The following is a 144179-nucleotide window of genomic DNA, read 5'->3' as shown; positions in this document are numbered from 1 at the left end:
ATTTGGGCTTCTTGGTTAAATTGAGACATAATCCAGTAAACGATCATTTTATCTGTTAAGAAGGTGAGAATTTACACACAGCATAACATCTTTTTGTATGTTTTTCTACATTTAATGATACATCCCATGTATATACTGAGTCTGCTCCATTTCAGTTATGCTTTGGGTTTGCATTAACCAAGAACTATATAGTATAAAGTTGAATGTTTCATGATTGGTAGCAGTAACAAAATATTTTCTAAGAATAAAACAATTATTTATACGGCCCAAGATCATAACATCTGAATATAACAATAAATAGAAAACGTATTAATAAACATAATTAAAACAACAAACAAGAATGACTGTCTTGCATTAAATTGTTATTAAATGACATTTAAGGGGAATTGTTCAAATTAAATGTTTGTTAATTTTACTTGAACTGTAAAATATGTTATCTAGAAAAAAACAGCTGGTTGTTTTGATAATGTGGCACTTGGGAAATATTGGAATCCAAAGAATGTCCATTAATCCTTTGGTTAAGTTTGGTCTATCATATTGTTAAATCATCTGATCTGGCTCTACTGCTCCCTTTGCTAAGACGACTTAAAGATCTTGTTTCTTCAAACCTCTCTGTTGTGTCAAGTTTCAGAGCTACAAATGGAACCTCCATCATCTCATCTATTGCCTCTAAAGCTTTTGATTCCTGTGAACTCTCCTCCTTCCCAGAGATTTCAACAAAATCATATTTCATTGTACTGTCCCACACACTAGAATCATCCTCCATCTCCTTCTTTCCCAAAATTTCCACCTGTTCTAAGTCCACTTCGTCTAAAGCTTTCATTTCACCCGTGTAGCCTGCAATCTCAAGAGTTTTAACCTCATCTGTATTAACTAAAATTTCTAAAGCTTCATCCTCACCTGTAATCTGATCCTCTCCTTCCACGTTTGTGTCTACCCCATCTTCATTATCTACATCCTTATGTGCTTTCTCTTTTTCACATACGTTTCCTAATTCCTCTGACCCGACAACCTTCTCTAAAGCTTGTGGTTCTTGTGTGCTTTCATGTATTTCTGACACATCAAGATGAGCAGCATTTCCATTTTCTAAAGATTGCATCTCCTTCAAAGTTTCCTCGTTTATAAACGGCTCTATCTCACAAAGTTCACCAAGTCCTACTTCCTCTAAAACAGGTAAACCCCTCTCCCCTGTTTCTTCAATTTCCTGTAAAATTTCCATCTCTTCGGCTTTTAAAGAGTTTTCCTCCTGTGTAAGCTCCTTCTCAACTAAGCTACTCTGTCTCACTAACCTTTTCTCATTCACCTCTCCGCTCAACCATTCTCCTACATCCAAACTCTCTTCAAGTGATATTAAATATGTTTCCTCCATGCTCTCCTCCTCTGATCGTTCCTCCAATAGTTCATGTAATGCGGTCGTAGTCTTCAAGCTGTCAACCTCATCTCCCTCCCGCCGTGGCTCCTCTTCCTCATGCGTTAGCTCTGTGAGCTGAAAGAAGGATGGCTGGGTTTCATCACATATCACCGTCTCCTCTACAGGGGGCGCTGTTGGCATAACTCCCTCTTGACTCCTTTGCTGTTTTTTCTCCACTTGAGGTGAGAAGAACTGGCCTTCCTCCATACCAACTTCAGCTAGTGGATAAACGTGTGCAACCTCATCTCTCTTCTCTTCTTCAAGACGCTTATAGCCTTTGGATTTTTGTACAGGGGGAGTTAGGAGAAATGGTAGACTCCTCTCAGGTGGGCCAAGAGACTCCAGGTGTGTTGGAGCTGACCGACGAAACGCAAAACGGATCTTCTTCAAGCCAAGGTGGCTGATCTCCACAAAGTTGAGAACCAGTGAGACGCAAGCCACAGCAAGCATGAAGATAATAAAGATGGTCTTCTCGGTTGGCCTGGAGACGTAGCAGTCCACCGTATTGGGGCACGGCCAGCGACTGCACTTGTACAGGGGCAGGATGCAAAACCCGTACAAAAAATATTGTCCAATCACGAAGCCTACTTCAAACAGAGCTTTAAAGATGATATGGCATACGTATGTGCAAAGCAGAGTGCCCTCTAGCCTGAACTTCTTGCTACTCTTCGTGTTGGTCTCCTTGGTGGTGCGGACGCTTCCCTGATCAGCTGCTAGTGGGAGATGCTCCTCAGATAATTCCTGTTGATGGCTAATCTCAACTTCTTCACGTTCCTTACGTTTTTCTAACATGTGAATGTAATGGACAGCGTGGCCAACAAGCGAAGGGGTGGATACAAAAATGATCTGTAACACCCAGAGACGAATGTGGGAGATTGGAAAGGCCTCGTCGTAACACACATTCTCACAGCCTGGCTGTTGAGTGTTACAGACGTAATCGGATTGCTCATCTCCCCAGACGAACTCGGCTTCTGTGCCCAGAATCAGAATGCGGAAAATAATAGCACCGTGAGCCAGACGCGACCAATCACAATGGAGTGTTCGTTCACTTCCTCTAAAATATTACCCAAGAAGCTCCAGTCTCCCATGGTTGTGTATTAGCTGTGTACAGGGAAGAGAAATAGGAATTAGGAAAAAATTGAAAATACATTATATGTAAAAAATTATATTTTGCATAATTCAGTATTTTACAGAAAAGTTGGTCTAACTGTTCTTTAAAATTATTGTAAAGTAGTAACAGCACGATTTTTTTTCCAGGGAACACACACACTTATTAAAAAAATGTAGCCTTTGAATCCACTGTAAAAAAACGAAAAAACTCAGGACTTACTCCAAAATTTTGGTTGTTAAAGTTTTGTAAATTGGAAAACAGACGGTTACCCCAAGTGAAAATGTGCAATTGTGCCAATTGAAAAAATGTAGATTAGATAAAAGCATCTGCTTATAAATAAGACTTTGCATAATATTATGTGAATATACACTACCGGTCAAAAGTTTAAGAACACTTACTCACTTATTTATTCATTTTTTAAAATGAATACATTTTTCCACATTTTAGAAAAAAATTGTAAGAACACTATAAAAGGGAATTATGAGAATATGTTGCAATTAAAGAAATCATTTTGTGACTAAAATTTGCAGAATTGTTTTCTTGGCATTTTATCAATTAGCTTCTTAGGGCTTCACCCTGAGATGCTTTTTAAACAAGATTATTTTAAACAATTATTCAGTCAAAGTCATCCATTTCAAAGACATTTTATTCAATAAACGTTTAGTTTGTAATGTAAAAAGTTTATATTTGCATAGTCTACGAAACTAATTTCATACATTTAATCATATACACTATCAGATCAAACTCTTTTTAGGATAATGAGAAACATTTCACTCAAGTGTTTTAAAACTTTTGACAACTTTAAGTGCTTATTAGTTGCTAATCTAATCTACTCACCAAACATTAAACAATTTAAAAAATGTTGTTAGACAGTTACAGAACTGACCAAAAAATACTTGTATAGCTCAGTTATACCATTTCCAAAAACATATCTTCAGTGTGACCATTGAAAAATACAGCTCACTTACACCATTCCGAGGATATAAGCTATCATAAACTTCTGAAAAGAATAGAATTTAATTAAAGGGCAGAACCAAGGTGACCTGAGCCCGAACAGTCACCTTTGCAGTGGCGGGTCCAGTGCAGCCCGGCTCGGTCACTGCAGTCCACTGCTCCTGGTGCCCTGCGGGCCAAATTGAACTTCTCTCTGAGCTCAGCCAGACTCAGTCCTCGTCCTTGACGCACCACTGAGCAGATGTGAGCGGATGGGCTATGATGGCTGCTTTTCATGCCTGCCGTAGAGTATAAGCTGCTAACCAGATGCCCTTTATGCACCAGACCACGAGTGTTGATGCAGAATATAACAGGATCAACAGACCCGCAGCCAGAGGTGCCACAGGACACCATCCACAGGCCCCAACCCAGAGAACATATTAAAATACTGGGATGTTAGATCCACAGCAATAACCTGCTCTACATGACATATAGTGTATGAAGATAGAAATGTATTAAATTAATGTTAGGAAAGATGATGAAAACCTATTGGTGGTTGTTAAAGTTTAGATTTAAAATAGTTTCATTAAATTGTTCAATTGTAGGTTGACAGAACAATAAACATAAGTGAATAAATTAATTAGGTTTTTTCATTATAAATCCGTAATGAAACTGTAAACTTTTGCCAAACAGGTTGTCACAATCTTCATGGTAAAGTCACTCCATTGTCTGTTTTAAGTTTTGTAAGTGTTGTGGCTTTAAACCAAAATAATTTGTTGTGTGTGACAACAGTGATATTTCAAGATGCAGACAGGTTTAGGAAATGGTAATAATAAAATATGTGGTCACACGCACCCATGCAGGAAAGCTGGGTGTTGGACGTAAGTTTAATGGTTTTGTGATAAAGGGGTAAAAGTGTAGCGCAATGGCATATTTATGTTTTCGAGCAGGAAGCTCGTACACACACATACACACATGGATAAACTCCAACAATACACTGTTAAAAAGCTTCCTGTACCGCCGAATCATTGGCCAGACACATTCTTGTCAATGTTGGTTCACACCTAGAATTCTTTTAATATGCAAAGTTTAAGGGTTTACATTATGCTCAAATCTTATGAACAGTATACAGCACAAAAGTAGAGGTCTCAGAAATAGTACAATATAAACAATGAACATTTGTACATTTTATATGCCTTCGATGTTTCTATGCAATAGTCTTGAAGTTTATGCTCGGAAACGGAGCACATGCAACAGTTGGCAAAGCCCTATCAGTCTTGGGAGCTGTTTATTTAAAGTTCAGGATTGTTTAGCACTTATCTAAACTGTTGAATTATTGTTGTCGGGGAAACAGTTTGTGCAACGCTTTTCTTTGGGAAGGAAAAAACATGACTGACAGTCAATGGCCAATGTTTTATGCAACACAGACAGAGCGTTTATTCCAAGTTACACAATTCATTTCCCTATTCTGCACAATATCTCTCTCATACACATTTGACTGGCTGCTGTGTACATTGAAGCAAACATCAAGATAGAGGGAACGGCACAATTAATTGTGAGCGGCTTAATGAAAGACTGAACAACTTCATGTTGTCTTTTCATATATTTGGGCTATATAAAAATCTAAATTAACATCCCATTGAACGCAGTCTAGAAATGCATTTCATGAAATCATAATAGCCTGTGTTGTTAACATCCAATGACATCATGTTTTGCAGTCAGTTTGAGATTTTTAGCTACAGTCCCTTGTTAGCTTTGAGGCCATATGATAAAAATACATTGGCAATCACAGATCAAATACACATTTTTAACCATTAAAAAGGGGTTTCGATACCTCTTTTAAATGATTCAGAAATTCTACAGTTTATGTTAGTTGGATTCTGTAGATCGTGCTCTGCAGGAGTTTGTGTGTTGATACAGTGGACACCAGCCGGATAAGATGCATGGGGCTGCCGTTGAATAGTGGTAGGATGATACAGAAAGACATGATGTCATTCTAGAGCACTGAGTCTATGGAGCATGTGAAGTCAGCCGTGAGCTCACATTGTGCCAATGCAGCAGACACTCATGAAGCTATAACACAACTTTCAAACGCTAATCTGTACACAATACATTTCCTGCTCATTTTAAAAAGACTAGATTATCTTAAATCTGCTAAATTTAAATTAGCAAAATGAACTCTATCAAACATGAGATGGGGCATTTAAGCACAGAAACTTCAAAAGTATAGGCCCAACCTTAATAAAGGGACAGTCCATCCAAAAATGAAAATGCTGTCGTCATTCCAAATCTGTATACATTTCTTAGTTCTGATGAACACAGAGAAAGATATTTGGAAGAATGTCTGTAACCAAACAGTTCTTGGCCGTCATTGACTACCATAGTGGGAAAATTACAATGGTAGTCAAAAGTGCCCCAGAACGGTTTGCTTTCCTACATTCTTCAAAATATCTTCTTTTGCGTTCAACAGAACAAAGACATTTATAGCCTTAAGCTATGGTACTTAATGGTGGCCAAGAACTGTTACAAGCATTCTTCCAAATTTCTTTCTCTGTGTTAATCAAAACAATGAAATGTATACAGATTTGGAACAACTTGAGGGTGAGTAAATGAAGACAGAATTTTCATTTTTGAATGAAGAGCAGTCTCATAAGAGTCCTGTACCACTCAAAATTTTGCCATTGTGATTTTCTTACTTCATTGTGGAGAATTTTGTTACGCCACATCGGACAATGTTTTAATATTTATTTAGAATAGTGCAAGTTGGTCCAAAAGTAAAAAAAAACTGTTTATACAGGATGAAAATTCCTTCATTACTTTAAATATTCTTCTGTTGTTTCAAAGCTGAATGACTTTCTTTCATCTGTAAAACACATTAAGAAATTACAGAATGTGGCTAAATTAATTTATTCCATATAATGAAATGTGACTAATGTTACTGAGTTATTATAGTTTATTTTTAGTTTTCATGCTAATTTTAGTTTAATATTTAGCAATTTCGGAATGTGCTTTGTCATTATTATGTATTTAATTTGCTTTATGATTATTTATTCTTTACTTTGCTATTTATGTTTTATTATTTTAGTTTTAGACTTAGTAAACTATAATAACATTGGTCAGCTCCTAACATTTTGTCTATAACATTTTTTTGGTGTACCACAGAAAGAGTTTGAAACTGCTTGAGTAAACATGCAAAACCAAAAACTCTGTAAAAGAAAACTTAGGTTAAGTATCCATTCAAAAGCAGTGTAGACTAGTTTGTATATTACAGTGAATGTCAATGCTTACGCTGTCTGGCCCTGAGGAAAAGTATGCTTAAAATTAAGTAAATGAAGTTTGAAATCTACATTTCCAAAACATTCTCTAGCAACACATCATTACACAGACAAACAGCTTTTTTAATTCACGTCCAAGTATTTTTTTCACTATGTCTAAGGCCTAGTCCACACGTACATGGGTATTTTTATAAACAGAGTTTTTCCTTCTTCGTTTAAAAAAAAAACGCGTCCACACGAAAACGCAAAAACACGTTATAAAGCGCTGTCAAAAGCATGCCAAACCAACAGGTGGCGATATAAACCTAACCATATAGCCATGCTGGCCAATCAGAAGCCTGAAATCTGACGTCAAACAAAGGAGATAGTGGCATGCATTCCAACACTGAAACCGGAGTTTCCAAAAATCTTCACCCTGGCCGGAGTTTTCAAAAAAGTTCGGTTTCAGTGACCGGGTACTGTGTTTGCGTGTAGACGAACGACCAAATCGCATAGAAAAAGCTGCAGTTTTGAAAATACCAGTGTTCGTGTGGACAGGGCCTAACATGATTAATCCCCTACAGCAAAGTGAATAGCCTTCACTGGGTCTTCGTCACTAAAAGAATGATGAAACTAAGAAGTGGTGATTCAAATAAAGTCAATGTTAAAGACATGGACAGATGAAAGAAAGCACCCACACAAGTGTACAAGGCTTCAGACACAACAAGTCTTATTTGTCCTGTGTCTGGACATTAAGGAAATAAGTCTGCCTGCGATGTATTTTGTAAACTCAAGAGTTTATGAAACACAAGAACCCTTCCTTCCTATGAACCCCTCAACCCTGTTCACACCTCCGCTGTGTTTCTTAATTTCTCCCCATTATTGCCAAAATGAATCTCACATCCTGTGGGAACCGTTTTTTTAGTGCTTTCCAAAGATTGTTTAATTATTTTACCAGAATATACAATAGCATTTTCTTCACTTCCCACCCATCCACACAGACACTGTTCTCACCAAAAACACCAACCTGGGCTGTGTATATGCTTTATTTTTTTACTCACCCCAAGCGGACATCAGCCTACGCCAACATTAATTCTGAATCAGTATGTGTTTGAATGATTATGCATGTTGAGATTAGGAAGCTCTGAATGTTTATGGGTGTATAGCAGGTAACTGGGCCTTGGGGTCATTGTGCCAGCCGACAGGCGGTGGTCGTAAAGAACACCTCGATGGGTGTGAGGGCTGGCGCTGCCCAGCTGCGATTGTGTTTGGGAGAGGAATAAATGTTGATTTTGGACGGTGGTAAAAGACGTGGCCTTCTCCATTATTTCTCCAGGTCAGAACTGACACACCCTCACCACTGCGGATACAGAAGTCTGTCTAACCTACACTTTACTGACCTTCTTGAATATGGAAGATGTGACAACATAGCTCTTTATTTGGCTGGCAAGAAGTATTCAATTAAAAAGCACAAAATAATAAAATTGTTCAAAATTATAAGAATATACAAGACTTATCATAAGTTCTTTAGGGACTACAACATTTTAGTTTTCATTCTTGGGTGAATTATCACTTTAATTCATGACATGTTTTTAATTTTGCATTATGTTTGGCGCATTGATTTTAATAAGATTGATTGTAATCTTTTATGTGTTGGGTCGCCACTTGTGTCTGAAACAAAACTACTTTGTAGATGAGAAACACTATATATGAAAGAGGTGAGAAAGTTGTGCTGGGAACTACAAGAAAGTGAGACAGGGGACATGAGCGACAGCAGGCAAACGTACCCGGCAGATACAAGCTTCCGTTTCCTCAAATTGAAATTTGAAACGTCTATTGAACGCATAGTGATTTCCTATGGAAGTTCAGTGGCACAAAGGGTTCAAAAGTAAGATGCCGATATGGGTGGGAGCTGTATTTTAAATCCAGTGTGCTAGTGTATTGTTTGAGTCATTGCTGAATCATTACTGTTTCACAGCTTGAACAGATTAAAACAGATGTAGAACAGATTACAATTATGAAGGGAAGAAATCTAAAAGTTATTCTCTAAGGGGCGGTTTCCCGGACAGGGATTAGACTAGTGCTAGACTAAAATAAATGCTAGAGCTGTCCGAACCGAAAACAACTTGCACTGCCATATCTTAAAATACATAGTTGCTTTTGTGTTGTCTCAAAATGCACACAAGTAATTTTTCAGTAAGGCATGTATGCTAAAACTACTTAAATGTCCTGATTAAACTAAGGCCTAGTCCTGATTTAAACTAATCTCTGTCTGGGAAACCACCCCTAAAAGTGTTACAAGCTATATCTAAACATTAAATAAATAAAATATGAAATTCTTATATTGAAATATAGGAAAATACATGTAAATAGCTTAATGGTAAACAAACAAAACAACGATTTAAACACTTTAATAAAGATTTTAATGTCAGCATATCTTTAAACACAGTTTACTGTCATGATTCTGCCTCATCATGTCATGTCTTTCTTGGTCTAGTGGCAGGATCATGACAGAGCCTCATGTTTTGTGTGGAGAGAGACATGTTATTGTTGGTTCTGACATAACATGCGCTCTCTCTGGTCTTGTCTTTGGCCCCGCCCCTCTCGTTTCCTCGTTTAGCTTTCCATCAGTGTTTCATTCCCGACACCTGTCCCTTGTTAATTATCCTTTGTTAGTGTCCCTATTTAATGCCCTTGTGTTTGCTGTTTGCTCATTCGTTTTACTCATATGCTTTGTTTGTCTTGCCTCGTGTGATAACCTGTGGATTACTCCCAGCCTTGTTGGAATTATACCCTGTCTTGTTGCTGTGTTTCTTTAGTCTAGTCCCAGTCGTGTTAAGTTTAATTTAGTATCTTGTTCTCTTGTTTTTTGCCCCACTTGGGTAGTGTTTTGGTTCCTGTTTTTGTCATTTAGTCCTGTCCTTGTTACCCCATCGTGGGCTTTTGTTTTGTGTTATTATTAAAGTCTTTGTTGTCCCACCACTGCTGCCTGCTCTTGGGTTCTTCCCTTCTCGGACCGTGACAGTTTACAGCCACTTTTTAGAGTACATTTCAAATTTAACCTAATAATTGTACCAAATTAACGAATAAATACCCCAAATCTATCAAACCATCCATTTTGATGATGATTTTAATGAGCTACAAACTCCAAGAATTTGTAAAAAAAAGCTAATTCTACCACTTGTACTATGAAATGGTTTTTGAATATTACTTAGCTGGTTTGTAATAATTAACATAGCATCACCTAGTTATCAGTTAGAGTTAACAGAAAAACATTTATCTGTCTTGTGACTGCGAGAAATGCTACGGAATGGTCAGACAAAACAATAAGAGCCAACTGTAAACATTTAAGACCTCTTGTTCACATGTGTAAATGTTCTCTCACCTCGTATATTATTTAAAACCTACTATAAACAAACAAGCACATAAACTGGAAAAACATATTTGTAAAGGTCAAAGAAGGAAATGATTGATTGTTCTCTTTAACCTGACAGGAAGTGTACACTGGACTTCCTGTAAGCACAGCACCAGTCACTCTGGGGAGCTAATGCTCAGATGATGCTAAAACAATGGATGAAGCAGAAGATTAAGAAAAAGCGAGAGGAGGGAGAGTGAGAAACAGAATAAACCGGAGAAAGTTGTGAATGGTGACAATGACAGAGTCAGACTGTGGGAAAAGACTGAAAAACTGTCAATCAAAACACGAAATATATGAGACCATGAGAGAGAGGAGAGAGCATAGAGATAATTAGTTTTCTTTAAAGAAAATGTGAGAGGTGTAAGAAATAATAGAGGATAAGGTCAAATGAAAAGATTATGTTTGCCAAGAGTAATATACTGTATAGAATGTATGAGTGACTGTTACACAATGAAAAATACTTTCTCCCTGTATTACCCACTTTTTTGCCCATGTATAATCTATTGTATAATCCATATAAAGTGCATTCTTAAATTTAAGGTGCTATACACAATGTTCTGCACAGCAATGCCATAGAAGAACCATTTTTGGTTTCCCAGAGCACTATTTACTTAAATGATTTATAAAAAATACTTCTTTCTTACTTTTTATAGTCTAAAAAACGTTTTTCCACTATAAAGATTGTGTGAAACAAAGATTATTAGATGTTAAAGGGTTCTTTTGGAACCATTTAGCCATAAATGGTTCTATTATGGCGTCGTGAAGTCGCTAAAACAATTCTCAAGAATTAAGACAATTTCAGAAAATGCATCTTAAATAATATTTGAAAAAATCTGTTTTTAATAATATTTCATGCACGCATCCTTAAAATTGTATTGTAAATAATCAGCATTTTTACGAAACTTTATGATTATATTGAATGATGTTTGCATGAATTATGTAATTCACCCTTAAAAAAAAAAAGTTGAAATACATTCCCTTCAGTGAAAATAAGTACATTTTCTATGTGTCAGTTTTACTTTAAATGCTTCTGTGAAATACATCCACTTTTTGTGGTCTTTTTTATTATTTACACAGTGTAATTTCACAGGCAAATTTCACAGCCTTCCTGCATTTTACAGTTAACACTCATTGAATTCAAACAAAAATGAACCAGAATGGTTTGATCCCTTTTCAACAATCTACCACACCCCGCTGTTTTTTTTATCAGGTAAAACCCTACATCCTGTATTAGCCCATAAATGAAGCTCAATTATTAGGACACATTAAACTGCAGGGCCTGCCACAGCTGCTGAGTGATCTCTGACCCCATAATGAAATCAGTGCAACAGCTATTCAAATGAACTAAAGCATACATACATAACCCTATAGCCACATCCACATGCTTTATACGCATGTCATCATATCTAGGGTAGCTGTCGTTGAGGGTGACTTGTCACAGCACACATAAGCCCTTTCCTGCATTTGTCCAAGTATTTGTCCCTGACAAATGAAATAATGAAACTTTTATTTCAGCTCCACTGAAGAAAAACAGAACATCTACTTCCTCTTTTCTTTTGGAACAACGTCTGTCGATCATCTCTCGTCACAGGCAGTTTGGAAAGCATTGATCGCTGTTTCTGTTGGGTGTTGGGGTAGAGCTTTTACAGTAAAAGGGTCTGTACATCTCTGCTTGAATAATAGAATAGAGAGTGATGGAAAACAAATCATGCATTTATTAGTGTGTGTGGAAGTAAAAATAACTTGTTATTTACTTTCAAAGACTGTAGACAGCAATAATAACCTCTCCCTTACACCAAATTAACAGTAAATGACTTTCTTTGGGAATAAACACCCAGCAAGAGGAACCCATTCTAAATAAGACTTGTTATATACAAACACACACGAACCCTGCAGCAAGGAGGAATCATGTCTAAAGGATTACCCCCACACACATACACACAGAGTCACATTCACACACCCAAACACACACGGACCCATGAGCAATGAAATCTAAAAGATTTTCATTATATAAAGCTGACATGCATCTTCCAGCTCTCAGCGAATGAACGGCATAAAAATAACGACTGTAGTAAGAGAGAGAGGAGTTGCTTGTGGTTCAGTTTGTCTCCGTAATGGTGGATACATTTCAGTTGCATCCTCACAGAGATACAGTAAAACAAGAGCTGTGGATTGGATAAAATAATAGAAAACTTAAAAAAGGATGAAAGGGACCATGCGACCAGGTAATTTTAGTTTATTTGTTCTTATAAATACTAATATGGTCATTTTTGTAATTTGCATAATTTTATGATATTCTAAACCATGGATATAGTTAGACAGTCAGTCTGAAAAAAGTAAAATGTTGAAACAAAACATGAATAACAAAATCAAATCTCATATTATGATCTAATCTGCCCACCATATTGAGTCTGTTTGTGTACATGTGAAAGTGCATGAATAAGTTTATTGATCAGGGTAGGAGGTAAAAAATGGCTAAAACACTTACTGTGACACGAGCGCAACGCATCACAAAGCACCAATGCACAGCCTGGGAAGAACACTCATTGTGTTGTATTACAATCTAACTTCCTCTCTTTGCACTGTGGTATTCTTCCCACCGAAATAAAGTGCTACCAAGTGCATGTGGCGGGTATGTGTGTGTACTGGGTTGGAGGGGCAAAAAGAGAGAGGGAGTGAAGGAGGAAGGGGGGAGGAAGTGTGGAAGGGAGGATTGGAACACTCCCTGAGATGGGCCGGTGTTTCTCAAAGTGTCCCACACTTTGCTCAATTCCCACAGTGGGACGGGCACGAGGGGGCATGTGCTATACATGAATGTCTCGACAGAATCTCATCTATAGAGATACGCTGCCATACGTCTCCGCTGCTCAGTGTGTCCCCACTGTCAAACATCTACAGGACCCCCGGGCCGCAGAATAAGAGCCTATTTATTCATCTGAAGAGGACCACAGAAGACTCAGAGACACAAGTCTACAGTCAGACAGGTGATTCATTTTCATACGCTCCTATTGTTTTTAAGTAATTCAGAGAGCAAGCTCTGCTTTCATGACTGTATATGTACAAATAATCACAGATATTTATTATTGTCCCAAATAAAGATGTAGGGCTAGAGATTGAAAGAGTTATTATGCTTTTCTTAAGGAGGAGGAATATATTCAATACTGTATATATATATATATATATATATATATATTCATTATATAATATCCAACAGTTTAATTGAGATTCTTTTTCTGAGAAAATATTCAGGTCATATTCAAGACATAACACTTTATTCTCTATTTTAATTTTTTATTTGTTTCAAGGCTGATATACTGATTTGTTGTATAATATGCTGTATTATAGTTCTAGTGGAAAAATGTAGACAAAAAACAGATTTAGTTCATTTTGACTTATGGAGATTTTTTATTTTATATTTGACATAAATAGTAATACAATAAAATGTGTACATTTTGAAGATGCCATAACTGGTCGAGCCAACGATGAATGTTCATTTCATCATGACATCATTGTTTCTGGAGAATATGCAGCCTCTCCGATGGCATGACATTTACTGAATAACGTTACGCACGGTTTTGTCATTACAAAGGACTGTGAATTTATGGCACTTTAAAAAAAAAGACGTGATGGACTGTTCGGTAAGTAGAACAAAAGTGTATGTTAGTTCACTTGAGCTTTGACTGATGTGCAAAAGAGCAAGATATATATAAAAAGCATTCGGATGTTTCAACACTTCATATGTTGTTTGAATATCATTAACAAAATGCCTTTATTTTCTTCAGCCATTTTAGCTATTTTAACCAACTGGTTTAAAGTAATTTTGTCGATGTATGAAATCTGTTTCTCATGCTTAAACAAATATGTTACATACATATATAGCATAATAAATATAAATGATTATAAATAATTACATTTAAATGTATTTTGTCTCAATTTGGTACAGCTATCTTGTAATGATGAGGTTTTAACATATCTCATAAGATGAGCTCATAAAATATTTCCAGAAGGCAAAAGCCCTATATGTAATGTCAAGTGGCGCCTGTCCTGTCTTAAGAAGACTTTGACGCACAGATTAGTGCAGTTGTTGTGACAGTGAAGAGAGAAATAGGACCGCCATGTAAGGTAACACAACATCATCTTAACAGAGACAATGTCTTCATGTTTTACTGTAATTGGAATTACACTCTTTGGTGAATGTTGATATGTGCAGGTGTCTGTGTGCTTATTATGGCGTTCTGCAGAGTGTGCAGTGTTCATACTCACTTCACATTAACAAAGATAGTATCTCATACATGACCTTTGCATTGAATAAAACAGTCAGGCTTGACTGTGTTAGTCCTGGAATGTTTGGCTTAAACAGCTATTCTGTCCTTTGTTTTTAGTATGTGGTTAGCATGGCATGCAAGTTCAAGTTCAAAACATGTGCATGCTCAGGTTTAGGCTTAAAGGGATAGTTCACCCAAAAATAAAAATTCTGTCACCATTTACGCAAGTTGTTCCAAATCTGTATCAATTTCTTTGTTCTGTTGAACACAAAAGAAGATATTTTGAAGAGATGTAGGAAAGCAAACAGTTCTGGGGCACTTTTGACAAACTTTGTATTTTTTCCTACTATGTCAATGGGTTCAAAGAAATGTTTCATAATTCAAGCATTCGTCCAATATCTTTCTCTGTGTTCAACCAAACAAAGAGATTTATATAGGTTTGGAAACTAGATGACAGAACTTTACTGGTGAACTATCCCTTTAAACTATAGAAGTGGCCATAGTTTGCTTTGTCCAGTAATCGGGAAGCTTTTTTTCATTTATATTTCTCCCTCTTTGTTTCTCAAGAAACTTAAGTCTCTTTTTCTGTAAAGCTACTTTGCAGCAATCAGTAAGCCAATGTAAAAATCGCTCTAGAAACATGTTTGAATTAAAAACTGAATTACAACTTCTGTTGAATACTTAATGGCCTCATTATGAACAAAATATGAAAATATGAAAAACATTCATAAAATATGAATGCATATTTGCATACAGAATAAAAGTTTGTGTTTACATAATGTATGTATATGTACTGTGCATATTAATTGTGTATTAATAAACATACACATACATGCATATATATAGGAAATATATAGGAAAAATCTAAATATATTTATTTACAGTTACCAATAATTAAAATTATATATAAACATTTATACATATTTATATTTCATATTTTTCTTTCGTATATATGCATGTATGTGTATGTGTTTATAAATACAAAATGAATATGCACAGTACACAGACATATATTATGTAAACAAAAACTTTTATTCTGGATGCGATTAATCGTTTGACAGCCCTACTTGCAGTCATGCTATTGTACACAATATCAACATAACTGATACCTGTGATGCTTACAGCCAAATCAGGTTGATATTAATTACAACAACACTCTTGCTTATTTGGCATTGCTTAAATATGCCTCTATGTTTGTCTTTGCATTCTACCTAGTTACAATCGTGGTTATGTTGGGACACAGATCGGACAACTCTGTGTCATGCTAATTCTGGTAGTCCCTGACATCAGGTTGAGGGGAAAGGGCTTAAATAAATATTTATTAAAAGGTAGGGGGTAGGGCCCATGCACGGGCATTGCAGAGCCTCTTATGGTGTGGGTATCAGGGTGCCAGCTGCGACATGATCAGTGTGAGAAAAACCAGCATGCCATTGCTTGCCAACACTGCCTGGCACCTAGTATGTGAAGTGCTACTAGAATGTTTCAAAGGTGCTGTGGCAATGTTCCCGGCTTGTTAAAATAGTGCGGATGAGAGTGCGAGGTTCTATGTTATTCTAAAGTTTATTTTGTAATTGAAAGTTTGACAGTGGCTTAGAGTCATAAAGAACATCGACTGTATTCCTACAAATAAGAAACCATGAACGTTAAGGGAAGCTGTCATGATAACAATAAATGTAAAAGAGGGTAAGTGAATCAATTATAATTTTGAATTTTCTTTTTTTTCCGTTAAATGTTTTAGCATATTTTTAGAATGATAGATGAATCAAATTAGAAATTATTTCACATATAAAATCTACTTTTTACTTTGGTGGCACACTTTGGCCAATCTAAGCACAGTTTCAAGTTGTTTAGTTACAAATTATTTGCTAATATGGTTGCATAATATAATATAATACTTTTGCGTGTTGGGGTGAAAACATGCCTATATTTAACCCAGTAACAATAGTGTACTATCATTCATATTAGATGTCCTTTGAGGTCAGCATGTAATGTTAAGTCTTTCCTATAACAAACAGAAAATCATATGAGAGCAGGTGAAAGTTCTTCCTGTCTGTCATTCATCTCGACAACATTTGTGTGTGCACTGCAGTCCTATTGTTTCAGTATCTTTAAGAAATACTGCAGTCTGTAGTTAGACTTTGACCTCCTATAATATCTCATGATAAGGGCTTTTAGGGTTTTTTAGGGGCGCTAACCGGCTGCAGGTAAATTCTATTCTCCAGTGGTTCTCTTTCTCTCTTTTGGGAAAGAAAACACCCTTGACCTTGGAGACATTCAGAGACTTGTTTCCTTTAAAGTGGCAAGAATGGAGGAAATCATATTGTTTAAAATTGCTTCCTAAGAGAAGAAGAAAAGGAAAAGGCAGATAGACAGAAGGAGAGAGAGAGCACTGGCGACGGAGATTGCTCAGTCAGTGAATCAGATGGATATTTCCGTCCTCCTTCTGTTTTTTAAATGTTTAAGATTCCATTCCCATCGATGCCAGTCCAAATGACTTTTACCGACATGAATACACTCATACTGCTTCACTGGGTTCACACCATTGAGTGACAGTCATTTCCAGAACATCTGATGTCAGAAACTTAAAACTAATAAATGCATGAATCCAAAAAATGCCATGGATAGCACCAACTTTCACTATAAGGGTAAAACCTGAAATCACTGATAGTATGGTCAACCGTCTCAGTAAGGAATGTGACCTAATTAACATATTAAATATACCAAATGGTTTAATAAACATCTTCTTATAGGATTGGATAGAAAGTATCTTTAGAAGCCAATTCAATTAAAGGTCCCAATCATTTATTTCATCAATACTCAAATCTTAAATGTATTTTCAGATTTCTACCACTTTAACTTTCAATAAATACTCTTTACTAATGATGGATGACACATTTTGACTATTTTACCTCTGTTCAGAAAGACGGAGGGCCTCAGTTCAAATTGTCTGCTGGTAAGATTCCATATTTGGCCATTACAGACATCAGCAAGACCTATTACTAGTAAAACATGGTCTCGTACAGGATGGCAAAAGGGCACAGTCAAAACACAAAGTACACATACATACATAAATATGACTCTCTAGCGTGGTCACAGTTAGTTACTTAATAAAACATTTAAAGTTTAATGGACATTACAGTGACAATATCCAGTAAATAGCAATAAATCTATATAGGGTTTTCCAATACTGTTCACATGGGGCTATAACTAAAACAAATAAAACGGGCTTATGGAGACCCTGAGAGAAGATATGTCTGTGTGTCAGAGAAAGCAGGACATGCAGTAAACACCTGTTGCATTATTCAACTGGAAAAATGTTTAGGTATTTGAACTCGATTTGGGATTTTAACAAAATAATCACTTAGGAAACATAACATAGACACTTACAGTATTGATCGGAATTCAAAGACTTGTTATTTAATTGATAATAGTATTTTTACACATAAAGGAACTTTATGTGACCCCTTCTATTTTATTTTGAGAAGTTTATGCAGTGCCCTATCCGCTACATCACACACACTGGATCAAGAATACACCCACATAGTACACGTGATGTACTGTAGTAGAGAGATGTTGTGGACATTCTGCATTGTGGTTTAATATGATCTAGGCTTCTACTGGGTCATACAAAAAGGCAGTTCTCAGGGCCCCTGGCATCCCCTGGCCCTGCTCTGCCCTGCCAAGGCCACTGTCACTAACCCTGCCCCAAAAACTGGGGCAGGCGTCACCAAAATTAGAACAGTCACCCCTGTGCTTATTCAAGTTCATAGTGCTATGCTCTCACGGCTCTACTGTAAATACACCTAATAGAAGTTTTATCTTCTCTAGAAAGATACATCAAGTGTTTTTACAGTAAACATACTGTAGTGCCAATGTATTCAATAGGCTAACATAATAAACTAACTGCAATGGCTGGCAAACATAGTTCTGGGTTCCATTACAGAAAATAAGTATACTTATAAGTTCATTTTATTACGTTTACTTCAGTAATGTTCAAGTATATTTTAAGTATACATCATGCAATTATTTACATCTCTAAAATCCCAGTTCTATACTTGTAAGTGTACTATTCTAATACTATACTTGGGACTAAATTGGCCCACTTTTTACTTTAAGTATACAACTAGTTTACAACTACAAATTCTCATTTGTTTAACTAGTTTAATATCTGTAGCACATTTTTAGTCTACTATCAGTAAGTGTACTATCAGTAAAACTGAGGTTAGTAGTTTGGTAACACTTTACAAGTTGCTATTTGTTAACAGTTAGTTAATGCATTAGCTAACATGAACTAACAGTGAACAATACTTCTAAAGCATTTATTAATCTTAGTTCATGTTTATTTCAGCATTTACTAAAACATTATTAAAATCAAACATTGTCACTGTTAACATGAGTAAATGCACCATGAACTAACATGAATAGTTGTATTGACCTATGGTATTGACATGAACTAACATTAACAAGGGTTAATAAATGCTGGAAAATTATATTGATAATAGTTAGTTCATGTTAGTTAATGCATTTACTAATGTAAACAAATAGCTCCAGTATATATAAATAAAGTGCTACCAGTAGTTTTTAAACTGCAACTATAGACGGTTTCAGCGGCAACAACTTATGTGGCCCAAACTTAACTTCCATGACCTCCGCAAAGAATCAATAACTGTTGAGTAGTTTCAACTTAATTAAATGTAATTAAAATACAATAAAATTATATATATATATATATATATATATATATATATTCATATTATATAACAATATAAATTAATAAAACACAGACCGGAAATTAACTTCAGGCCAGCGTGTATAAGTCAGATGAAAACTTCTATACATTTATTTGTCATAATATTTTTGCACTATAATTAGGCTACACTGTATACTGCTGTGTGCCTTTATTTAGGTATTAATTTTTATACTTGAACAGAATATACCTTATACTTTACTTTAATTCAATTCTAATTATCACAATTATCACTGTGTACAAAGACTTGGTTTAAGTTCCACATCAGTACAAGTCAAGTGTTCTTAAGTGTAATTTTAAGAAGTAAATAAAAAGAAAAAATGCAAGTATACTTATTTGTTTGTTTTAAGAAGGATTCTAATAGCACTCTCAACTTTTTGCAAGGGTTTGATTGTAGTTTAGATAGGTCCACAGTATTTTTGTTTTTTAATGCAATTAAATACATTTTCTAGATGTTCAAATACTTTTTGTTGCCTCTGCATTACTATATGAATTTAAGGTTAAGATGCCTTAGCAGTGAGATTTTGTTTTTGCTCATCTTGATGTGTAGTCATATGAATGGTGAAAGAGTGCCCCCTTCAGTAAAACTATAATTAAAATGGTTTCAATGTTGTCAACCAATATACTGTATATAATTTGCACTGAATTGCATTTTTATTCATTATGTTGTATTATTCATTTTTTATGAACCTTCATGTGATTTTCTTGATGTTCTTGCATGCTTTTAGCATATTTTGTAAGTGCACACAATCATGCCAATAAAATACTTTATTAAAATTGAATATATTGCCTGCAAATTATCTCCATTTAAAATTAGCTTCAAGACAACATTCATTTCTTGGTAAAAAATATTTTTTGCTCTCTTTCTATTTTCCCTCTTTCTTTCCCTCTTTGCATCTGTCTCTGTCTTTCTAGTGCTGTTGTGTAGCAATGGGGGACTGGAGTCTCCTGGGTAATTTTCTGGAAGAAGTTCAGGAGCATTCCACGACCGTGGGGAAGGTCTGGTTGACCGTGCTGTTCATCTTCCGCATCCTGGTCCTGGGCACGGCTGCGGAGTCATCATGGGGTGACGAGCAGTCCGACTTCATGTGTGACACGCGACAACCTGGTTGCACCAATGTTTGTTATGACCGAGCCTTCCCCATCGCTCATATCCGATACTGGGTGCTACAGATCGTCTTCGTCTCAACTCCATCCCTCATCTACATGGGCCATGCCATGCACACGGTCCACATGGAGGAGAAACGGAGGCAGAGAGAATTCGAGGCGAAAGCTACAGCAGGAAATGAAGAGGCACGAGGAGAAAAGGCGTATTTGGAACAGAAAGAGAAAACCGAAGAGGCACCGCCAAAGATCCTCCTCCGGGGAGCGTTGCTTCAGACATATGTCCTAAGCATTTTGATACGTTTAGTAATGGAAGTGACCTTTGTTGTGATCCAATACATGCTGTATGGAATCTTTCTTGGTGCACTGTACCACTGCGACACATCACCATGCCCCAACCCTGTGAATTGTTACATGTCCCGGCCGACTGAGAAAAACGTCTTTATAGTGTTTATGCTAGTGGTGGCAGCTGTTTCGCTCTTTCTCAGTGTGCTGGAGCTGTACCACATCGGCTGGAAACAATGCAGGCCGTGCATTAAAAAGTATGCCGACAACCACGCCAATGATGTCAGGAACAAAACTGACAAAGCTGTCAAACCTAGAAGAGCAACTATTTCAATAGAAATGCCTGATACGGCTAAAGTACCAGCTCCTAGCCAAACCTGTACCCCACCTCCAGATTTTAACCAGTGCCTGGCATCAAGTCAAGGACCAACATCACCCCCGCATCCTTATCACCACCATCCTTATCATATCCACCAAAGCTGCCAGCCCTTTAATAACCGCTTAGCCCACCAGCAGAACTCTGTCAATATGGCCACAGAACGGCACCATCACAGTCATGACAACCTGGAGCCTCACGAAGACTTCCTGCAGATGAGCGGTGGGAGCCCTCTGCCCAGCGCCCCCTCAACACCATCATCCCACCCAGACTTTTTCAGAGACAAGCGTCGCCTTAGCAAGACAAGTGGCACTAGTAGTAGCAGGGTCAGACCTGGTGACCTGGCTGTTTAGGCTGGGTTAAAGCATAGCGTTCTCAAAGGAAGAGAAGTCAATAGAAGAAAGATGGTTGAGTTTGCTTGTCTGTTGGTATTAGTCGTGGTTTGGACTATTTCAGTGGCCACAAAGAGAGAATGATATAATGAGAGTTGGCAGGAGAGAATCTGTATCAGAGCATTTAATCTGGTTTCCTTGAAACCTGTTACCTGTTGTAATAGTAATTGAATGTAGATTTTTACAGAGTGAGACAGTCATCTTAAATAAACGGTTTTCAATATGACATATTCAGTAGTAGATGAATGAATTAAACATGAGAAAACTACTGATATGATGTTGGTTTCAAGCATAAAATATTTTGGGATAATTTATCTAACTAATAAAGTTGGCATTTTAATAACCTCATGACACCAAGCAAATATAGAGACGATATTAAAGCCAATTGGCTTTTTAGAAAAAGAAAAGCCTGTAGATATGTCCTGCTCAATAGTTCAACCAAAAATGAAAATTCTGTCACTCACCCTCAAGTTGTTCCACATCTGTATACATTTCTTTGTTCTGTTGAACACAAAGAAAGATATTTGGAAGAATGTTAGTAATTTCCAGTTCTGGAACATCATTCAATAACATAGTAGAAAAAATATATACTGTGTAGATGCTCTCAGATAACTGTGAATAACATCAGAGGTATTGTCTTGATGTTAAGGATTATGACTTCTGAAAGTGCCTTTTGAGAGAGTAGATCACAACACTCTACATCTTTGTGTGACGGTAAAATATCTGAATGATCTTGTTCTCAGAAGCACAGACGGCAAGAGCAAACATGAAGTTAAATATTTTAAATATGCAATTTTATGACATCATTCTTCTGATTCGTGGAAAGCAAGGTTTGTTTTCACCAAAGCACTTCCATAGATTTCTGTTTTAAATGACATTGTGTCATGGCAAATATTTCAATATCTGGTCTCATAAGAAACTTCCCAGCTAACACAGTTACGTTGTGACGACGTACATGGACCGGACCATATTCGTTGCCAAGACGTAACATAATAACGTTCCAGCGACGTAACATTGGACGTTGTTGGAATAACCTCCTGAAGACATACCTGGAACGTACCATATTCGTCGCAGCTACATATCAAATAACGTTTCTGGAACGTGATGAGCATGTCCTAACGACCAAACAGTCACGTTGTTAAAATCGTTTTTATTTATTTAATTTAAACAATTATCATCCCTCACATGGAGGATTAAATTAATTTGTGACTTAATCTGTGCTTTAAAGATTCAATTTTATGCATAATTGGAGTAATTCTCTATTCAAATATAAAGCAGAGTATAACGATTATAAAACTCAACACAGCACTGTACATCACAATCAGATTTTTTTTATACTTATGGGTAGTATGACATAAATAATCAAAGACTTCAACACAATATAGAGGATTTAAAGCAGAAAGTTATTGACAGAGATGAATAAACATTATGTTTAAGCTTAACATTATATTCTTGTCTTACCACATAAGTTAAGCAGGTTGTCCGTTTTTAGAAACAACAATCAAAAGCTTCTATAGTCACACTCACAAACACCAGGGTCCGTTCATTTAAACGCGCCAAATCGATCGAAAATCACTAAAATTTGTGTTTATTCTCACATCTGTAAGGTATAAAGTAAAGAATGAATATTATGAAACCGCTAAAGTAATATCAGGCAGTGAGGTAAAAAGAAATGACCGTTAAAGTTTAGATGATGCGAGCGCGCGGCTCTTTGCAGAACAGAGAAGGCGCGTGCGCTTACTAAATAAATAGAAACGCAGTTTTAATTGTGGTATCGAATTAAACTCCTGTTTAATAGCTGTCAGAAGTCGGATTTATAGCATTCGTCTTGACATTGTAACAGATTTTACTCTGATCATACATTTTCCATACAATAACATAATAAATAGAACTGAGATTCATTAATCAAATGACCAGTGTCCAGGTTATCTGACGACCAGTACATCAGGTCGCGAAAACGTTCTCCATGGGATTAATTCACGACGTTATTTGAGGACGTGGCTAGGACGTTTCTGGAACGTACGCAAAAATTCTAAGAAATGGAACGTTGCCAAGACGTCCTCAGAACGTGGTCACAAAGTAATGTCACGGTGACCAATTGAAGACGAACTGGCGACGTCGTCAGAACGTACTGTGTTACCGCTTCATTTTCCTCAGCACAATTTAATCTTTCAGGTAAAAGACTGGTCATTTTCAACATTATTGATATTAGTTTGTCTTTATTTTTATCTGCTCGTGTTGTCACCTTAATTACTATTGGTGGTTATGTTTTGTAATATATAACCTTACATCAGTGTCTGAAAGTTTTATCCTTGCAATGGATGACATCTGAGCTTCATTTCACTTAATTTATCACATACCATTGCACAGTCACAGTTACCTTTGTTCTGCTGGGAGTATTAAATAAAATATACCAAAACTTATACTACATGTGATGCTTATTTACTTAATTTCCCCCCCGACCAAACCACGTGGCATCTGCAAATAATGCTTCTTTCTTGGAACCAACATTAAATACATAAGTAACAACAAGAAGTGCGTAAAAAAGACATTCTACACAACATACAAGACAAAACAGGCTCACCAAGACCCTATAAATATTATTAATATTTACCGCAATATTTCGAATTCGTCTTCATAGAAATATTATGGCACTTAAAACGAAAGGTACAGCCTACAAACGAGTTCAGCTACTATATAGGATGGGAAATGTAGTTTTACTCTGTGAAGCTCAGATTGTGCTGCTAGTCTACTCAACTACATGTCCCACAATGCACCTCGCCATCAGCCGGCGTATGTCACTCTACCCGAACGGAATGAGTGCAATTCAAAACCAGTGGATTTGACTTCGCCGCTGAAACCTTCAGGTTGGTGACATTTACAGAGATGTTTTTCTGTAAAGCACATTTATTTTTACGTAATTGAGTCGTACTTACTCCATAATAGTTGATCTTTCCAAGAGTGTGTAAAAACTTGCTGAAATGACAGGCGGAAATACTGGATGCTGTGACAGTTGTTGTTGCTGTGTTAAGTCGTGGACTTGAGCTTGAGTAATAGAAATATACTGACTCGTTTACATCTTAAAGTGATCTTTTAATCAGTTTTGACTCCTGAATTCTAATAGATGCTATGTATATAATATAGTTATCAGAATCAGAAAGAGCTTTATGTAGGTGTACGTATATATACTGTACTTATATTCTGTTAGAATCTAGAATCAAACTTAATAAATTACAATATCATGCTTAAAGTACTTAATTACATATGTACTACAAAAATCGTGAAACAGTTAGGTATAGTCTGACATGTATGGGATTAAAATGTTTCTCTCTTATCAGGTGTATCATGTGGGCACGTGTGGGTCTTCTAGGTTCAGTGGGCCTTGGGTCGATGTTTTGGTCTCAAAAGAATAAGACCGAAGTATCTCCATACGAGCTTAAATTAATCCAAGTTCTATTCAGACACGGGGCAAGAACCCCACTGAAATCTATACCGGATGTGTTCGAGGTAAGAGGGCTGGTGTCACAAATCTGACATTAATTCTTTATTGTTTAGACATTTTAGAGTCATCTGGGGCCCAACCCTACCAGCATGCTCTTTAATTCATAGACAGAGAGACACTGTTATGTTAGTAATTGTCTGCAAGTTGATGGAAATTGACCAGCATCAGCATGTTGACCGGCATGATCTCTTCATCTCCAGGCACAATGGGTCCCTGAGCTACTCGAAGCTCCTGCTCACACTGAAATGGACTATAAGGTTACAGACCTACAAGGAGGACCTAGACCCCCATCTCCAGTGGAGGAAAGCTACAGAGCCAAAATCTTGACAGTGAGCACGTGTCTGTGTTCATACATTTGTGCCACATTCTTAAACTATGGGAAGTTGGTTTTATTGCTGATATAGTATTCACTACACATAGTGAAATGGTGTTAAAAAATACGTTTGAGTTTGCTCATTGCCTTTTGTCAGGCAACCTTCGGTTAAAGCATTCCGTAGCATTAACTAAATTCACTGTGTGTAGATTTATAGTTTCCATTTGTAGCTTTTTACTTGAGTGCATTATTAGAATGCAGTAAATTGATAGTAAATAGCAGAATGTCATACCATCATGTAAACATTATAATGTTTAGCTGTGTTTATCTGAATATCGTGACAGGCAGTCATATTAAGATGAATAATGGCACTGATTCTGACTCCTCCTACAGGGTGGAACTTATCCAGGTCAGCTGACCACACTGGGCATGCAACAGCTGTACGATCTTGGAGTGAAGCTGCGAAAGAGATACATAGAGGACGTGCCGTTCCTCACATCTTCTTTCAGTCCCAAAGAAGTTTAGTGAGTGGACAACATAAATAAACTTTGAGACTTTGGATAGCATCACAATCACTTTGCTCAGGGATTTGAATAGACCCCTAACTCTAAATATAAACTCAACTGTGAGGAGTTGTGCATCACTTTTGCATGAATCATATCATAAAACTATGACATATTGAGGAAAAGTGTACAGGTTCAGACTTACAGATAATAAAAGTGTCAAAAATGTCCTATAGACTTACATTGATGGATGAACCCAAACAACATCTAGCAACCAGAAAGTCATTGACAGATAGTTGGACTCTTAGTTTGAATAAACAAGCAACATCCTAGCAACCACACTGAACACTTGAAATATCCTGGCAACCACCTGCAGCTTAATGATGGTGAATTTTACAAGGACAAGAACTACTTGCATTGAAGACTAGTCTTAAACCATCAGTGAAACCAATCCGGATCAAGATTTCTCTATTCATATTTTTTTTAAATCACCCTAAATTATAATGATAATAAACATAATTATTATATAATAAATTATATAATTATAATAATCGTGCATCATCAAAGTGAACCAGTAAAATGGATGCTGTGTTATTTTTTATAGCATTCGCTCAACCAACATCGTACGGACTATTGAGTCTGCAAAATGTTTGGTGGCAGGACTGTTCCAACAGGAACAAGCAGGTAAAACAGCGACTCAATTACTCCGTGTAGCGTGGTAGAATAGTCAATAAAATGTTGATATTTCTCTTGTAAGGTGTTGTGCCCATTCTCACTGATAAGGCAGAGAACGAGGTCCTCTACCCCAACTATTATGGATGCAAACTGCTTAAGCTGCTATCTGGGTAAACTTGCTCATTGCCATGGTGATGAAAATTATCAATATTTGTAAATTGATTTGTGATTGGGTTAACACCATGTCTCTGTGTCTGTGGTTGGCTGTGGCACATGACACATAGTCCTCGCTGGACAGAGTCATCCACTCTTCCGGACATCGCCGCAGACCTGCGTAGCATCCAGAGCGCGTTGGGGGTCGATCCTCATCAACACCTCGACTTCATCCTCATTAGAGATGACATGGTGGCAAGAGAGGTAAAGCAGCCCTCTGGTGACAGGAAGCATTGTACAGATATAGCACTGTTGGGTTTGTTGAGTACTGTTTTGTTTATTATTAATCCTAGACTCATGGCCTGCCAGTTCCTACGGCTCTAGAGCATTGGAGAAATACAGTTGAAAAGAGAGCAGTAGATATGGTCTGTCACATCTATGAGCCCAGTAAGAGGTGAGGGGACATGGGATCCTGCTATAGAAATGTCAGGCAGAAGAATGTAGAAAAGCTCATGCTTGGAGGCTTTAAGATGTGTTTGTCTTCAGGCAGATTGTCAAGATGTGTGTGGGTCCTTTTTTTAACATACTGCTGACCAACATTGAAGACAAAGTACAGGGAACAACCTCTAACCCAGACAGGTGAGTTAAATAGTCCTTCCACACTAGAACAATTGAAATCACAGATCGCACACACATAAGAAACCATCTCAAAAAGCCAGAGCAACACAAGTGGACACAACTGGACTGGACATCTGAGTCACACATACAGTTTATAAATTTCATTGTCATGAATAACATCAAATGTTTTCTCATCTGATTCTGCAAACAAATGATGCCAGACCAGACCCAAGGTGGTTTTAATTCCTCCTAAGTTCACACAGATGTCCTAGCAGAGTAAACACAGATGTAATTTATTACATTAATTATAGACATAAGTTTTACAACCGAAAAGTGTTAAACTAAATTTTGTCATTCATTTAAACAGTATTGCTATCAACAACAATCTTTCAGTCTTTTTATTACAACTTATTGCTTGTTCTATTTTTAATGCAAACACATTCATACATTTTTTAAACGTTACTACGGGTTCCAGAACCTTTTGAGACTGCTATCACACTCTTTACAAACCTTGTGAGGTGCTGCCCCACAGTGGTCAGAGATCAAATACAAATCAAGAACTTGAACAAAGATCTTCAAATTTGCTGTGTGTGTTCATTTTTTTTACTGATACAGAAAATTGTTCCTGTACTCTGTGCATGACACCACATTGATGCCGTGTCTCATGGCTTTGGGAGTTTTTGACATGAAATGGCCTCCTTATGCTGCTGACATCACACTGGAGTTGCATCAGCACCGGCAAACTAAACAGCACTATGTTAAAGTTTCCTACATTGGCCAGGTGAGGTGGTTCACACAGGACTCATTCATTTAAAGGCCCTTTACAAATGCCTGTAAATCTGTTGTACTGTATGTAGCAGTAAGCAGCTGCTGGGGACTTTAGTATGTTGATTAAAATAGACCTGCTTGTGACATTATAATGGTACCTAACAGTATGTTTAGGGTAATGTCATTAATGTATACCTTTTTTTAATGATTTTTTATGACATCATTTGTAGCTGATCTTGTTTGTACCTCTAGGATCAAAAAATCCCAGGTTGCAGTGACGTGTACTGCCCGCTGAATGAGTTTAAAGAGGCACTGGCTGTTTACTCTCTACCTGATGAGCGGTACCAGGCCCTCTGCAACAGTACTGAGGACCAGCTCAAACTGTGATATTTTCCTCCAGAAAACACAGATATTATCCATCAGTGTGAGCTCTTAAAGCCCTCCAAACTGAACAGCATCAGATGTCTAACGTAAATATTAAATTGCTGTTAAAATACAAAGTGGAACTTGAAGCCTTTTTATCTTTTATAGGTTAGTACAATATGCTAATAAATTATGATACAATAAAGACTTCCCTCCCGAGATGTTTTAAAAACCTGTTCTTAATTCCAAAAAGCACACACAGTAAATTTTAAAATGCAAAATTTATTTATATGGCTATTTGGTCGTTCTACATTTTAAACATGTCTTTTCAGACAAAACACACTTCAACATTTAAAACTTCATATAACTTCATTGCATTTTATATTAAAGAAAGGTATGCATAAAAATTTGACAAGGAATTATCCAAAGAAGGAGAAAAGAAAATCACATTAAACATTTTGGGATTCCCTTATCTGAAAGACAGTCACCGTTTCATTTTGAAAAGCTGAAGTCAAACAGATGTTTTCATAAAATGGCATATCTCCAATAGCATTGCACCAATGCAGGTTAACCATTTCATAATCCCTAGAATAACTAACCCATTTACCTATCCTTCATTTAAAATTCCTCTGTGAGTCTTAATTTATGTAACTGTTTTTACTAAAACATTGCCAGACAGCCACACGTTGAGGGCAGTTCACAGACTCCACTCCATTCAAGTACATCCCAGTACATCGCATCTTTCTTAGGTTTCAAAACAAAGCTAACATTAAGTGCACTCAAGATTATGTCATTTAGGAAAAATAATCGTAACATAGTAATAATTGTAGTAATTACATTAGTAGTTACAAATTTAAAGCATTCTACACAATTCTCATTATACATATATCACCTTGACCAACAAGCTTCCGCCCCCCCTGAGAAAAACACCATGGGTTCAAGTTCTGGTTCAACACATCAATATCAATTGCAAAGCAACTTCAGCTTAGTTACTTAAATAACAATTATTTTTGTGAGGAAAAAGACAATTTAAAACAAAATATTATCTACATTAATAAACTGACCCTCATTGTCATACATCACAGATTCTTGGTATTTACAGCTTTAACAATTAAAGAAACAAAAAAGTTTGCGCCTCTTCATTTCACCCTGTGGCTTTTAACCTAAAATGTAAAAACAATGACAATGATGTAATATTGTAATGATGTGCATTACAGACTGTATAAATGTTTGTACGTTACCTCAGTAAGCAGCAATACACTGGCGGCATTTGTAGAGTTTGGGATTATGTGTCCTTATATGATTCTTTACATTTCTCTGTCTGAAGAAAGTCTTGCTGCACAACTGCAAGAGAAATGGAAATTATTAAACATGAAGAAACAAGATACAGGAGTAGAAAGCCCGTGGGAAAGGCAAACAAGTGAGTTAGTTGACCGTGGTGGTTTTGTTTATTACTTCAGCCAATTTTTGTGGAGTAAACAGAAGATAAGAAATGATGAGACCAATGGTTCAGGAGATGTCACAATCAGGGGCAAAACTCCCATACTCAACATCAGCATCTCAACAAAATGTGTTAAATGAAGAGCAACTGCTAGGCCAAAGGTCCAACATAACGAAAATTCATAATCTCTACCAAAATCCTAGAATACATACCGGACAAGGCCAGTGTTTGCCTTCAATGTGCCTGATACGATGCATGATGAGGGCATCACAGTCCCTGTAGGAGGCTCTGCACTGCAGACAAGCATGTGCTCCACTTAACTTCTGACCTTTAGGGTCCTGTAGCCGTTTGAGACGTGCCCGTCGGATGGATTCCAGTAAGATGGAACGGCGACTGCTCAGAGGAAGCAGCTTGTTTACATTCTAAAAAGACAAAAAAGATTCAAGACTTCAAATGCAGTTTCTTTTTTTTATTCCACTAGTTTCCACTAAGTGCAACACAAAAAAAGTACACTACCTTTGTCTTTGTAGGTTCTTTCTTGACCTTACAACTCCTTTTGCTGACTTTGGGGTGTCTATTAACTCTAACAACACTTGATCTTTGGGACACACTTGTTTCATCTCTCTCCGTTTTCACTTGAATAGCAAGCCTTTGAGAAAACGGTGTCGACCTGTTGCCAAGTCCAGCCCAGTGAGGCCCATTGAGACCCGTTCGATCAGGCTTAATACAGGCCCTCATCCTCTTTTTTCTCACCAGATTGGGTGACAAATCCCGATGGGAACTGCTTGCATGAGAGACTGACCGAGTTAGGTAGATGTCCACACTCTCCTCCTCCTGTTTGATGCCACTTGCTGGCCGACAGAAACCGAAGAGGAACCCTTGATCCAGCAGTTTGACAGGTGGTTTGCTTTGACGCTTACCTAGATCGGAGGAATCTGAGGTTGGGAATGGTTGGGTTAGGGGCAGGGGGTCTGCTGGCTCCTCCTTTATGGTTTTATAAAGGGGATGGCTGTGAAGAAGCCGATGGTTGGTGTTGGAAATGTCCCAGTTCATGACACCATATTGAACTTCAGAGTTCTCTTTTCTATTGGCAAGTGCTTTAGATTTTCTGTTCTCTTTCACCTGGGTTCCTCTTTTAGTTCTGCTGTGCTTTTCTTCTGCCATTCCTGTAGCGTAGTTGCATTTTGTTTTGCTTTCAATTTGTTTTGAACTTTTAGGTTTTTCTGCTGCGGGACGCCCGAGTTTGTACTGCTTTCTCTGCTGTGAGTTTGTTGTGGCTCTTACTGTCCGATCCGCTGGTGGCCGGCCCCTACGTGCTGGACCTGTTGCTTTAGGGGGGTTTACAGTTGCTTGGTGGTGGTAGGCAGTGTTTCGCCGCTGAATAGGTTGTAGAATAGCACTGTCGGCAGGTTCCTGTTTTATCCTGAGCATTCTCTTTGAAGTGGAATAAGCATCATGGGCTGGAAGCCTACCTCTTCTTGCAGGCTGCGATTGTGTTTTTTGGTCTTGATTTCTATTGTGACGTCTGAGCGGTCGATCAGTTCCATTGGAATCTGTCTGGAGCAATGACCTGCTACGTGTAGTCCTTGTACTTGGTTGAACAGCTTGCCCTGCAGGACCGCCTCTCTTCTTTCTTGAACTTTCATGGCTCCATGAGTCTTGGGGTTCTGCTTTCAGTGGTCTGTTCAATAAGTCCATTCTGCTCATGTCACAGAGGGACAAAGATGGACTAACTGCTGCAAGTGCCCCTAAACTGGGTTTAAGTCCCAATGTGACACCCTGTGAACGAGGTTTCCGTCTAGCTGTGAGGGAATAATTGCTGACTTTTAACTTCCTAAGCCGTTTCTTCTGCCCCCAACCAGACAGTTCCTCAGGACCAGGCACTAGAGACTTCCTCTGCAAGCCTAGGAAACTGAGCAGTTTGTATTTCTCCTGTGCACGGGGGCTGTGTACTTCATCCTGAGGGATTGTGTTGCATACATCTTCCTCCAGATCTTCCTCTTTCACCATTACAGAGGTTACATGGCTTGCCTGAGATTGGGACGGAGTCACTGAGAATTCAGATCGGGACTTGTATGTTCGGTAGGAAGAGGACTTTCTTTTTCTCTTGGTGGTGAGGTCAATTTTAGGCAGGAGTCTGCGCAAAGCAAGGGCAGCGCCAGGTGAGGAACGAAGTAGGCGACGTGATGGAGAAGAAGAACGAGTTGAGGTGCATGGAGAGGATGAGATGACTGAAGGTATATGGCGAGAGGACAACTTTTTCTTGCAGGATTGAGATTTGAAGTCCATGAGCTTCATTCTGCGATTTGGGCTACATGGAAAGCAATTTTCCTCAACATGAAAACTGGATGATGCTTGGCATTGCAACTGAGGGTTAAATATTTCTGTTCCAGATTCATCTGACATCTTACCAACAATATGCTCTCTGTATTGCACTTGGGTTGTCCAGGAAGACCCAGAGACACATTCTTGTTCATCCTCCCTCCTTCTCTTCAGTCCTTCCTTTCTTTGTGGAGTCGAAGACAGGTCTCTCCTGAAAGGTCCAGGTATTGAATTTGGATCACCAGCAGTATTGTGCATTTTGGAACATGGCTGATAAGTCTCTTTTTTGATAGCAGAGCAGGCCTCAAGGGCAGGCCACATGCGTAGATGACGGGCCATGGCACAAACCTCTGTTAAACTGTCCAGATTCAGGTTTAGAGTAGAAGTGTAAGAGAACTCAAGTAAAGCAAGCAAGCTTTGCTCACTGAAACCTACAATACAAATAAAAAATGATTATGATTAAAAAATGAAAAACTGGTTAATGACCTGAATAAACCTTAAAAAACTGATAAATCTGATTTAGAGGTTTTTTTTAGATCTGATATTGAACAAAATCTCAATTTTGTCTTTAGATTTTATTGTTGCCATACCTGTGAGGTCAACATGTGACTGGGGGTCAGTGGCGGAGTCCATTTCAGTAAATAACTCCTGGAAGTACTCGCTTACTGCTGCAAGAACGGCCTTGTGAGCAACGAAGTAGTGGCCACCACCGGTTTTCAGTGTAATGTCACAAAAGTGCCCTGCTTCCCGTTGACTATTTAGCTTACTTAACATTTCATGACTATGCGATTCCACCATCATGGAGACGAGTCCCACATCTGAACACTTTAGATATAAACACAAATGAAAGATGTGTGAGAAAAACATAAAACATTCTAGGACAAACATTAAGTAATAATCCTGTCTCAAGTTCTTACCTCTGACCTCTTGGAATGACATTCTTCACAATTGAGGACAAAGTCTCTAACCTGAAAATACATTCCTGAAAGGAAAAAAAACAACAACCTTCACAAACTTTTAAATGATAGGGATTTTGTCAGAGGTGGAAAGTAACGAATTACATTTACTCGCGTTACTGTATGGAGTAGGTTTTTTGTGTACTTGTACTTTTTTAAGTAGCTTTTAAAATCTGTAATTTTACTTGTACTTAAGTATGATTTGTGTGGTGTATTACACTTTGTTATATTTAAAATCGCATCCGTTACAGAGTAAAAAAAATAATGAAAACATTGCAAGGAAAAAAACACGACCGGAAATTACTCCAGTGAATAATGGGCGAGAGTTTGAGTTTTTGAGCCGATACCAGAAGAGCGATGGAGACGGAGAAGTTAACTTCGGTATAGTGCACCTGTCCTAAGGTGAAACCCTACGAACTCTAACTGCTGAAGACAATGAAGTAAACCCCTGGCCATATTTAAGCAACCATTTCAGCTTCAAAACAGGATTATGGACGCTGTGCAAACTAGCATCTTATAAAAATCTTAATGTGCAAGAATGTAGAGGTAAGATAAATAATATTTGTTTAAATACTGCTCGTACCCTTGTTGCATTGGTGACTAATAAGAAGTTTGAACTGTGTAGTAAAAGTCAAAACGTCATTGGATCATAATGCTTTATATTATGTTTAATCTCGTTTTGTAGATGCACGGTTCACTAATCTGTCTGCACCACATTTACACAGTGTGAATGGAACCGAACTGAACAACTTCTGCTTTAATGACATATTTAAACGTGCATCATATGTCTCTCTCTTCTGTAAGTGCGGTGCAAGAAAGTCATATGAAAATGTGTTTGCTATTTCATGCATTTTGAAAAGCCTCGCAGCCCTGCCGGGAAATGACTGTGTTGCCAGATCATATTGTTGAAAAGAACAGCACACAATGACAAGCCCAAAATAAACCTACAAATCGACACATTTAATAAGGCAAAAAACCACTATGCGCAACTGTTCACTTTATTAACTATATAATGTATCTGCGGCTTCATAAGAAAAGACTATACAACAAATGCGAAGCTCTTAAAAATATGTAAACATGGCAACACTGCAAGAGCGCGCTGTGAAGCTCTGAACATAAACAAAACACAGCGTCTCTGTCTGTGTTTTAGTTCAAACTGCCTCACTTAACCAGTCTTTGGCCGAAAACAGCAGATACGTATCAAACAGATTAAACTCTTGGGATTCATGTTTCTTGTTAACTGCGATCAATGGCGAACATGTTGCCATGTTAACGATCAGGTTACAACAGTAAATCATCACATTTACTCTCATTCCGTACAAACGTGGAACCATTATACGTGGTTTCACTGCTGAAACTTAGCAGTGTGTACCATTGAATATTTATTAAGAAAATAAGGCTTACAATCTTTTCTAAGGCTTAATTTTGCTTCTGAAGAAAATATTTATTGATTTAAGAATTGTTTCGTTAATATTTCTGCTATAGGATTCTGTGATACTTTATTTTACTTTATTTGTTGCAGTGCACTTGTAACCCGTTTTAATACAAGTACATCTAAAAAAATTTGAATATCATGAAAAATGTCAATATTTGTGTAGCTCATTTCAGAAAGTGAAACCCACATATTATATAGATTCATTACACATAGAGTGAAATATTTCAAGCCTCCCCACCGGGATATACAAACATGAACACACGCACACACACACGCACGCACACACGCACAGCCAAAATGTTTGCGGCAGTAATAAAGCGCACGCGTGTCTCTGTCTCTGCGCTGGTTGCTGCTTGATCGTATCACGAGTCATGTTCGATAAAATTTATTCGGCCATTTCACATATTCAGCCGAACACCGAACTTGAGTTTTTTGCTATTTTCGGCCGAACATTTTCGGTGGCCGAACATTCGGTGTATCCCTAATTTCAGCTGAATGAGAAAAGAAAACAAACAGTTTTTGTGCATTATTTAGTTTAATGTAGCACGCCTGGGCTTTTTTAAGTAGAAAAACTTAGAATTGAGCCCTGGAGAGTAAAGCATCTTCATGTCACTTGTTGTCATTTGTATGTCGTTTAAAAGAATAAAGTTCTCACTTAGGACCCTCCAATGGGGATTGGTGTAGTTTAGTGGTTAAAGATTATAACTGAAAGGCTACAGGGTCAAACATCAGAAGTAGTCCCCAGTCAGGTGACAACAGGGAGACTGTTGATTGTTGTTGCTGTATTTAGAGCACAATGAACTGGATGAAGATCAATTGTTGAAATGTCAAGAAACCTGCAGGTTAGTTTCTTTTTATCTGAAAATCAACCAATCATCTGAGCTGCCAAATGATTGCAAAGATGGTTTATGTCCTTTGCACCTCTAATAATTGCAATGTTAATCAATAAAGCTTCACTTATCTTAATCTTAGATTAGGTGTCCTGCACAATGGTGATAGTTCATAGATGACCCCATCAGAGCCTACAATCTGAATCTTCAATAGCCTAAATCAGTTAACAGCCCAGGACCTTTACCAGCAAAGCTCTCACCAATTCAATGACATACACCAAAATACAAAGTGGAATGTTGGTGTTATTTTCATAGGTAAAATGCAAAGGCATATCTTAGAAACTGATTGTATATTAGAGGTGATATTATGGATTATAGAGTATGCTAATTTGCATCTCCGAACCCTATAGCCTTTTAATAGAGAACAACTATGGAGGACATAACCCAAGTTATAGTTTAATACTACACTACTAAACTTATACAATTTATTATACCAATGATGGTGTTAAAAACTGAACAACCTTAAAGCAAGCACTTGACTTAACCATCATAAAACACCTAAAATGCGTAGTTTCATTATAAAAGATGGACAGATTTAGAGTTGAGGTCCCTTTACCAAAAACAAAATCGTGCAAACCTTTCTTAAAATAATTAAAAATGTTATTAACATGTTTAATAATTTATAGCCTAAATTTATAATTTATTAAAACATTATAATAAGGTTGTAAAAGGCGACACTTAGAGCTTTGGGCCTGTGTAAATGTCAAGCTACACCACAGCTGCGTTCAACTTTTCTACGTGTCTTTGATATAGAAGACAGCGTTTTGACAAAATTTGGACTCTGCAGAGCCCAACGATTTTTTTCAACTACTGTTATTTCTATGACTTCTTTGTGCCACATTTTGAGTGTAAAGACAACTCAAGACCGGATAATAAACAACAAACATTTTCATCAGATTGTGAGATCGATAAGATGCATACAGCAGCATAAACGTTTTAACCAGAACACGAACAACTTCTGTTTAAATTACTAACGTTACTAAACATGCAATGACTTTCACAGCAACAACTTTGTGTAAATTATATAACATTATATAAAATTAAATTAATAAAATAAATTGTAATACAGAAAATGACAAACCTTCCCACCAATAGTGCTCGGCCACCAGTCTGTACGTGTCCTCCAGGGTGTGGTGCGACTTTCCCTGTCTCTTCTTATGAAAGGTGGCTATGGACTGAAGTCGCTTGTCTTCAGCCAGCACCTCTCGGTACTGGATGAAACCTTTCTCCAACTTTTTGCGGTAAAAAGAGCCGTCGATGACTTCGAAGAAAGCAGAAGACTTTACTGGTGAGCCGCCACCGTTCGCAAAACCCGCGCGTTCCCGCTGCTCGTGCGCTGAGAGTTTACTTGTACGAAAGGTGTCATCGGTACTACATGGCGCGTTATAGGTGCACTCACTAGACATTTTACCTGAATGTTTTCCCACGACAGTTTCACTTTCAGTGCGACTTATTTGTTTCCTCTAAGTTTAAAAAGCAGAACCTTTCAGACTGGGATCATCCACCGACATTGAGACGATTATGAATCAAAGATGTTCTAAATGAGTCTATAAAGTCTAGTAGATGAAGACACAGCAATCCTCAGTTTTGATATTTAAGTATCAACCGTAATTAATATTAATAAATTAACGATAACCAACAATAAATAAGATATCAGAATGATTTTTGTTATTAATAAGAAGTATTTGGAGTAGCAGCAGAAGTATTTTACAAGTCCATCATCTTTGGTGCTTTACCATGCGCCAGACATTTTCATCGCATCCTACCAAACGCCAAGGACTGCAACTAATCCATGTGATTTGAGGTTCAACACTGAAGAACAATTTCCACTATCAAAAGCCATAAGTCAATCCAGAACACTTACAAAAATTCACATAAAATGACTGCTAAAATGTTGGGTATTTCAAAGTTTTTCCACAGTAGTGCCAGGTTCCGTCCTGTGAAACTGAATTTACGTTACGCACAACCACACGAGATTCAACGGTCGTATGACAAATGGCTTGATTCTCCTCGCTGTCAAATATGCAGTGGCTGCCACCCATAAATATTAAAATATTATTTATCCAGGTACTTCAGGGGCCTCTTTTCTCAAATTTAACAACACTTGAGGCAAGCATGTGTCACTGACGCCGAAACGCCAACTACGTCATATCAGATCCATTGAAATAATCCAAATATCTCCATTAACAATCGCTCGCGAGGGTCTTCCTCTCGCTCGTGCAACTTGTGATATCTTGAACTCGGCTCTCAGCACGCCGCAGCTAATCTGTCGCGCGACCTATGCGCGAGACGAGGGGGTCTTCCTGAAACCCATCCAAATGCGTAACGGCCTCTAAAATCAACAATATCATCCACGGTTTGCCCTTAAATTGCTCCGTGTCCGTTCGCGTAACGTTAAAGCCAGTCAGATGATCAAATAATCCAATTTTTTAACTCGTAGCCCTCTGTTGGTTGCCATTCGTCAACCTAACTTCGCCTCGACACCCAATTGCCTCACCCCCTCCCATCCGTAACATCTATTGGTGAACTCTTTAAAGAACGGCGACTGCGAACGCTGCCATTGGTCCTTTCGGCTGCCACTCATTGGGTTGTTTTCCCTACTTTTCCCCTATGATGATAGGTTGTTGACGTCAGCTGTACCTTAGTGTCAAGTTTATCTAAATGAAACTGATAATAACCCGAAAATTATTGTCGCGTTTAGACAGATTTTCATTTCTGCCGCCCATATTTCCATATGACGTCAAGCATTCGCGTGTTTGTCTGAATGTTTTGTGTGTTGACAGATTATCTTGTAGTTCTGTGTTACCATTTATGCAGTAATTGCATTTTGGTATCTTTAACTAAATGCATAAAGAAAAAATATGACAAATGTTAATTCTGGAAGGAAACAAACTTTTTTCAGCACTCCTGCCATTTAAAACTTCATTATATATAGGCCACAATTGTGATCAAAATTATTTCAAATGTAGCCTAGATAAATATGATAAAGAAAGGCTTTGAAAATAAATCTGCATCGTCAATCCTTTGGATCTTTTCTTGAAAAATATTATAAAAATCCAACTTTCATTGGAGATTAAGAATTTTAAACAGGGGGGTGTCATTATGAAATAAAGGTTTTTTTCTAATACACATTGCTCATAATTGTTCAACCCCTTATACAACCTTTTATTTTTGTATAACAGCTCTGAGTATTTACCTATAATGACTATGTCTGAAAAAAACCTAGCTTTTTAGCAGCAAACACTCAAGATGGGTTTGGTGCACACAGGGATAAAAAGTACCCCATATGTACTGTAAAATTACATACACTGCTGTATCTTTAATGTTTTGGGGCTAATTCCCTGCTAGAGATCCTGGATATGTTGTTCAGATAGATGGCATCATGGATTCTAGCAAATATCAACAGATAGAAAAATCAAAACCAGACTGTCCCTGCCAGAAGTCATAAAAGGGGCCAAGGCTGAATCTTTCAATGGGACAATGACCTGAAAACAAACAGCCTTCCTTGATCATATTTACCCAGGGGTTGAATGATTTGAGCTCAACTGTATATTATATACATACAGTGAGGGAAATAATTATTTGATAAGTTTGCCTGCTTACAAAGAAATGAAGAGTCTATCATTTTTATGGTAGACAATTATCGGAAAAAAAAATCAGGGGAAAAATGTTATATAAAGGTTATAAATTGATTTGCATTTCAGACAGTGAAATAAGTATTTGATCCCCTACCAACCAGCAAGAATTCTGGCTCCACAGATTGGTTATGTGCCTACATGGACCACAGATTAGTCCTGTCACTTTAAGAAAGTACTCCTAAATCAGCTTGTTATGTATATAAAAGATGCCTGCCAACAGAATCTGTATCTTCCATTTCAACCGCTCCACCACCATGGTCCAGACTAAATAGGTTTCAAATAATGTAAGGGACAAGATTGGAGACCTGCACAAACCTTGAATAGGCTACAGACAGAAGCTTGGTGAGAAGGAGACAACTGTTGGTGTGATTATTTGGAAATAGAAGAAATACTAAATAACTATCAATTGCCCTTGGTCTGGAGCTCCCTGCAAGATTTCCCCAACGGAGTAAAGATGATCATGAGAAAGGTTAAAGATCAGCCCAGAACTACACGGAAGAAGCTTGTTAATGATTTCAAGTCAGTCGGGACCACAGTTAGCATCAAACCATAACACGCTATGCCACAATAGATTGAAATCCTGAAGCATCCTCCTGCCCAAGAAGGCCCGCCTGGCTCGTCTAAAGTTTGACAATGAACATCAAGATGATTCAGAAAAGGTTTGGAGAAAGTGCTGTGAGACCAAAATGGACTCCTGTTTTTGGAGGAAGAGAAATGCTGACTATGACCCCAAGAAAAACCATCTCTACAGAGAAGCACAGTGTTGGAAACATTCTGCTTTAGGGCTTTTTCTCTGCTACGGGTACAGGATGACTTCACCGTATTGAGGGGTTTGAGGGACAGGCCAGTGTACCGTAAAATCTTGGACGAGAACCTCCTCCCCTTAAGTAGATCACTGAAGATGGGTTGTGGATGTGCCTTTAACATGACAAAGACCCAAAACATATTGCCAAGACAACCAAAGAGTGGCTTAAGGAGAAGCACATTAAATGTCCAGTCTCTAGACCCTATAGTCCTAGAAAATCTGTGAAGGAGGCTAAAACTCCAATTTGCCAAGAAACGAAAAGAAAAAAGATTTACGAGGAGTGGACTAAAATGTATCCAGACACATGTGCAAACCTGGTGACCAACTATCAGAAATGTTTTACCTCTGTGCTTGCCTGCCACCAAGTACAAAGTTATGTTATGCTCGCGGGGATCAAATATGTATTTCACTGACTGAAATGCAAATCAATTTATAACCTTTATATAAAAGAATTCCCTGATTTTTTAAATATTTTGTCTCTATCAGTTCAAATAAACCTACCATAAAAATTATAGACCCTTCATTTCTTTGTAAGCAGGCAAACTTACAAAATCAGCAGGGGATCAAATAATTATTTCCCTTACTGTATATATAATGATTGTTTTGTTTGCTTACAAACTAAATGATTGTTTAGTCTATGTCTAATATATGTCTTGTAAAGACAGTCATTTAAATCTTAGAGCCTGTCTTTACACAATTGTAATGTTTTCAGAAATGTTTGTCGCTTGATTAAAGTGTTCAGATAATTAAAGAAGGCACACACACTTTATTGACTTCAAATGCTATTTGAAAATGACATACAGTATATGGTGATCTGGGCGAACACAGAAATAAGTATGTGAAATAGGCTGTTTTCCACCATAGCGTAACTGATTATGCATTTAACTAATTTTCAAAAGGATTTTAATACTCATGACCACTATCCAGAATCAATATTTCACCTACCAACTTTAAAGCTTTAATATGAAATTACCAGTTTGTCTTTATAGCTGGATTTACAGAATTTAAAGAATGGATTTGAAAAATGCTCTGCAGGGTTTCCTCAGTATCACTGATGTAGAGATTAATAAAATACAAGACCAAACACAATTGCAAAGGCATGTCCATGGAGTTTTACTGATGCTTTTCTTACACACCACATTGAACTACTAATAACTGCAATGAGTGCTGGAACATTCTATTTTACTAAATGTTCACAAGGAATTAAAAACATTTGAAAAAACAAACTGAATTGTTTCACAATGAACTATTGAAGAATGGGTGTAGAAAAATGTTTGACAGTGATGAAATGTGATAAGGTAAATCATCAGTGAAGATGTATCCGCAATAACCCTTTCTATGCATTTGACTGTATGAATACATAGTTTGGAACAAAGTGTATTGTAAAAAGCAATATACAAAAAAGCTTTAGTTAAATAGATATTTGAGATATACATGCAAGAATACACCTAACACCCAACACATTTATTTTGTAAAGGTATTATGTGCCAAAATCCTATGTGGAAAAAGCATTCACTGTATAACTCCGAGTCACTGGAACACATTACAGAACATTCAATACTAAGTTTTCCTTGCCATACTGTTTAAGTGGACTCTGGTGTTGATAACAGGGTGCGGAATTACTCAACGAATCACAGCATGGTTCATCTGGCTATTAACTCTTCTGTGGTTGAAAATCTAGCCATACAACACGAATCAATAATTAAGAAGAAGGGAAATATGATTTCAGTGAAAAACAGTATAGCTAACAATTAACTGTTTTTATATCCGAAGTTAAACTACACGTTCTGCACATTTTGTTTGTGCACGCAAAATAAGATACACATTTTTGCTTCTTAAATCTGGCACGTAATTCAGGTCTTGCAATCTCTACAACCAAGCTGATTCGTTAGATGAGAAGGACATACAAAATGTGCAATGCTTTGAGTGATCCACGACCGGTTTGGAAACCCCTGATCTAAAGGCATATACACAAATTTAACATTAGTGTATTATGCCAATTTTTCCACCAAATATTAATTAAAATAATTGAACAATAAAGACGGAAAAAAAAACAAAAGGGCCAAGAATAGATGGAAACTCAATACAATTTTAACTGCATCCAAGAGTGGGAGCTCAAGAAGCTGCTTCATAAAATGTCAAAAGTAGATTCTGCAAATTCTAGGCAAGGGTGACTACATTGAAGCTGCTAAATATATTGAATCATGTATTTTTTAATATTTTAGTCACAACAAAAGACCCGCAACTTTTGAAATGGTAAAATGTTCTTAATATTACCTTTGATGGTGCTTTTTCCATCACCATATGCTTTGTGAAATTACTCTGCTATAAAATTCAGTCTGACCTTTTTTAAACTCAGTTAATAACTGGACACTGAAATGACGCCAAGTCATTTAACATTTTTATGCATTTGGCAGACGCGACTTACATTGCATTATCCTATACATTTGTTATATATGTGCAAGGATTTAACCCCTTTTCTTAAGAACCTCACTAAGAAAATAATTGACCAAATCCATTTGATCGAAACAAATACTTCAAAGACAGACTAGTTTTCAAAAATGTTTAGTACTCAAAAAACTTCTAAACATTCTTGACAGCTTTTTACGACAAAATCTAAATAGACAATACAATAGTAAAAATGTCCATAAGATCAAACAAATTAATTTTAATAACCGAAGAAATACCAAAAGGTTGTTTTTGAGAATTTTTTTCTCCCTCAAAAACAGATACACTCTTATATTTATAAGAGTAATTACAAAAATATTACAGCAAAAAGTAAATGCATGCATGTCCATGTCTGACTCCATTTGTACATTGGTACACATCTGCAGCACAGGATTATGTTCCTGGTATAATGAATGAATATAATACTTCATTTCTGAGAATGCAAGTGCTAATAAGGCACAATGATGAATGTTGAGTGTCTAAGGTTGTTGGGATTTGACACTTTGTTCTGTGCTCACACTTTGCTCACTGCCCTGGCCAGAGTCATTTGGAGCATCAGTCTTGGACCTTTTAGATTCTGGAGGTTTGCATGCTGGATCGTTGGGTGGAGATGGTCTTTCTATGGTAAAATATATATATACACACACAAATCAATGACCTAGAAGACAGTTTGTGCAAATATAAAAGTGTACTAAATATAGTTCACATGCTTCTTATGGTTATAGGATATAAAACACATTTTGAAAAAAGAAAAGGAAGCAATAATTGGCTTAACTAACCATGTTTGGCTTTCTCAGTAGAAGATGGAGTGACAAATCCCTGAGAGGGGGACTTGGATACAACTGGAGTCAGTGAAATTCGTCTGTAAGAGAAGCAACAAAATATGTGTTTTAATAGACACTATACAAAGCATTTTTCAGCATGTCATAGATGGCCAAGACAGAATGTGTGACATTAGATTATACCATGGCTGGATCTCCTACCTGGGCGTGGGTCCCTTTGGAGTAGTGCCACTTTTACAGTTGAGGGGCACGAGAGGAGAACTGGGGGTTGTATGGGGTGTAAGGGGTCCTTTGCTGGAGGCAGGTGTAGAGGGAGCAGATTTAGGGGTGCTGGGGGCTGTATTAGAGGTAGCTGCTGGTGATTTGGGGGTGCTGGGCTTGCCCCACCCCTCCAGGGTGCTAAGTGTAATCCGTCTGGGCTGAGGTTTGTTTTTTTGCGCTTGTGGTGTGCGTTTTTCTTCTGGACCAGGTACGCTGGTGGTCTTGGAGGCGGCAAGCCCAGCAGACACCTCTTTGGTCTTTTCCTGTGCAGCTGGTGTGTTGGTAGGGCGAGGCACTGGAGAAGCGGTCCTGCCATTGGCTGAAAGTCTCTTGCCTTTCTTCTCATTGGTGGAGGAAGGGGTAATCATCTCCAACTGAGGCGGTTCCTTTAATGGGGTGCCGAGCTCTCCTTCCTCAAAAGACACGAAGGAACAGTAGCCATCTGTGGAGGACACGGCCAAGAAGGAGCCATCTCGAGACCTGCAAAATAAGACAAGGAGGTTCATGCTTAGACCACATTATTTTTGCACAACTACTCAATTCTCACTAGTCATCTAGACGGGTAGTCAACTACTTAAAGGGATAGTTCACCCAAAAATCTGTCATCATTTACTCATCCTCGGATTGTTCTAAACCTGTATACATTTATTTATTTTGCTGAACACAAAGGAAGATAACTGGAAGAATTTTAGTAACCAAACAGATCTCTTCCCTATTTACTGCCATAGTAGGGAAAATAAATACTATGGGAGTCAATGGGGGATGGGAATTGTTTGGTTACTGACATTCTTCCAAATATCTTCCTTTGTGTTTAGCAGAACAAAGACATTTATAAAGGTTTAGAACAAACCGAGTAAATGATGACAGAATGTTCATTTTTGGGTGAACTATCCATTTAAGAAGTTCAATTAAATGTTATTTCGAATTAGAGACCCTTGCAGAGTATGATCTAAACATATTTTATCAACATAAAACTCCAGTTTGACTTTCATAAATTTCAAACATACCCATACAAAATAAACAGCATAGGTCATATGATCCACAACTAGTCAGTAAAGACTGTATAATCCGTTTATTCTATTCTATATTCTGTTTTACCAGCTGAGATCACTGAGTGTGTGGTAGTGGATATTAGACACGTATCCGAATGGTAGCATCTGTTGCGTGTCATAAAAGAAGATGGAGTCTTCCGACGCAACTGCAAACACTAGCCGATATGGTAAATTGAATGTGTTTGACACAGGCTTCAATGAGCCATCTGTAGGCCAGAAAGGAGAAAAATCAGTCTTGCCATCTCAAAACAAATCAGTGAAATAAGAAAAACATCTGAAACATTAATTCCCACCTTCATCTCTTTTGGTCCTGAGCTCAAAGAAAACTTGGCAGCAGCGCACAGCCAGAGTTGCTTTAGATGGACAGGGCAGATGAGCTATGGGCCTGACACACAAATAAAAGTTCAAACACTAAAAAAATGCCTACACACATCTAGATTATTTATTGTGCCAACCTTAAGGGTGGGAATCGAAACTAGTCTTAATTCAGGAGAGTTCTTTAAAACATCTGAAATGTAGCTTTCATTTGTTCAGTTGTGATCTAAATAAATGTGATGTACAAGAAACAGAAAATGCATGCTTCTACTGTAACATAAAAAGTAAAAAATATTTGTTTTAAATGGATTCTATACAAGATTAAAATGCTGAAAAAACATAAATATAAAAAATAAAATAAAAGCAATTTAACAAAATACAAACCTTTTGAAGCTTTTCCTGGAAAACACGTATGTGGTGTTTGTCACATTCTCCCCAGCTTCAACACACCCAGCTTAAAAAAAAAAAAGATACATTCTATAGTCCAACTCTAATTAACATTTATGTCTAAACATCTTTTCAGACGTAACCTCAATCTCAATTGCATCTACAAAAAAATGTTGTGCACCTGGTGCAAGGAGGAATGACCCATCTGGTGTGAAGGTGAGACGTCTGAAGAATGATCTCATGCTGTCATCATGGAACATTTTGTAGTTCTTAACCTGCACAAAGGTTTTGAAGAACTTTTGGTCAAATGCTACTAAAACAATAGCGCACACGCACACACACACACACACACACACACACACACACACACACACACACACACACACACACACACACACACACAATATATAACTGAATAACAAAAAAATTGTTATATACAAAATTGTGTATGAATATTTCACAAACGTGTTATTTAAATTCATTTTTTTATGTTTATTAACCAATGCCAAGACTGTCCATTAAGGCCAAGCAAGCTTTTGGCGTGCTTTTGGTTTACCAATACAACAATGGCAAATATTAGTATTGCCAATATAATTTCACTCTTAATAATAATTATTACCTTTGTGACATTGTACTTTCTGTAAATAATGCAATTAATAAGGACTGTCTGAAGCTCTCATGACACTGACCTCTCCATCTGCAGCAGCAGCTGATGTCATTTTACTCACGCTGCAAGCTTTCTTCCTGGTGTGAGCACTGTACACACGCATTACCCTAAGACACAAAGACTTTATATCCTGTATATGCAAAGTCATGTAAACAACTGGGTTTGCAAATACGCCAATTTGATCCAAATTGCCCAGGAGGTGTTATTTCAAAATTGGGTGTATCTCACCTGTCACAGCTCAGGGTGCCAATGTACTGTCCAAGAGGGTCCCATGACACTCCCTGCACATAACTCTTATGTTCATTAAAGATGCACATCTTTTGACCTGCAAGCACAAAAGCACTGTTTTCAGCAATTAAACTGCAAAAGATCAGTTACCATTTACAAAGAAAAAAATACATATTTATTTTGATAATTACATAGACACTAAATCAAGTTTATGTGAATATTTGGTTCTGCTTCAGTTTTCAGACCTTTGCTGATGTCCCACATGATGGCAGTATTGTCTACAGAGCCAGAAACCATATAATTTCCATCGCTGGTCCACGATATATCATACACATCCTCAATGTGTCCCCTAACAAACACAAATGACATTATGACCTTGAAAATACCCAAATAGATGACAAATTCGCAAAGAACAAAAAAAAAACAGAAGTGAAATATAGGACAATGGAAACTAAACGCGTACCTTAAAGTCTTCACCACACTCCAACTCTCTTTATTGAGTTGAGAATCTTCATCTTCCTGGAAGGTCGGGGCTTGTTCGGGTTCCTTACTGTCATTTAGTTTCCAAAGCAAGATAGCTGCATCTGAAACAGAAATAAAAAAATCTGCCATTAATAATCCCTGCCGTTGAACTACACCATTACATCTCCGTTCTATTACAGCGTGCCAAGAGCACTGACCAACCTTAGGTGAACCTTTAAGAATAACCACCAGACAATGAAAACTAAACTTACCATCCCCTCCAGACGCCAAGAGTTCAGCAGCCGGTGAAAAACGCACCACATTCACTGCTTTAGTATGTCGTGCCAAGTTAGACAAAAAATCAACGACAGCCTTCCCATCAGGGCCTCTATCCACACGCCACATCTGGAAAAGAGCAGTCATGTCATGTAAAGACTCCAGAACTAGTGTTGGAGAAACACACCTGTGGTATATTAAATCATGGTATATATTCTCTCACCCGAACGGTGGTGTCTACTCCGGCTGTAGCCAGGCGCTGTGTCCTTCCCTCCGCCTTCTGCTGGAAATCCATACTGTATACTGGCTCCTTATTATGCCAAGCGATCTCACAAGTTACCACCTTCATCCTGAAACTGTTGGACAACAAATAATTTAAAAATACCGTATTATGACGAAATCATCACATCTGAGAGTGTGGAGAAATCAAAGAGGGAGAAATTGCGAGATAAAATAAACGATGGTTGATTAAAGAAAACCACACAGATTAAAAAGTAACGTTACAAGTCTTAGCAATAACGTTACCTGCTATCCTGTTTTGGACAGCATTATTATAACAATGCTAACTCGCTACGTTGTTTACAATAAACAGTACTACATTTCACACTTACGATATCTTAACAGTCAAAGTTCATAACCAATGGACACAACTTTTTATATAACCAACTATCGTACAGCTGTAACGTAGCAATATCAGTGACACGAAGTAACGTTATCTTCCGTACTATAAACAAACATGAACGTACATCTGGACCGACTGACAAAGAAATATGGTTCGTTAAGAAAAGTGATTTAATAACAGTTATAACAGTATAAACGACGATGAAATGTGGGAAATTCAGGAAACATTTGTAAAAAGTTACCTGGACAATTTAGGTTGCAATAACTGTAACAATTGCTCCGCATAGATCTGAGTGTCACTTCTCCCGCTTTCATCCAAAAAGGCGCTTTTCCCGCGCTGCTGTCTCAGACCGAGCGCTTCCGGTACAGAGGGTTGCCAGATTTCACTCTAACAACTCAACATTGGGTATCATAATATGATATTTTAAACGATTACATTACATGTAAGCATTTAAATACTGATAGCAACTAGTTAGATTCAACAAACATGCATCAAACTTATACATCTTGTTAGCTAAATATATTCGTTGAATTTTAACGTAATAGTTTAAAACCTGAATTAGAAGGTATTTTTGTAATAAGTGGCAACCGCTTCGGCATATACACTCACCTAAAGGATTATTAGGAACACCTGTTCAATTTCTCATTAATGCAATTATCTAATCAACCAATCACATGGCAGTTGCTTCAATGCATTTAGGGGTGTGGTCCTGGTCAAGACAATCTCCTGAACTCCAAACTGAATGTCAGAATGGGAAAGAAAGGTGATTTAAGCAATTTTGAGCGTGGCATGGTTGTTGGTGCCAGACGGGCCGGTCTGAGTATTTCACAATCTGCTCAGTTACTGGGATTTTCACGCACAACCATTTCTAGGGTTTACAAAGAATGGTGTGAAAAGGGAAAAACATCCAGTATGCGGCAGTCCTGTGGGCGAAAATGCCTTGTTGATGCTAGAGGTCAGAGGAGAATGGGCCGACTGATTCAAGCTGATAGAAGAGCAACTTTGACTGAAATAACCACTCGTTACAACCGAGGTATGCAGCAAAGCATTTGTGAAGCCACAACACGCACAACCTTGAGGCAGATGGGCTACAACAGCAGAAGACCCCACCGGGTACCACTCATCTCCACTACAAATAGGAAAAAGAGGCTACAATTTGCACGAGCTCACCAAAATTGGACAGTTGAAGACTGGAAAAATGTTGCCTGGTCTGATGAGTCTCGATTTCTGTTGAGACATTCAAATTGTAGAGTCAGAATTTGGCGTAAACAGAATGAGAACATGGATCCATCATGCCTTGTTACCACTGTGCAGGCTGGTGGTGGTGGTGTAATGGTGTGGGGGATGTTTTCTTGGCACACTTTAGGCCCCTTAGTGCCAATTGGGCATCGTTTAAATGCCACGGCCTACCTGAGCATTGTTTCTGACCATGTCCATCCCTTTATGACCACCATGTACCCATCCTCTAATGGCTACTTCCAGCAGGATAATGCACCATGTCACAAAGCTCGAATCATTTCAAATTGGTTTCTTGAACATGACAACGAGTTCACTGTACTAGAATGGCCCCCACAGTCACCAGATCTCAACCCGATAGAACATCTTTGGGATGTGGTGGAACGGGAGCTTCGTGCCCTGGATGTGCATCCCACAAATCTCCATCAACTGCAAGATGCTATCCTATCAATATGGGCCAACATTTCTAAAGAATGCTTTCAGCACCTTGTTGAATCAATGCCACGTAGAATTAAGGCAGTTCTGAAGGCGAAAGGGGGTCAAACACCGTATTAGTATGGTGTTCCTAATAATCCTTTAGGTGAGTGTACGTCCATCACAAAATCTCAAATCAGGTAAACAGGATTTTTGTAAGGAAATACACATTTTATTTAACATATAATGTACACCATGTACAATGATATAAACATGACAATTTCTTTGGGTCCCAGAATAGACAGCAATAAAATACCACAGCTCTGCTATTAACCTTACCATTTTGCAGCATAAAATTACTTATAAAACTGTTAATAGCATGACATTTCTGTAAGCATATTAGGTCGTTCTGACCTTAACATAATATTGTTATTATTATGTAAAGATATTAGTCAACTCAGTTCCAACCCCCCCAAAAAAGAACGCAAGAATGCAAACATTGCACATGAACTGCAGGTGAAAATATAAAACAAATGATCAAAAAGCTGATCATTTTCATTTGTATGAGTAGAAATGTTCCCATGCGCTGTCATAATTATATACAATTTTTAAGAATACAATAAAACACAAACATTTAGTCTTCCTTTAACTGAACAAAGTAGCTTTAAGTGAAAGTGGTTCCTGATGGAGAAATCTCCTGTATAACCTGGTCCAGAATCTCATCTATAACCTCACAGTCATAGTTGACTTGGTCAGGGTCCAACGCAGGAACAAATGTGACCAAAAGACGAGCAACACTGCTCCTCAACCCCCTTAACCTAAAGACAGAACAGAATATATAATCATGTCATGAGAATATATAATCACATATATCTAAATGTAGAGGTTAATGTACAGTAAGCTGATCATAGTTGCAAAATAAACCCAAATAAACATTGATTTATGTACAATTACATTTATTACATAAGAAAACACTTCAGAGTGACACAAAACCAAAAACCAAAACAGTCAAATGAACTGACAATTAGGCCAATACATTTTATTACATCTTCTAAAAAGCTCTTCTGCTATACAACAAAAGTACTGTATATCGAAATCATGCATTTAAATGAAATGTATTAAAATTAAACTATCAAATTGAATATTTTTTTGTGGAATTAGGAAACTTACTTTGCTTTGGTGACTCTAATCTCTTCCGCTACTGGCCTTTCATTGTTCTCTTCTTTCTCTTTGTTCTGATTCACATGGTTTGCAGAACTGGCTGTTGCATTCCTGCACTCTTCCAGATTTTTTCTCATTTCGTCCAAGTCTTTCTGCATCTGTTCATAACGAGCTCTCTCCTGTTCCACACAGTCCAACTTTGTGTAGGTATTGAAAAATAAAATGAAAAACAGAGTGAGACAAAATAAAAAGCATCAATAAAAGCGTCAAGTTTTCCAACTATTGGCCACCACTGGTTCTTAAGCCTTAGATAGTAGGTCATTTGGTCTCCATTAAATAATACTTTACTTACTCATAACTATTTTAAAGGTATTCTCCACCTAAAAATGAACATTCTGTCATGATTTACTACCCCCCCCCAGTTGTTCCAAATCTGTATAAATTTCTTTGTTCTGCTGATCACAAAGAAAGATTTTGAAAAATGTTAGCAACTGAGATTTCTGGGACGTCGTTGACTACTATAGTAGAAACATTTAAAACGGTAGTAAAAATGGTGCCTTAGAACTGTTTGCTTTCCTGAATTCTTAAAAATATCTCATTTTGTGTCCAACAGAACAAAACAATATTTTTTCCTACTATGGTGGTCAATGATGCACCAGAAATGTCAGTTGCTAACATTTTTCCAAATATTTTTCTCTGTGTTAATCAGAACAAAGAAATTTATAGAGGTTTGGAACAACTTGAGGGTGATTAAATGATGACAGAATTTTCATTTTTGGGTGAAGCATCCCTTTAACCACCAATAATCATCATCAGTTAACCAGGCTCGCCATAAGAGGCCAAGTTCATGCTACACAGCCTTAATAAAATTCATGCTACAGTAATCAGGAATTACTGTCGTTTCTTATTAGTGCCTTATTAGTGCAATAACTAGTTATATTTCTTAAATATAACAACAACACCCCTCACCCAACCAGCAAGCTAGTCGCCAGGGAGTCTGCCCCCAATCTGCAACTAACACTAGGCGCAGGACCAGATCTCTGGTGACCATAGCAACCCACCCCAAACCATCAAGATAAGAGTATTTTACGACCGAATGGAATGTAGGGAGATGAACTCTCTTTACTCACTTTGGGGACAGACATACAATCCTAAATACATCTCTATAGACATGTACATATATTCATTTATAACCTTTCCATGTATTGATGTTGTTGTTTTTATGTCTGTCTTAAACATGAATCCAAAGTAGTTTGAATGAATGTGTGTATAACTTCTAGAATTATTAGATTTGTAGTAACTCATTTAACCAAGATGATATGTAGATCATGTTTGGTGTCTATGAGGCGCATTTGTGATTTCCTTAATGTTAATGTTTGTTGTGTCTTGGTAACTCTTTCATATTAGTTTTATTAAACTCTTAGAAGTTTTCTTAGTGAACATTCAATCAGCTTCCACATGCAAAACACCACGTGGAAGACAAAGACAATTAACTTTCCCTCCAAAGGTGCCATCTCCTGATTGGGTCAGTCACATCTGTAGGATGTGACATCCTTACAGTTTAAAGGAGACCACCAGAAGAGTCTCTTAGGGTTCAAAGCTCATGATAATTCTTACAAATTTGGTGAAGAATAGTGTTTAAACAATACTGTTCCTCATTGAATCCCCTACGGTAGACTACAAATTACTATTAGACACTAACCTTGCTTTTTAATTCATGACATTCTGCATTCCGCTGGTCTAGCTCACTCAGAAGAAACTCCGTCTGAAGAGCCACTTCATCCTCCACATCTGCTACTCTTGAGGGACCTGCACCCTGAGCTCTCATCCTGTCTTGTGCTTCTTTCTCAGCTTTCATCAGTAGCAACATCTCCTCTTGCTTCTTCTTCAGCTCATTTATGGTTTGTGTGAGCTGTTCATTGCGCTGTGTCGCCTGTGAGTACAGCGTCTTATAGTCTTTCTCATCTACTGGATCGGTCTGGACATTTTGATGGCTGAAATCTTTCTTAACAGTGAGTTCCAGCACTTTAAGTTCTTTCTTCTCCAGTTCCAATGCGAGAGACTGAGCTTTCGTTTTGAACTCATCTCTTTCCTGGGCTGTGGCATCCATGAGTTCCAGAAGACTGTCCTGCTGTTCCTGGGCTTCCAGGGTTGGGAAATGGTGTATGTTCAGAGGTGAGTTCACAGAAAATGTTTCTTCAGCCATGTGACTCAGGCCACCTGTTCTTCTATCACTTCCATTCGAGAGACTTGGTGTGATCACTATATCTGCACTATTACATCTTTCAGTCTCCACAGAGTCTTTGACCGACCTGTTCATTTCAGTATCTTTATCCTTCTTGTATTCTACCTCAGTACTGCTCTGCTCCATCGCTGTCAAATCATTCTCTGTCTCTTCTCTTTTCACCTCCACTTCTTTTCTCTGTTTGTCCTCTTCCACCTTTACAGCCATACCACATTCTGTCTGGGTTGTCATGCTGACTTGATCATTTGAAATTGATGGGCCTGTCGTTTCACTTGTGGAAGCCTCAGTGGCAGGGGTTTCCATGGAAACAGGATCACTGTCCTGCACATCATTGCTTGTACTTCTTTCTAACTTCACGTTAGCAAGGTTAAAGGTCTGCGCCTTGGGTTTTGGCGTGCTTTTGGTTTCATCAATAACAACATCATCATCAGCGTTGCTCTTCTCATCCTCTGTCTCAACACTATCATCAGAGATCTCCATCAGTGAGGTTAGGACATCTGATAGATCTTTGGATGTTGATGGCCTGTTTTCTATGTTGTTACAGTACTCTTTAAGTACTCTTGCTTTCTTTAGAGCTTGGCTCTCGGTTCGCTCCTCTAGACTTCTCTTTCTCCTGAAGGAAGAAAATCATGATATTTGTAAAAAATGAGACAAGTGAGTGGGCTTTATATTGTCACATCACATTACAGTGCTCCATTGAGAAGTCAAAGAAAAAAAAGAAAGTCACACCTTACAAAATGGGAGAGGCACGTGACCTCTGTAATGACTGGCATGTTGTCTGAGGGCGTAGAAGCTACACAAGTACAAAGACAACATTAATGTGAAAATTTAGGCTCAATATGGCAAGAACAAATGCTTACAGTTTTACCAGATTGTGGGAAAGGGCTGAAAGTGACAGGGCTCCTGGCTGTCCCAGAAGTAGAAGCTGTAGGGGACCTAGATGGGGAAGAACCCTATGGAAAAAAAAATGGACAGCAGACATAGTACCCTGGTTCTACAGGAACTAATCATTTTATTCTTTTAGGGTTTGATTAAAGACATACTGTTTGCTGGAGTTTACGCAAAAGGTCCTCCTCTCTTCTTCTCAGATCTTTGTTCTGTTGTGCCAGCTCTGCATTTCTCTGCTGTTCCTGCTTCCTGGTTTCTTCCATCTAATCCACATAGATATAAACAATTACATTGCATACAAAGACAACAAAACCGAGTAGATACACAACACAATGCAAACTAACCAATAACCGGATGCATTTTTAAAAAATTACCTCAATTTTTTTCTGTTCCTGCTGTTTCTTAACGTTTTTCTCACTGTATCGAACAAATGCAAAAGTGATGTTTTAAATAAAAACGTTTCATTGAAAAGTCAATGAATCATGTGGTCTGTTTAGAAAATAAATTGTTTTGTATGAAGAATTATTACAAATCACTTTGGTAAAACTGAAGATACACACTCACATTTAGAAAAAAACTAATTATTAATTAATTATTAACTCACTGCAGCTTGAATTTTATCAGGCAGGTAGATGTTTCATCTTCAGAATCTTCAGGTTCCTCTGGTTTTTCACATCCCCTGAATAAATTAAATGTATTTTTCAAATAAAATGTATCTTCAATTTTTTTGACAACTTTTAGATGTTAGATGCTGGATTGTTAATACACATACAGTATAAATGTGAATGAAACAAACCTGCGCTCTGTATCTGGGTTCATTCGACAGAACCATTTGTCAGGGAGCTTATCCATGTCGATGCCATCTGAGAGTTTTCGCCACTTCTGACAATAATCACATTGAACCCAGTTCTGGTCTGGACGCTTCCTTCACATTTAAGAAGAAAACAATGGTTATATGTGAATGTAGTGAATGAACCGGTTAAAAGCAATACTTGTATTGCTTTGGATGTTGATCAAATTGATACTAACGGGATATCCTCTACAGGTACTGTACTGTTGAGACCATTTTCAAGACGAATTGCTTTCCAATACTCTTCTAGCTTCACACCCAAAGCATGTATTGTTCTTCTGTGGGGACAAACAATCAACAACACAGATTTCTACATGTGCATAGTTTTATATATTTTCTTTATATAGACCACAAATGCATTTTTAAAAATGTGTTTGACATTTGACATGTATTTCAGACTTGCTTTATTCTACTACTTATACTTCTGTTTTGAGCTAGTCTGATTTTTGGCCTGCATTGCAGACCAAAATAGGCACTGAGATGTTCATATGCAACTTTCCATACTTGCATACTTAGCATAAATATGCGCACACCCTACAGGACACTCTTTACTGTGTGTACATACACTTTAAGGATTAAATATAAAAATTTTTACACACGACCTGTGATCTGTTCTTCCACATTATGGGCCCTATTTTCACGATCTAAGCACATGGTCTAAAGCGCACTCAGGGTGTGTCCGAATCCACTTTTGCTAGTTTATCGATGGGAAACCTGTCGGCGCGCCCGGGCGCATGGTCTAAACGGGTTGTCCCGATTCTCTTAATGAGTAATGGGTGTTTTTTTGGGCGTAACATGCAGTAAACCAATCAGAGCCTCATCTCTCGTTCCCTTTAAGAGCTAGTTGCGCTCGCGCCATGGCGGATTCGCTATTTACACGGCGGACTTTGCTAGAGCAAATTTTTGGAGGCTTCTCCAGAGAGGAAAGGCATCTACAGGACAAGAATGACGCGTTGCACCGGGTGTATGATAATAAGTGCACAGAAGCATTATATTAACTGGGACTCTGAGAAGCATAACACAAAACTTGTGCCACCATCAAACAGATCGCAAATGAGTCCCAAAAGTAGGTTTTAACCCAATGAGATCATGGGTTAAAAACTTTATAATGGGTTAATTCATTAACTTTTTTATGATTTACATGTTTGTCGATTACGTAAGTTCCTTGCCTATTTGTTGCCCTTGTGTGTCTCATCCTTTCTCTCTAAGTGCCAGTCTTGCTCTTCCTCTGTTTTTTGCTTGTCTGCCTTATTAGGTGATTTTGGTCCTTTTTGTTTTCAGCCCCCCAATTTTTTTTTGTCAATAAAATCTTTAAATCTGTCAGTGATAACCGTATCATGCAGTATATACTGTACCTCCATATGGGGTTTGATCGCATTCTTAGTAGAATTTACGGAAAGATTAAATAATGTTGTAAACCAATAAATCAATCCATCTGTAGTGATTATCCTCACCTGTACTCATCTGTGTTGTCAAAGTCTTGCTTGTTATGTGTTGGCTTGAGAAAGTTGCATTCGATCACTGCAATAACCCCCACTCCCCTGCTATTTGCCTATCGTGAAGACAAGATTGCATGTAATAACTCAAAATAGAAAACAACACCAAGAATAGGCATAAAATGTAATTAGTTTACATGGAATTTCATTAAGCATTCACCCTGTTTTGGCATCCCACACGCTCATAGGCTTTGATGAGCCTGTTTCTATGGTACATCATGACTCCATAATGTTCCTTGCTCTTGGTGTTGTAGCCAAATGTGATTGGGATTTTTTTCTGGAAAGAACACACTTAAGGAAAAATCACTATGTATCTGTTTGTAGACTATATAGGATCGTAAACCAAGCCAAATGTTCTGAGCGTCTAAGAAATCTTGTTGTTGCACCACTGTGTGCATACAATGACAATAAAGATGAATTCATTCATAGAAGTATTGTATCATCAACTACATTTCTCTCACAATACTTTTGTAATATAAAACTTAAACATCACATAAAAATAAGTCACTTGACATGTCTATGTAAAGTTGTTCAATTTTTTTCTGCTTTGAAAGTCAGTTTAGTAGCTATAAGAGTTTTGCAAGTGTATGGATACATTTAGAAAGTTGGGTTGGTATTTATTTTTGACAACGCGTGCCAGGCTTTTTGCAATCAGCTGAGTTTTTACTTTCTGTCCACGAATGTTAATCTGCATTTTGGGCTTCAAGTAGAGGACACTACAGTATGCCTGAAAAAAATGACATGCATAAAGACACACAATGCTATTTTATTTATGTCCAAACTGTCAGATTGTAGTGAAGTTACCATCAGAATATCATCATAGAGATTGCAGTACACTTTACTGTAATATTAATATAACATCTAATTTAACATGGTAAGAACAAAAATAAAGTATTCACCCGCAAGGAGAAGTCACTTTCTGGGCTTGACTGAAATACGCGATAGGGTTGCTTGTATTTCTCTTTTTCACTCTCATATACATCAGCTGGAATCTGGATGTTGTAACGGTCCGTCTCAAAGTCAAACTCTGATTTATCGGTTGATGTTCTGTAGCAGAAAACGATTCCTTGTTTATAAATGTGCTTTAATAATCTCATTCTATTAGCAAACCAGTCTTTCTCAATCTTGCTTAGCACAGCACATTTAAGTTAGGCTGTTCTCTCTTCCTGTATACTTACTTGCGGATGTTCCAAATGATAATTCGTGTTCCTGTGGAGTCTTTGGAATCGTGTGTGTTGATGGCATCGAGCTCTGCGAGCAGCTCTTCTTCTGTCTTGAACAGAGAGTATCGCAGGATATCTTGGAGACTTGGTGCGTGCCGTGACTCAGGGCGGAGTGAGAGGAAAGGTCAAGGATCAGGATGTCAAATCAAGAATGAATTAAGAAGTACCTCGAGCTTATATTAAAATATATCTAACTGCTATTGTACTTTCTTCTTTTCATATTGTGCAATATTATATTGTTTCCCTTTTCATGCATTTCCTCAGTTAAGGATATTTGACTCTCGAAAGCGTGTAAACGTCACAATTGGTACGATGATGTTTTCTGCTTGAATCTCTTGAAGGTACGTCTGGGACAGCATGCCCACACACATAGACTCTCCCTTCTTTGAAAACACAATGGCGTCTTTTCCCAAGCGCATGGAGCCGGACTTAAATCCATTGCCATAGAGGCCGATAGGAACATGGCCATTTTTTGTCTCCTTGTCACTGAAGCCGAAACTAACAAGGAGAGGAATAAAAGCCTATAAGTACACCAATACATGTGAATAACTGCCTTCTTGACCAATTGAACTACAACATATTGGTTTGTATTCTCACTCACCTGAGCATTTTGTACATTTTGTCATAATCCATTCCTGCTCCATTATCCATAAAAGTAAGACAATCCTGATCTCGAATCCTTGTTTTATCAATCCAGAACTGCCTTGCATTAACATCTGGGTCGTAGGCATTGTCTAAAAGCCAACCGGAATATATGTTAACTATTGCAGATTTAGTATAGCAAATGGCTACTAAAAAATCTACTACAGTAGCACTTATATCTCACTGAACAAATGTGAGACTGTTATACTTTACTTTCAGCTACTGGCATCTTCATGTGCATTTTGCATCATGGAAACATAGGCATAATTAATATTTTATTACACCTTGCTTGCACTTTTAGCTGATTTAAACTGACTTAACGGCAATTAAATCATAGTAGACAATTCATTTATGTCTGAGACTTTAAATCATTTAACAAGCAATGAAAAAAGAGACGATTCACCTATCAGCTCAGCAATGGCACTGAAGGGCCAGGTGTGGCTGGTAGAGTTGGTGTGAAGGAACTTTGGATTGAGCTATGAAAGGGAAAATATGATAGGTCACGGTTTACAATGCATTAGGCTATTCCACAACATAAAACACCTTTAATGTTTACAATATACATTTACCTATGCACTAAACGAATACATAGTATTACTTGATTTAATTGTTATAATGAATAAGTGCAACTATTCGTTCAATACTAAAAACAAGGTGTTCAGTGGAATTTTACTGTAATATAATGGGTTTATTAAATAATGCATGCCTATATGTATTCCTGCCTGGGCTATATCCTTTCTTCTGAGAAACAAAAATGAAAGTAAAAACACATTAGCCTTTCTGATTGGAGGATCAACACATACGTAACGCAATCTAAACACATGCATGAGACACGATAACATTCATGACACATTCATGCTACTTACTATTAACTCGGTATCAATTACTATTTGGAAGTCATTTTTACGTGCAAATAACGTGTATGTGTTGAAATAAACGTGGAACTCTTAATCACCGATATGCTAATAGTGAGGAAAGTCATATGCAACTTGACATGCAGTCTATTCAAATATTTGTGCCTATAAATTAACAATGTGTTATTATTACTCATGTCAGGTACTGTACGTACCGCGCTAAGGGGGATTCCTCTCTCGGTCTGAACCGCCATCCTTGTTATGATTTAACAAACCCGCGATCATACGAAAGTTTCAGGAGGTGTGATTTATGACATCCGGGGCGTGACCTGACAGACTCAGTTTGTGTGATTTTCAAAATAAAGGACCATGTAAATTACTGTAAATAAAATTAAACCATAATGCATTAACTCTGTCGTTTAGGGACACATTTGCCTAATGTGTCTAATTGTAAAAAAATAAAAATTAAGTTAATTTTTTTTTCAAAACAGTGTGAAAAGCCAATGTAGAAGAATGAATGATAAATTCTTATCAGTAAAGTCATAAATGTATTAATCATGTTTTATTATTAGAAATGCTTTGGGTGATATATCTTAAGTAATTATTTTATATTTCTATGCCTTTCGTTCTTTTTTAATTAATTAGTTTATTTGAATTATTTATTTAAAGGTCTACTGACCGCCATACTTTTATTTTGAAAAACGTACGCTGCAGTTCTTGACTTCCGATCGGGAACTGCGTTATACAGAAGGGTTGGAAATAACAAACAAAACTGGACAAAAATCATTTGTAGAGGCATTAAATAACAATCCAAAACTCTGTGCCTAAAATACAGCCTAACAAATTAATATAAAAAATGTTAGGAATGGAGCTATCCTCTAGTAAGTTAATTTGCTATGATTTATTAACTCTTTATACAGCAAATGTACATGTCAGTTATTGCATGTTAGTCATTAATTAATTGTCTTATTAACCTCGGGTTGCATGTTTTTTTGCAGGTGTGGATGGTGTGGTTGACAACATTGGAAATCTGCCTCTAGATCTATTTGCAGAAACAGTAAGATCTGTCATTACTGTGTACACAAAGTACAACACTCGACATTAAAGTCCCAGTGAAATAAAAAATGACCATGCCTATTTTTCATGTTTTTATTGCAGTGTTTGTTGTAAATAGTTTATCAATGTGGGTCACTCTCTTTTTAAAATTCGTGTGCCCTTAAAATCTGAAAATGCACTTCCGCCCTGTAATGACTATCCATCTCAAATGACGTAAGTTAGACGGGCGGAGCATCAGTTAACTCCTCCCCTTCAACTGTCAGTTTGCTGCCCGTTCTATTTCAAAACGCAACTACTGCTTTTATACATCCAATCAAATCGCAGAGAACGACGAAAGCCACGCCCACTATTTTTCTCATTAGAAATTCCATTTCACTCGGAAATGCGTCTTCCGGTTCACGGACACTTTAAAATGTTATCTTTTGGGCATTTTTAGAACATCTCATTATTCAATGTGGTTTTAAATATTTATTAAGACAACAGATCTGATGTAATTCTTTTAATTTTCCAGCTTCAGGAAATTCTTGTTCATCTTCAGGAACAAAGATTGGTAGATTTCATTGAAACCTGGGATGTAAGCACACAAAACATTAATCTCTATTTAAGTTATTGTAATTCGAGCATGAATGTAGTTGCCCACCTGCTTTTATGTCCTCACAGAAATTTCAGAGATCAGGGATAAACCTCGATCAACAAGCTGTTCAAGATATAGTAAGACTGATGTCATTTCATTTTAGGTACAGCACAATCATAAAGCACTATCTTCAATCTGTGTTTGTTGAGACAACAAATTATTTATAATTTAATTTCTTAGTTTAAAGACTAAAACATACATTTTTTTATTGTTATAAAAAATGTTGTGGCTGTTTATATATTTATATGAACAGGTTAGCTGCTAAGAGCAATCTCAGTGCAGATGTCTTGATCAGTAAACTGACTGAGAGCAGCAGGAAATGGTCCAAACCAATGCTTCAGCTAGTACAGCGGCTCTGGACTGAGCATGGAGCTCTTCTACATGCACATCAGGAGATGCTGAGCATGGCTAGTATTGGACAGGTATGTCACATGATTCTTGTTTTTGGTGCAGATGTATAACTCAATAACACAGCGTTCTGGATTTTTGAGAAAGTATCAATATTTGGTCGAAGCCTGTGTTAGCTTCCTCTTGTGTCGTTTCCAAAATCTGCAATTAAGATGATGCAATTGATGATGGAAGCCATTCTGTTTATCTGAGGAAGTAACATTGTTGATAACAAAAATGTTCTCTATTAGCTTGTAGATATGCAGTGGAAACTTGGAATGGCGGTAAGCTCAGATAGCTGCCGATCCCTTAACTCCCCCTTTATCTCTGTTCTGCTGAAATATATGGATACGTCCGGGGAGATGTCATATAAATCCTTTGAGATGACGGTTCAGCAGTTCCAGGTCTGTTCAGTTGCAAATTTATTGTGAGTTCCTGATATGTGTGCTACTGCAATTTATAATTCCCTTTTTTTTCAGAACTTCTCCAGACAGTTCAAGGAAATGTCCTCAGTTTTAGAGACTGTTTAATATATTTCCTCCATGTGTGTCACTCAATAGACATTCACGTTTCTGTACTTTTTAACAATGCACTTCATAAATTCTTTATTGAACTTTGCACAAGGTGTTTGTTTAATTTTCTGTGCACTAATAGTAGCCAATAAAACATCTGACGTATCCATAGTTCAAACAGGATACGCTCTGCATTGCAATGCTAGAAAATGATCATCTATTAAATCAATGTAAACTCACAAAAGGCATAAACAAAACACACACTCAAGTTGTTTTTAAGAAACATAAGCTATTAAAATCTTTCACCGTTACAGTAACTAAATGGTTAAAATTCTTGTTTTATTCAAATGAATAATTTTTTTTACATTTTAAGAAAATAAGGTGTTTTTCCCCTCTGGCCTGTCATAATGTCATATTTTCTTCAGCACCTTAAGAAACCAACAATTTCCAAACCCATAGCTGTCACACAATGAATCATGTGTTAAACGTGTCATATTCATCTATTTCTGAGAGTGGAGCTTTTTATATAGCACCTGGTCACTTACTCAAAAAACTATACAAAATACACAAACAGAACGGAACATACAGAACAAACTGGAAGTAATATGGAACTTAATTTTTAAGTTTGATACAACCTTTTAAACTTTGTTTTATAAGACCCCAGAGACTAAATTCTCTCACATAATTATACTTTTTCCTTAAGAAATATTTTCAGAATGCAATAAAATATTTGGTCTCATTTTTCCTAACATAAACTTGTAATGAACACTTTGATGACAAAGTAGCTTTAACTTGAAGTGGATTCAGATGGAGAAATGTCCTGTATAACCTGGTCCAGAATCTCATCTATAACCTCACAGTCATAGTTGACTTGTTCAGGGTCCAACGCAGGAACAAATGTGACCAAAAGATGAGCAACACTGCTCCTCAGCTCCCTTAACCTGAAGACAACAGAGAATATATAAAAATGTATCACATAATTCTCTGATCGATGCTGACTGATGCTGAAAAAAGTAAACTAACTTTGCTTTTTCTCTTCCCCCACTGGTCTTTCATTGGTCTCTCCATCCTCTTTGATCGGATTCACATGGTTTGCAGAACTAGCTGTTTCGTTCCTGCACTCTTCCAGTTTTTTTCTCAGTTCGTCCAAGTCTTTCTGCATCTGCTCGCAATGAGCTTTCTCTTGGTTTAAGCTGTCCAACTTTGTATACATGTATGTGATTGACAAAATATAAAAAAGAAACGTTATAAGACTTGGTCAAAATGTAACTAATGGATTTTTATCATTTATTTTCGCTAGTTTAACCAGAAATCCTTGGTTAACCAGCCTGATCAATAAGTTTGCCTTAAAATTTATCCGTAGCTGTCCTGATCATTTTCAGCTGCCCTTACTGCCATCTTATTACTTACAAGAATCTGGGGATTCTCCTCTTGCTTCTTCTTCTTCAGCTCATTTATGGTTTGTGTGAGCTGTTCAATGTGTTGTGTCGCCTGTAAGTACAGAGTCTTGTAGTCTTTCTCATCTACCGGATCGGTCTGCATGCTTTGATGACTGAACTTTTTTTTAAACGTGAGTTCCTTTAAGAGTAAGTTAACAGTCAATTCTTTCTTCTCCAGCTCCAAGGCGAGAGACTGAGCTTGCCCCTTGAACTCATCTCTTTCCTGGGCTGTGGCATCCATGAGTTCCAGAAGACTGTCCTGCTGTTCCTGGGCTTCCAGGGTTGGGACATGGTGTATGTTCAGTAAAGATCTCATAGATGTTTGTTCAGGAATTGGACTTGGACCATCTTTTTCCCTATCACTTCCTTCTGAAAGACTTGGTTTACTCTCTATATCTGCACTACATCTGTCAGTCTCCATGGAGTCTTTGATCGACCTGTTCATTTTGGTATCTTTATCCTTCTTGTATTCAACCTCACTGCTGCTCTGTTCCATCGTTGTAGCATCATTCTCTGTCTCTTCTTTATTAATCACCACTTCTTCTTTTCTCTGTTTGTCCTCTTCCACCTTTACAACCATACCACATTCTGTCTGGGTTATCATGCTGACTTGATCATTTGAAATCGATGGGCCTGTCATTTCACATGTGGAAGCCTCAGTGGCAGGTGTTTCCATGGAAACAGGATCACTGTCCTGCACATCATTATTTGTACTTCTTTCTAACTTTACCTTAGCAAGGTTAAAGGTTAAAGGTTTGGCTCTTGGCGTGCTTTTGGTCTCATCAAGAATAACATCATCATCATCAGTGTTGCACTTCGTGTCCTCTTTATCAACGCTGTCATTATTCTCAGAAATCTCCATCTGTGAGGTTGGGACATCTGATAGAACTTTGAAAGTTGATGGGCCGTCTGGAGCGATGCTACAGTACTCTCTAAGTGCTCTTGCTTTTTTTAGAGCTTGGCTCTCGGTTTGTTCAAGACTTCTCTTTCTCCTGTAGAAGAAAGGTTCCAGTGAGCAAGCCGAAGGTAAGAGTGGCAGACTACATATTAAAAATAAAATACATTAATAATTTTGCACCTTGTAATAGAGGAGGAAGACATGTTGTCTGTGGGGCAAGATGCTGCAAATACAAGTAAAATGGCAATATGAATAATACAGGCTTATTACTGCAAAAACAAAAGCTCACAAAACCGGGCTTCACCAGATTGTGGGAGGGGTCTGGAATCATCAAGATTCCTGGTTGTCTCAGCAGCTGTTGATGACCTGGATGGGGATGGGCCCTATGAAAACAAAGAGACAGCAAGTTAACGTATATGCTGATGATTGTTTAGTTACATGTTGTCTTGTAATGCATATTGTGAACCAAAAACAATACAGCTACATTTAATTGATGACAGAAATACACACTAGATATGTTCAGTTGCCTAATATCAGCAACCTGCACAGTAGCCATTTGTTATCATTTACATCCTCAAAATAGTCTGGAAAAAAAACTTTCTTGTTAATAAAGCTTTGATGAAAACCTACTGCGCCATCCAAAAGATTTTCTTGTCTTCTTTGAAATTCATTCTCTTCTTTAGGTAGCTCTGACTGTCTTTGCTGTTCTTCCATCTAATCCACAGAGACATCAAAAAAAGAATGATAAACAAAAGAATGAAATTTAAGCGAGTAGTATGAAACACAACGTTTTGACCATCCAACGCCAAAATGTGCAATTACCTGCAATTTTTTCTGTTCCTGCTGTTTTTTCTGGTTTCTCTTTCTGTATCAAAACAACAAACAGTAGATTATATTACCTACTGACACCATGGTGCAGATTTGTTTTGTGAAATGATCATACACTTGGTGATAAGTAACCACTTCAATTTAACAGAATTTGAGACAAATATAATGACATCACTTGCTATGTTTGTTACAATGTTCACAACTGCTTGCTAGTTCCCCTGAGTGCTTCAAAAACATAGAATAGAATTAAGGCAGAATGTACTGTATTGAAGTCACACAACCAGATATTAATTCAGGGTATGTCAAAATCATTATTGCAAATCTATTTAGTGTCAGTAAAAGCACAACATGTCACCTTTTGTTAAAACAACAATGTTGATATTTGAAACAAAACCCAAACAATTTTGTGAATATCCGCTAGATATTTGTGTGTGTGTGTTAATTGTGTTTACATAGTCATGGCTATGTAGTAAAAAGACAGTGGATTGGACCAATCACCACAACATCACTCAGAGCCAATCAGCAACAGGGAGAGGAGAGAGTGAGCAATTGGGACATTTGTAGAAAGAGAGATGGCTGTTATATTTCCATAAAGGTAAAGACTAGATGCTGCATATATACAAATAAAATATTTATATAAATAATGTAAGCTTAGTTTGGCAAAACCAAAAGCTCAAAATATGTTTGTTTAGGTGTGGATTTTAAATACGAACAACGTTTCTCAGAAATCACCCGCCTTTCAAACTCACCGCTCTTTGTATTTCATGTAGGTTGATGTTTCATCTCCATTATCTTCAGCTTCCTCTGGTGTTTCACATTTCCTGAATTTAGATAATTATAAAATTTACAATCGTTCACGTCTAGGTAAACTGACCAAAATACTGATGATATAATTGTCTCCAAATTAAAGAAACTGCCATCTATCCATATAAAATAGCCTAAGTAATACATTCAGTATAAAATGTTTCTTTTAACCTCTGATCATATTTTGCTGATTGAATCTTGCTGGATTGTTAAAACATATGCTGCAGAAAGTTAAATTTAACAAACCTGTACTCTGTGTTCGGGTTCATTCGACAGAACCATTTTTCAGGGAGCTTATCGGGATTGATGCCATCTGGGAGTTTCCGCCACTTCAGACAATCATCACACTGAACCCAGCTCTGGTCAGGACACTCTCTACACATTTAGCAAGAAACAAGCTTTATATGAATGTGGTGAAAAAACTGGTTAAGAGCAACACTAAATGTGTTTAAGCGTATACTAACGGGATCTCCTCCGCGGGAACTGTGCTGTGATCTATTTTGTTTTGCATTGCTTTGCAATAGTCGTCTAGCTTCGTACCCAACACTTTCATGGTTTTTCTGTGTAGACCAACAATAAACAACACAGATTTTTATAAATACACTACATGTCAAAAGTTTTTGGTTACTTATTTTTCCCACATTTTAGAATAGTAAACTCATTCAAACACAACCTATGGCAAAATGAAACAATGGGAAAATGTTGTGACTAAATAATTACAAATAAATGTAATGTTATATCATCTTTAGTGTAATCACCCAGACCTTGTTATGCAGTGGATACTTGCACATTTCCACATTCTTAGTAGAAATTACAGCTAGATAAATACCAGACACCATATTGCAATTCATCTGGGATGATGGATCACACTGACCTGTACTCATCTGTAAAGTCAAAGTCTTGCTTGTTATGTGTTGGCTTGAGGAAGCTGCATTCGATTACCACAATAACTCCCACTCCCTTTTTATTAGCCTATTGTGAAAACAAGAATAAACAAAGCAAGTGATAGCTCACAATATTTATACACATGTAATAGTAAACGTGCGATGAGCATGTAATACATTTTAACTTGAATAGAATACTTAAGCATTCACCCTGTTTTGGCATCCCACACGCTCATAGGCTTTGATGAGCCTGTTTTTATGGTACATCATGACTCCATAATGTTCTTTGCTCTTGGGGTTATAGCCAAATGTGATCGGAATGCTTTTTTTCTGCCAAGAACAGACTTAAGGAAAAATCACTATGTGAACAACCGCAAAATTCCATTTTTTATTTCACCATCAGCTAAATTTCCCTCACAATACCTTTGTAGAACAAAGCTTATATTTGTCAAACGTTCACATTCAACTACTCCATGTAGACCTTATAGAATAACTTAACGAAATCCCCTGAAATGTGTCTGTAAACCTGTTTTCAAACAATGTGCATTAATAAAATTGACTACACATACTGTAACTAACCTGAAAATTGTCACTGTCAGTGTTTCCAGTAGCTAAAAGGTTTTCTTAGGGAAATTATCTCCTTTGCAATAAAATGGATACATTAAGAAAGGTTGGTGTGTATTTTTCAGTGACAACACATGCCAGGCTTTTAGCAATCAGTTGAGTTTTTACTTTCTGTCCAAAAATGATAATCTGCATTCTGGGTTTCAAGTAGAGGACACTACAGTATGCCTAGAAGAAAATCACATGCACTGCTGTTTTATTTATATACATATTTTATTTATATACAAATTGTCAGATAATGTAATTAAGTCACCACAATATCATCATACGTATTTTAGTGTAATACAGTTTGTAATGGCAATGTTCAAGTACTCACTCGCAAGGATTGCTTGTATTTTTCATTTTCACTCTCATACACATCATCTGGAATCTTGATGTCATAACCGTCCGACTCAAAGTCAAACTCAGAAAAGTCTGACGATGTCCTGTAGCAGAAAATGAATCCTCTTTTGTTAATGTGCTTTCAATAAATCTGATTCTATTAGCAAACCAGACTTCCTAAATGTTGTGGGATCTCTCAGCACAGCTTAGTAAGCTTCACTCTCTTCCTGGGCTGCATACTCACTTGCGGAGGTTCCATATGATTATTCTTGTCCCCGTGGAGCCTTTGGAATCATGTGTGTTGATGGCCTCAAGTTCTGCGTGCAGCTCTTCTTCCATCTGAAACAGAGAGTTTTGCAGGATGGCCTGGAGACTTGCTGCATGCTTTGGCTCAGGACAGAGTCAAAGGAAAAGTCAAGGATCAACATGTCAAATCGAGAATATAAAATATGTAAGAAAGCAGCTATGATCTGCTACAGTATTTTCTTCTTTCCATATTGTGGAACATTCTCTAGTTTTCTTTTTAGCCCATTTTGAGGGAGATAAGGATATTTGATCCTCCGTTGCGTTTAAAAGTCACAATTGGTACGTAGATGCTCTCCGCTTGAATCTCTTGAAGGTACGTCTGGGACAGCATGCCCACACACATAGACTCTCCCTTCTTTGAAAACACAATGGCGTCTTTTCCCAAGCGCATGGAGCCGGACTTAAATCCATTGCCATAGACGCCGATAGGAACATGGCCATTTTTTGCCTTTTTTTCACTGAAGCCAAAACTAACAGGAAACAAACAAAGCTAGTAAGTATTCCTATATCGATATATTGACCAAGTCATATTGACCAAGATTCATTTGATATCAGTCAATAACTGTTGAATTTGGCCAATTAAAGAAGTATTTGACTGTGCATTATGTGTATTTGCAAGGATTGTACATACAGTACATGTAGTGGCAACATATGCACAGCAGTGATATACACAAACACATGCACACAGTGCAAGGAAGGTTTTAAGTGGTTTTACTTCATGAAAGTTGCATTGCTACATATTTTTAGCCTTTAATATTTGTGTGTGTGTAACTGTTTTATAAAACCAATAAAGTATTGATGCTAGTGCTTTATTGTGAATAAATCATGTATACAGTATATCTATCAACTGTATTGGTTTGGACTCACCTAAGCATTTTGTGCATTTTGACATAATCCATTCCTGCTCCATTATCCGTGAAAGTAAGGCAGTCTTGCCCTCCAATCTTTGCTTTATCAATCCAGAACTTTTTGGCACTAACATCTGGGTCGTAGGCATTGTCTATTTCAGTAGGAAAATATATGTAATTATAATCAAAGTATGCAGATGTAGGCCAAAATCTACTGAATCAGCTTTGAAGCATCACCATACTATCCTCAACTGTATTTTGGATCTTGGAAACATAAATGAGACTTTCATTGTACCTTGACCGGAGCTAAACGCAATAAACAGACTTCATGACTTCAACTGTTATTAATGTGTCAGACACATGTGTCTCAAATTCACTGTAACTTTGCATAAAAGTGTCTGCCAAATGCAGTAATGTGATATGGTGCAATACAATTTATTTACAGTGGATTGCCAATTTATTTCTGTGACACTAATTCTACTGCATAAATTCAAAACAAATTACACATATTATCAGTGTTCTTTTTTAGAACAATTACAATAGAAACATAATTCCACAATATTCTTTCACAAGATTATAAATTACTATATTATAAAAATGATGAGAACTAATCACTCACCTATAAGCTCAGCAATAGCGCTGAAGGGCCACGTATGGCTGGTGGAATTGGTGTGAAGGAAGTTTGTATTGAGCTTAATATAGGGTTACAAATTCACAAAGGCATCATTACATGAATAAATAAAAAAAACTATAACTTTTTATCATAAGTGACCCTGGACCACAAAACCACTCATAAGTAGCACGGGTATATTATTTGTAGCAATAGCCAATGTATGGGTCAAAATTCTAGATTTTTATTTTATGCCAAAAATCATTAGGATATTAAGTAAAGATCATGTTCCCTTAAGATATTTGTACATTTTGTACAGTAACTATATTGAAACTTTATTTTTGCGAATAGATGCAGCAAAATCGCCAAAAAACTTTGCTCGCTGCTGCCCGTTCTTTGGGAATTACCCACTCAAGTTTAGTATCTAAGCAAATCTTAGAAATTGCACTTTTGGGTTCATCTACTCTCCACAACGTCATTACAGCAATAAGCCAAAAGAGAGCGTTAAAACAAACCTGCTTCTTCTTAGTAACGGCCTGCTGCAGCGCCTCTGATGGACAACTTTAAGACGATTTTCTCAACATTTTGATTTTTTTTGCACACTCAGATTGCAGATTTTCAAATAGTTGTATCTCGGACAAATATTGTCATATCCTAACAAACCATAAATCAATGGAAAGCTTTCAGATTATATAAATCTGAGCCACAAGACTGGTTTTGTGGTCCAGGGTCACATATAGTACATACAGTAGAAATGAAAAGTTACAAATGTACAATAACCAGGTTATAATATAGCTGCAAGCAGCGACATGGGGCCAAGCCCAATTAATTGAGGTCCCCGTGACTTCTATGGGTAGCTTAAATGCAAAATCGTAGCTTCCGTGCCTTTCGTTGCTTGGCTCCTAATAATAGTATTATGCCAATGTTCATAATGGTACCTAAATTACCTTTGCTGCTTGATTTAAGACTTTTTATATAAGCACAAAACAAACACAACATGGGATTTGAATTCGCAACCTTGAAGACTCAAGACTAGGGGTTTATCAGGTTGCGCCGTTTAGTTGACATGCTGGACCCAGGCTGCACAGATGACGTATCACAGCTATCAATACAGCTATATGGACCGATCACCGAAAGTGCAGCTGACAGTGCACAACGACAAGAATAAAAGGTATGTGAAAAACAGATATGTTGAAATGAAAAGTAGAGAATGAATTGAAAACATACATTTCACATACACTGTTAACACACTTGCCCCACAGGGTTCGAACCCCCAACCTCAAACTCTCAAGCCATGGGGTTACACAAGTTGCACCACTCAGGTGCAAACATAAGTGCTGTCTGGAGCTATAGCAGAACAGAGCCAGAGCAGCACAGGGCAACAAGAGCAAAAACTGGCAGATATCGAACGTACGTGAGAAGCAAACAGGATATGAAGAGAGAATAAAATGCAATTTTAGACTTTAAGTTTATTCACAACACTCAGGCTTTGAATCCATGACCTCTTGTACACGAGGCTTGTAGTTTATCTAGTTGTGCCACTCAGTTGACGTGCCTAACCTCAGATCCCGAGGAGAGGTTTCAGACCTTACAACATTGACATGGGCAATCCCCAAAGGGGCTGCTGAGACGAGAGCGTAGAGCAGAAATAACAGAAATACAATGTATTTGAGAAATGGATAACATAAGTGGGAATGAACTCAAGAAGATGATATTGCATAGTAATGCACAAAATGTTACATCCAGTCAGAATAGTGCAATACGGAGGTATTTCTCAAAAAAATGCCCCAGAAATAAAAGATCAGTTCAGCCATTTCTGTGCGGCTCGGTCCAAAGATCATACGAGCAGAGCTTGGAAAAATATAGACAACATTTGTCAAATGAGCAGCGACAAAAACCTTTTTTTCATGCTTTACGATAAGTTATGAACCGAATGTTAGCAAATGACAAATTAGGCATCAATGGAATCGGCATGTACCAGGAGAAATTTAAAGCGAATTTCAGACAAAGCATTCAAGAGGTATAAGCAATTACATTTACATTACACACATTTATTCATTTACATTTATGCATTTGTGTGATGTGTACTAAATTTGGTGTCGATATAACATAGGCCTACAAATAAAAATATATTACGATTTATGACAAAATTCAAAATGGCGGATAGGCCATTTATCTAATCTAATGACAGAATCATAATCATACGACCCCTTATGACCAGAGGAACCCGTAGACACCGAGATCACACATTTTTCAAATCTCGCAACCCATAGGTGACGCTGTTTCCAATTTTGACATGGACCGCAGTCCGAGGTGTCGATGAATCGTACCAAGTTTTTTACTGATAGATCTAAGAATGGCCTCAAATCCATTTTTGGGTCAACTTCAAGAAAATATAATGTCTTTAGGAAGAGCTACAGTCAATTCAATGTATTTGTGTAGTATTTTGCAATACACATTGTTTCAAATGTTTTCCAAAGACGTGCCTTAAAAACCCACCAGTAAACAAGTCATGTGAGACCACATTCACTTTTTGTTTCATGAGATGAAACCAGTTCCTCCCTCTTTTGGCTACCTAACTCTCTGATGTGTTTGACTTTGAACATGAAAATTAATAAGTTAATTTTTACACTTCTTTTTCATTTTTAAGTTATGTTTCTGACAGCCTACCCACACATGACTCTCCCTAATGTGATTTAAATAAATATAGCCTACCTTTCATAACTATAAGCAATTAATGAGTTTTATTAAACATGGTAGTTTATTGTGAAAATACACTGAGGATACTGTATTACAGTATCCGCATGGATATTATCAACAAGTCCTGATCGTGCTGTGTTTTCTGTAGTAGGCTAATTCTAAAAACACAAAGTCAAGACAACTCTGTTCTGACACATTCTTAATGATCAAAACAAAAACTGACAGCCACAGATACTAAACATCCTCTCATAATTTTAGTTCTTTCTGTCTAGACTATTTTCTATGTTAGGAAATGGTCTGTATTGTCCTGTGTGACCTTTGTATATTTGTTTGTTGTACATTCACAGATAATGCAACTGAGATGTTTACATTGGCTTGAGGCAATTTTAATATTTAAATCTCTTCCATCAACACCTGACTGATCAGCTCTGACTTCTGCTCTGAAAGCTCTGAAAAAAAAAACACCTTAGCTCTGTATACTGTGATAGGCTATATGAGACCAATTTTCTTTTTGCACTTATGCTTTTTGTTGTCCTTATGTTGTTCCAATTGCTTCCATTGTTTCCCTCATCTGTAAGTCGCTTTGGATAAAAGCGTCTGCTAAATGACTAAATGTAAATGTAAATGTAAATGTAACCCTGTTTTCAGTTAAACAAAACTGAAAGTAAAAATGCACCTGTGAGATTTCTAGTTAGAGGATAAAGACACATCAAGAATCAAAAAGAATCTAAACACACCTATGACAATGTGTGATTATGACAAAATGTTATATTCATCAAGTACGTTCAAACAAAAGCCAATAAAAACCATTATCAATTGTTTGAGAAAGAAATCCAGCATCTATTTCTTCTTTTAAAAAAAAATAATGTTAACGCTACCGTACTCTATAAATACTCTATCTTTTATAAATAAAAAATCACATCACATAACCTTTCTACCTGGACAACAATTTCCTATTTAACTTGCCTATTTATAATTAAGTTTTTTTTGTTAACATGTAGGCCTATTATCACAAGTACAGTATTATTATTCATCTATTAAAATCTGTTCTGAATCATTGTGCCTGTAATAACGTGTTGTTAGTTCTGTCGGGTACATACCAAGCTGAGCGGGATCTCTCTCTCTGTCTGAGCTGCCATCCTTGTTGTGATTCCTTCCTGTCCCCCTTACCTGCGACTATATAAGTTTTAGATACAAAAACGCCGATGGAGACTGCAGAGAGCGCTGTTGACTCGGTTGTGGCTTTTTTTAAAGGTACAGTTCCATATTTACTAAACAAACCTGTCAGTACTCCCTCAAAGCCTATAATCTAAGATAGACTTGCATACACAGACTATTATTATATGTACCACCAGTGTGCTATAAATACTCGTTTTGCTCTTTTATTATATGCCAAGTGTTTAATATCAATAATCACGTCAACTCTAAATTAACCTTCAATGGCCTACCATGTTTAACGAAGAATTTTACAAGCATGCTTTCCCTTATCACACCCTGTACTACATTTGTTTACTATTATTAGAATTGTGCAGAATAGCTTGTCGTCAATAAAGGCTTTTTGGTCTGTCATTGTCTTTCAGCTTTGTGAAATTTTTATGTGATAAAATCTCAAATAATCTATCAAATTTATCAATACAAATTAAAGCGTAAAGTGTTTCAACAATTTAAACAATAGACACAAATAAATGTTATGCTGAGCCTGTGATACTATCTTAAAAACCACGAGGTGGTCTCATATCCCAAGTAGGCTACCGCGTGTTTCCTGAGGACTCAGGGGACGAGGGCAGCCAGAGATCCATGCGCGCGAGTGCGCGCACACTCAGGGGCTCGAGTGAACGCCTTTCGTATGGCTGATGCGGCCACTCCTCCTGAACAACGGCACCCTGTTCTGCAACGCTGTTTAAATGACACAATAACGACTGAAAAGTTACATTAAACGACTTTTTGAAGGACTCCTGCTGATTTATAGCTTCACGCATGGTCCGTCCGTCAGTCTGCAGCGTCGTCCACAACGCGAGGCTTTGGGAGAGATCTGCAGGACTGAAACGCACTTCCTTCAGGCGGTTGTGTATTTATACGCTCCCATGCGACGGGTTTAACTTCATCTGCGGATTATTCAAGACACGGGACCCTTTAAATGGATGTGTTGTCTTTGAAGAAAGATCGATGGGATTGGAATACTAAAACTATCGCTGCCTTTTAAAAGCTATTATCATTCATATTAGCTAATATTATACGTATATCTCCAAAGGACACATGAGCCTTGGGTACTTTTCGTGAGAGATAAATGCAACGTTAGCGCATCAGGAGATGTTATCAGTTGTTTTTTTAATAAAACTGAACATTGCATGTATTGCTTTAGGGAGAGGAATGAAGGACTAGAGTTGTTGCACACTACAACATTGAATCTAAAGTCTTTGTCCTCAGAGCCCTTGGAGATATGGAGGGACAGGATGGAAAAGGGAACAATATCGACCATAATACAAAAGCAGAGAAGAAATTTGCACTCTGGTACATGGGCTGGTCTAATCTGGATCGGAGGACCACGTTGCCCATGCTGCCGTGGCTGTTGGCTGAGATCCGGAGGAAAACTGAGAAAAACGAGTCGGGTCCTGCACAGGCCAGAGAAGTTCAACTGTTCCTTTCGCCTCCACTGATTCGATGCGTGCCTGCAAACAGCAGCAACCCGTCCGTGTTCATATTCGAGCACAAGGCACAGTTTATTTCAAGGTTTATCCACAACAGTCATGACTTATGTTATTTTGCCTATCTTATCAGAAGTCAACCTGAAAACCCAGAGTCTGAGATGGCATGTCATGTGTTCAAGGCGTGCGATCCAAACCAGGTATGCATGGACACTATAGAGTTCAATTGTATTTTTTTTTACTAATTTGGGGAAGTAATTTTGGCTTAAGGGTCTTGATTTATGCCACAGTGGTGATAGTTTATAAACCAACTATACAGCTATCAGCTCTTTAACTGCTAAGCTATCACATCTAAGTTTGGCAGCCTCAGTTGAATAGACTTGCAGAAAATTGTGCTTAGATTTTTAATCTCTTATGTTAGTATAAAAAGCATAAGATCTTTTAAATGTTATCTATTTTTTTGTTTAATTGTTTTTATTTTGTTATTCACATTATGGGGGTACATTATAAAATGTGCAGAATGTTAAATTAAAGAACATGCCTAGATACTTTTATATAGCTCCTCTCTATACACATAGCAAATTTGCCTTGTCACGTCCCTTCTTTTTCTCATAATGCACCATAGTAAAGTTTAACAGTCAATGTCGATGCATCATGCTGTCTGGTCTGCTTTATGATTGACAGGTCTTTGTTGGGTAAATGCCAGTATTTAGGGCATCATTGCAGCAGGGGAATTAGATTTACAGGGCGTCATGTAAAGATGGGTCAGATCTCGTCTGGCACACAGAGAAAGGATTAATCAAATCGGTTAGACAATACACACACTAAGAATATTAAAATCCTCTCACTCAGAGCTTATCTGATGTATTGACACAATAACTATAATGCACTGCAGCTGTATATGCATATGCTATCTGGTCATATTGATTTGGAATTGAGTGAAATGTTAGCCTAATGTAAGTCTGTCACCGAGCTATATTTGAGATGCACATTGATTTCACTGTATTGCTCTGGATAGGCCTAACTAGTAAAAAAATACACAACACAGAGTGAGACTGTATGTTTGCATATGCAGTGGTTTGCAATGCATTGTTTTCCAGTTTCTTTGTGCATTTAAGTTGAAAAGTACTTTCCATTTAGTTCATTGTCTCTTGCGACATTGTTGAACTTTTCTGAAGGTAAATAAATTCCAGTAGTCAGTGAACGTGAGGGAAAAGAGTGCATGTTGAGCTCCACAGGCAAAATACATCAATTGCTGACATGTGTTATGCAAGAAGAAACTGGCTGGATAGCAACATGTGCAAGGAGAACTCTCACTCCTCTTAAGATGGCTGCTATCTCATTTCTAACTGCTACTGTGCAATAAAACTAGCATTTTACCATATTAGCATATTTTGGTCTTAATGCGCTTGAATAAATCATTTCTAGATGCCATCGGAGTGAGTGACACGGGTCAAATTTTACTGGTGTGTAAGAACCCACTGCCACTAGTCCCTAGTTCAGCCCATTCAGTGTAAGGCCGATAACATTAGGTTATGTTTCTCTTCATAATCACATCCTCGGATGACTGCACTCGGTGTTATTTTAGTGCTCGAAATGGAGACCATTATCTGTGATGAAACTGCAATGTGTCTCTGCTGTGGGAAACTATATAAAGATTTTGTGTATGAGCTGTGGCGTAATGCATTTAGCTAATCTTAATGACACATTAGAGCCATTGACTTGGGGGTTTAAATTCAGTCATGTCCCAAACGCCTTTCACACCCTACTTTCCTGTCTGTTTTATACTGTCCTATAAATAAAGGCAAAAAATAGTTTGCACAGGATATAACCTACTTACCTCAGATGATTCAGATTCAGAATATGATATAGTGTCTGTGTCACTTTGTGTGGCTGTCCTGAATACCTTGTCGTTGGTCTTTCCATTATGGCACCCATGATTAAAATGACTGACGTTGTGCTTACCTTTCAGACTGTGGAGATCATTTCTTAGTGTCATGTTTTAGCTTGCAGTGTGTTTTTGTCATATAACTACTGTGCCTTTTGACTATCAGTTTTAAAAAGATCTGTCTTTAAAGGGATAGTTTGAGAATTAGAGATAGTTGAATTCTGTCGTCATTTACTCACCCCCGGGTTGTTCCAAACCTGTATAAATTGCTGCTAAACACAAAGGAAGATATTTGGAAGAATGTCAGTAACAGATCACAACCCCCATTGTTTTCCCTACTGTGGCAGTAAATAACTTCCTTTATGTTCAGCAGGACAAAGACATTTATACAGGTTTGGAACAACATGAGGTAACATGAGTAAATGATGACAGCATTTTTATTTTTAGGTGAACTATCACTTTAACTGATTATTCCGGCTGGTTGAACTAGGTTGTTAGAGTAGCTGGAAATCGGCGCGTATTCCTGGAAAATAGTCTGTCATTTGTCAGTTAAAAACACAGCCACACCCTTTCTGATGCTTCTATAAACTCAGCCCTTTTCGGGAGAAGCTTGTATGAATGATTGTGTTTGCTTTTCCTCCAGTTCTCAAGGAGCCCTTTCTCTCAGCGCCTTGTGATTTTTTCCCCCCAAGTTAGCGTTGTGCCTTAAATGTAATGTTTATTAATCTGAAACCATAGTCAAGGAGAAACGTGCAGGGCATGACAACTATATATTTTTTCTTTTTTTGCAGTTATTGCATAAGTAGAAAGTAGATGTTTACATTTTCTGAAGGATTGTGAGTGCTGTTTGTCTGTACGAATTTTAATGCTATGATGGAAGAGTTGTTGCCAAGTCATTGCTATACGGTTGCTTCGGTGTTCTCGGTGTATTTTAGTGCATTACACTAAAAAACAAGTAATAAAAAAGAACCATTTTGGCTGAATGATTGCCTTAAAAAATATTTAACATCTGAAGAAACGTTATGTTTCACAAAAGGTTTTTTGTAGAGGAAAAGGCTTCTTTAGACTATGTAAAGGTAATACAAAAATGTTTCCCATTAGAACCTTTGTCTGAATGGTTCTTTGGGGAATCAGTGGTTATTCTAGGGCATCACTGTGAATATCCTTTTGTGGCACCTTTTTTAAATAGGATACAATTATGTTCTAGGAGCCCATCCTTAAAGGGATAGTTCACCCAAAAATGAAAATTCGGTCATCATTTACTCAGCCTCTTGTCATTTCAAACCTGCATGACATTCTTTCTTCTGCAGAACACATAAGAAGATATTTTGAATAATGTTGGTAACCAAACAACGGCGCTTACCTATTCACTTCTATTGTACGGACGCAAAACCAATGCAAGTCAATGGGTACCACTGTCCTTCGGTTACCAGCATTTTTCAAAAAATGACAGAATTTTTATTTGTGGGTAAACTGTCTCTGTGTAGGTGATGTTCTGGTCCCTAGATATGACTTGAATACCTCTTTCAACGCAAGTGAATGTGATTAGTATAGACTCCTTCATTCACCATGTTAAAATCATCACTTCGAAAAAAGCATCATATCAGTTAGGGATTTGTTCGAATGAAAATGACGATTGCCCTGAAAACTACCACTAATAAAACCACTGGACATAATTTGTACAAAAAAAGCCTTTAGAGATGTTTGTCTCTCATGTGAACGTTTTCATACGTTTGAGTTTATTTGTCAGACAGACCCGTGCTTATCTTTGGAAAACACCGATAAGTTTGCACAGCGTGGAGTTATGTTTAGCGTTCTCTCTATTACTGCCTTGAACAAGTAATCCATTTGACCTTGCTATGGTGCCTTGTGTTTTTATGCAACGTGCACTCTGGGCCATTACGAAGCATTTGTTCCTGGCAGATTTGTTTGTATTGACTGGATTCTTTTTCACACCACTGTTTTTCCACTCTGTGCGTAGTGCGTACACAGTAATGTATCGCAGTGCATGATGTTTCTTACCTTTATTGAAACAAAGCTCCAGAGCTTTACCATGTATTTAGAGACAGCTCAGAACTGTTGCACAAGGTTTATGGAAGTCATGTACATCAGGCCAGCCAAGCATGCTTTTCCAGTCTAGTATGTGCTGGTCTGGTGTTTGTTAAATGGCTGCTGCCCACCACCTCATTTGGTATCACTTCTTGAGTCTTCCTGGCACTTGGCCCAATTCGGTCACCAGACTTTTTTTTTTTCTTTGTTTCATATTCTTAACAATGATGTGTATTGCGAATGTAAATCTGTTTTATACATCGTTTCCAAAGCATATGGATTAAAATCGTCTTGCTAATGTTGAGACATACTGTAAGTGCAGGCGCTCACTGGATTTTCTTTTCAGAGCTGGTCAGGTTTCCTTCTAAATGGTCGATATTGTAATTTCATATGGCTGAGTGTAGGCCTCACTGAAGCACTCTGGATGTATTATTTCCATTTGGCTTCTTTAATGATCGCTTGGGTTGTCTGACACTGTCAAATCTGGCTTAGCCATTGTGTTTTTTATTCACTCCTGAATTGCTGGACCTAGTTAGTCATGCAGGTTGCATTTATCCCTTTACAAGTTTAATGTAACAACTGAGTTCTTTATGGAAGTTGTGTCCTTGTTTGCCATAGTTTGAAGGAAGGGTAGGTGATTTCAGAGATGCTAACAATATAGCAAGCTAGCATTGAGCATAAGATCCCACCTTCCCTTCAGAGCGCTCTCTGAAGCCACGCCTCCTCCAAAACACACAAATGCACTGATGACGGACGATTGTCTGTGTGAGCAGGGTGCACGGCGGTATTCAAATACATAGTTTGACAGATAAGTGGGACATCCTGTCATCCTGTCAATGATTGGACGAGCATTTCACGGTCCTGCTCCTTCAGCAGGCGGTATTAGACTTAAATAAATATATTTAGACCGCTCCATTACTTAATGATTGCTATCAGGATTTGAAGAGACTTTCAACAGAATCCCCTATCCTGCCTTTAAGTACAGTTTTTAATCCTTTACCCTCTTCACCAGGTGCCTGAGGTTATTAGCAGCATCAGACAGGTGTCCAAAGCTGCTCTTAAGGAGGAAAGCAAGCCCAAGCAAGAGAATGATGAATCTTTCTACAACTCCCAAAAGTTTGAAGTGCTTTACTGTGGAAAAGTAACTGTCAACCAAAAGAAAGCCCCGTCCACTCTGATCGACGATTGCATCGATAAATTCCGCCAGCACGAGATTGAACGCAAGCGACTGCGCCTTCTCAACGGGCAGCGCAGCTCTACCGAGACCCCCGTGGAATTCATTTTGGGAGATGACCCTCTCAGTGCTTCTCTCTGTGAAGTCGAGGAACCTGAACCGGAGCCCGGCTCATTCGAGGAGGAGCTGTTTGGGGTGGGCAACGGGAAACTGGACCTGACGAGCGGCTCCAGTGCGGGCAACCTGCGAGGAGCCTTTCCCGAATGCATCCTGGAGGACTCTGGGTTTGGGGAGCCACAGGAATTCCGGACACGCTGTAGCAGCCTGGCCGGTAGCCTGCAGAAGAAGCCGGGCAAGGGGTCAACGCGTAGGAGGCACGCCAGCGCACCCAATAACGTGCAGCCGTCAGACTCCGATAAGAATCGTACGATGCTGTTCCAGGTACTGATTTCGGGTCCTTTGCATTTATACTCATTAGTGGCATTAGTTTAAGGCTGTGATCCACTTAAAAGGAATTACTTTTTTAGTAATCTTTTCCTTTAACTTAAAGTGGGAAACAGCTCTATGTGTGCAAATGGGTTGTACATGCAAATGTACTTTCTTAGAGAGCAGAAACACTAATCTTGGTCATTTATATGCATGCCAGTTACACACTCAAGCATGGGTCATTTTTCCTTAAATACTTTCCAGCAAGAGGTGTTTCTAAGGTCATTTGGTTAATAAATCACTTGCCGCCTCTATAAATTTGTATAGTTGTTTAGAGATAACCATATTTCTCATTTCTGCTACTTCTTTCTCAATAAGAAAAATGTACAATCAAAGTTCAACCTGTTGTGCAGGTTGGTCGGTTTGAAGTGAACCTCATCAGCCCCGACATCAAATCTGTGGTTCTGGAGAAGAATTTCAAAGATATCTCATCCTGTTCACAGGTCTGTATGTGCAGGGATTACTCTCTTAGGTTTATGTGGTGTTAGGGATGATCACCCTCCCCATCTCATATTTAATGTCACCGTATGTTAATAAACAGTGATTTACAAAACATCTTGTGTGCCAACCCACAGACATGTTTCGAAGTTCAGGTTTCTTTTAAGAAACAGCTTTATTTGTATTACATTAAGTAAAAACTGTTATAACTGTACTGTCATTTAATATTGCTGAATTTCTGTATGGTTGTTTGTGATGTTCTTTGTGCCCAAAGGCAGTGAAACAGACAGATCACTTTGGCTTTATTTGTCGGGATGTAGTGGAGTCTGGCACAAGCCAGTATGTGTGTTATGTGTTCCAGTGCGCTAGCGAATCTCTGGTGAGTCTGACTTCATGCAGCACCTGTTCTCACAACACTGTTCAATTATTTATTATAAGTTACAATGGAAACAATGGCCTTCTGCCTATCATTCACCTTTAGTACTCATTTCCCTACCCATTGAATCCACACAGATGATGAATAAAACCAGACTGGTGTTTTTGCACATGATATACAGATAAGATTCATTATACTTGTATGCGAATGTGGTGGATTTCCTTGCTTTCGTTTTGTATACAAGCTTGCTGTTGATTACCAATGTAAATCATTTTTTAAATTCGTTGCTTTGTTACAAAAATACACCATAATGCATGTACAGCGAAGCAATGGGCTGAAATATGTAAAGAATAAATACTAAAAATATAAAATAACTTTTTTAATATATTTAATTGAAGGACCACTTTGATAGTGATTAAATAGATTTAGGCTTCACAGATTAAATAATAAACCTTTTTTACTTAATCATTTCTAAATAGTTCTTTTTACATTCACATTTCATACTCGCACTACTAGGATTATCCAATAAGATTTTATTAGAACTGTTTTACTGTACCCATAGTTTTCATTTGTTTTTTTGCAACATGTAATAACTTTATTTAGCTTGATTTTAAAATCCAATTATTATTTGTCTGAAAATGCTTTTCTCAGGTAGATGAAGTGATGCTTACCATGAAGCAAGCCTTTAGCACAGCAGCAGCCCTCCAGAGCTCCAAAAACCAAATCAAACTGTGCGAGGCTTGTCCAATGCACGACCTACACAAGCTTTGCGAGAGAATTGAAGGTACATCATTCACCAAGATCATTCAGTGTACTTACCCCAATTTAGCAAAACATTTTAGTCTCTTTCTTTCAATGTTCCAGGCTTGTATCCTCCCAGAGCAAAACTAGCTATTCAGAAGTACCTGTCCCAACTGAGCGACAACGAACAGGTCAACATATTCGAACGGGTGCAGGTAGGCATACATGGAACATATTTTCGAAAATGAAATAACAATTATAAAAAAAACCTCTATTTTTTAATGCACTAGAAAATGAAGCCGACATCTGACCAGGAAGAAAACGAGCTTGTGATTCTTCACCTCCGGCAGTTGAGTGAGACCAAGCAGAAATCTCACGTTCATATTGGAGAGGCCCCACAGGTAGAAAAAACGCACACGAATGCACAACTTTGCCCACCCATACTAGCTGGTAAATCAAGTCAGCAAACTGTGACCTTCACGGATGAGACAATATTGTAAGCGTAATCTGAAAACCGTTATAGATTGGGGCAGAACTCCTAAGGGCGTACTCACATTTAGCCCGGTTGCTCTCAACTGTGCCCGAGCACGATTGTCCCCACTCCCCCGCTGGCCTGCGCTCACATTGCGCTTTACCATCCACACCCGGGCACGCTTTCCTCATTACGATGCGACTGCTTCGGAGCAAACGTAAACAAAGCGATCCCTCTCAGCACAACGGAATCAATCGCAATGTTCAGTTTGGGGCTTATTAGAGGTGTTTAAGTTCATGTGTGCGCTGCACAGACCGATCTGCTTCAATGATGTCATTGTCATACCAGAGCGATACGAGAGTAAACGGCTCATTATGCTTTTAAATCACCATCTCGTACTTTATTATCGTAAAGCCTATCGTTACACATGATGGATTATGTTTGACAAACCTGTAGTAGTTTGGGCTGTGATGACACACGCCTGCACGTGTAAGTGCGCTGTTTATCAGTTTTTTACGGTGACAGCTTCATCTCAGGGAGGAATTTAAACAGTCGCATAATTTTTGTCATGTTTTCAGTTCTGCGCTCAGGCGCAATTTGCGCTCACACTACATGTGTAACACGCCTGAGCCCAACCATACCGTGCTCTGGCCCACCTCTTCCCAGCGAGCCAGGGACCGCTAAACGAACCATGCCCGGGCGCGATAAGGAGCGATCACACTAGTCAAATGAACCGGGCTTTGGGGGTCAAACGTGCTCGGGCTCAGTTCAGATTGCCTAGTGAGAGTGCACCCTAAATCGAGTGTTGGGTTTTCTGTGGATGGAGTTTTTGTCCATGATTTCTGGTTTCTTGTTCTTGCGAACCTCATTATCATCCTCTATCTTTTATGCAGTGTACATCGCTTCAAAGCATCTGCCAAATGCAAACATTTGAATCTTAATAATGTAAAGTCTGTTGACTGAGTAAAATATCACCACCCACATTCCAAATATTTCTTGGAAATACTGTCTTTTCATACAAAGCGTTCCTTTTGACTAATTGTCTTCCTTCATGTTTGTGTATTTCAACAGAATGCTGCCAACACCACCACCTCTGATAACTCAGGACGCAATAAAATGGACGTGTTGAAGAACAAAGCCCGGAGTTCTCTGACAAGCTCCCTGGAGAACATCTTCTCACGGGTCTGTGTCTGTGCGTGTTGTCCGTTTGTTGTCATATTGGTCTGTCAATGAGAACCGTTAGTAGTTCTTCATGCAAAAAAAAACAATAGTTACTTAAGATTCTCAAGCCGTAAGGGAACAGTTCACCCAAAAATGAAAATTCTGTCTTCATTTACTCACCCTCAAGTTGTTTCAAATCTATGTAAATGTTTTTGTTATGATGAACACCGAGAAATATATTTGGAGGAATGCATGTAACCAAATAGTTATTGGCCACCAGTGACTACCATAGTTGGAAAAATTTAGTTGTAAATTTCTTTCTTCTGTTCAACACAGAATATATTTTGAAGAATTTATAAAGCAAACAAGCATTCTTCCAAATATCTTTCTCTGTGTTCATCAGAACAAAGAAATGTATACAGATTTGGAACAACTCAATGGTGAGTAAAAAATGACAGAATTTCTATTTTTGGGTGAACTGTCCCATTAAAAATATTCCTATAATCCTGACATTCACGCAGACCGTGTGTTTTGTTTTTAGTTTAACATTAACTCTCTCTTTCCCAGGGTGCCAATCGTATGCGCATGCATCTGGGCAGCATGGGAAGTTTTGACCGTGTGAGTATCTCACAACTCACAACCACTTCACAACTCACATGAATACCAGGATCTGTCCTTTTCACCCCAGTTTTTCCTGCCAAAACCCATGTCTCTGTTCGGCTACTACCAGTTCACGAGTTCGCCTAAGCAAATAATAATAATGGTGGCAGGAAAATGCTGATAGCAGGGGTAGGTAAGATATGCGTATTTGGCGTGCTGTCCAGGGGGCAGGCTCCGAGCTCGCCGATTCCTTCCGACCCCGGAACACTCTCCCCCTGATGGGGGCGAGTGCGCCGAGCTCGGAAATGGCCCGAACCCAGAGCTCACCCCCCGGGGTCCTGCTGTGGAAAGCGAGTTCAGGGAGATCGGCCGGGGAGGTGGAGGGATGTTGCATTACTGTAGAGAAGGTGCAGGTAAGAATTCTGGTCTTATTTATGCGGAGGCTCGCTTGAGCTGATAGGGAGAAAATCGTGATTGCTGGTAGCGAACCAGCCGAGTTTGATTATGAGCTCCGGCTTCACCTGAATTTTGTTAACGAAACTCGTTTGGATAGATGACGTGGTTGCCAATGGTGAACCGGCCGAGTTTGATTATGTGCTCCGGCTTCTCCCGAACTTTGTTAATAAAACATCATTTACAGTAGCATGTCTCTGTGGTGTCAATTGTCACCACATGCTGAAAATAATACCAATGCTGCATCATGATATACTACACACTATATATACTATTAAGAACAGTAAGTGTGTTTCAGCATTAGTGTGAGTAATTCAACTGACACTGGGCTGTCAGTCAGGTCAGGGGGTCTCTCTGGTTGGGGTGGCATGTTTTGACCCAGATCATTCCTCTCTCTCTCTCACTGTCTCTGTGGGGTGTGAAATGTGAGGTGTGTGTGATTGTACGCTCAGGCCTCTGGACACGAAAACAAGTCGCTCAGCTCTGCTTTCCTGCAGGGCCTCACATGGCTTCATCGACCCTCTCACGTCACGCTGCTTTTCATGCTTAAGCACTACTCTATTACAATCTCACAATTCCTCGCTCATGGCTGCCTTCCATCATCTGTATGTGCTGTAAATTGAGTTTGAGAATCCTAAAAGTTTTAGAACATTTATGTGGTAATCTGTAACACCCAGATTATGAATGCCATTGAATTAAATATGCAGTATAAAACAGAGTGACATCTGGAAAAAATTGTGCTAGACATTTGTCACAGCTAATTTACATAAAACCCATTTTTGCAATTGCATTAACCCATGTTCTTCCAAGGTCATTTTTGTGGATTTGTGGAGTCAGTTTGCCTCAAGTTCTCACTTGTGTTCAGTAACTATGGACAAGTTCCGATTTTGACACCACTTACTACATTTTGTCTTCATTTTAAAGGGGTCATATGACACGGCTGAAACGAATATAATCGTTTGTTTTAGATGTAATGCAATGTGTATAAACGATTTAAGGTTCAAAAACGCTGTATTTTCCACATACCGTGCATGTTTGTATCTCCTCTTTGCCCCGCCTCTCTGAAACGCGCAGATTTTTTACAAAGCTCATCGCTCTGAAAAGCGAGGTGTGCTATGATTGGCCAGTTAACCAGTGCGTAGTGATTGGTCGAATACTGCAAGCGTGTGACGGAAATGTAACTTCTCTTACCATATTTGAAACATCTGGTTCCAAAGCAATTGTACTGACAGGTACGCCCACCTTACTTGCGTATACATTTGGGCGGTCTTGGTCAAATCACACCCCGAACTGACGTAGATTTGTGGGGGTGTGGTAACACGAGGCGTTTCAGGCAGGTCTGGGTGAGCATTCGCTTTAAGATAGAATGCATCTTTTGTTCCGACACTTACATTTTTGCAATTTTACGTGTCTAATACATGCATGGGCAACTTATAACACACCAAAGACGTATTCGCTCCATATGACCCCTTTAAACAATGTATCGCCTAACAAACGTCTCTTTGTGAAGTGTTTTTACTTAAAGTGCTATCTTTCAAATAATTTACACTTTGCTATGTAATGCAATCACATTCAATATTTTTAAAGGGACAGTTGACCCAAAATGAAAATTCGTTCCTAGTTTACACACCATTGAGTCTTTACAAACCAGTATGACTTTCTTCTGTAGAACACAGAAGATATTGTCGCTGTCATTCTGAAACCTCAGATATCCAAATTTGCTGTTTTTCGGGAAATAAAAAAAGTTCTACTTTTTTAAATGATTAAATACTGTGTTGTCCAAGTTTGACAAGCAGTTTTTAATACTTTTTATGGGTTAGATATTTGCAAAACCCAGTGACAAACATAAAAGATGACTAATAAAAATGATTTATAACAAAGATAAAAATCACAAACTATGGAGATACAAGGTTTTAGAAGGACAGCAGCAATATTTAAAAAAATGTTAGTAGTAACCAAAAACTTCTGTTGTATGAACTCAAAACCACTGAGATCACAGAGATATCTCAAAATATCTTCTTTTGTTTTGCACAGAAGAAAGTCAATCATGCAGGTTTTGAACAACATAAGGGTGAATAAATAATGACAGAATTGGAATTTTTAGGTGAAATATCGCTTAAAGAGTACATAACTAGAGATTTTTACGGTCCTACTTTGGTTTATGGAGTGTCCAACAACAAGTTTATGTACATAGTAGGTGTAAAACACTATTATTTTGTAATAATAGGCAGTTATTCTTACCTTACTTCTTGACTGACTCTCAAATGATTCGTTCCGTGATTCATCGGTCTAATCCTCTCCTTTCTGCTAGCTGATGTGATTGGTCAAATGGTCTAGTCTGCTGTGATTGGTCTACCGCGAATGAGGCTCACGAGCTACAGTGTTTGGGGGAGAAGAGTGAAGTTTTCGCGGGCAGTCCTAGCAAAACGTAGGCGGGGACTATATGTAGTGACGTAAATCCGCAGCGGTTCATGAATCGGACAAGGGACGACTCGTTTGCGTGATTCAGAGTCGACTCCCTTTTTTCCAAGCCAATAACTTTGTTATTCATTCACCTTAAGATTTACAACTTGGCAGACTGCTTACGTTCAAACACGGCAACATTACACACTGCATGAAATGTCATTTTCATGATCTCATGTTATGTACTCTTTAAGTGCAGCTTGAGTGTTCAAATGCTTTTAAAGGCCACTGTATGTTTGGCACATATAGATGTGAGTTGGCCCTGTTTTGTGATTAAAATACATTTAGGTCTTTGAAAAGATGCCAAGACATTTTGTTAGTCAGGTGCTTGCTTCGACATAATAGTATGGTTGTGTAAAATAAAACGCATACCTATAGAAAACTTTACAGAGTGAATGATGGTAGTTTTTTCATAGAGTTGTACAGTACATTATATATTTACAGTACAATGCAACGTTTTTGCATATAAAATATATTTTGCGCTGTTTAGCAGCTCCCATTCCCCATTCATTGTCTTTTACTCTGCCAATAGAAGCATCAACATGTTTTTTAACCCTATTATGGAACATTTGTTTTTCCTAAATTTAGCTGTTGACAGCTGGGGGAAGTGAACTGGGTTTGTGATTTGAAGAGAGCGTTGTGCAGCCGTTACTGGTTTCCTGGCCCTGCTGTAGACTGACTAACAGGAGGGCATGGGTTCAGGAACCTCCGTAGAAAAGGGACAGGAAACAGAGTGAGGAAGGGAGCTAGAGAAAGACCTTTTCTAAAGCCTGCACAGTAAACACTAGCTAAAAACCTTTCCATTGTGCTCTAGTCTACCTCCAACGGATCATGTGTGTCTAATGTGTCACAGGACACAAGATATTACCATACAATAGATCACAAAGCGTGTGTGTAGTCACGCTAACCTCCATCCTTGCTACTTGCTCGTGGAGAAGCGGTTTGAGAGACTGGCTGAACGGGGCGAGGGGAAATAATGGGTGAGTTGAGAATTGTTGAGAATTATTAGTTTGATGTAGTTGGCATTAGGCATCAAGTGTTTTGTCTGTCTGAAATTTGAAGGTTGAGCATGTTTGTCTCTGTAGATTGCTCGGTGTAGGAGGGTTTGCTGGTGTCAAGTGTTGATTGAATTTTAGATTTGATTTCAGTTGTTTACGGTTGATAAGCTGAGTAAGATTACATTAGGGTTGTTTTGAGGATTTCAAGGTTTGTGCTGCATTTCTTTTAAATAGTCTTAAACCAAAGCAATATAAGTGAAAGTGACACAATATTGTCCTCTATTGGATGAAACAATCAGGAGTCTGTTTGGCTCCTCACTGATCTATTCCCGTTTATCTTTGCTCACCCAGCAGGGCGACTCTCCCGGTGACTCCCCACCTGGAACTCCACCCGGTTACCTTGACGACGACCCAGATGCCCCGCAGTTCCGTCGGCGAGCGCACACCTTTAGCCACCCGCCCATTAAAAAAAAGATCTCTTTCACTGAGGTCTCATCTCAGGCCTATAAGGCTCCACTGCGCAGGCAGCAGTCTTTGGCTCCGGAGCTGCTTCAGAGCAGGTAATGCATCACTTCCTGTTTGCCCCCATGTGATGAAGCCGTTTATCTTTCCATCTGTTTCCAGCATGTGATCATGTGATGCCTCTGCACACAGTCAGAAAATGTGCTGATTTGTGCTGATAACAGCTTGTTGTGTTAGAAATGGTGGCTTGTTTATTTACAGAAATCATACATATGGTTCATTATGTATATAGACGGTTTCATCAGATGCACGTGCCTAGCCCGAAGATAACTTGCCCGAAGCTTTTTGTTCGGTCTTGCTAGTGGCTAGCAGTATAACTATTTAATTTATCTTACTATTTTATTGTATAATAATTGTATTAAATAAACAATCTGTTGCATTTAAGTTTAGCCAAGTAAGGGTTCTTCTACTGGTAACCCAAAATAATACCAAGACCACAAAAGCGTGCATTCACAGTAACTGTTGTTTATGTTGTTGCATTGAAACCGTCTATAAAATGTTGCTAACTGCAATGCTAACATGGTCGAAGAAGATTTTGTCATGTGGATGCGTTTCGCACTAATTCATAAAACAGTTTAGAACTGAAAAAGCTAAAACTACAATTAACTGATGTATGATGGTCATTTGACAACTGATGTACAAATTTTGTACTTCTATTAAGTTAATTCTGTAATAAGTTCATTTATTATCTGTAATATGTACATTCCTTCAGCTGTCATTCCTATTTTAACATATACAGTATATTCACATGTATGTACGCACTTTTTCTGATCTATATGAGAATATATTTTTACTGTTTGTTCTTTCAATTATTTAAAAGTAGGATATTTTATAGATTGTGTTTTGCTATTGTGCTTAACTCTGAGTTTATTTATAGATAAAACTGTTCTGCTCCATTCTTTTTGACACCTTCTTTTATCTGTGTAAAACTAAAAATGTCTTATTTCCCAGGAACACCTGTAGATTTAATCTCACTCAGGAGCACAAATATATAGATTGTAGTTCCACGGTGTTTTATCTCGCATTTTAAAGTAATGTGTATTTGTTGTGGGCCCTTGATGTTCCGGCTCTATCAGTCCTGTTGGTATCTCAAGAGTACGCAGTGTTTCTGAGGGCGAGTCAACCTTCAGCCTCTCTTCATCTTTCCACACCCCCACTTTCCTGAAAACATTTTACCAGGGCTCCCTGGGCTCCCTGGCCTCCCTGCCGGACAGCGGGAGTGTTAAGAGGTGAGAGGGGGCCATGATCTCCGACAGTTTGGTGTCCGTTTCCTCAGGGCTCAGAGCTGCCTAGGGTTCGAGCTGTTGGCAGCCGCCTTCTCTGCGTCTGTCTATTTCTTAACCCAAAGGCTTCAGGCAATGTGTCGTACTGTACATATGAAGAAATCATTCTTTAACTTCCTGTCTCTTTTCTTGTCAACATTGTTGGACTGTGTCCAGTGGAATGGAGGGATGCTTCCAAATTGCACGTTGCTATTTTTACTAACTAAGTGTAGTAATTGTAAACATAAGCTTTCAACAGCATCTACTGTATATTGTAGCAAAACTTTCTACTAATATGGATTCTGTTATGCTTATTGTGCTTTATTGAAAATAATTGAGTTAAACATCAACATAAAATTTGGTTTAAAAATGGTTTATGACCATTTAGAAACAAACAGCTTGCTTGAAGCATATGAGAAGTCCGAAAATTAAGAATCAACACTAAGATATGTAAATCAGAAGCGCTTTATTGGGTATTCAGCTAACACATAGAGTACACAGTATGTGAGCATAAATATTAGGAAAGTTGCCGGAAAGATGTAAAGTGCCAACACTAGACACAATGCTAGTGCAACACAATTGCGTGATGAATATGCTAATTATCGTATGACATCATCTGATGACGTTTAGTGACTTCACACAGGTTTTTAGCTACTTCTCATTTAAAATAGTTGCTTGTTAGAGTTGGTTTTAGGTTTGGTTTTTAACAGGTTTATGCTATTTCTGATATTCTGTCATTTGTTTATGTTAACATTGATTTAAACTGGGAAACTGGAGAATGTAATGCTATGACCCCTTTAACAGGTTTAAGGACAAATCTTAAGCAGCGTCTGTCATTCATGTTGACATGGCGTGCCCTCCCACGTCTGTGAAGAATTCATAGCAGCAGTTGTCAAGGATAAATGTATTAAAATAGAGAGCCCACAGTGAAGCCCAATGTGCAACATTTACTCCAAACCCAAAAGCTTCTTTTCAGAACAGCGCTGTTTGACAGGGCTTTGTGTGCCGTGGGCTTGAACTATGAGCTCTTGTTCGCCTGGACAAAAAGCCACTTTAGATTTAATGACTAAAGATGTGCCTTCATGTGCATTCGTCCTTTTATTGCTTGACACCATGGGCTATTATGATCCCTGTGCTTTGGGAGTGAAAAGGAGGAGATAACATTTAAAATGACATATCCTTGGCCCAGCGGTTTTCTACAAATTGGAGAGAGGTCTTTTTCTCTGGATTCTGAATGTCAACAGATGTCTTTGTAATTGAATGTGCAGTGTTAGGTTGCTGCAGCGCACCTGTCTGTCGATCGACGGCCAGGGTTGGTGTATTTCTACAGTGTTTAATGCATAACATTTAAATCTGTTTGAGGCTTTCATTAACTTTGTCTCAGGCGTCCTTGCGGTTGCCTGTGGTTTGTTGTAGTAACTAAGGGTAGTGACAGATAAAGAGAAGTAGGCAGAGACTAGCAGGATAAAAATGAGATTTGTTTAGTCTTTTAGCTCATCATGTTCCTGACTCTATGAACATCTGTTGTTTCTGATCTTTTGACTTGGGGGTCCTTGAAAGATGCATTCGTCTAGTAGACGTTGCCGGGTAAACCTTAAAAAAGAAGAGATCAATCCCATACACTTATATTTAAATGTAATCTATTTCATTATTGAGAAGCTGTTTGGTTTTAACATGTTATGTTTATGTCTAAATATAGGCCTTTATTTTATTATTGTTCATTATTTTGCTGTATTGATTGTCAGTGAAATATAATCTGTGTAAAGTTCTTGTGTGGGTTACTCATCTGTTCCTTATTTTAAAGTTGTTTGCGTCTGTCCAATTTCTAATCATTTTCTGTAATTCAAAAGGTAATTTGGGTTGTCAAAACCCAAGTTAAAACCATGCATGAATCCAGTTAACATCTATTACAACTCTCTGAATGCACAGCTTTATGAGCTTCTGCCTAAATGCATTGCTGAACGAACATGTAACACATTGATGCATGCATATATGTACAGTACCAGTCAAAAGTTTAGACACACTTGACAAAAATGTTTTTCTTTATCTTAAAAATCTTTTTAAGGACCATTGTGTAATTTTTAGCGGCATCTAGAGATGCGGTTGTGAATTGCAACCAACCGCTCACTCCACCCCTCCCTTTCAAAGCACTACGGAGGCTGAGAGGATTAAGATGCCGTCACGTTTTCGCTTCTTTCCTGAATGAGATAGCGTATTTACGAAAGGCGTTCTGTAGAGCAGTTCGTCTGTTTAGAAATACTGTTGGAACAACATGGCGACATGGCAACAACATTCCCTGCAAGGGGACCTCCGTTGTGTGTAGATAGAAATAGCTCATTATTGGGTAACAAAAACATAACGCTTCATTATGAGACATAGTTATGTATATTATATTGCAGTTCTGTCAACAGATCCTCCAAAAAATTACACGCTGATCCTTTAATCTGAAGGTCTTTGGGAGACAAAAAATATAATTGTGCCAACATACTAAATTCATTTATTTGAAAACTAAAATTGTTTAAAGATATCTTTGAAATAGATTACTTGGACCAAATAATGCTAACAAGAGTCCAGCATAAAGATTTTGCACATTCTAGTCAAAGGGTGACAACTTTGATGCATTTATTTTGGATGTTTTTAGTCACAACACCCACAGTTAAAATGGTGTTTCCTTACTTTTGACTGGTAGTGTTGTTTATTGAAGGTTTGACCACATGTACTAATAAAGGCACAGTGTGTATACTGTCCTGAAATGTTGCTGTTATTTGAATCACTGTGTTTTGTTTGATAGTGCTAATGGAGAAGGCAGGAAGAGATCTTTGTCAGTCTGTAGCACCGATTCTTTGACTCTGGTGCCTCCGCGGAGAGTTTCTTGGCGTCAGAAGATTTTTCTGAGGGTGGCATCACCCATGAACAAACCCACAGCAACTATGCAGAACATGGGTGGGTACAAGCGCACACTTTCATGCAGGCATAAATGGTGACATGCCATACTACTGTTGTTTTTATATACTTCTAATTCTGAGTACTATAGACACAGAGGGAAAGAGAGGAACGCATACGCAGACAAACAGGTGTGACTTTACACTCCATCCTCCCACCTGTTTTAGTCAACAGTGCCAGATAAATCATTGATCTGTAAGCTTTAGAGCAAAACATCTGCCTAAAGGTGATCATCTTTTATACTTCGATTCAAGGATAACTGCAACAAAAAGAAAACATTTTTGTTTACTTAAGGCAATAAATTTAATTTGTGTACATGATGTAAGATGTGTACATTTTACTATGGAAGCCCTAGAATAATACATTTTATAAAAGACGTTAAATATCTTAATGGAATTCATTGACTTACTTCAATGATTTACTGGGCAGAGTTATAATAGTTTTGATTTTAGTTTAATTTAGTTTTATTAATATTTTAAATTAGCTTTTAGTTTTTGAGTTAATTTTAGTTCAAAGTTTTAGCAATTGTGGTATATGCTTTTGTCATTTTATAATGTATTGGTTTAATTTTAAATGTTGATATATAGATTAAGATTAATTAATAAGATTAATTAATTTTTATTTTAGTTTTTTTTTGTTTATTATTATAATTTTACTGCTTTAAACTTACTTCAGTTTATTTTTGAAGCAACATTTTTAAGTTAAGTTAAGTTTTTCCCCAAAAAATTCAGGTCAATATTTGATTTGATTTCAATGAACAGGAAAGTTTTCAAATTTTAGTAAACTAAAATAACCTTGCTTTGGAGGGCCATGTAAAATCAAAAATTTTTTAAAAACATTTGTTAAATGAATAAATGGCAAATCTACATATCGTGGCAAATAAATAGGGTCAACATGGAGCAGCGTGTTATTACTCTTTAATACCATCTCTGTTCCGTGCTACCACCACAATACTACATTCACAAAACCACTTAATTCTCTCCCCATTCAGTCTAAACATAAGTCATAGATGCATTTTGGTTAATGTTTACTGTTTTCCAGACCACATGGATGGCCGGGAGCTATTGCCTCTCTCTCCTCGGTCTTTGGATCAGGGTCAGTACCCTCTGGTCAGCCCCTTGTCCACAGAGCAGAGCTTCGGTGGAGAAAAAGGCCAGCGCAGCCCAGCCAATTACAGGGCCCTGTGGAAAAAAGCCATCCACCAACAGATTCTGCTCATCCGCATGGAGAAGGAGAACCAGCGCCTGGAAGGTTTGTGGCACAAAACACAACCCTGTCCTCTCTTTTTTTTCCAGCCTCACTCACATTGGATACTTACGTCTTTAGCTGTGTGTAAAATTAAATCATTGCTAATCTTCCCCTCTGCTTGATCCATATTGTGTCTTTAATAAGTAAATAAGAAGACAGAATGCCTTATAGATTTGGTACAACCTGTAAGTAAATTTCATAAGAAATAAATGCAGTTTTTAGGTGCATTGGCCCTTTAAATACGCAACATTATGGAGTGAGAGAGAGGGGTATTTCCAGATGCCATCAATCTGATTAGATTGTTGTTCTTGCCCTGGCTTTATTTTTAGAGGGGCAAGTGCCTTTGCTCCACCTTAACATTCTAGGGCAAAGTTAAATATAGATCAGAATGGCTAGATGACGTTCCTGTTCCTTTTTATTTCTGTGACCTCTGGGCTACACCTTTATCCCTAGTCTTTCAGAAAGGCTTGAATAATACCAGTTTTTCAAGCTCTGCAACATACTGCAAAGTTAATGTTTGGACTTTGTGTTAGAACAGCAAAGCTTTGTAAAACAGTGCCCTCTGTTGGCCAAATCACATCAGTCACTTTCCTCTGTGTGTTTCCTTTAATTCTGATTTTTCTGTCTGCTTTTGTGTCCCATTTCATGGTCCAAACTGAATAAACTTGTTTGAGTAGAAGGTAAGAAAAAACAAGCACCTGGTGTTGGCTACTTGTCTGGCTGTGCTGGCTGCAATAAAAAAGTTGACATGATTTCAGTGTTTGACTTTAATGTGGCTCATAAATCAGCATGAGACTACATCTACTTTGAGTTTATGATGTTCATAAGCACCAACAAACAAGATGAGGTTTTTATGTCTCTAATCGGTGTATATATTATATACTGTCAGCATTGTTCTACAAGTGTTTACTCACGGTGCTGCAAGCTTGACTGCTAGGCTTACTTTGTAAATGCTTTACTGTAAACTTTTTTACAAGCTGAGAGATGAGTCAGATTTATTCCATGACGTAATCTGCAATTTGCCACAGATTTTCTCTCTAAACTAGGTCATCAATGTGCAATTCTGATTGCTATCACGTTCTGTCACGTTACATCTCAAAGCAATTCATAGGAAACGTTAGTGGCCATTGTTGCCTAGACAACATTGTGGCCATTAACTGTCACAAACATTAAAATACAGCTCTTCTTTCCATTTAAGTATTTATTCATTCATTGTTTCATGTTAACTCTATAGTTATATTTATAAATTTAGTGATGCATCAGTTATTTAATTTTATTAATGCAGTGGAGCGTCACTAATCTCCCTGCCTACTCGCGGTGAGTTGTGGGTAATATCAGCCATCATTCTGCACTTCGAATTTCTAACAGAAGTGGTAGACCACCCGGGAATCTTTGGAAAACTCTTTTCAACATACTACGATTTGGGACACACTAATTCTATTTTTGAATACTATTTAGCATGGATAGTAATTGAGACACAGCATTGCTCTTTAGTATCAGAATATTTTTCTGTTCCCCCACAGCCAGCTGTGATGAACTGCACATTCGTAAGATGAAGCTGGACTACCAGGCAGTGTGTCAGTCCTCAAAAGAGGTGCATGCCCTGTGGGACAGGAAGTTGAGCAGCCCGTGTCGCACTAAAGTACAGTGGGACAAGGAGGAGATCCACAGTGCTGTCTGTCAGGGTAAACAATTTAACAATCTGTTAACTTCGGTCATTAAACCACTAGATTCTTTGTTAAGTAGTGACTTTTGCTTAACGATGTTTGAATCTCAGAACAAGGATACTGTAAGCTATTAGATGTTGTACCATGTTTGGTACATGTGATTAAAATTGAGACATTTTGGTGATCAGTAGGAGATATTACAATAAGAGTTAGCTTTCGGCTTATCTAAAAAGATATGTTGGCATTGTGTCATTGAGGCAGTTATAGAGACAGTTCACCCCAAAATAAAAATTCTGTCATTTACCCTCATTATTTCTGTGTACATCAGGTCAGTGTCTATTATATTCTAGGTTACTGCTGTTAAAGCATAGTTGGGTTTTGCATTTCTTGTTGGAGTGACTCTATTAAAGGGGTCATATGGCGCGAATACGTGTTTTTATGTGTCTTTGGTGTGTTATAAGTTGCCCATGCATGTACTATATTAGACAAGTAAAATTGCAAAAATTAAAGTGTCGGAACAAAAGATGCATTCTATCTAAAAGCGAATGCTCACCCAGACCTGCCTGAAACGCCTCGTGTAACCACACCCCCACAAACCTACATCAGTTTGTGGTATGATTTGACTAAGACCGCCCAAGTGTATACGCAAGTAAGGTGGGCGTACCAGTCAGTACTATTGCTTTGGAAACTGATGTTCCAAATATGGAAAGAGGCGTTACATTTCCGTCACACGCTTGCAGTATTCGACCAATCACTACGCACTGGTTAACTGGCCAATCATAACACACCTCGCTTTTCAGAGCGATGAGCTTGGTAAAAAATCTGCGCGTTTCAGAGAGGCGGGGCAAAGAGGAGATACAAACATGCACGGTATGTGGAAAATACAGCGTTTTTTAATCTTAAATCGTGTATACACATTGCATTACATCTAAAACAAACGATTATATTCTTTTAGCCATGTCATATGACCCCTTTAAGGAGTCACTGAATATCTGCTTTGCACGTCAGATGTTTCTCACTCAGTTTCTTTGTGTTTATGTGTACACCGCAGGGGTCCCTAAAAGCAGGCGAGGTGAGGTGTGGCTCCTGCTCTCCCAGCAGCATCGTCTGCGTAACCGCCTGCCACAGAGGCAACAGCCCCCTGATACACCTTATCAGGATCTTCTCAAGCAGCTGACAGCACAACAACACTCCATCCTGGTCGATCTGGGTCTGTATCAAACCTAAGAACTGTTCTCATTTTCCTATAGCTCAGTGCCTCTCAAACGTTTTTGTTTTGTGCCCCCCCCTTTAAACCCGTAGGGGGAGTGCCCCTCACTTTGAGAACCACTGCTATAGCTCATTAGGGTAAAACATAGCATAGCAATGCTAAGGACACGGGTTCGATTCGCATTGAAGACACATGCTATCATATTTTAAGAGATATGTTAATAACAGGAGAGTATTAATATATTACACACACACACATACTGTAAATATGTCTATGAAATAATGTTCCTGTTTTTTTCCAGGTCGGACATTCCCAACACATCAGTATTTCAGCACTCAGCTGGGTGCCGGGCAGCTGTCTCTGTATAATCTACTGAAGGCTTACTCCCTGCTGGACACGGAGGTGGGCTACTGCCAGGGAATCAGTTTTGTGGCTGGTTTGCTGTTATTGCACATGAGCGAGGAGCAGGCTTTCGACACGCTCAAGTTCCTCATGTACGACCTGGGCATCCGGCGGCAGTACTGCCCTGACATGATCTCTCTGCAGGTGTGTGTGTGTGTGTGTGTGTGTGCATGCATGTGTTTGAGCGTGTCTGTCGTCATTGGTTCAGAACTGGTATGTTTGCTTTGTTTAATGTGCATGTTGATGAATGTTGCTGAACCGGTTTTTGTTAATTATAACGGATTGACAAAGGAACACCATGTTTACATGTTTGTAGAACTTATTGCTTATTACTTAAACTTTTTAAATTATTGGTAAATAAAAATACATTTTTAAATAACACATTTTAGAAAGAGTTAAAAACTGTGTAGAAATAGTATTTGTGTGTGTGTGTGTGTGTGTGTGTGGGGGGGGGGGGGGTTGGTTGCGTGGTTCTACATGTTTGCTAATAGTTGCCAATAGAACCTCAATATACTGTATTGGCCAGTAAAGCATAAACAGAAAGCTGCTTATTGCGATTTTTGCACGACAATTTACCGCGATACCATTAAGTCCTCTTGGAATCAAGCTTGTTGCTGTATGTAATGTGGCGATATTTTTTAATATTAAGTCCGTGAAGCACGGCTCTGGGATCAGTAAGAAATGCTGCTCGATCTAAAAGCAGTGCGAGTTTGAGTCGCTTATAATGTGCATTTGAAAAAGCAACACCCGTCAAACATGATCATTATAAATATTCTTTATTATCATAAAATACCTGATGAGGCTTTCCTAGATTCTAGAACGTGTTATGGTCTTCTTCTGCAGTGCGTATTTGGAGTTTCCGCACGAGAGCGCCCTCTGGCTTTCGGATGCAGCAGCATTTTCCCGTACATCACTCAAAAGCTGTGCATAAATCACGTGATATTTATCGTCGGTTTATCGCGACAGCCCTAGTAATAATTCATCCACAAATAAAAATGCATTATTTGCTCACCTTCATGTTATATCAAACCCCCTGAGTGCTTTTCTTCACTGTTTATGGTAACCACACCTAAAAACAAATTCTGAAGTATACATTAGCTTTATATACAAGCTATCGTTGTAAATACAGAGTCTTCAGAATTCTCTAAGTATGGAACAACATGAAGAAAATAATTGCAGAATTTTCATGTTTGGGTAAAATTTGTTTTTGCAACTATGTAATGAAGGAATGAATCCATATGCCCTCACTTGAATCTGTCACACATTCCCATAAACACAAGTGGAAAGCAAACACACAGTTGTCTCCACCTCTTGTACATTGTTCAGTTAGTCTTTCCTCCTCAGCTGTTAGTGGTTGTTCATCATCTGATATGCCAATGTTTAATCCCTCAGAGAGAGAGAGAGAGAGAGAGAGAGAGAGAGAGAGAGTCTGGTTCAGTCTCATTTCAGTGTGATTAAAGTTCACTCTCTTTTCCTCTGGCTGTAGATTCAGATGTACCAGCTGTCCCGACTGCTGCACGACTATCATCGTAACCTGTACACTCACCTGGAGGAGCAGGAGATCTGCCCCAGCTTGTACGCCGCGCCCTGGTTTCTTACTCTTTTCTCCTCTCAGTTCCCGCTCGGCTTTGTTGCCCGTATATTTGGTAAATTTCACTTCCTATTTATCTACTCACCGAGCAATAGTGTATGTATCATGTGGATATTGTAAACCTGAGAGTTAGGGGTAAATTGATCTCGTAAGATTTGGTCGAGGCTGTTTACAATCCACATATTTGTATGTAGTTTTTATAAAGTACAATGTTATTGTGCATGGCTGTTGACTCTTTTTGTGTGTGTGTGTGTGTGTGTGTATGTGTGTGCTGTGCCGTGTGGCAGATCTCCTGTTTGTCCAAGGCACGGATGCGATTTTTAAGGTGGCCCTGTGTTTGCTGAGCAGTCACGAGGGAGAGATACTGGAGTGCGACGGTTTTGAAAGTATTGTGGACTACCTTAAATCCACCATCCCCACCCTCACTCACAGCCAAATGGAAGAGATCATTGCCAAGGTAAGTTTTATAAAAAACACACTTCCTGCTGTAATACTGTTTTACATACTTCAAAAAGTAGCAAGCGTTGTACGCTTTGTAGTATGCAGTAAGCCGAGCACTACTGTTTGGCCAGACACCCCATTTATTAATTATATATACTGTATATATCTATATATATATATTGTGTTTTATATTTTATATGATAGTTTTGTAATAGATATATTGTGTTTTTTATTTTATATAATTATATAAAAGTTTTATATTAGTTTATAATTTTATATGTGTGTGTATTTGTATTTTTTATTTAATATAATTTGATCACAAGGTGGTGCAACTTGTCTTGATTTGAAAAAAAATCTAGTTTGCTTATAAAATAAAACATGGAAATTCAATGACAATTAAATTGAATTTTTATTTATTTATTTTATTTTAAATTTTATATTTTACCAAGTTAAATTGAGTTTACAGTAGATACAAAAAGGCAGCACTAAACCTTTTGACCCCATTCATTTTTCAGTTCCTTTTTCTGTGTTGACATTGTCAACTCACATGTGAAGTTTGGGCAGGACATATTCATTTAAAAGGCTCCTCTCTTTTTCTAATAGCAAATCATTTTTTATCAATATACACTTGCTGCAGTCCTGTTTATTTTAATCACACGCTTGTTAACTTCTGTAAGCACTTAGCATTTGGATGGAAGGGGAAGCGGTTAACAACTTTTAAAGACGCACTGAATCGCCTTGGAACACGCAGCATTATTTGATGTAATATCAAATGAAAAATGCAGAGAGCGCGAGACATATCGAGTGGTCCCTCCCCCCTTTAAAATAAAATAACCAATAGCGTTTCTTTTACAGCACAGTCAGCCTCAGCAGTAAAAAAAAACTTTCATTTTGATTTCACTGGGTCTTTAAGTGATGTTAGGTCATGAATATTTATGATTCAATTTCCCAAAGTAAGACAATATTCATTTTTAATGTGTATATTGGCTAGTTATATTTTTAAAAAATCTAAGAAACTTTCATTTGAAAGCACAAGCCTGTGCCATATTCCCTGATAACAGCTGTCGGTGTGAAATGTTTTTAGGCTATAGAGATGGACATCTCCAAGCAGCTGCACGCGTATGAAGTGGAGTACCATGTTCTGCAGGATGAGCTCTCAGATGCTCCTCCACCATCAGAAGAGTCTGATAGACTAGATAAACTGGAGAAAGCCAATGTTCAGCTCAAGAAACAGAACATGGACTTACTAGAGAAATTACAGGTTTGTGATGTTTCACCTTTGTTTAGATTTTTTTATTTCATGGGAAAAGCAAGTCAAGGTTGTGAAAAGAATGTGTTATGCCAATTTTGCCAGTAGGGGGCAGCACAGTACAAATGCGCTTGTCTTTGTTCTTCAAAAAGTCACACTGCTAGGTATTTAAAACTGCACAGATATTACTTTGCTACCAGAGGTGGACGAAGTAAACAACTTCCTTACTTGAGTGAAAGTACAGATACTACTGGTCAAATATTACTCCACTACAAGTAAAAGTTGTAAAGACAGATTCTTACTTAAGTAAAAGTACAGAAGTACGTGCTTTTAAAAGTACTCAAGTATTAAAAGTAAATTTCCTTTATGTCAGTTGTGCATTGTTTTATTGTCGTATACCTTATGCCTCTGAAGCAACCTACTGAATACACAGAGTAGCTCACAGTATCAGTGGTATAAAGTAGTTCACTTCAACATTTGCCCCCATTGACTTTCCATAGTAATTTTTATTCCTACTATGGAAAGTCAATGGAGGCAAATTTTGCAGTGAGCAACTCCTTTAAGAGCTTTATATGTTTAGCGCATATATGTTTAGTTTAGATATAATCCTGTATGATCATTTAGCCTAATTATCCTCATTAGCCCCCTAGTCCTATATGTATTTATGAGCAGTGTTCTTTTATTTTGTGTATTCCCTTTACCAGTTTTAGCAGCAATTTGCCAGTATGTAGTAAGGTTCTTGTAAATAGTCAAGTGTAGAAGCCATGTGTTTGTTGGATTTATTACCATTTGTATTACCATAATTTAACTACAAACATAAACGATAGCTAGTATAATGAAACTATGGTATTTTTAGTTGGTGTGGTTTTACTAAAGATTATTAATTGGAGTATGGTTCCTATATTTAGAAAATGGTAAATTTGTGGATACTGTGGTTTTAATGCAAATACCATCCCTGCTGAAAAAAAACAATGAATTTTTTAATTAGAATGAGATTTTTAAATTAAATTCCTCTTTGTAGTGTGTTTTGGGTTTTATTCCAATAGGATTTACCATCCCACCAATAGAATCCATCACATACAAGTAGACAACAAGTATCCATAGTACAATTCCCATTATAACCATTAAATCCATTACATTTTATGTTGTATTTTGGGCAGGGTTCTATTGTTTTTATACAGATATACAGGAATACTTCAACTATAGTTACTTCAGTAAAAACATCATTCATTTTCCAAATCGCTTTAAATGATATAGCAGCAGATCAGAAGTTAACACGCACGTGTAGCTCAAGGTGTATGTGATGCTTATTTACCGTTTAGCCGTTATGCCGATCATTTTCATGACAATGTTTCTACGATCTTTGACTGATCGTAACTCACAGATGATTACACCACACTTTAACATCTGCCTTTTTCGTCTTTTATTGTTCTATTTGCCTTTTTAGAGCGCTATCAATGGTGTAGCAGCGCGTACGTTTACATTAGTTTAGCGGGGAAGATCCCAGAGTTGCCAGATTTGCGTTAAAATAATCTGCCAAATGGCCATTCAAAGCTTGCCGGAAAAACGCGAGCTTAGAAAAGCTGAAATACTTGGCAACAGTAAAAGGTCCTGGCAGATCGCAAGCCAGATAAATTGCGCACACAGGAAAACCCGCTGCATAGAAACCATTTTCTACTTTTGGACCTTTTTATAAATGTAGTGGAGTAAAAAGTATGATATTTGTCTTTCAAATGTAGTGAAGATAAAGTACAAGTACTCAGAAAAAATAATACTCAAGTAAAGTACAGATACTCAAAAAGTGTACTTAAGTACAGTACTCAGGCAAATTTACTTCGTTACTGTCCACCACTGTTTGCTACCTATTTACTTTTTCATTCACATATAAAAGAAACGTGAAAATGTACTTATTTAATGTGTTTCAAGTTTATTTTTTAAATGTTTGATGCTTGAAACTCCATGTGTAAAGAAGTAATGTCACTGTGTACACTTCAAAATTATTCTTCAACAATTCTTCAAATTATTCCTTAAACAACTTGACCCTTAAAATCAAAAGGTTATGGAGAGTGAACATTCATAAAATATAGCTAACATAAACTATAAAGAAACACATAAACAATTTATTTGATATCTAAGCAGATGTTTATGGCCTTTTTAATAATGATGGCATGATAATCGTCATGTGACCACAACATGGTTTCCTAGAATAAAGGAAACACATATACCGACTGACACTTCTTACCCCACCCTCCCTGCGTTTGTAAACTGATGTGTTCTTTACCCTATGCTTATTTTTGGCTTTTATTTTAACAGGCGGCTCGTGCGAAGATTCAAACGTTGGAGACCAGCATGGAGAGCTTCCTGTCACGCGAGAGCAAGATGAAGCACCTGATCCGTTCTCTGGAGCAGGAGAAGGCCTCCTATCAGAAAATCATCGAGCGCATGCGAAACAATTTACCCCCAGAAGCCATGGCTGATGTGGAGATGACACAACTCAAGTCCAGCACCAACGGAAAAGCTAAAGCTGACGGTAAAAAGCCTTGAGTTGGCTTAAAGGCACAACCCACTGACTGACATATCACACAATGATTGGTTGGAGAGATTGAGTCGACGGCTTTTAAAGATGTGCTGTTGCCTCTTACGCTTCACTACATGTATGCAGACCAACGTTTCCAAATAAGAACATCTGCTTCTTCCACTTGTTTCCCAAAGTGCTTCACTCCTGACTGCCTAATTCAGTCTTTTCACATACGCTGGAGAAATGAGGACAAATTAGAAAACACCTCTGTTGAAAATACTTGAAAACAATACAAAAAGTGTTTTGTTTCCAAAGAGCATCTGTGTACAAGGTTTGTTGTGGATAACGAGAAGGTGACTGTGTCCACTGTGAATGTTTTTTTGACACTCCATAAGGGTTAAACACTGACTCATTTGAGGAAAACCAAATATTTACCAGGTTGATCTTTTGCTTGAAGTGCTTCACCTAAAGTGCAAGCAGAAAGTGAATCCATGTGATGCTGGGTTTCCTCTGCAACTTACAAACATGATCTTGCTGCCCAGACTCCGCTGAGCTCTGGTTGACATGTTTGGGCTTCACAAATCGCTGTCTAAAGACAAAGGTTAACGTGTCTTTAAACTGTCATTGCACAGTATTCTGTGTGCTGAATGCAAAGTGTGCCTGATGTATAACACTATACATATAGATGTATGTGTGCAATGCTGATCATTGTTCAATCTAAGATAGACATAAATCCCATTTGATTTTTCTCTCTTCCTTTCTGAATGTTCGTGTCCCACTAAAACTCTACTATCTGTGCTAATAGTTTTGTAGAGTTTTATAAGACTGGAGAGGTCATAATATTTCCTCAGTGTCTCGGAGAGTTGCTTACAAAAGAGAAGACTGTTATATCTGAAACGGTCTGAAAGATTTGATAAAGATCATCTTTGAAGACATCTGAAAGCATAATTTCATCATTAATGGTTTTGAAGTACAAATTTGATGTCATTTAAATTAGGCACACGAGTCTAATACAACAAAATGCACTCCACCAATGAGAAGCTGTTTCTACAAATGATGTGCGAGGCGTTGGGTTGAACCAGCTGTTCAGATTTGGATGGTGACCAGATCAGATTGTACATATGACAAGAATCACATTGTATTGGTCATCATCGAATCACGTGAATGTTCTTTTCATCCTTTATTGTGCACTTAAAGCAGTAAAATCTACTTGAACACTTTGTCTTCAAGAAGTTTATTTATACTGATCGCAGCTTGCCTCTTGTGACAGTTTAATGAATGAATCAGGCTTTTGTAACTCATATGACAGTGTTGGTATATTTCTTCTTTTCGCGGTTCTTGTTCATTTACACTAATATATCAAGTGTGTTTTTACTTCGGTTTAACTGCAGTATTGCTGCTTGGCTGATCAATGGTTACCAGGTTGGCGTATAGGCTTTCTGATTCACATTTTCTAGCTGGTGCTGTTGATGTGTTTCCATTGTTTTCTAATTTCTTGTGAGAAATGCATATCAGATTTAAAAGATTTGGAAATCTTTGGAAAATGTGAAACAACAAAAATTGTAAGGATGTATGTTTAGTCCAGGGCTCTTTTTTCAGATGCATCACTGAGTTCCCATAGTTCCATCTGTTCAGAGAGGTACATTTGAGCAATAACCCTGCATTGAAAAACATGAGTTAACGAGACCGAGTGAACGGATTTATAATAAAACAATGCAGAATTAAGAACAAGGTCACATTGTCTAACTTGAAAGGCACAGTTCACCCAAAAATAAAGATTCTGTCATCATTTACTCACCCTCAAGTTGTTCCAAATCTTTATAAATTTCTTTGTTCTGATGAACACAGAGAAAGATATTTGGAAGAATGCTTGTAACCGAACAGTTCTCAGTCCCCATTGACCACCGTAGTAGGAAAAATTACAATGGTAGTCAAGGGTGCACCAGAACTGTTTGCTTACATTCTTCAAAATATATTTGTGTTCAACAGAACAAAGACATTTATAAAGCGATTTTTCCTACTATGGCAGTCAATGGTGGCCAAGAACTATTTTGTTATAAGCGTTTTACTAATTTTCTCTGTGTTCATCTGAACAAAGACATTTATTCAGATTTGGAACAACTTGAGGGTGAGTAAATGAAGACAGAATTTTCATTTTTGGGTGAACTGTTCCTTTAAATGTGCTGTGGAATGTGCACATTTAAGCATTTAATACATAATAGTCATATACTTTCTTCATGTTACATTGCATGTGCCAAAACTTGTTCATCTTTATTCCTTTGTTTCTCCATGATCATCATCTGCCATTGCACATAAAATGACAGTATCGTGTTGTAACGCTAAACACAAAGACAGTGTTGCGTTTTGTTAAATTTCTTTCATTGAATCTGTTGAACTTGTGTGTGTGCTGTGTACAGATATCTCATGTTTTTTCTGAGATATACTGGACTTGATTTGGACTAGTCTGTCAGTCACCCATACTCTATTAAAATCAACTTTTTATTCCTTACTGGGCATCTGTTATTATTAGTGATGTTTTGTTTTATGTCATCAGAATGTCATACAGGCTTGGAGGGGGGCTCTTTCAACTCTTTAGCCGGTAAGCAAGTGACTAGCAATTGTCTGTAGAACATGAATTTAATTATTACTATATAATATTGAGTTTTAGTGTTTTTCATGCAGGTTTATCAGCAATAATAAAAGATATGATAACGAATCTGAGTAAACTGAGCAAAAACATGTTTGTTAATAAATACTGTATACTGTCCAGTCCAAGGCCACTGGTGAAAATGCTTCTTTTTTCATTTTTCTGATGATTAAATCAATGTCGAATTTAAGGTGAAATATATATATATTTTAGGAGTATTTTACTTGATCAGTCCAGCCAGTAGCGTATTGCAATAGTCCAGTCTTGAAAGAACAAGAGCCTGGACTAGCGTAGCATGCTCGGAGAGGAAAGGTCTAGTTTTCCTGATGTTGTAGAGGATGAATCTATATAGGACCGGGTGGTGCTGGCAACATGATCCGTGAAGTTTAGCTGATCGTCGATTACCACTTCCAGGTTTCTGGTCATTCCTGAAGATGTGATGAGCCCAGTTGAATGGAGAGGTTGTGATGAATCTTTGGGTCGGCCGGGATTACAAGCAGTTCTGTTTTAGCAAGGTTCAGCTGCAGGTGATGGTCCTTCATCCAGAGCGAAATGTCACAGGCATGCTGAAATATCATCTCAAACCGTATGACTTTCTAACTAAACCAAACTTAACTTAACTAAAACTAAAAATCCTTCAAAATGTGTACTTCCAGGTTCATAATAAATGTCAAGCATTTTCATGTTGTGCATTTATCCTGTGTTATGAAACTCCGCTATTGTACACAGTGACAAGTGCAATATTGAGTTCCTCTGAAATAATGATGACGTACCGTACTAGTTTGCAGTATTTTTATTCACTCCCATCATCCTCTCGTGTAAACAAAACCCTACAGCACAGCGGCTGAATATTAAATTGAACCCTGAGGTTGTTCACTTAACCTGAGGCTGTTAAACATCAGGTCTGAGACTCATGGATAACTGCCTCAACAATCCTTTATCTCAACGCCAGCATTCATTTGGATAACACCAGTATTTCGTCATGTAAATATTACTCTTTTATAATGTGCTTTTGCCTCTGGATGTTTACAGTTTAGTCAAGTCAATTGAGCCACATTTCATATTGATCGTGTGTGACCTGTTATTATTAATGCATATCCTGGAGAGAATATACATAGTGGAGTCTGGGGTAAGATGAGCCAGCGACTCATCGACTTTAAATTCAAATATTCTTTTCCTAGCTTCATGAAAGTGGATTGTAAAAATGCAATGAAATTATTCAATTATTTCTGATTCAGCTTAGCCTTTGACATGACTCATCTTTACCCTTAAGGTATCGTCAAATTTCTATGCTTCTACTGAGATGCTTTCATCTAATGTCAACTGATAACAAACACCCTGAAATATTCATTTCACCTCTCATTTTTCCTTGCCAACGTAAGTAAAGAATAGCACAGCTTACCCTGCTCTCCCAGATATAACCTGAGAAAGTTCATCTGTTTAATGAAAGTTTGATCTGATCATGTGCCTCCTCATAAATCTCTGTCCTTATGTAAAGAGTGTCAGTCTTTTCTGTTATTAAGACAGACGAATTGCAATTCTTGGCACAGAAAATGGTGATAAAGTTTTAAAGATAGATGGGAAGTTAAGCCCAATTTTCCTGCAGGGAGTGAACAATGAGTCACTGGTCCAGACGTGAGACCAGCTGAGAGATGGAGACAGCGCATTACCCACCCTTTGCGTTGATAAACCTCCTTTGGATGGTGAAAGGATGCAAAAATACCGCTCTTGGAGCATTGTCACAGGGCTTATCACTCTCTCCGAACAAAAGGCAGCATTCCGTGCGTGTTCCCTGTTGAGGGTGTTTCCTGTGGAGGGGAAATGCCTGTACTGATCGTGGAAGTCAGTAGGGGATTGCCGCACACGGCACTTCCTCTGCACAATTTTATCAGTGCTTTTTGTTTAATACAACATCTATCCTCACTGCCGTAGAGATGCACAATAAAGTTGCTTATGTCATGGGTGATGGAGTGCTACAGAATATTGTGGCATCGAGCCACTTTGTGTGAGGCATGGTTCAGTTCCTCGTCTGTGTTTTCAGATGTTCAGATTAGGTTTTTGAGTCGGAACATTCTGGTTCTATACACTGTGAGTTTGTTACTTGCATCAGAATACAAAAGCAATTATTGCTGTCAGAGAATAAAGCTTTTGTTCGCATAATTGTATAGTTAAGGCATCTAACTACCAATGCTAAACATTCGAACCATGAACCATTTTCACTGTTTCTATAAAGATTGACTGTTTTCTGTACAAAAAGATCATCTTACATCATGTAAAGATCTTTCTGTGAAAATAGAACCTTTATATCTTTAACATTGCGGTAACGCCATGTTAAAGATTGAAATAAATCAGTAATAAAACAGTATTTTTATGCAAAGTACATTGTAATTCATTGTCAATAATAGTATTCATTTGAGTATTTATCGTGTTAGAAATGAAAATTTGTGTACTGTATCTTGAAATCTACCAATTAATCTATCATTTACAGAAATAAATGCACATGACCTGTTTTTGAGTTATTATGGGTGTAACTACTTTGATATTGCTAATCTCTTGATTAACATTATTCGGCGTTATCCTGAATTTCACAGATGGGGTGAAAAAAAACCAACCAATTTATCAAATGTTGTGCACAAAATTAACACTTTTTTAGCAAGCATGCTATGATGTTAAATATGTTATATGGTTTTGGCCCGATGCAGTAGTTTCTGCAGTACAGTAATTCTTGGTCAGGGGTCAAAGTTGACAAGTTGACAAGCAGTACTTGCAGATTAGACCCACTGAAGGAGGCAGTGTCCTCCAGCCTTATAAGGTGATTCGTATTGCATGATTTGTAGTGAAGTATAAAAGGATCTGGTCTTAGCAACACCACAACTCATGATGGGTACTGTTGCACACGCACTATTAAAGATCGTTGACATTTGTGTTAACATGTTCTGCATTTTAAATCGCCTTTCTCCATTTCAAATACTAAATGTTAAATAGTAACTGTAAGGCCTGTATATTGATTTCTTGTGGCTATAAATGAGTTTGTCTTGTTTGAAGTGGTACGTTGTATAAAAATAATGATCCCAATATTCAAAACTGCATTCATTATTATTTATCTCAAAATTGATAATACTAATAATTAATTATTGATTGTATGAAGATATACTGTAAATCTACAAAATTGATATTTCAACATTAACATAAATGTATTAAAACCTTGAGGAACCATGTGCTGTGTTTGGGAACTGTGTACAGAGACCAGGTGACAGAGGTGTATTTCAGACAGCTGCAGGCTGCTGGCGCTATGGAGACGCAGGTGTACAGCGTCTGGCCATAAGAGTCTGACCGTATCCCAGAGGGGCCCTTCCCCCGTACCTCATTTAATCTACACTGATTCCAGCATCCTTAGTCTATATGAAGATGTCTCCTGATGCACAGAACCTACATCATTACCAGTGCAAAGACATGTTAATAAAAAATGTAGTAACTCAATGCGAATGTGTCTATTTAAAGTGATATAGTTTCCATTAATCCATATTCAATATCTACAGCAGCTCATAAGAAAATGAGCAACCAAGGCATTTCACAGCACATTTCAAAAGCAGGCGACAGATGCTCCAACGCAAAGTAAAATCCAACTTGATATACATCACAGCAGACCATGTATTTTTTAATATAATCAGCATTTCTCCTCGTATACCTGTCACAGTTTCTTTCCTGCCTGGAAGCCATTTGCTAGCCACACTTCCACTCTCATCCCCAGCTGCTGGGCCAGCATTCCGCTAATCCCAAAAGACCGGCTGCATCGTCCCAAGGAAAATCACTGGGTTTACCTGATTCAGTACTGAATTAATCTCCTTCCCCTTTGGGATGAGAACAAAGCACAGCTTGGTCCAGGAGGAAAGTGAGAGGGAGGAGGGAGGTTCCGTGCACATCCCCAACACAGCACAACTGTCACCCCCCATCCAGCTGGTGTTGACTGCCACCAAGTATCACATCTCCAAAAATGCTGCTTTTAGCCATTTTGCTCACATCACATTATTCTTTGTATACAAAAGCCACTCACACAAGAACCACAAGGATAATTAAAATATCATAAAATGTAATTGAAATGAATTCAATTCAATGAACTATCCCTTTAAGGCTGTTCCAAAAGGTTAGCACTGCAACATTATGCTTTCTTCTGAAATACCTTGTTTTGGCTGAATTGTAAGGCAGCATTGCATTTATCCCAATGAATTAGGTTCATTAATCCCATTACCAGAATACATTGCAACCAGCTCAGTAAATGGCGAAAGAAGTTGAGAGAAGTTAATTATGAATACATTTACATTTCAATAGATATTAAAAGTATTTGTAAAAATAGTTTGATTTAGGAACAGAACTACATTTCTGGCCATCCCCATTCATCAGCGTCACATAAGCATGCATGGAAAACTCGGCAAAGCAAAAGAGAACTACAGCAAGCTTAGAGTAATGTAATTTCTTTTTCCAGTTTTATAATATTACTTTATAGATGTATTATTTTTGGAGAGACAACTTAGACTTTAACATTTCTTCAGTAAATGTTTTATTATTTGACAGTTTGTTCCAGCTCTTACACTTACGCCTCGTTTGCACTGTCAGTTAAATGTGCCCTTATAAGCAACCATGCCGAGTTACGTCAAGTCAGATGGACAACAACGACGCAACAGAAGGTGGCAGTAATGCAACAAGTTGGATGTCAGCTACCATAAAACCCTAAAGAAGAATAACCGACACTGCTGTTTTCACTTCCTTTTCCAGTTAGTACATCTACCTTGGGTTGTTTCGCTGTGTAGATCGGATACGGGTCGCTTTCAAAAGATATAAGCATGTCGTCAGATATAGAAATCAGTTATAAAAAATCAGATATAGCCACAAAATCGGAATTGGGCATCAAGACCTGCAGTGTAAACAAGGCCTCACTTTAACCATTTTATCATATTTTTGCTTTTGGGCAGAAACCTCCAAAACCATTTTAAAGGGACAGTTCGCACAAAAATATTTTTTACTCACCCTTGAGTTGTTCCAAATCACAGAGATGAACACAGAGAAACAATTGGAAGAATCCTTGTAACCAAACAGTTCTTGCCACCATTGACTAGAGAGAAAAGAAGTTTATACAGATTTGGAACAACTTTAGGGTGAGTAAATGATGACAGCATTTTCATTTTTGTGTGAACTGTTCCTTTAAGGAAATAGAAAAAGCACTATTTTAAAATAATAAAAAAATTACGTTGCAACAGTTGACAAGCTGTTTTTAATACTTTTTATTCGCGAAATATTTGTAAACCCTAAAACAAACATGTGACAAGTAACGATTTACTGTATGAAAAAAACAGTAAATTTGTGAAATATAGACCTGACAGCAACATTAAGATTTCATATGGGCCTAATTGTAAAAAACAATTCCTATAGTAATAAATCTTATTGTTTATGAGGGAGAAACTTCTGAAATACGCTGCCTTGGCAACACATCTTTATTTCGACTGACATCAACATTAACCTAATGACTTCAACCTAATGAAAATCATTTTCCTATGAGGTAAATTAAAATGACAAATATGACCTGATCCCGTGGAATATTCTATCTACTCCCTTTTTAATTAAATTATTCTTTCCCCAAACCGAATCATTAGCCCCTCTGTTTACACAGTCGCAAAACAACAGAGTTAGAGCAAGGCCATTTCTCTTTTAGAGGCCTGCTTCAACAACCTTTGCAGGGAGGAGGCCAGCACTGGGGACTTGCTGGGCTATCAGTGAGGGGCGTTATGGCTGTGAAGCTATAGACTGACATCACAGACACATCCTCAGTGGTGCCGCGATGGGCAGAAACCAAACTATCCGAAAGCACAATCTTCTGACGTGTGTGATTACCTTAGAAAAAAACAATACGATGAGCTGAGGAACACTCTCCACCAGCAAAACAAACATTCAACTGAGGGCTGCTTGTGGGCCTTTGGACGAACAAATGGGTGCTGTCAAATATTTGTTGTTCTGCCCTGCCGCTATCTTTGTGGGCCTAGCTATGGCTGATAGTGTTGCTCATCTCCCACGATGCATGTCTGGGATTGACCTTTGTCTTGGGAGGAGCAGCCTGGAAACTTGTTTTTACACTGCACATCTGTTTAAAAGCAAGGTGCAACTGTACTTGTGTGGACACACACAAAGTTAACTTTAAATGAGTGCAACCATGGGCACACCCTCAGTTAATTTCACAACCCACCTCTCAGAGCGCTGACACCACACCCTTCCGACTAATAACAAACAGCCTCCACCCTCTGACCACAACACCATCTCTACCATCTGTGACTCGTGTCCTACTCTACAGTATTTGACGCCTTTTCTCTCTCTCTCACACACACTCTCATACATCACACTTTTTTCTTGAGGTCACTGGAGTTGCTATGTTGATATTGTGTGTTGAGATTTTTAGATTTTAGATTTAGATTTAGATTTAGATTTAGATTTAATTTATTGTCATTGCACATGTACAAGTACAAGGCAACGAAATGTGACCTCTGCATTTAACCCATCCAGAGAGTAGTGAACACACGCACAGCAAGTGGTGAACACACGTACCCCCGGAGCAGTGGGCAGCTATCACTGCAGCACCCGGGGAGCAAGTAGGGGTAAGGTGCCTTGCTCAAGGGCACCTCAGTTGTTACCCGCCGGCCCTGGGAATCGAACCGGCAACCTTCTGGTCATGAGTCCGACTCTCTAACCATTAGGCCACAACTGCCCCCAGTTGAGAACAGCAGAACTCTGTTCTCCAGATGAGGTTTCTTGAGGTGGCACTGAGGCATGATGGTTGGGCTCACTTAGGTTTCAGGTATCTGGCTGAGAGCCCATGTGCTCGCTCTGTTCCCCCCCCCTCTCTCTATCGTTTTCTCACTAAGTCCCTAACCAGTTACTTCCGGTTTATGAAAAGGGGAGCAGTGACATCAAACACTATTTATAAATGAAGATGCATTGTAAAACATTGCATAGAGATCAATAAATCAATAACCTGACAACGTACAATCAAAACACAAATCTTTACAGACCTGAAACAATAAATTTTTAGTCTATGCCTACGTTTAAGATCTAAGAAATTAGCCTTTCAGTGTACAAACAGATATACAGCCGCTGAAAAAATGAAGAGACCATTACAAATTTTCATTTAATCAGCATTTCTAGATGTATTGTGGCCATTCCAGTCCAGTGTTTGTTGAATCTCAACAAAATTAAAACCCAGGAGTGACAAAGTCACCCAATGTGAAAGACTGACAGTATGACAATACACATGAAAACAAGTTACATATGTACATACTGTTACATATGTGACAGTATGACAATCACATATGTAAAACATTTTTATGTATTTAAACGCCTTTTTGGGATAACTGACAAAAATATTGATTCATACTTGTATTATTGTTTAAAAGTCCCTAGGATGGTGCGAGGTTGTTTACACAACAATGTTTCCAACTAAAATAAAAAAAACTTTGGGAATTAACAAAGTTCTGAAAATGGGTCTCAAAGTGCAAGTTTTTGAAAATGATGCCGTTATCGTATCTGTGTAAACTGCGACTTTTCAGTTTTTCATTGTATTGTTTTTCATTGCTCTATACTATACTTGGCAGACAGCAGGTCAAATTCATTAACCATTACTTCTTAAAGATTTAATGAGCATGCAAACACGCGGAAGTCAATTGGTTATTTAAAAAGATCCCAATTCTAAAATTCCAATTTAAAATACACGAACACGAGAAAGATGCCTTGGAGTTTTCACATCATTACAGTTTTGGAATATATAAAAACCTTAGTCTAGATGCTGTTTAGGCCTTATCATTTACCATTCTTAACATCCCTATTACAAACAGAAAAAAGTCAAAAGTTGAGTAACTGAGATATGGTCTTCCAAGTTTCTTTCCTCCTGCTTGCAGCCTCCAGTGCCCAGCCTAACTAATAATTGAAAACCTGCGTGGTTTTCCTGCACACCGGGGCTGGGCTGGGCTTTGATTCAGGCTGGAGAAAACCTGAAGCTGCTCTCTCCCACCTCACCTAGAGAGAACTCCTTTAGCCTCTTCACAGCACTGGTGGAGGAGGGCTGATTTCCCATTGTGCTTCATTAACCTTTCCTGGAGCTCATCAGCACGGATTCATCGAGGTACATTTGAAACGTGTGCTCGCATCGTCGCGTGATGGAGTAGATGGGGTCTCTAGATGTTGCGGTGACTAAATGCATAAACATAAACTTTAGACAGGAATGTGTTTTTGATGGTAAGTTTGCCTGCATACTGGGCGCAATTTATTCAGCAGTTTAAAGGCTTGTAGGTTTGTTTACAAAAATAGCACAAATGTGATGCTATGGTTAATATACAGTACTGTAAGTGTGACGGACACATGCATCTATTGTTTGGACGTATCTGAATTATCAATAATAATGGCACGTGCCTGTCAATAAAAGAAAATCATTTTAGAGAATTATGTCAAAACTATACAAGATTAAAGAAGTAATATTTTTAGAATAAAGTCTTATTTTAAAGCATTATACTTTGTAAAAGCGTCCTTAAATTAAATATATAATATTTTAAGAATTAAGTCAAAATGACCAGAATAAAGTGATAACACTGCACTGTTTTTTTTTAAGCATGAGCATTAATATCATTAAATTATGAATGAATAATTAAATATTCCACATTCATTTTCATTAATAAAGCTGACACCTCAAACGCCTGTTAATTTTGTAATATCTTTCATCAAAATATTTTTGCAGTATGTACTGTCATACATGTCATTTTGAATTAAAACATTATGATTTCTTTCTTAATCTCACCTTTTATTTATTTTAACATGGCATTAGAAAGGGGTCATAGAGGTGAATCAAAATATTGATCCAGTGTCTTGGTAACTTCATTAATCTCACCAAGGCAAAAGCACTGAACAGAGGAACACGCAGCCAAACAAAATACGGAGGTAGTTAGCACACGTCTATAACCCACAGATTATCTTCAGTCAGGCTAAGTGGGCAGATGCAATTTATGCATTCAAATGTTAAGCAAGGATGCGGTCTAATGCGATGATAATGTGAAGTGCATGTGCGGGAGTGTGTATCTGTGCACTTGTGAATTGAGAGCCAGCGAGTGTGTGTTGGCTTTTTTAATGAGCACATACCCCTGCCCACTGCAACACAAACGATGAGAGGCTGTCAGCCCTAGTGGACTGGGGATGTGGAAATTGAATGGAGTCTTTCAGTTCTGTTGCTCATCTCCCCTGGGGTGAGAGACTTGTTACCATGGTTATGTTGGATTCCTGCAGCTAATGGGTGGGAGTAGCGTAGCTCTGGCAACCTGGCTCCTGTCTAGGTTGGAATAGACGTACTGAGAGCTGGGGGGTGTGGTGGCAGGACTCTAGGACATGGGAGGTCACACACTGACAGAATTGCACAAAGACACATGAGGACTGTCTCTCTAAGCAGCAATAAGACACAAAATGTGTGCGATTGTGCTAGGGCGACTACCTGTCCATATTTGCTTCAGTTGGAAAGTCTGGTTTGGGAAAACCAAGAAAAATCTTTGACAAATCTAACATTGTCTGGTTACACAAACACAGTATACTGTATAAAGACAATGGCAACCATGCATATCATGCATTTTTCATTATACTTTAGCGCTGTGCATTTATTCTTAATCGATTTTCAATTTCAAATTTGGCTTCCAACAATTATGAAAACAAAATAATTGAGGTCAAATGATTATTGTGCCACATGTTGTCATTTCTCTTGTGTCATAAATCCACAGCACACCTCTTTCCTTTCATGTTGAATGTATATGTTTCAATGTTTTTAGAAGGTTGTAGCGGCGCACAGCATATTTGATAATGTATCTTAATGTAATTTGTGACCCACAAAACCAGTCTTAAGTAGCACGGGAACATTTTTAGTAATCGCCAAAAATACATTGTTGGGGTAAAAATGACAGATTTTTCTTTTTACCAAAAATCATTAGGATATTAAGTAAAGATCATGTTCCATGAAGATATTTTATAAATTTCCTACCGTAAATGTATAAAAACTTTCTTTTTGTGAGTGGATGGCCTGCTACAGTGCCTCAGATGAACAACTTCAAAGGCGATTTTCTCAATATTTTGCTTTTTTAGCACCCTCAGATTCCAGCTTTGTAAACAATTGTTGTTCCGCCAGATAGTGTCTCATCCTAAGAAACCATATATCAATAGAAAACTTATTTCTTCAGCTTTCAGATAATGTAAAAATCTCAATTTCGAAAAATTGACCCTTAAGACTGGTTTTGTCGTCCAGGGTCACATTTATTATTGTTATATTATTAATTAAATATGTACATTTATACTTTATTTGATATATTTTACATTTTAAAAGATTCGTTTTTTTATTCATTATGCAACTCAATACGTCAAAGAGTAATCGTATTAAACAACCGTGATGTCTATTTGACACATAACTGTTGTTATCATTTTTGTCATAATCGAGATGCCAAATTATATCATATTTAACGATAAAAAAATCCAATCAGCAACTATTTAGCAACATAGCAATGGACAAAAACACCCACAATACGCTAATAAGTTCATAATGTCCTAGTTTTGTACAGACAAGCACTGTTTACAGTTTGTGAAGAAAATGTAAAACCTAGTTTTAATTTTCAATACGATTTGCTGTGGGTTATGTGACACAGTTTTTTTTCAAATCATTTCAGCAAACTGTGGTTTGTCTAAATAGCCACAAAACTTTAGCATATCCAATAAACAGCCATACATTTATAAACCTGAAAACAAATGGAAAATATAATAGTATAGTGATGTAATAATTCTTCACTTTTACAACAGTGTTGCAATAATGATATCCGTTAGAGAAACTCAAGAAGCAGCCATATACTTTCCCTTTGGCTGTGGACATTAGCACACCTGAGGAAAACTATGACAAATGGCTTATTTTATCACTCCTCACAATCTTTCCTGTTAAAACCAGTGGCTGCTCTGACAAGCGGTAACGCATAAACATCTTGTGGCAACAAAGAACAAATTTGCATTTCGGTATCAAAGTGGGTCATTGATAGGCATCGCTGCAACCCAAAATTCCCAACGCTGAGGGTTTCCAAATGTGTGCCTCAGTGCCCTCCTCTCGAAAGATGCTGATGTCTTGGCTCGAGTTAAACTTGAAAGACTGAGTCATGGCTGATGCCTGGCCCCCCATGGACTCAACGGAAGATTTATGAAACCCATCCCATTCCCTGCATGAAGCCAGCAGAGATTTAAAAATACGAGGAACTTTTGTTTTCCAACTCAGACAAAGTTCTATCCTCCGGTAAGTAAAGACAAAAGATTGATTTCAGACTTTGCCGGCTACCACCCTGAAATTCCTTTCCCTAAAACGAAAAGGACAAATGAAAAAAACTGAAATGAAAATAGACTCCAGAGCAGGTAAAGAAATCATATATTTTATTGATGTAGAGCGTATGGTGATATTGATACTGGAATTAGCTTGCGGTGTAATTGGCCAACAAACACATGAAGCTCTCAAAGTGAGCAGAAACTGTGGAATGTGGGCGGGGATTTATAATCCGCTAACCAATCAGAGAGCTCAGACTATTATTCCACTTTCTTGTGCTTCCAAACTTTGCCAGAGGAGTTATGTAATCCAGTAAAGACTACAGACCGTATCATGACAGTCAGATAACTGAGACTGCCAGCTGTTCTTGAAACATTTGAAGCCGATGACAATACGATGACTGCAACTGTCTTGGGCATCACTGGTGTTCTGAATTTTTAACTATTATTATACAATAAACCACTGAAACATAAAAAGTTACGCATAATCACATTTAATGACACATTAGATAAGTAGTAGATATAAAACAACACCCCATATATATTTTCAACGAATCCCATCGTCTTAATACCGCAATCTTCAGCAAACCAATTTGTTGTCACTGGAAACCATTTTATCCTTTTCCCCAAATCCTTCCTTGTAGATTTAAACCAGGTCAGCGTGTGTTTTCTTGCTGATATTATTTCCTTTGTCCTCCAGAGCTCAGCAGTTCTATCCCTCGCCCAGACCGCCTTGAGTCACGGCCACCACATGCTCTCATTGTCCAACTATTTTACAAACCGCAGCGAGACAGCTTTCACAGCGCTGGCTGCTTCGCTCAGCTGCGGGGTCTGGAGCGTACATGGGGTCGACTACCCAAACACTGAGGCAAACTGTTTGGATCGCAGCCCTGGGGTCATATTAGGGGCTCAGGGGAGAAATCCATTATTCATAATCCACTCCACAGTTTTCTTGCATGAGCAACAGGCTGACCTCACTCTACCTTAATTCAAGATGTAGTGTGATTCAAGACATCTCGTGTTCCAGTATACGGCAATGAACGACTACTTGCAAGAGTCTGTGATCTCATTCTTGGATACGGAGAAAGTGTCTCAAACTTTTACAGTTTATTAATCCTTCGCAGGAGCACCAAATTACAGAACAAATGAAAGTAGCCGGCTCTCACCGAGGGGACAGCGATCGCATATTTTGCTGACTCGTTAGGTGCGTTTGACATGCCTGTTTGTGCAAGTGGGAGAGCGGGACAATATTTATTGGCTTCCAGTAGTGGGAGAGTGCCGGCTAGGAGCGGCTCAAGGGTCTTGTTATCGTCCTCTTTGCCTGCATGTACTTTTCGTGGTTTAATGAACACTCGGGCGGTCCTCGCGCTCCAATCAGCCGTCTTTGCCACTTTCCGCCGCGCTCCCTCAGCCGCTTTTCGGCATGGTTCGCCTTTCCTCTCCTCCAAAATCAAATGAGAGGGACATGATGGCGATGCTGAAAAGCTCAGCCGCTGAATAATTGATGCCTTGACAAGTGTGGAGTCAATTTATCCAGTGGCATACTTTGAGTGAAATTGTGTGCGTGATCAGTGGAAGCGGGGCGGTCGCACGGTGAATCAGTTTTCGCCTAATTTTATTTATTTCATTCTTTTGAGGGAAATTGCTGGAATGCAGCACCAGACAACAGAACGGTTTGTCGGGAGACCATCGTATAGTCTCATGGCATTGAATCAAAAGCAGCTTTGATATAATAGGGATTTAATTAATTGCATGGAAATGTTCTAGCAAGGGCTCCTGTATTACTCCCATCAACATTCAGACATAAACTTGGGGAGATACAGACTATCCGCATCAATTTTTATCGTAAAATTTATGAGAACCAGATTTCTCCCCAGACCGTGCTAATGAGTTAAAGATTCAGACTCATCTTATGCAGTCCGTCTTACTGTAAAAGTGTTCAGTGTTATGAGAAAGTAACATTGGACCTTATCTGCAGTCTGCACAAACATAGATCTGCTTATGTAAGAATGACTTACGGTAGTTTGGTGTTTATGATGGTGGATCAGAATTACAACCCTCTCTTACACTGGAAATGTTTAAGGAACAAGGCCAAAACCCAATTTGATTTCACACAAAGAATTCTCTGTTTCGTGAACACCTTTCTTGTCATGTTTGACTATTTAATATTTAATATTTAATATAATAAAAACTATATAAATAACAAAAACATCTCCAATGTCGTGATATTTGAATACTTATTCTAACTCAATGTACTCCGGCATAGAATGACGTACTTTGGGCAATACATTCTGTGGTTTGTATAAGTTTGTGACAGTGGTCGAGTGTATATTTAGCATATTTTTAAACAAATTAACAGATATTTGTATGACTGTTGGGATGAAGGGAACGTTATGAAATAGGACACTGGCTGGATGTCAGAATGGAAGTGTGTTTATTGGAGAGTTTTGGCAGGATGAAGCCAAAGGCTGGCCCAGAATGGGAATAAAACAGCAATTTATGAGACTGCTGGGAGTATCCCAATTCAAATATTTCACAGTAGAGTCACTAGATTTTCAACTGGGAGTCTGAATTTGTAAATCTAAACATGCTACATTTTGGTGGTGACTATGAAATGGACTGGATAGGTAATATAGATGGTCTCAGCAAAAACAACATAAACAAATGTTATGTAGCCCAAACTTAACTTTTCGTAGAACTCCACAAAGAACGAATAACTGTTTAGTAGTTTTAATTTAATTTAATACAATTAATATACAATAAAAACGTATATAAATGAATATGAATATAAATGAAATATAAAATAAATTGTATATTAGCCACTAGTCAGACTGTTAGCTAAACAGACTGGAAGTTAACTTCGGGCCAGATACAGTACGTCAGTTTAACCTTAATGTCTTGGTGAATATTACAGAGAAAAACTGTTTATTTGTTTGTTTACATTAGTGTGTGTTTTGGGTGTAAAACTTGACAACATAACACATAAGATTCAATAGCAGTATTGGCTTATGATCAAAATATCACAGCGCTCATTGTATTTCCATAGCTTGTATAGTCCGTAAATTCACTTCAAAACATGTTAATTCATCCTAAAGTTTGTATATGTTAATGGCAATGGCCAAGTAAACAAACTCCATTAGAATTATTAGTTGAAAAATTAGTTGAAGAAAAATACAGATTTACAGTAATGATTTAAATTTGAAGTTTAATTATAAACAACAGTCTAAATGTTTTGTCAATTTTAGAAAAGAACAATGTTTAAAATAATTTAGCACTTAAACTCACTACGAAAAATGAGACTACTGTATGTATTTATGCATCACCTTAATTTTTTGGACACATTTCAGACAGACGTTTATTAATATTATTATGCATTTTATTATCTATTCATCTATTGTACATTGCTTATGCTTAAAGGTCCAGTGTATGAAATTTAGCGGCATCTAGCGAAGTTGTGAATTTCAACCAACTGCTCACTCCACCCTTCCCTCCTCTAACCCTCCCTTTTGAAGCAGTACAGAGGCTGACACAGAACTAAATGTCGTCACGTTTTCGCTTCTTTGCCGAAGGAGATAGGGCTACTGTAGAAACAACATGGTGAATTCCATGCAAGGGGACCCGCGCTGTATGTAGATAGAAATTGCTAATTCTAAGGTAAAAACATAATAGCTGCATCCCAAATCGCGCACTTATGCACTATTCTACGTCATTTCATAGTATAACTAGTGTGAGTAGTGCGTTCACATTGAAAGTCTGCAAAAAAGAAGTGTAATTTAAGTACCCGGATGATGCACTTTTTCAACCGAAAATATGAAGTGTGGAACTGTGGACAATTCACGCACTCAACGGTCGCAGTTCCGCTTACGTAGTGGAAGGGAGGCGGGGCTATCAGACGCTGCTCGAGCAAAACTCTCCTGCAGAGTGATAACGCTTCAATCTGATGATGACTAAATGGTGGGCAAAACAATTTCAATTCAATTCAATTTTATTTATATAGTGATTTTCACAATGTGCATTGTTCCAAAGCAGCTTTACAGGAGCAAATAAGAAAAACACAGAAAGGTAAAACACAGCACAGTGCATGGTGTTTATAGACCAAGCAAGATCATTATAATAAATAATATCTAATAAATAAATGAATAAATAAATGCAGTCTCCCGGTGAGCAAGCCAACACTGCACTGCTCTGCTGTGGCGAGGAACCCAAACTCCAATGATGAATAATGGAGAAAAAAAAACCTCGGGAGAAACCAGGCTCAGCCGGGAGGGCCAGATCTCCTCTGACGTGTCATAGCTGCACTCAGTGACCCCGACCAAAGCCACCGAGCAACGTCCACGAAGAACAGGGAGAGCCCACGAGCCGCGACCCAGGAAGCCCCACCCGCCGAAACCGTGCAGGTCCAACCCGGTCCCATTCCGCGATCAACAACAGACAACAGAGGAACAACCAGGGAAAAGTAGTAATGGCATAATTAACTTTATTCCTCTGTTGTCCGACATCGACCACAAAACAAGACCAACCAGACCAGACCCACACAGTCCCAACAATGAAACGCCCCGAACCACAACCAACAAGCCCCCCACTCCCTACAACACCCACCCAGCAACCTCCAATCAAAGTCACTGAGTGCAGCCATAACTTCAAACTGCTGTCGTGTGATGTAAGTTTAGCATTAAATACCAAGTATTGTAAATTTAGCATTTATGTGACAGGTAGTCCGTCTTTGCTCTCGGTTGGGGATGGAATTGTCTGAGCTGGGCCGGCCAGATGGTCGTCTTTTTCTTGGGTGGTGATGGAATTGCCTTGGATGGAGCTGGGATGGTCAGTCAGTCCACAGGCTCTCGCAGGAGGATGGCACGGGATTTTCCGATGTAGCTGGCGTAATTAGTTGTGGATGGGCATATGACGTTCATCTGGGCCTGGCGGAATCTCTCCCTACCTCGGGATGCAGGCGAGGGCAGAAACAGAAAGAGAATAATTAGCGTAGCTGCTGTTCATTAGCTATGTATTAGTGAATGCTTGGCTGAAAAGATGCGTCTTTAATCTAGATTTAAATTGGGAGAGTGTGTCTGACCCTCGAATAGTATTGGGGAGGCTATTCCAGAGTTTAGGTGATACGTATGAGAAAGCTCTACACCCTTTGGTTGATTTAGTTATTCTAGGTGTTATCAAAAGTCTGGAGTTTTGAGATCTTAGAGAGCGTGATGGGTTGTAGTGTGGTAGAAGCTCTGTTATGTAGGTAGGGGCTAAACCGTTTAAGGCTTTATAAGTAATTAAAAGAACTTTAAAATCAATAGAACTTTAAAGTCAAAACAGATGAAAAGTACATTAATTGTACAATGTACAAGTTAATTTTATTCACACGCATTGTGCCGTGCGATTGACGTCATTTGCGCTAAAACCATTTGGTATTCCATTTGGGACAATACTACTCTAAAATACTTCTAAAATTCATACACTATATGGTTGAGTGCATAGTGCATAGTTTAAGTGCATAGTATGTCATTTGGGACCCAACTAATGGTTCATTACGTAAGGTCTTAATACACCTCTGAAGACATAGTTATGTACTGTATATTATTTTGTACTTTTTGTCAGTAAATCCTCCTTAAATATGTAACTGAAATAAAGAGTTGTGGTTAAAAAAATGCACCAATCAGTCATAAAAACTTTAATTTATCACTGAATGCATACAGATGCAATATTTCAACTTAACAGAATACTGCAGTTGAGAGAAGCTTTCACGATCCATTCTCCTCCTCTTCACCATTCTCAATGCGTACTGCGAGGAAATGTCGAAGGTGGAGAGTAAAGCCTGGCCAAAGAAAATGATTAATTGAAACCCGCTATTCACTTTCAATCTATCCAGAGCCTCACAATGTGAAGGCTGCGGTGGAAGTGAGTTTGAATGTGAAGTGTTGCCATTTCTCCTTAGGCAGTGGACTGTGGCAGATGCCACGCACTTTCGCCCACTCTCCACCCACACTGGAGCAGCAGTGTACTTGGGGCAGATTCTGTGTGCATGCTGCACTCTGACAGATAAAGAAAATCACATTGACGCAGAGAGGGGAAATGACGAGCTTCTCCTTAGCTCTGAATATTAGCGCCGGCTGAAATTTGTCTGAAACCCCTATTCACTGAGCACGGCAAAACAGTTCTAGTCATATCTATTGTAGATTTGGTGCTGTTTACGTTAAGCTCAGGTATTTTATGTCAGCACCATTTGTTGGAATGAGAATGTGTTGCTAAGACCCATTTATAGAACGTTGTCCTCAAGGGTTATTGAAACATGACGTTGGTAAAGGCGTGAGTCCACGGTCTTGCATATACAACTGTAAAGCTGTGTTCTACAGTTCGAGCACTTACCACGGTTCCACGCTGCTACACTTGAGCTGTTTCTTTCTGTACTTTTCTGCGAGTTCAGCAGATAGAAAGAAACTTATTAACTGATATGGGATGAGCCATTGGGTGTGTGTTTGCTTGTAACACCCTGTACAAGACAAATGCCATTAACATTCCATAGTGGTCAGAGTCTAAGTGCCCTTTGTCATGGACTAAGAACTACTGCACAAATCACAAAAAAGTTCTCTTTTAAAGGTCCAGTGTGTAGAGGTTTGACAGAAATGCAATATAATATACATAACTATGTCTCCAGAGGTGTATAAAGAGCTTACATAATGAAGCGTTATGTTTTTATTACCTTAGAATGAGCTGTTTCTATCTACATACATCGTGGGTCCACTTGCATGGAATTCGACATGTTGTTTCTACAGTAGCCCTTAACGGACAAACTGCACAGAGTGCGTTTCATGAATACGTTATCTCCTTCGGCAAAGAAGCGAAAACGTGACGACATCTTAGTCCTGTGTCAGCCACCGTAGTGCTTCGAAAGGAAGGGGGGAGGGGTGAAGTGAGCCATTGGTTGCAATTTGCAACCTTACTACCAGGTGTCGCTAATCTCCACATTGCTCCTTTAAAGTTAAAAGTGTAATTTTAGTGCTTTCTGTGACAGGTTTCCTTAAACATTCATCCAATAATGGGATAAACACCAACAAAATATCTGAGCTTTGCTACTCAGCTTACTGCATGTCAAAATTACTTTCATATGTTTCCTTTTATCCCTTTTAAGGAATTTTAGAGAAATGTCTGACAATAAGTTAAAGGGGGGATTTAACGCTGTTTCATGCATTTTGACTTCTTTACAATGTAAAAACGTGCTGGCTTCTCATGCGTAACATGGTCAACTTGTTAAAAAATGAGTTGGACGTATGACGTAGTATTTCTGTGCTTGATACACTCCCCCAGCACTCCAACTTGTTTTTTAAAAGTCCGGATCCCTGTTTCGTAACAGGGATCCTATTCCTTTTATTGGGCAACTCTCCCGGAAAAGCTCGGCAAGGCGAGCGATAGTAAGACCCGCCTACCATCAAGATTGGCTGTTCTCAGCGTTCTGCATCAAGCTTGGATGCTGTGGGTCTGCACTGCAGCTCGTTACTCTTGCGATAGAGAGAGAAGTTTGAGGTGTGTTTGTTTGTTCACAACATTTCAGTGATGGATGTTATATAAACAGTGGATATAAGGCTGGATTTGGAGATCGTTTGAAACTGATAGATGGCGTGGTCCCAGTGCTAAAAGATGCCGGACATGAACCTAAGTCATATGTCTGTGTTTTGTTGGCAATCGGCGTGTACGTGCATAATGTAAAAAACACGGGATTAATGCGATGATGTGTTGTGTGCTCGTGCTGTAGTTCCCTCCCACTGCCAGCCTCCAGCAGCTCGTGTTTTTCTGGAAATAATCATACAGCTGTATCTCTCTTTTATAAATGATCCATTTGTGATCAAACTAAACACTCTTCGAAGATACGACGTATGCAATACTACTGTACTGTATAGGTACTCAAGATTAACATGAGATTGGCAGAAATTGTGTGTGATACCTGATCTTTAAGCAATAAAAGTTTCCTCTGAGCAGCTTTGTATCACCTAGATTAGTGTCCATGTACTGTATGGTACAAAGGGTGCCAAACATCTATATTGTCCCTTTCCAGCCATACTCATGGCTCCCAGCATTAGGCCAACAGCCAAAGTCTCACCTGGCCATCCATACTCACCTACAGCAGAACATTAGATAAAGAAACACTCTGCTTTTTTAATCGGTGTATGTAGGGAGAGATAGGGAAAGAGAGAGAGAGTGAGATAAAGCAGGCCAGTCTTATTTCACCGTGAAATGGGACACTGCACCATGGAGCTAACCACACCCTCACACTTTTCAGTCTTTGTTTTCTAATTCTGTCTGCAAGAAAAAAAAGAGAGAAATGGGGAGTAACAATCCCAGCCGTTCCACCCTGCCAAAACCACAGGGAGATCAATACGAAACATCTGGGGATGGAGCGGACAGGGCAGCTTTATTTGCTAGGACTGATTCCAGTGAAATACAGCTCGACCGGATTTTCCCAACTATGGTTTGGGTTGTCAGGGAGAGAAAGGAAAGGTGTTTGCTTTTCTGAGGGTTAAAAGCTCAGAGGAGAACAGAGAGAATAACTTTGTGTTCACAGAGGCGTTAGAGTCAGACTAGAGTCAATTTTGTTATACATCATGTTATTTAAACATTGGGATAAAGCTGTGTTAAAAGAACATAAACATTTGTGTGAGGGGGCTCAAAGTTAACAATCAGAGACAGCGAGTGTAAAGGGCATGCAAACAGGGTGTGGAAATATTGACAAAATACATCTTTTAGATTAGCATGTAGACCAGTATTTTTCAGTTTCATTCCCATTGAGCTCTGCATTTACTTTGATATGTTTTTTCCTTAGTTTTCCAATCCTGATTCTGTTTATTTGCAGACTAAAGCACGTGCGCACCCATTGCCAACAAAACACAGACATATGATTCAGTTTCACTTACTGGACGAGGTTCATGTCCGACATCTTTTAGCGCTGGGACCGCTCACTCTAAACGATATGCAAATCCAGCATTATATCCACCGTTTATACAACATTCCTCACCAAAATACAGTGAACAAACAAACACAGCTGAACTTTGTAAACGCTGTGCTCTCTCTCTCTTGCTTCAGCTGGCTGACGTGTGGGCGTGCTCTTTCTGGCTCCGGTGGGTTGACGCGTGGGCGTGCTTTTCCGGGAGAATTGTCCAACTAAGAAAAGTTGTTACGAAACAGATTTTCATGTTCGAAAAAAACTTTCTGAAACCATACAAACGCACGGGGAGTGTATTGAGCACAGAAAAAATACTACATCATAAATCCAACTCGTTTTTTGACAAGTTGACCATGTCAAGCATTGTAAAGAAGTCAGAATGCATGAAACACCATTGCACACCCTCTTTAAGATCTGTCATAAAACCCCACATTAAAGCATGTTTTAACATCACAAACAGGATTTATTGTTTTTAATTAAGTGACCGCCCTAAAAATAGAAAAAATCTACGATGATCTCCACATGTAGATACGCTTAACACTGTTACCGGAAATAACTGTGCCTCATCGAGCTTCTTCCCCACACAAACTCCACCGCTGCTCCTACAGCAGTAGCGCCTCTCTCTCCCGCCAGACGCAGCACTCTCCCGGCCACGAGCAATGATAATGCGCCGGTGAGTATGTCTCCATGAACACCGACAACACAGTTATAGTGACTGACGACCATAACATCTGTCAAACAAAGAGCGCTGTGCGCTTGGTAGGAGAGGGCCAGTTCAAATGTAGAAAGGTTTGACCGATGGGCACATAAAGACATAATATAATAACGTCAGTGCAGTGCTAACGATTCGTACTGTACGCACTAGTACAGAAATTTGGTCACATTTAAATGCATGAAAGTACGGAGAGAGGGCTCACTTTGTATATAGTAATCCCAGATCAGTGTTTTTCCTGCATAAAGAAATTGGAGGCGGCCGCCTCAATCAAATTTCGTGCTGCCTTAGACTCTCGTCAAAAATATGTCTATATGTGTCTTCACAAAAAACACTGTGTGCATTATTAAACAGATTGTCATTTGTAACTGCAGTTACGAAACAATGGAGGCGCTGTTTCGTTACCAGCAGTGAGACGCTGAAGAGTTCAGTAAAAGAGCTATATTAGGAGCTGTATTAGCTGTGTTTCACGGCTGTTCAGGAGTTTTACGTTCAATTTACATTTTCTTGAATTTCTTGAAAAGATTTCCTAAATTAACTTGCTGTACATCATTATAATGTTTTTAGCTGTGAAGTTGGCTCATTGAATCAGCGTTATTCTGTACACAGCGAGTTCGCCAGTATGAACGCACATTGCGATCAGAACGACTCGCAAACAAATGACTCCTTTGAACCAATTCATTTACACAGAATGTAAGAGGTCAGTGAATCGTTCAAAGCTCAGTGAACTACAAGAGAACGTAGGGTGTGAATGAGCTTTGCTCATTTAGTTAGACTGGTTACTTATCGCTAAAAAGTCTTATAAAAAAGGCGTATATTAAAATTTTCAACTTTTCTGTTTGATTGAATAAATTTTATGCTTTATATAACTTATTAGTTTTAATTTTATCATTTTTTAGAACTTTAATATAAGTGTTTTGTTAAGACACTTATCCCATGTTTTTCATTTGGGAATTCATTATATATTTTTTAATTAGTCAGTATCTGTGTTTATTAAGCTTAGTTTTCCCCTGTCACTTTGACGGGGGATGAAAAGTTGTGTGCTTTGAGGAGGAAGAAAAATAAGGGTTGCAGTAAAGTAAAATGGTGCATAGTTGGGGCCCCCATACATGGATTTGCCTAGGGCCCCCAAATCACTAAATCTGCCCCTGTGCTTTCTTGTTACAGCAACATCACAAATTGCAATGTGTCTATTACAGTTTGTTTATACTACTGTCTATTATACTGGTTTAAACATTAAATGTCAGTTGTTGTAAAATGTTACAGTAGACTTAAGCTCACCAAAGTAATATTTTACAGTACGTTTGTGTTCAACACCTGTAATACTTTCAACATGCTTATGCGCATACGATTTTATCTCTAGATGTTAGGCTATATGTTGTTGTATTTAGTGCATATAGTAACTCTGACAAGTTTTCTACATTTTTGGTAATAGTAGGCCTCATTGAACTTATAGACCACTTACACCATGTCTACACCGGACGCGGGGTAGCGCGACAGGACAAAAAAACAATAGAACGCATTGGAACCTATTGTAATTTTACATTTTCACACAATCCCAATAACAAGCCGTATGTCATGTCGCGCCCATTTAAGTGGTATAGGCAAGCACTGGAACTATGTACATGCTCAGGAACACTATTCTTCCTCTGCAGTTCTTGCAGTTATTAAAGATGTAAAGCGATATTTTAGATTAGTTTAAAGGTTTAGATTATCTTAAAGGTTCGGTAAATTCCGTTAACATTGCTTTATAAAAATTGATCTTACTTGCTCTACCAACACCATGCACTGTACTGTGTTTGACCTTTTATGTGTTTTTCTTATTTTCTCCTGTAAAGCTGCTTTGGAACAATGCACATTGTGAAAAGCGCTATATAAATAAAATTGAATTGAATATCTTCGACAGGCAAATGAGACACACCGCGTCCGTTTAAACTGCGAATAAACTCTCGCTCGTGGTAAACAGGACAGGACAGGACAGGACAGGGCAAGGCAAGGCAAGGCAAGGCAAGGCAAGGCGATGACACAAAGCAGCACAAACATCACGCACATAAACGTACATAATACACGAGCACAAGACAAAGAAACAAGAGGGTATTTAAAGGAAAGACAAATGAGGGATAACGAACGACGGCAGGTGTGGAACATAAAACACTCAGGGAAAGATAACAAGGAAACGAGAGGGGCGGGACCAATGACGAGACACTGGAGAGAACGAATATCACAATAATATGTTTCTCTCCACACATAACCAAAGGCTTTGTCATGGCTCAGCTACAGGACCAAGAAAAACATGACTAAATGAAGCAGAGCCATGACACAAAACACTACAATTTGGTAATGGTTTTAATGCAAAAAGCTAATGGTTCACAATGGTATTTTAATGGAAACCATTCATTTCTGTGATGGTTTCTTTTGGGTGGGGGGGGGGGGTAGGGGGCGCCAGTTCTTTAAATGGGTCTAGAGCAGTCTTAGAGATAATGTTTTTTTTCTTTGAGATGAGTGGCAAAAATATGTTCAGAGTTGATACCGGCTTCTGTTGCGCACAGCATTCTCCTTCCCCACCTGGTTACCTGCAGTCTTGCAGCTCACTGATCTCCCAATGGACTGCCAAGGCCCCAGGCACAATCATTACACTTCCAAGATGCATCAGTGCCCCTTTGCCAGCCCCCCACCCCGTGTGGGCAGGGCTGTTGGTATTTACGACAAAGGACATTAGGCGTTCCACATCAAGGTCAACAGAGAGAGTTGAGGATCTTTTAGTCTAAATTAATGCACATAGCATTATAGTACCCTCCCAGTCATGCTAACATTAGCATGTAAATGGATCCAATAATTGCTCTAAAAATATTGGCATTTTTAATGAAGGAGTCTATCTTTTCTATCAAAGTTTGTATGTGCATTTGGAATGGCCTTAACACCGGCATGGATCAAATGTTATATTTTCAGCTACATTTAATATATGCAGAATGTTTCACTAGCAAAGTAGCTCTTCAGTAGAACTTTTAATGGAAATGAATAGTGATAAAAAAGCACACTTGTAGGTTTTTTTGTTATGAGTTTAAAAAGCTTTACTAGACATAGTGGAGCATGTCTGAGAGTGTAGTGTGAGTGACTCAACCCTACACCATGCCCTTGTTCACCCCTATAGTGGATGCGGTCTTGCTATCAAAGAAAGTTCATTACTACAAACCCATTCAATTCAATACCAAGACCTTCATTCTCAATATAAATCTGTAAAGTGCTAGTGTGTGCTACACAGAGCATCAGGCTACATCTGTAAGACTGGAACAAGGTAATGGACCTTTTGACTGCCTTCACACTAGAGTTGCAAGGAAACTAATTGGTGTAGGGCACTAATTTGAGCATGCTGGGTAAATGTAGTGTGCTCAGCTATGAAGGATAAATCAATGCCCTACACTGCAGAGCCCACTGTGAGCCCTAACAAGAGTCCCATTGATTATGAGAGCCACACCTTGTATGTTTGCAAGAAATAGTGTGCTTCAGGGCTGCAACTATCGATTCTTTTACTAATCGAGTATTCTACTGATTTTCCATCGATTAATTGGGTATTCGGATAATACATACTTTTTCTTTATTAAAAAGCAGTATTAAATATACAAGAGAAAATAAGACAGGTCTCTTAAAATGAGTTTCCCTTTTAGAATAATTTTTTATTAGAAGTTTTTATTGCTGAAATTGCATACATTAATATCTGTGAAAACTAAACCCATTTAGTACATTCCATTGCCATATTAAATTCAAAATGCAATATAATACAAATATATAAATAAGAAACATGAATAAAAATAGAAAGAATAATTTCAAAGGTAAACAACTAACTTCAGTTTATGCATGATGCATTTAGTTTATATAAATTAGTTTTAGTTTCTTTTTTTACTATTAAATAGCCTATGTCTTTTATTTTGACAGGTTGTCGGGAAGACGCTTTTTTTTTTAGTATGTCTGTTTCTTCACTCAAACAATAACATGTTTGTGAAATAAACTCTCAGAGTAACTCTGGAGATGAAGTTCATGTCCTCATAAAGCGCAGACGCAGACAAATTCATGAGCATCACGCGTGTAGCATGTTAAACTGTGCAGTTCATTCACGCAGAACAGCCAGATGGCATGTGTAAATAACAGGATTCCGGTGTCCAGAAGTCTGCATCTAGTTTGATGGACTCAATGCAGCCGGAAAACAAGTTTCACTCGCAAAATAGACTAAAACTAAGTAAAATAGCAGTTCACCATTTCAATAAGCTATCACTTATTTATCAGCATGAGACATACGTGTGAACAGTCTAAAATGCGTGTGTCTCATGGTGAATGCGAGAGCCCTGTAACATGAATAGAGTTTAGCGGGCTGTGCGTCAGTAATAATGGTCCATGGGGAAACGCAGTGCTCCGTGTGTACTGTAGTTAAATGGATTAAACGAGGCAACAAAATTTGCCTCGATGATTTTTTGTATTCGAATTACTCGAGTAACTCGTTTCAGCCTTGCGATATTCAGGGTACGTAAGTAACACAGAAAGAGGAAAGAAATGTTAGTTCAAATAGAGTTCATACCATTTCCAATCTAATATCTGGTCTCTGGTTGTATTGTGTGGTAGGGGTGTAACGATACTTCGTAGTACAATATTTCACCATGCAAAAATGTTACAATGCGCAACGATACGTCAAGACTCTTCCTACTCTGCACCAGTGCGTCACGTGTGCTCATCTCACATATGCGGTAGAGAGAAGTTTCTGTGAGAAGGGGAAGCACAAGACATAATCTGTGTCTCCACGTAGTTTACAAAGCGTCTTATTTTCCTTCACAATCGCTGGTAAAACGCAGCAAATTTGAGGCGTGACTGCTGGAGAGTCACCCAGAAACTCACTACAAAGGCAAGCACTAACCAGGGTTTTTCCTAGCTCAAAATGAGGTGGAGGTGGTGCCAACCTGATCTGTACACACACACACACACGCCTTCTGTACCTTTAAGGGCGTACTCACATATGTCCCGGCTCATTATGCTTTTAAATCACCCTCGCGTTATCATAAAGCCGATTGTTACACACATCGTTGCATTATGTTTGACAAACCTAATATCATTTGTTGAATGAACTGAATGAATACGCCCTTCACTGAGCGAACGAGTCAAAATGAGACTGAATGAACTGGTACATGTCGTTCATGATCTAATATTCTCTGTGTTGCAACAATGCATATCCAGTAGTTACTGAACTTTTCTGAAAAATAAAGGTAATGACATGGTTTAATTAAATTCTAAAGTAAAGTAAATTATGTCATATCAGTTAAATCTTTGTAAGGAACATTTAGTTTAGTTACACCAATTAAATTAGTTAATCCAGATAGATTTTAGTAGACTAAATATAATGTAGATTTCGTCGACTAAAACTAGACTAAAACTAAATAGCATTTTAGTTTAAAGACTATGACTAAAACTAAATCAAAATTTGCTGTCAAAATTGACACTGATCTTAATTCTAATTTCAGTTAAGCCTTAAAATGTTAAAATTATTTTCAAGTTGTATGTGCAACAAAAAAAATACTGAAATTGTTAATACTTTTAAAATAAATGTTATTTGAATTTCAGTTTTTAATTTAGTTCAAAATATTGAGATGTGTATCGTACCGTGAACCCAGCATCGAGATATGTACCGAATCGTGAGCTGAGTGTATCGTTACACCCCTATTGTGTAGTGGTTACTACAGTTTAGGGGCTGCGACTATATTTCTGGTTGGATTCCTGCAAAGAGCGAAGCATGGACCATTACCATTGCGCCCTTGAGCTACACTTAATCCTAGGTTGCTCTGTGGCGATTGTCATTGCATTACATTCATGGTATTGTTCGTAAAGACATTACGTGTACGTTTATGGATTTGTCCGAATGTTTTATCAAAAGTGAGACATGTATAGGTGCATTAAAGGTATACAGTACTCGTTTCATATTGTCATGTGACGACGACAATATTGAGACAATTTTGCTATTGCGATAACACAATATCAATAATATTGTTGCATCCCTATGCTCTACTATTTACAGTAAGTAACACAGAAGGTGGACAAGGCTTCAGAGAGAAAAAAAAATTCAACCCTGTGATTCAACAATAGTAAAGTATAATGAGGGGTCTTATTTCTCTCTCTCTCTCTCTCTGTCACACAAGTATCCTCTACCTAAAAAGGCAACACAAACTGCTCTCCTTTAGCTGAAAAGTGAAGAAACATTAAGTGTGTGAGAATATGAATGGCCGCTCATTCTGCCATCTGCCTCTCTGTTCATTTTTCTCCCGGGATGTTCCCATGGGACGTGTGCAGTAGATAAGTCATTCAATTAGAGGTGCATTATTGAGTCGGCCACATCAATGCACTGAGCTGATGATGTTGTGATTACCCTGGTCCGCATTCCTATGCTTCATCACACAGCCAACCCAGCTTCACAGTATGTTAGAGAAGAGAGTGAGGACATGGAAGAGAGAGAAATAAGGAGTCACTTAAGGAAGAGGGGGAGGGAGAAAGAGGGACATGGATTGAGTGAAATGGAGGTCTATCAGAAATGCCTGACTGGTTTCAAATGAACCTCCTAACCACCTCGGTCCCTGGCCAGCAGCAGTCTGCTACCACTTCATCGGAGCGTAATATTCCTGCTTTTTCCCACCCAACCGCCACACTGGTCCCATAATTCATTCCCCTTTGTTAGGCTAGGATATAGTATAGGACCATTGTTGCCAAAGATTTCTTTGTTTATGTTTGCTCCTTGACATGTTTATCTTTAGTGCCATTTTGGATCAACAGTATCACATCTGGACAACACAGAGAAAGATTTTACTGCTCAAGGGTTGCTCCTTTAGTGCTTTATCGAATTAATGGAATTCTCACTTATTTTATTTAAGTGAGGCTCAGATGTTTCTTACACACATTGGTTTAGAGGAATTACATTAGGAGAAAATGGGACAATCATTGTCATACAGTACAGCAAGCGTATAGAGAACACAGCACAGATAATTTGGTCTTTGAGTTTTAAAAATCTGTAACTATTTGCAGACTTTACCATTTGTCAAAACTGAGAAAAATTTGTGACATTGTTGAGGTCTCATTTTAAATATATTTTTGGGCTTTTTGCGCTTAATTTCCGAGAGGAGAATAAAGAGGACAGACAGTGATAGGGGAGGAGAGAGGGCAGCAGGACAGGAAAAGACCGTGAGCCAGGACTCGAACTTGGGACACCCGAAGCCTGTACTACTTGTCTGTTTCAGAAGAGATCTCAACGATGTCACATTTGCTTTTGACTCTGAGTCAGTCCATCATTTCTCTTGATCTGTGACAGAGCATCCTTTAAGTAATTACATTTTCCTCTGCATACACAGGTGACGTTGAGCACATAGAGAAGCTTCAGAGGGTTACGGCAAGCTCCTGCCAGGAATGGCTGGCTTTGGTTCCCATAGCCAGTCCCCAAATGCCTGAAGCGAAGAGGGCAGGGTGCCTCATCTGCTGTGCAGAGAATACAAATAGGTCAGTGTTGTAGATGAGGGGTGGCCCTGGTCAGGAAGTCCTGCCAGATGAATTCCTCCATCAGACTTGATGTTGAGGGCCATCTGCTGCAAATGTGGGGGAAGTCGAGCACGAGGTTGGCCGATGTCTCCTGTTATCACACAGAAAAAGGGGAAAGGGTCACAGAGGAGAGTATAGAAGTTTGCGAATTAAGGTGTGCACATGTCAGTCAAATAGTTGTAGCCCCATCCACATTGATGTTCAAGCACTCCATCAATACTATATAATAGTCAGTTTTAGAGAAAGCATTCATAGGCATTTGAGAAAACTGTGTATATTTGAGGTGTACACACGCGCAACCATTCTGAAAGATGGTATGGCTTAGAGGTGGGTGAAACAGAAAGGAGTGATATCATGGTCTGTAGGTGATACAGTTTTTTTTGCCTCGTAAAGCTTATTTGTAACTTGATGAAACGTGTTGCTTGCGCTTTTTCTTTCATTTTCACAATACGAATCCGATGCCAGTGCTGCTATGAATCATCGATTTTTGATAACAGATAATACACAGGATGAATTTTAAAAAAATTTTAGTGATTGTGTAACATTCAATTCTGCTGGTTTAAAAGCTATTAACTATGCCAAAATGTGAAGCCTTCCTTATTCCAGCAGATCCTTCCATCATGGCTTGTTATTTTATGTTGTCATGGTCTGTTATTGTTATTGTAGGGACCAACATTAAGGATCATCAAAAAGTTTAAATTAACTTGTTTAGGATCAGCTTAGTGCCTTAAGCATTCCAGCAATTGTAAATAATGATTTTAAACCGGTTTCCTGAACCCTTTGCTACCTTACATTGGTCAGGAAAAACATTGGCCCAAACTCATGGGAATAGAGTACGTCAAAGATGACGTATTTTTGTAGGCCAGCCAGGAAGTTAGCGCTGCACTGGTTCTGTCGACCAAAATCCTATGCATTTTTCCCATAGACTTTTGGAAGATTGCAAAAATCAGTGATTAACAAAGGTTTATGATGTTTACACGTTTTGTCTATCAAGATCATTTTTGCAAATTAACAAAACATTTTTTTGAAGCCTAAATACATAAAAAGCTAAAATGATGCTATGAACAGACTACACTACAGTCGCTCGATGTCAACTTCACCACCACCAAGCCAAAAAGACTGGCTTGTTAGCAACCGCCATTTTTAGGACACAATAAAAAAAAATGCAAACAGGTTATAACTGGTGTGTTTTATGTTATAGATTAAAACGTAAAAACATTTAGAGGTTTTGTTTACCACAGATCTTATTTCAGTCAATTTACCAAAAACCCATTCAAAAAACCCATAGACTTTGGGGTGATGGAACCAGAAGTGCTAAAACACTTTCCGGGGTTTTCATACAAAAATTCGTCATCTTTGCGTTGCTCTATTAGTTGAGCCAGTGTTGCTGTGTTGGGCTGCTCTAAAAAACAAAACAGTGTTTTGATAACGCAGTGTTTTAGGAAGTCAACCCAAAGATGGGTTACTTATAGCTGCCTATTTAGTTGTGTAATAATTAAAAAGTGCATTTCAGTTTTAACACTTTTGCCACAAAAAGGTCCTGTGGAAAATGATAAGTTTACGTTGAAATGTTCTGTTTTTCCTCATAGTCTAATTGTTAGGCAAGTGGGAAACTTTATGTCAAGTTTTGACTTCTCTTCTGGACATTCCTGAGATAAAAAAACTGTGCTTGAAGGAATAGTTCACTTTAAAATGAAAATTTCATGATAATTCACCTTGCTAATTCCTTTAATTAGCATGTAAAAATAGAAATGGTTTGGTTGTGATGTTTTCAAATTGTAAAATTATTTTAAAAACCTTTCACTCCAGGCTTTGCTGTTTGCACCTTTGCAACTGTTTGATTTACATTGGCATTTAATCTGATCTCCTGACAACATTCAAGAAAATCCAAGAAAAAATAAGCAGCTTTGATTGACTTGCCCCGGTCAGTATCATAAAGTCGAAACAACCTTCAACATTATGAGACATTCCAGTGCTTTACAGTGATATCACTTTTCCTGCTTTACACCCGTGCTGAGTTAAAGACTCTGAAGCTGATGAAAATACAGGAAATAGACACAGTCAGAGTCGAGGCTTTGTGGCTTGTGGATTTCTAACGCTTGCCAACTTGCCAAGATGTAAATATACACGATCTGGATTATAGGGTATGCAAGAATAGAGTATGTTAGCTCATAGAGTATGCAAGAAATTTCATAAAAATAGGAATGTGCGCTGAACGTTGTAAGCATGCGTGGTGAGCAGTCATTCGCTCGTGGTTGTAAATATGCAGCGTTTAAGTAAACATTACTCATGGCTATTGATTTGAGGAGTTCATTGGGTGAAAAAGCTCATTGACTGCAGCTCTCTTTAAAGTTAGGGGTGTGGATACTCTACCGTGTCTAAATGAATGTCACTTCTCCCCTCCCTCACGCTAACGCAGGATATTTGTGTCCGTAATTACCTCTAACTCTTATGATAAATGCATTTCTTGTGGTTTCTCTTCCAATTTCCCACTCACAACATAAATTAATCATATTACAATTGAGCGAGCTGTCTGCCTAATACGCTCGTTTTTTCCCCTCTGTTTCACCGTTGCTTTGCAACACATCCTTCTCTATGATTATTTCAACTGGTGCCAGCAAATGACTGTGACCTCTTTAATTTGGCCTGTGATGAGGGCCCCTCCAATTCTCCACAGTCCCCTTTTAAAGCACAAAAAAGTAGAGAGTGAAAGCAGTGTTGTTGCCATGGCTACCTGCTGGCAGCCTCCTCCATGTACCGAAAGCCCCCACAATGAACAGCACTGGCTGTTCCCAACCCTGAGTCTGGGTGGGAGGGGTGGAGCTGCTTAGAAACAAGGGGAGGTCTCTCTTCTGCTAAACCAAGGCCGATGGCTGGGGAAAGAGCAACAAAAGGTTCAACACAAACCCAATGCTCCCTTGTGTCCGTGTGGCTGGTTGATGTGCGCACTTTGTATTAAGCGCTTTTTGTTGGTCTATATGACAGGTTGATGGGTAATAGCATTTAGTTATCTAGTATTCTTGCATAGTAACTTTGAATATTGTAGGAAGACCATAGGAGCTACAGGTAAAGCTGTGAATGTCTGCTTTTTGCGACGTTTAGTCCACTGTAACTCTATATGTTTTTAAATTACACTTGGTACATGTAGTGTTTCTCTAGTAAACCATAATATGTTACAAATACAAATGTTGTTTGCATATTTTGTTACTCCACTCTGCAATACCCTGCTTGAGGTATATTAACCAAATTCATCAATCTGGTAAATGTTCAAAAAGGAGAAAATAACTAAGGTATTTTATTAATTAATGTAATTGGATAGTCGTCTCTATGGCCATGGAAATACTTGGATGATGCTGGTGTGGTTTGCTGTGGGTTAAGTGTCAGCCCCGCCTTTGCTAAGTCAAACTCTGTGAAGGAAAATGATCCAGGTAATAGATCTGAGCAAAGAACACATAATACCCAGCCTCCAGTCTGATAACACATCGCTCTCACTGACACTTTCACAACAGTTCTTTACAAAGCGGAGAACATTCTTGTAGCATTTACATTGTGTGACACCATTATTCCTATGTTTTATGAAAGGGTGTGCAACACATTTTGTTTTTTTGTGGGTAAATCTAATAACCATTAGAAACATACAGCCGCAGGAGAAATTAAGAGACCATTTTAGACCATTTTCAGTTTTTCTGAATTTACTATGTATTTTGGTAAAATTATAATTTTTGTTTCATTCTATGAACTACTAACAACATTTCTACCAAATTTCAAATAAAAATATAGTTTCTATTTGCATTTATTTGCTGAAAATGAAAACTGGAGAAACAGGTCAAAATAACAGAAAAGATGCTCTGTATTTTTCAAACCTTAAATACTGCAAAGAAAATAAGTTCATATTTACTTTAAGCAATACAACAGTAATACTTGTACATGTATTTAGGAAATAAAATGTATGTGCTTACCTTGTTTTTTATCATAGTTATTAGTTTCCATGTGTCTTGTCATGCTATAAGTATTTCACATTGCTGTAGGATCCCTTTGTCACACCTGAGGTTTAATTTGTTGAAATTCAAAAGGCACTGGACTGGAAAGGCCAATTCATCTAGAAATGCTAACTAAATTAAAATTTGGAATGGTCTCTTAATTTTTTCAGTGGTTGTATATGTATAAAAATGTTGTCTACACTGTAGATCCCCACTTAGCAAGACAAGTGTCACCAGAAACTCCAAAATGTGTACACAATAAATCATAATAGTTGGTTATTGGACTAATTGAGCAGATAGCTGTTGTGGCCCATCCCTAGCATTAGTAGTATTAAACTTAATGTTTTAGAGTTTATTTGCATATATGTGTGTGTTAGCAGTTGCCCAATGTATGCAAGCTTTTTCCTGTTAGAGTTTCTATTGGACACAGGAGGTGTTGAGGCTGCCGCCCCCGCTCTTGCCCCTTCCTCTGCCTCTGCCCCACAGTGATGTGCTGACCTTGGCCACAGCACTTAGATGCAAACCCTGCAGCCACACCAGCCAGAGCGCACTCTGTGCAGCCAGGGCTTGTTCAGGTGGACACACACAAACACGCGCGCACACTCACACACACACACACACACACGCACGCACGCACGCACACACACACACACACACACACACACACACACTGCCTGCTAAAAACCCTGGCCCCCAAGCATGCACATGTCATGTGCCTCTGAACTCCACACTAAGGAACATTTACTGGAATAATACACTAGCTGGCCTGGTTATACACACACTCAACCCAACCATTATTTGCAATTCCATGCTAAGAAAAAAGTGTCCACTATATAAACTGTAGTATAAATGTATGCTGGAGTTTCATGGTAAACCTTTTATAATAGTTGACAGATTTTTACATTCTCTTAAGATTAAGAGAGTAAGCACCACAAAGCTAGGGTGTGTAATGAGTGCTTGCTATGTGGATGCTAACCTGTTGTGAGTGATGAGTTTTAGCATGTTGATAAGCATTTGCCTACTGGCTTAAGTCAAAAGATTCCACCCCCAAGTCTTTATTTGGGTCTCTAGATATTTTTGTCTGGTTTATCATCCACAAGCCAAAATTCAGTCCTAGATAAAATGCACACCTCTCCTCAACATGCAATTCGCCCATCGGTTTGCTTTTTCAACACAAATGATAGTACATTATATAACGTGGAGTTTTCACCACTGATGTTTTATGTATTTTTATCCAAAAAAGTTTGAATCGCAGTTTGACTGGTTGGCAGCTGTAAGCAATCAGGTAGACAATATTTACCTGACCAGTGAAAAATCCCATAAACCTAACATTGATCCAGATGTGATAAGTCCCTTGTCAGAATGTCAGATTTGGAGGTGGCCTCCAACCTCCGGAGGTTGACTTGGCAAAAAAGTAACTAAGGTCGCTTTCACACTTGAAGTTTAGTTCGGAACTGGGCACGGTTCGCATGAAAAATCGCTAATGTGAAAGCTGTCAAGCGAACCTGGGTGTGCACCTGGCTACCGAACCTGAGACTACCTGAAGGAGGTGGTCTGAGTTCGGTTGCTCTCGAACTGTGGCGCGGTTCGCATGAATATTAAAGCAACACGGACCCGGGTGCGCACTTGATGAGGAAGTAAAGTGACCTGCACATGCATTTAAGCCGATTACGATGTGTTTCCTTCAATAAAACACATGTAAGAGATGATAGTGTTGATGATTTACCTTGGATTCGAGCGAGAGTGCAGGCTGCATCATATTTCAGCGTTGCGAGTGGAATCAGAGCGGCATGTCAATGGTAATCCACTGTTTCCTCAAAATAGTCTGTTTGCAAGCAGCAGAAAGCCGTCTGCATGCAACGCGCATACAGTAAACCCAAATGTCATTTATTCTGCTGCGCATAATAGCACCAAATTAATAAAAACACAATATATTGATCCGTATTCTGTTTTCTGTCATGCGCAGTGCACATTTTTGATGACGTAAGACGAACGCAAACGCACCAGGGTTCCATAGAATCAAGTTGAGTCTGAAACTCAACAAACGCACTCAAGTTCAGAACGCAGCAAACGAGCCCAATCTGAAAACTCCCTAACTTTACAGCCACACCTTTGCTACCTGCTAGAGCACCCTGGAACGAATCCCATAGACCTACGTTGGAAAAAAGGATTAGAACATCATAGAGCATTTGGGCTATTGACTTGGCAAGCGGTCTTTAAATATCACCCTGGCAACTGCCTAGCCTGCCCTAGAAACCATTCAGAGCAGCCTAGCAACCGTTTTGTAACATAACCTAACCGTATCACAGCATCAGAACATAGTGGAGATGTGGGGGTGGGTTCTTTTGACTTGGGCTGGCACACAATGTTTAACTGCCTCTAGCCCACCCCAGCAATCATCCAGATGTAAATGCAAATATGTATAGTTCACCCTTAAATTTTAAATTCTGTCATCATTTATTCACATTCGAGTTGTTCTAAATCTGTATCATTTTCTTTGTTGTGATGAACACACAGAAAGATGTTTGGAAGAATGCTTATAACCAAACAGTTCTTGGACCCTATTGACTACCATAGTACAAACAATTACTTTATTATTTTTTTGTTCTGATGAACACAAAAGAAGATATTTTGAAGAATGTAAGACAGCAAACAGTTCTGGGGCACCTTTGTCTATACCATTGTCATTTTTCCTACTATGGTAGCCAATGGGGTCCAAGAACTGTTTGGTTACAAGCATTCGTCCAAATATCCTTCTCTGTGTTCAACCAAACAAAGAAGTTCATACAGTTTTGGAACAACTAGGGAGTGAGTAATTCATTTTTCGGTGAACTATCCCTTTAAAGCATTTGGATCATTTTAGCGGAGTTAACTTACAGTAGTGGTGAGGGGATGTGAGATTCCACCCAAACCGAACTGTAGCTTGCTGTTCTTCAGATCTTAAGATCAGAGCCCACACCAATGAAGTGACCAGGCAACATGTGGGAACACCCTGTCAAAACAGACCTGTTTCTCTCAGATCTGCTGGTGTAACTCATGATTTAAGCTGTGGGCCTCCCAGCATGACGCCATTCACAAAAGTTCCCAGATTGTTTTAATAAATGAAGTCAGATTTGTTAAATTATAAACTACAAAAAATGTACTATATTAACTGCAGCCAATGTCTTACATGGAATAGGTGTGGGATCCTAAAAACAATGGTATTTCCATGGCACTATTTCCAAAAAAACTTTGTTATACCATGGTACATCTTTAGATATTGTTAAAGTTATAAAAATGTATGCAAATTAAAGGGGTCATATTGCTCGAATATGTGTTTTTCTGTGTCTTTGGTGTGTTATAAGTTGCCCATGCATGTATTAGACACGTAAAATTGCAAAAATGTAAGTGTGCAACAAAAGATGCATTCTATCTAAAAGCGAATGATCACCCAGACCTGCCTGAAACGCCTCGTGTAACCACACCCCCACAAATCTACATCAGTTTGTGGTATGATTTGACTAAGACTGCCCAAATGTATACGCAAGTAAGGTTGGCGTACCTGTCAGTACAATTGCTTTGGAACCAGATGTTCCAAATATGGTAAGAGAAGTTACATTTCCGTCACACGCTTGCAGTATTCGACCAATCACTACGCACTGGTTAACTGGCCAATCATAGCACACCTCGCTTTTCAGAGCTATGAGCTTTGTAAAAAATATGTGCGTTTCAGAGAGGCGGGGCAAAGAGGAGATACAAACTTGCACGGTATGTGGAAAATACAGTGTTTTTGAACCTTAAATCGTGTATACACATTGCATTACTAAAACAAACAATAATATTCGTTTTAGCCATGTCATATGACTCCTTTAAATAAGAAATACATTTATTGTGTATTACATTTTAGAATGAGGGTGTATAAGAAAAACACTTTGAATTGATTTGATCATTTAATTATTTTCTATTTGACTAAGTAATCATATCCCAAAAAATAATATTGTGAGTTTTCAATTATAGCTGTAAAGGACATCCACATAATGTTACGTTATATTTGCTTTTCTATCAGATTCGACTGTAAAAAATGTAAAAATGATTCATTTCTGTGAAGTGTTTTCTTGTGGGCAGAATGTTCAGGGCAGGCTCACAGGCAGAGATAAGTTACCCAGCAGGAGACACATTTACTGCGCAGTGACTGTGTCCCTCATGCTACCGGGAAATCTGTGTGGCTAATGCACCATCAAAGCATTTCCCAGCTCTCACACGCTCTGGTGTATTTCGCCAAATACATTTCTTTATTGATGGCATACCAGTGCCCTCATCAGACGCTAGATCTTTACGCTGACTCTCATTTATGATGTTTGTTTCGTTAGTTTTTCTTTACAAATTAGACCATTTGGTTTACCTCACTAAAGTTTACCTCACTAAATGTTCTCAGTCACAGCCTAAAACGTAGTGTAAGGACTAGTTCATTCAAATTAAAATGGAGTTGTTGTTTGCGTAATGTTAGTTTAGTGTTTTTTTTTACTCAGAGAGAAAGTTTTTAAGAACCTGGACGTCAGCTCCAGTGGACTGTGCGCCGACATGTTGTGCAACGGCACTTTTTGGGTGACCCAAGTTCGAGTCCCAGCTCGTGGTCCTTTCCCAGCTCCTGTACCCCTCTCTCATCCTGTAGCTTACTGTCTCTCTTCAGTGTCCTGTCAATGTAAAGCAACAAAAAGACAAAAAAAAGAACCTGGGCATGTTTTTTTATTTAACGAAAGTTAATTACTATCAATTACTAAATAACTATCATAAGTGGTCTATGAGTAGTCTGCCATATTACAAGTAGCAACAATTTAAAAATTGAGGGAATAAATCAATGAAAATTCTCTCATAACTAACCAGATGACTCTGTAAAGTATTGTAATTCTTTGTTACTTGTAATCTGTCATACTGCCATGTTGGTCGGAACTGCACCCAAGTTTTTCACTTACTGTTGCACTTGCATATATGGTTGAGTGACAATAAAGGGATTTGATTTTGATTTGATTTTGACTTCCAATTGACCATCCATAAATAAGCTCAAACACACATCTACCATTTAGCTTCAGAAATGTACTCACTGCTTTCGTTTAGAATTCTTTTATGATTTATGTACTTCTATGTGCGATTTGGAGCTTCAACATTCTCTTGTGTTACAGTATATGTACAGTATATGCTCTTGTGAGCAACTGAAGGAGCTCATACTGTACATCTGGGATGGCATAAGCGCAAATCATTCTGAAATGTTTTATTTAAATATCTTTAATTAAGAATCTCTAATCATTCCTTCTTGTGATGTGTTTCACTGTGACTTGAACATTCACAGTCAGTAAGTTTGAGATATGAATCATTCTGATTTGTGATTGACTCATGAATTGGCTTATTAACTGGATCAAGCGCACAAATTAGATATTGCTGCTATTTACACTCTTGAATGTAATAAACAAATGTATTTTTATAATATCTGTGACTTTCATTATATGGAAAAAAGTGTCCAGGATATTATTGTAAGCACATTTACTTTAAAACGGTTCCTTGTTGTCCTTTTAAATGTGCAAAAGATTAGGGATGGTTGGGGGGTCTGTACTTCAGACACTGCTGGTGGACCCTAAATCACTGTAACCATGTAATTTATTATTGAAGTGTAAATGCCTATTTCTGTATATTGGCTACACAAGCTTGGCTAATCTTATCACCTTACAACAAATGCTTGCCTGCTGTGTGGTTATCCGTGGTAAACACGGACATTGGAACCCACCTAATCGCCGTGGGTCCTTTCTCTGCCACAGCTGTAATCGGACTGTTCTTCTTTTTTCTGTCTTCTTTTCTCTCTCTTTTTGCTGGTGAGCTACATGTGAGAAGGGCCATGTTCACTGGCAGAGCTCCATATACAGCTCACCCTCCCACTGGAACGCCTGATTCCAGTTCAGCCCTTTACAAGACATGCCAGGACCCTTTGTGCGCCAGGCTGGGCCGGGTGTGCGGGCAGAGCGGGGCTGCTTCCTCGAGATGTCATTATTGCAGGGGAAATTGCTGCTCTTGTAAGAGACTGCAGCTGGGTGGTATAGCATTTCATAAAGGATCATCAGGGCTCATCGGCATAAAAAGCATCAGCAGAGATATTCGAATGGCCATTTGTCAGACACAAGGGTGTGGGTCTTTGTTTTTAATGTGTAATTCAGTGGGATAATATTGCATTGAAATATCTACAGTGTAGCAGTTCCTAATATGCTGAAATATAATTTAGTCTGTCTCAAGCACAAGTATGTCACTGTTTTTAATACAAATTTCTTACAATACAAATGCAATATTTAAGATGCCTTCACACATGCAGCTTGTAATTGTGAACAATACATTTTTTGCTTATTAGGGAATTTTCTGTAAATATGATGTGAAGGAACGACATCATCAGGGTGTTATTCAAAACCAGCACTATCAACCCCATCAGAATAAAGTGTGTGCAACACAACGTCTATCAGCGATGCAAATTAGCTCTGTTTCCTATACATTAATTAGGATTCCCAGAAGAATGAATCTGCAACCTGAACATCATAGTTGCCTCTTCAACATCACAGTGTTTCCTTCTGCATGCTTAGACGAGCAGACATAAATAGCTTCTATTGAATTTGTAAAACAGAGATGTGTTCATAATCTAAAGGAGAAAAAATGTAGTTGACTGATAAACATTCAGGCAGTCGTGAGCTGACATGTCTATTAACAGATTTATGTAGCAGATGTTTTTCTTCCAAAACAACTTGTAATATAGACATGAAACCAGAAGCTTTCAGTGTAATTTTTTAAAGACTTGCCTGTCAAATTATAATCACACGAATGTTGTTATGTTTCACGATGTTCATATGTTTTAGTTTTGCACATGTGCAAAATAATGCAGATGCAAAACAATAATGCAAAAAATGTGTAACTGGGGATTTAAAGTAATATTTTTTTATAA

The 144179-nt window shown here is 38.2% G+C and overlaps 9 protein-coding genes across 11 annotated transcripts; 4 read left to right on the top strand and 5 right to left on the bottom strand.

Moving 5' to 3' along the window:
• Positions 1-452: 452 nt before the first annotated feature.
• Positions 453-2499, bottom strand: gja8a (gap junction protein alpha 8 paralog a). Its single transcript, XM_057336780.1, is given in 2 exon segments — positions 453-2412; positions 2415-2499. Coding segments are annotated over 2 exon segments (1965 nt in total). The 3' UTR covers positions 453-532.
• Positions 2500-12784: 10285 nt separating this feature from the next.
• gja5a (gap junction protein, alpha 5a) lies at positions 12785-22524 on the top strand. The gene is made up of 2 exons (XM_057336987.1): positions 12785-13111; positions 20055-22524. Exon 2 carries the CDS (start codon positions 20070-20072, stop codon positions 21255-21257), a length of 1188 nt encoding a protein of 395 aa, XP_057192970.1. The 5' UTR covers positions 12785-13111; positions 20055-20069; the 3' UTR covers positions 21258-22524.
• A 1561-nt stretch (positions 22525-24085) lies between these two features.
• Positions 24086-28415, top strand: acp6 (acid phosphatase 6, lysophosphatidic). The gene is made up of 11 exons (XM_057336242.1): positions 24086-24163; positions 24635-24803; positions 24999-25127; positions 25505-25635; positions 26219-26298; positions 26372-26459; positions 26574-26706; positions 26796-26896; positions 26989-27081; positions 27676-27841; positions 28081-28415. Exons 2-11 carry the CDS (start codon positions 24642-24644, stop codon positions 28213-28215), a joined length of 1218 nt encoding a protein of 405 aa, XP_057192225.1. The 5' UTR covers positions 24086-24163; positions 24635-24641; the 3' UTR covers positions 28216-28415.
• A 60-nt stretch (positions 28416-28475) lies between these two features.
• si:dkey-229b18.3 (uncharacterized) lies at positions 28476-37731 on the bottom strand. Its single transcript, XM_057336241.1, has 7 exons — positions 36317-37731; positions 32872-32936; positions 32545-32779; positions 30149-32385; positions 29845-30054; positions 29433-29535; positions 28476-29354 (listed from the first exon to the last, which is right to left on the bottom strand). Exons 1-6 carry the CDS (start codon positions 36639-36641, stop codon positions 29434-29436), a joined length of 3174 nt encoding a protein of 1057 aa, XP_057192224.1. The 5' UTR covers positions 36642-37731; the 3' UTR covers positions 28476-29354; position 29433.
• Positions 37732-41787: 4056 nt separating this feature from the next.
• Positions 41788-47506, bottom strand: chaf1b (chromatin assembly factor 1, subunit B). The gene is made up of 14 exons (XM_057336188.1): positions 47420-47506; positions 46780-46912; positions 46553-46685; positions 46282-46402; positions 46064-46167; positions 45819-45915; positions 45613-45697; positions 45105-45198; positions 44921-44990; positions 44515-44606; positions 44268-44427; positions 43110-43649; positions 42906-42988; positions 41788-42745 (listed from the first exon to the last, which is right to left on the bottom strand). The coding sequence occupies exons 2-14, from the start codon at positions 46903-46905 to the stop codon at positions 42606-42608; spliced, it is 1845 nt and encodes a 614-aa protein (XP_057192171.1). The 5' UTR covers positions 46906-46912; positions 47420-47506; the 3' UTR covers positions 41788-42605.
• Positions 47507-49049: 1543 nt separating this feature from the next.
• On the bottom strand, positions 49050-58512 carry LOC130555559 (MORC family CW-type zinc finger protein 3-like). Its single transcript, XM_057335867.1, has 19 exons — positions 58403-58512; positions 57737-57809; positions 57293-57425; positions 56966-57189; positions 56647-56803; positions 56368-56515; positions 56064-56195; positions 55629-55745; positions 55427-55524; positions 54152-54250; positions 53919-54047; positions 53727-53801; positions 53497-53539; positions 53278-53385; positions 53103-53187; positions 52964-53027; positions 51692-52847; positions 49999-50186; positions 49050-49646 (listed from the first exon to the last, which is right to left on the bottom strand). The coding sequence occupies exons 1-19, from the start codon at positions 58439-58441 to the stop codon at positions 49493-49495; spliced, it is 3222 nt and encodes a 1073-aa protein (XP_057191850.1). The 5' UTR covers positions 58442-58512; the 3' UTR covers positions 49050-49492.
• A 390-nt stretch (positions 58513-58902) lies between these two features.
• On the top strand, positions 58903-60856 carry commd6 (COMM domain containing 6). Its single transcript, XM_057336508.1, has 7 exons — positions 58903-59068; positions 59186-59244; positions 59755-59817; positions 59904-59980; positions 60131-60299; positions 60516-60668; positions 60744-60856. The coding sequence occupies exons 1-7, from the start codon at positions 59044-59046 to the stop codon at positions 60792-60794; spliced, it is 597 nt and encodes a 198-aa protein (XP_057192491.1). The 5' UTR covers positions 58903-59043; the 3' UTR covers positions 60795-60856.
• A 747-nt stretch (positions 60857-61603) lies between these two features.
• On the bottom strand, positions 61604-72215 carry LOC130555940 (MORC family CW-type zinc finger protein 3-like). The gene is made up of 19 exons (XM_057336507.1): positions 72139-72215; positions 68348-68420; positions 67748-67880; positions 67127-67350; positions 66819-66975; positions 66570-66678; positions 66290-66421; positions 65840-65959; positions 65620-65717; positions 65210-65305; positions 64992-65120; positions 64691-64762; positions 63936-63978; positions 63744-63827; positions 63418-63496; positions 63294-63336; positions 62187-63207; positions 61800-61977; positions 61604-61717 (listed from the first exon to the last, which is right to left on the bottom strand). Exons 1-19 carry the CDS (start codon positions 72175-72177, stop codon positions 61713-61715), a joined length of 2835 nt encoding a protein of 944 aa, XP_057192490.1. The 5' UTR covers positions 72178-72215; the 3' UTR covers positions 61604-61712.
• Positions 72216-72845: 630 nt separating this feature from the next.
• tbc1d4 (TBC1 domain family, member 4) lies at positions 72846-104544 on the top strand. Of its 3 annotated transcripts, none has more exons than XM_057335803.1 (20): positions 72846-73883; positions 78633-79235; positions 79634-79723; positions 79993-80097; positions 80746-80878; positions 80959-81050; positions 81126-81236; positions 82379-82489; positions 83036-83086; positions 87337-87542; positions 88581-88733; positions 91558-91709; positions 92751-92960; positions 94481-94642; positions 95676-95834; positions 96136-96380; positions 97723-97882; positions 98115-98284; positions 99353-99529; positions 101831-104544. In XM_057335803.1, the coding sequence occupies exons 1-20, from the start codon at positions 73479-73481 to the stop codon at positions 102059-102061; spliced, it is 3726 nt and encodes a 1241-aa protein (XP_057191786.1). In that variant the 5' UTR covers positions 72846-73478; the 3' UTR covers positions 102062-104544. The 3 variants fall into 3 exon arrangements, with proteins under 3 accessions (XP_057191786.1, XP_057191785.1, XP_057191787.1); XM_057335802.1 differs by having other exon boundaries at positions 87334-87542; XM_057335804.1 differs by lacking the exon at positions 88581-88733 and having other exon boundaries at positions 87334-87542.
• Positions 104545-144179: the final 39635 nt, after the last annotated feature.

The sequence above is a fragment of the Triplophysa rosa genome, linkage group LG6 (genome assembly GCF_024868665.1).
Source record: "Triplophysa rosa linkage group LG6, Trosa_1v2, whole genome shotgun sequence".
Taxonomy (NCBI): domain Eukaryota; kingdom Metazoa; phylum Chordata; class Actinopteri; order Cypriniformes; family Nemacheilidae; genus Triplophysa; species Triplophysa rosa.
Note: the sequence above shows the minus strand (reverse complement) of the source record. Positions and strands in the feature narration are given on the sequence as shown.

Bases quoted from the DNA above. Each gene is read 5' to 3' on its own strand.
- LOC130555940 (XM_057336507.1), bottom strand. From the start codon at position 72,177: ATGGCAGCTCAGACAGAGAGAGAGATCCCGCTCAGCTTG. The intron at 65,121-65,209 runs GTTAGTATACGC...CTAAATGTGTAG, and splicing joins GTTCCCGCGGAGGAGATCCC to AGAGTGTCCTGACCAGAGCT. The intron at 63,337-63,417 runs GTGAAGCCCGGT...TTGTATTTGCAG, and splicing joins CAGACCCCTCCCACAATCTG to CATCTTGCCCCACAGACAAC.
- acp6 (XM_057336242.1), top strand. From the start codon at position 24,642: ATGTGGGCACGTGTGGGTCTTCTAGGTTCAGTGGGCCTTGGGTCGATG. The intron at 24,804-24,998 runs GTAAGAGGGCTG...CTTCATCTCCAG, and splicing joins CTATACCGGATGTGTTCGAG to GCACAATGGGTCCCTGAGCT. The intron at 26,460-26,573 runs GTAAACTTGCTC...CATGACACATAG, and splicing joins CTGCTTAAGCTGCTATCTGG to TCCTCGCTGGACAGAGTCAT.
- chaf1b (XM_057336188.1), bottom strand. From the start codon at position 46,905: ATGAAGGTGGTAACTTGTGAGATCGCTTGGCATAATAAGGAGCCAGTA. The intron at 44,428-44,514 runs GTGGGAATTAAT...TCTGGCCTACAG, and splicing joins CAGGACCAAAAGAGATGAAG to ATGGCTCATTGAAGCCTGTG. The intron at 43,650-44,267 runs GTAAAACAGAAT...CTTATTTTGCAG, and splicing joins ACACTCAGTGATCTCAGCTG to GTCTCGAGATGGCTCCTTCT.
- si:dkey-229b18.3 (XM_057336241.1), bottom strand. From the start codon at position 36,641: ATGTCTAGTGAGTGCACCTATAACGCGCCATGTAGTACCGATGACACC. The intron at 32,386-32,544 runs GTATGGCAACAA...TTTGTATTGTAG, and splicing joins GTCACATGTTGACCTCACAG to GTTTCAGTGAGCAAAGCTTG. The intron at 30,055-30,148 runs GTAGTGTACTTT...TTGTCTTTTTAG, and splicing joins AAGAACCTACAAAGACAAAG to AATGTAAACAAGCTGCTTCC.
- LOC130555559 (XM_057335867.1), bottom strand. From the start codon at position 58,441: ATGGCGGTTCAGACCGAGAGAGGAATCCCCCTTAGCGCG. The intron at 57,190-57,292 runs GTGAGTGAGAAT...TCTCCTTGTTAG, and splicing joins AAAATGTACAAAATGCTCAG to TTTCGGCTTCAGTGACAAGG. The intron at 56,516-56,646 runs GTAAGTATACAG...TTTCTGCTACAG, and splicing joins ATCATTTGGAACATCCGCAA to AACATCAACCGATAAATCAG.
- tbc1d4 (XM_057335802.1), top strand. From the start codon at position 73,479: ATGGAGGGACAGGATGGAAAAGGGAACAATATCGACCATAATACAAAA. The intron at 80,098-80,745 runs GTGAGTCTGACT...TGCTTTTCTCAG, and splicing joins AGTGCGCTAGCGAATCTCTG to GTAGATGAAGTGATGCTTAC. The intron at 82,490-83,035 runs GTCTGTGTCTGT...TCTCTTTCCCAG, and splicing joins TGGAGAACATCTTCTCACGG to GGTGCCAATCGTATGCGCAT.
- gja5a (XM_057336987.1), top strand. From the start codon at position 20,070: ATGGGGGACTGGAGTCTCCTGGGTAATTTTCTGGAAGAAGTTCAGGAG.
- commd6 (XM_057336508.1), top strand. From the start codon at position 59,044: ATGTTAGGAATGGAGCTATCCTCTA. The intron at 59,069-59,185 runs GTAAGTTAATTT...GTTTTTTTGCAG, and splicing joins AGGAATGGAGCTATCCTCTA to GTGTGGATGGTGTGGTTGAC. The intron at 59,245-59,754 runs GTAAGATCTGTC...TTAATTTTCCAG, and splicing joins TAGATCTATTTGCAGAAACA to CTTCAGGAAATTCTTGTTCA.